At 41.4% G+C, this 131192-nt stretch overlaps 1 protein-coding gene across 4 annotated transcripts; it reads right to left on the bottom strand.

Annotated features, from left to right (window-relative positions):
* Positions 1–10200: 10200 nt before the first annotated feature.
* On the bottom strand, positions 10201–110877 carry LOC132392584 (integrin alpha-6-like). Of its 4 annotated transcripts, XM_059966654.1 has the most exons (26): positions 109488–110877; positions 73820–73947; positions 63982–64061; positions 60889–61135; positions 60205–60327; positions 56137–56347; positions 49120–49313; positions 46571–46659; positions 37102–37229; positions 36169–36264; positions 33278–33339; positions 33028–33194; positions 30369–30509; positions 29685–29803; positions 28123–28315; positions 27285–27365; positions 27056–27135; positions 26480–26554; positions 26247–26349; positions 25910–26083; positions 20965–21069; positions 20763–20879; positions 20576–20674; positions 17520–17645; positions 14988–15122; positions 13713–13850 (listed from the first exon to the last, which is right to left on the bottom strand). In XM_059966654.1, exons 1-25 carry the CDS (start codon positions 109661–109663, stop codon positions 15015–15017), a joined length of 3222 nt encoding a protein of 1073 aa, XP_059822637.1. In that variant the 5' UTR covers positions 109664–110877; the 3' UTR covers positions 13713–13850; positions 14988–15014. The 4 variants fall into 4 exon arrangements, with proteins under 4 accessions (XP_059822635.1, XP_059822638.1, XP_059822636.1 ...); XM_059966652.1 differs by lacking the exon at positions 14988–15122 and having other exon boundaries at positions 10201–13850; XM_059966655.1 differs by lacking the exons at positions 14988–15122; positions 109488–110877 and adding an exon at positions 108404–108484 and having other exon boundaries at positions 10201–13850.
* Positions 110878–131192: the final 20315 nt, after the last annotated feature.

The following is a 131192-nucleotide window of genomic DNA, read 5'->3' as shown; positions in this document are numbered from 1 at the left end:
AAGTGCATCCAGGACAGATTCCTGTCACAGTATGTTGACAGGCTGACTAGGGGGAATGCCATACTAGATCTAGTATTAGGTAATGAACCGGGTCAGGTCACAGATCTCTCAGTGGGTAAGCATCTGGGGGACAATGACCACCGTTCCCTGGCCTTTAACATTATCATGGAAAGGGATAGAATCAGAGGACAGGAACATTTTTAATTGGGGAAGAGGAAATTATGAGGCTATAAGGCTAGAACTTGCAGGTGTGAATTGGAATGATGTTTTTGCAGGGAAATGTACTATAGATATGTGGTCGATGTTTAGGGATAAATTTGTCCCGGTGAGGAAGATAAAGAATGGTAGGGTGAAGGAACAATGGGTGACAAGTGAGGTGGAGAATCTAGTCAGATGGAAGAAGGCAGCATGCGTAAGGTTTAGGAAGCAAGGATCAGATGAGTCTATTGAGGAATATAGGGTAGCAAGAAAGGAGCTTAAGAAGGGGCTGAGGAGAGCAAAAAGGGGGCATGAGAAGGCCTTGGCGAGTAGGGTAAAGGAAAACCCAAAGGCATTCTTCAATTATGTGAAGAACAAAAGGTTGACAGGAGTGAAGAGAGGACCGATTAGAGATAAAGGTGGTAAGATGTGCATGGAGGCTGTGGAGGTGAGCAAGGTCCTCAATGAATACTTCTCTTCGGTATTCACCAATGAGAGGGAACTTGATGACGGAGAGGACAATATGAGTGAGGTTGATGTTCTGGAGCATGTTGATATTAAGGGAGAAGAGATGTTGAAGTTGTTAAAATACATTAGGACGGACAAGTCCCCGGGGCCTGATGGAATATTCCCCAGGCTGCTCCATCAGGTGAGGCAAGAGATTGCTGAGCCTCTGACTAGGGTTGTCCATGGGAATGATACCGGAGGACTGGAGGGAGGTGAACGTTGTCCCCTTGTTCAAAAAAGTTAGTAGGGATAGTTTGGATAATTATAGATCAGTGAGCCTTATGTCTGTGGTGGGAAAACTGTTGGAAAAGATTTTTAGAGATAGGATCTGTGGGCATTTAGAGAATCATGGTCTAATCAGGGACAGTCAGCATGGCTTTGTGAAGGGCAGATCATGTCTAACAAGCCTGATAGAGTTCTTTGAGGAGGTGACCAGGCACATAGATGAGGGTAGTGCAGTGGATTTGATCTACATGGATTTTAGTAAGGCATTTGATAAGGTTCCACATGGTAGGCTTATTCAGAAAGTCAGAAGACATGGGATCCGGAAAGTTTGTCCAGGTGGATTTAGAATTTGCTTGCCTGCAGGAAGCAGAGGGTTATGGTGAAGGGAGTATATTTGGATTGGAGGGTTGTGACTAGTGGTGTCCCACAAGGATTGGTTCTGGAACCTCTACTTTTCGTGATTTTTATTAACGACCTTGATGTCAGGGTAGAAGGGTGAGTTGGCAAGTTTGCAGACGACACAAAGATTGGTGGTGTTATGGATAGTGTAGAGGATTGTTGAAGATTGCAGAGAGACATTGATAGGATGCAGAAGTGGGCTGAGAAGTAGCAGATGGAATTCAACTTGGAGAAATGTGGGTTGGTACACCTTGGAAGGACAAACTGCAAGGCAGAGTACAAAGTAAATGGCAGTATACTTGGTTGTATGGAGGAGCAGAGGGATCTGGGGGTACATATCCATAGATCCCTGAAAGTTGCCTCACAGGTAGATAGGGTAGTTAAGAAAACTTATGGAGAATTAGCTTTCGTAAGTCGAGAGATAGAGTTTAAGAGTCACGGGGTAATGATGCAGCTCTATAAAACTCTGATTAGGTCACACTTGGAGAACTGTGTCCAGTTCTGGTCGCCTTGCTATTGGAAGGATGTGGAAGCATTGGAAAGGGTACAGAGGAGATCTACCAGGATGCTGCCTGGTTTAGAGAGTATGGATTATGATCAGAGATTAAGGAAGCTAGGGCTTTACTCTTTGGAGAGAAGGAGGATGAGAGAAGACATGATAGATGTGTACCAGATATTAAGAGGAATAGACAGAGTGGACAGCCAGCGCCTCTTCCCCAGGGCACCACTGCTCAGTACAAGAGGACATGGCTTTAAGGTAAGGGGAGGGAAGTTCAAGGGGGATATTAGAGGAAGGTTTTTCACTCAGAGACTGGTTGGTGCATGGAATGCACTGCCTGAGTCAGTGGTGGAGGCAGATACACTAGTGAAGTTAAAGAGACTACTAGACAGGTGTATGGAAGAATTTAAGGTGAGGGGATATAAGGGAGGTAGGGTTTAAGGGTCAGCACAACATTGTGGGCTGAAGGGCCTGTACTGTGCTGTACTATTCTATGTTCTAATTGTTCAACCACTGTCTGGCAACAGAGAAACTACCTAATATTTGGCAGAAGTCACATGTAATAGCACTTTTAAAGCCCAGAAAAGATCCCTCAGATTCTAAGAGTTCCTAAGCAGTTTCTCACTGCTTTGCCACACCAACAAGCTGTTTGAACGCCTGATTCTCAATAGGATAGCACCAACTGCAGATGAGAAAATCATTCCAGCGCAAGCAGGTTTCCACCCCGGCAAAACAACAACAAGCCAACTGCTCAACCTCACACAATACATCGAAGATGGTTTTGAGCAAGGGATGGTAACAGTTGCTGTTTTTGTAGGCTTGTCAGCAGCTTACAATACAGTGAACCATACACGTCTCTTCTGCAAAATCCTAGAGACTGACGAAAGATACTCACTGAACAGAGCTGCTAGAAAGCGTGCTTCAGAATCGCCGGTACTGCGTTGAACGAGGTGGGAAGTGCAGAAGGTGGCGTATTCAGAAGAATGGTCTTCCTCAGGGAAGTGTGCTCGCACCGCGGCTGTACGACATCTACACGAATGACCAACCTATAGGTGATGTCACACGCCATTTTATACACGCTGATGACTTAGGCATCGCTGCCCAAAGCACTGATTTTAACACCGTGGAGAAAGCGCTTCCTGAGACCTTGGACGGACTAACATCCCACTATGAAGAAAACCACCTCCGCGCAAACCCGTCAAAGACGCAAGTTTGTGCATTCCACCTCAGGAACCGTGAAGCCAAACGACAGCTTAAAGTGACCTGGTGTGGAGCCACACTGACGCATCGCGGGCACCCTGTCTACTTAGGAGCCACCCTGGACAGATGCCTCACTTTCGAGAACCACATCAGTAGGACAAAGGCAAAAGTGAGCGCGCCAAACAACCTCCTGAGTAAGCTCACTAACACAAAATGGGGAGCAAGCTGGAAAACATTGCGAGCCAGTGCACTTGCTCTTTGCTATTCCACTGCCGAATACGCCTGCCCTGCATGGGAAAGATCTACTCAAGCTAGGAAGATGGATGTTGTTCTGAATGCAAGCTACCGATATATCACAGGTTGTTTAAAACCAACAAACACCAACAGCCTATATATCCTGGTGGGTATCGCTCCCCCGATATAAGAAGAATGGTAGCCAGCAAGAAAGAGTGACTCCTTCAAACATCAGATGAGAAGCACCCTCTACATGGTCATACACCCACACCCAGCCGCCTAATGTCAAGGAAAAGCTTCATGAACAGTGTTGATCCATTACAATCAACCCCATCTGAAGCCCGCATCGCCTTATGGGAAGACCAGCTCGCCAGTCTCAAACAACCCCCAATGATGGAAATTCCCCCGGATGAAAGCCTTCCCCCAGGAGCTAATGGCAACTGGGCTACCTGGAAGTGCCTGAACAGACTTAGGACTGGTGTAGGTCGTTCAAAGGTGTCACCAAGCAAATGGGGATATACAACCAGCCCGACAACTTGTGAATGTGCAACTGAGCCACAAACTAAACTATGCAACATCTCCAGCAATGCCCATCACTAGAGGAACCCTGTACTGTTGCAGATCTTACCAAATTCAACAACAAGGCGCAAAAATATGTCTAGTTCTGGCTGGGCCATGTATAGACTGTCCGTGGACATGATAAGAAGACTTTATGTTGTAGTAACATGTTGTTGCATGCGCTATTAGGCACGTATTGATCTGTATGTGTGTGCCAAGTTCAGACTCTACCAGTAAAGAACCGTGAAACTTAGTTCCCGTCTCCAGTGTTTTATTAATAACATAGTTAATGTTAATTAATGTGGATTTTCTGGTGTAGTCTATTTTATCATGTGCTTTGTTGACATCATTCTGGAGGAAAGTTGTCTCATTTTTTAACTGCATTGCATTTGTGGTTTTTAAATGACAATAAACTGAATCTAAATCTGAATCCGAGTTGTTTAAACAGGCCACATGCACAAGAAATTGGCGACAAGAATTATGAACCTACATCTCATCAGAATGCCGTGTTTTAGTTGATAATGGAGAAGAGAGGGAAGGGAGATGAAAAGGAGCAACATTCGCATCTAGACAGAGCGCGCTCTTGGCGCTAGCAAAAAGGACACGTGAGTCAAGTGGAACATGCAGTGACTGCAAGGAGCTAGCTAAAAGGAAAACAAGGAAACATGGGGATAAATTAACATAACAAAGATGGCGATGATTTGGAACCATTACAGCATTTGATAGCATTGAAAACTGGGTAACTTACATCGAAAGAGTGGAGTTGTATTGTGATGCTGAAGGATTTAATGATGAAAAGAAAGCCAGTGTCTTACTCAGTGTTATAGGAGCAAAAACATACGGGCTGTTACGGAGCTTGTTAACCCCTGAAAATCCAGATGCCAAAACATTCAAACAAATAGTAGACACTCTCCAGCAGCATTTAAACCCCAAACCACTGGTCATCGCTGAAAGATTTAAATTTCACAGACAGAATCAGAGCAAAAATGAAAGCATTTCTGAATATTGTGCTGAGTTGTGCAAATTATCAGAATATTGTCAATTTGGAGCTTCTCTATCAGACGCATGGAGGGACAAGTTAGTGTGTGGCATGCACTGTGAAACCACACAGGAGCTCCAGTGTAAAAAAGACCTTACATTAGAGAAGGCGCTGAACATTGCAGTGTCATTGGAAATAGTAACCCAGTGCTTCAGAGATGCAACAAAAATCTCTGGAATATGCTAACAAATAAAATGTCACTGAACAGAAATGAAGGAAAGAAATGTTACTGTTGTGGGAACATGTCACATGACCCTGATGACTGTTGGTTTAAAGACAAAGATTGCAGAAACTGGCAAACAGGGCCACATTGGCAGAGTATGCAAAGCTGGTAAACAGCAGAAAAAGGACAAAATACAGAGAAACAAGAAATCCCAGAAAGGAAAATACAACAATGTACACAGAATGAAAGAAAGCAGTTCTGATGAAAACAACTTAGACAAAAGTGAATTGTCCTGTCTGCAACTTCACAGCGTGAAAGGGACAGCTGATGGAAGAGTAATATGGATCACTCTAAAAGTGGCAGAGTTGAGACTAAAATGGAGTTGGGCACAGGCTCAGCTTTAACAGTGATCTCTGTACACGGCTACAGAAGACTGTTTTCTCACATCCCTCTGAAATGAACTAAACTACAGCTAAAGACTTACACAGGACAGAGAGTGTATCCCAAAGGTAAAATTAAAGTGACAGTGATCTACAGAGACAAAACACAGCAGCTGAACCTCTATGTACTGAAAAATGGAGGACCACTGCTGCTGGGACGTGAATGTCTCAGGAAAATCCAGTTGGATTGGCACACCATCAAGGCACTTGATGTCTCAGCAAAGGAGGGCAGCAAGGCCTCATCTGCGAGACTGTCACAAATACTTGCTGACTCTGAGGAAGTGTTCAGGAAAGGAATAGGAACACTTCAGGGCATGGAGGCAAAGATTGAGATTGAGGAAAATGCACATTCAAAATTTCACAAAGCCAGACCAGTTCCATATATAATCTGTCCTACAGTAGAGGCTGAGCTGAAAAATCAGGAGCTGACTGGGGCCTGTCAAAGGTAGATTGGAGTGAATGGGCCACGCCTATTGTTCCAGTGATGAAGAAAACCTCCAGCACAAAACCAGGAAAACCACACAAGGTGCGCATATGTGGAGAAATTAAAATGACCGTTAACCCAGTTCTCCGCACAGTACAGTACCCTCTACCTCGTATTGAGGACATCTTTGCTTCCCTGTCAGGAGGGGAATGTTTCACAGAAATCGATTTGTCCTAGGCTTATCTTCAAATGGAAATCGATGATGCATCCGAGAAATACCTGACAATAAATACTCACAAAGGACTTTACCAGTACAACAGGTTGGTGTTTGGGATAACATCAGCTCCTTCAATCTGGCAAAGGGCAATGGACCAGGTCCTGCAGGGGATTCCAGGGACTCAGTGTTACCTGGATGACATCACTATCACTGGCAAGGATGACGACGAACATCTTTCTAACCTTGAACAAATGCTCACCAGGTTACGAGAATATGGGCTCAGAGCTAATCAACAGAAATGTGAGTTTTTCATAAAGGAAAACTCATACTGTGGGCATGTAGTCAACAAGGATGGCTTACACATGTCTCAAGACAAGACAGAAGAGGTGCTTAAGGCACCACCACCTGAAAATGTGTCTCAGCTGAGGGCATAAATTGGACTAGTGAACTATTGCCATAAGTTCTTGCCTAACCTATCCACAGTCCGACACCCACTAAATGCACTATTACAGACAGGGACATAACGGAAGTGGACTGAAAGCTGTGAGAAAGTGTTTCAAGAAACTAAAAGACTCATAACTTCAGAGGGGGTGCTCACGCACTTTGACCCCTCCTTACCAATCCGACTGGCTTGTGATGCCTCGCCCCATGGGATAGGAGCTGTGTTATCGCACAAGTTTCCAGATGGCTCAGAAAGACCAATAGCCTCTGCCTCAACAACGCTAACTTCAGCTGAACACAACTACGAACAGACTGACAGAGAGGCCCTAAGCCTTGTGTGGGGAGTCAAGAAATGCAGTCACTACCTGTATGGTCAAAAGTTTACCCTGTTGACTGACCATCAGCCTCTTGTGTCAATCTTCAACGCAAGAAAAGGCATTCCAGTGATGACAGCACAAAGGCTGCAGTGATGGTCTCTGTTCTGAGGAGGTCACAGGTATGACATCGAACACAAGGGGACCAAGCAACATGGCAACACAGATGGTCTGTCACGTTTACCACTGCCAACTTACGAGATAACTACACAAATAGATTCAGCAGAGGTCTTCCACACAACAGTTGAACAATTACCAGTGACAAACAGCCTCATTGAAAGAGAAACACGCAATGACCCTATGTTGTCATAAGTGTATGACATCACGGTAAAGGGATGGCCAGTGCGTGGTAACACACTGTTTCCAGCCTTCTCAGTGAGGAAGGAGCGCAGTTACCAAGTGTGTCGGGGAACACTACTGTGTGACTCACGAGTTGTGATTCCTCCCAAGCTACGCACTGGAGTGCTGGAGGAACTGCACGAGGGGCACCTAGGTACCGTGAAGATGAAAGGTCTTGCTCATGCCTATGTGTGGTGGCCAGGAATGGATAAACAGATTGTGGACTTGACCAGGAACTGCTCTGGATATCAAAAGATCCAGAATACACCACCACAATCCCCTATCCATCCATGGGAGTGGCCCTCATCACCATGGCAACAAGTGCACATTGACTTTGCTGGATCATTCATGGACTCTATCTTTTTAATTGCCGTTGATGCACATTCCAAATGGCCAGAGGTCACCAAAATGAAGACAACCACATCGGAAAACACCATTACATTTCTGAGGGCCACGTTCCCCAGGAATGGCATACCAGAACAAATCTGCACAGACAATGGACCACAATTTGTCTCGGAAGGATTCCAAAGTTTTGTGAAGGACAATGGAATCAAGCACTTTACATCTGTCCCTTACCATCCATCCACAAGTGGCTTGGCAGAAAGATTTGTGCAGACATTCAAGAAAGCCATCAAGGCAATGGACGGTGAAAATTGACCAGTGCAACACAAGACAGACAACTTCCTCCTTGCCTATCATAATGCAGTACATGCAACCACTAATCAGACTCCAGAGATGACTTTTCTGAACAGGAACCTGAGGTCCCACATGGATCTTCTCAAACTGGATGTGCGGCGTGATGTGGAGAACAGACAGTTCAAACACTTGAATGCTAAATCAACACAGAGCTTCAGTGTGGGACAATCAGTTCTTGCACGTGATTACCAGACTGAAAAGTGGCAGCCGGGTACAATTTCCGCCATAGACGGGCCACTGATGTGTAGTAGGTGGGAGAAAACGTATGGAGACGTCATATGGACCAAATCCTGGATGCTCAGGTGAAAAACACACCACCACCTTGCCCGGACTCCCCTGACATAGAAGCAAACACTCCTGATGTGACCACATCAGCCTCATCTACAGATAAGCCTGTCATCAGTGCTGAGGACCCACCTGATGTACCTGTGGAGACTCATTCCCCAAAGCAAACGTTTCAGGACAGACGTTACCCGGAGAGGCAGAGAAGACCTCCCCAGAGACTTGAGCTCTAAATGGGTCTTAGACCAAAAGTAAAAAAAGAAAAAGGCTTGTTACTATTTGATATTATTAAGTTACTTCGTTATAATTTGTAAACAAATGGTAGGCGTTTGTATGTTTAAGGGTGAACATATTTGTTTAGCATAGTGCGCCAGTACAAAAAGTCAATACACTATTAAATAAAAGGGGAGGAGTGTACCGTATTGGCTACATTATAAGGGACTACTTTATGTTGTAGTAACACGTCATTGCATGTGCTATTAGGCATGTATGGATCTGTGTGTGTGTGCCAAGTTTGGACTCTACCAGTAAAGAACCATAAAACTTAGCTCCCGTCTCCAGCATTTTTATTAATAACATAGTTGTGTAAACAGGCCACATACATAACAGGCCAACTCCTCTCTTGTACCACGATAACTTCCTTTACTCCACTGAAATACTGCTGTGTCAGACTTTACTTTCTCCCTATGAAATTTCAGGTTGAACTCAATCATAGCGTGACCACTGCCTCCTAAGCATGGCTCCCTAATTGCCACCATTTCATTACGTAATGCCCAATCCAGTACAGCTGATCACCTAGTAGGCCCAACAACAAATTGCTATAAAAACCGTATCATAGGCACTTAGTAAATTCACTTGAGAGCCATTATCAATCTGATTTTCCCCCAATCTATGTTATGACTATCATAACATTGCCCTTTTGACACACCTTTTCTATTTCCCGGTTGTAATCTATAATCCCCATCCCAGTTACTGTTTGGAGGCCTGTATATAACTGCCTTCAGGGCTGTTATACCCTTGTAGTTTCTTAACTCAACCCAAAGGATTCAACATCTTGCACTCCTATGTCACATCTTTCTAATGATTTGTTGCTATGCTTTGCCAGCAGAGCCGGGCCACTCCCTCTGCCTACCTTCTTATCTCTCCAATACGGTGTGTAACCTTGGACATTCAGCTTCTAACTACAACGTTCTTCAGTCACGGTTCAGTGATGCCCACATCATACCCAACAATCTGTAAAAGCACAAGATCACCCACCTTATTTCTTATACTCTATGCATTGAGATGTAACATGCTGAGTGCTGTATTTGCTACCCTCTTAGATTCTGCATCACTAATGCACTGATACTCACCCTGCCTGCCCTTCCTGACAGTCTGACTGCGTGTTATCTTTACTTTTTTACCATCCATCCTGTCCTGAGTTCCTTCACTCCAAATTAATTTAAACCCTCCCCAACAGTTCTAACAAATCTGCTGGCGAGAATATTTGTCCCCCTTCGGTTTAGGTGCAACTTGTCCCTTTTGTACAGCTCATACTGCCCCCAGAAGAGAGCCCAATGATCCAAGAACCTGAAGCCCTGCCCCCTGCACCAGCTTCTCAGCCACGCATTTATCCGCCGAATCATCCTCAGTGGCGCGTGGCACAGGTAGCAATCCAGAAATTACCAACCTGCTTCCAAGCTTTCTGGTTGGCTCTCTAACTTCTCTCTTTAGGACCTCTTTGCTTTTCCTTCCTATATTAGTTGGTCATCCCTCAGCTGTTGTGCATCTTTGTGTATCATTTCATAGGCCAGTGCACTATCGGATGCAGCACTTTCTTAAAAGAGGATGTACTTTTAAGTACTCTTGTTGTCAAGTGCAGTGGAACATCCTGAGATTTTGAAAGGTGCTATCTGAAAGCCAAGCCACATTTCTCCCTTACTGAATGATCTAATTAGTGATTTTAAGAAATCAATGTACAGAAACTGCATTCAACAAACTTTATTTCAAATGGTTTTAAAAAAAAGAGACAAATTGTCTTTTTGGAAGTTTGCTCAAGTAGCCAAAGTTGAATTTTGTGCTCATATCCATGATCAAATAGATAACATTCTCAACAAGGACATTCACAGATGCAGTGCCATATTAATCTGCAGTCGTAAGCAGTAAGGCTTTAGTTATTTTAATAAGCTTAATTTGTTAAGTTTAATAATCAAACTGCCCTGAAACAATGCAACATACAGAATAAATTTTGAACTTGAAATTATAGGCTAGCACCCCTTGCAGCAGAACTGAAGCATTCAAAAATTCAACTTACTTTCATGTTGAAAAAATTATCAAATTATATTCATTAATGCATATTCATTACCCATATCAGTGTCTTTTGGAAATTACAAGAGTGGCTTTTTAATTTTAAAGTATTCTAAAAACTTATTTTAAAACCTTTTTTAAAAGACGGTTTTACACTGCATTGAATCCTACAGTTACTTGTCCAACACTGTTCCCTCTGAGCTGAGTGGGTGTGCGACAGCACATAGCTGAAATGCTCCTGCACACATAGCCTTTGTTGTGGCTCAGCTGGAATATTCTTTAATATTGATACGATTTCGAAATTATGCTGATGATTTTCAAGTCTGTTGATCAATTACAGGGTATTTCACAATTATACTATGCTAATTAATAATATCCACAAATGTTGTACCAAACCCTTTAGTTTGAAGTATTTGAAAGTTTCAATATATTTACATTTTCAGTGCTTCAGGTAAAAACACTGTTACAAATTGTAGCAATAAACACAGAATGGAAATCTCATTGTTAATAAACTGCCAGCCCACTGAGCACCAATACCATCTAAGTTTTTTTAAAAATTACAAAATGTGAAAGATTCTTGGTTGTACTGCATTTCATTATGCCTTCAATTAATATAAAATCAAAAGATGTGATTTTTCAACTTTCATTCTAAATACTCATAGTATGCATATTGCAAAAAAAATACAATTTAAAGTGCTCTGCTGTTTTCAGGCTGTGTAAGAATTTCCTGCTCCGAGCAATGGTAGGTCCACACATCTGATAAAAAAAATTGAGGGAATGTTGGCCAGTTTTGGTCAGTACACATCATGCTTAATTGACTTTGGTTTCCCAGGATAGGGAAAGGGAAAATTATTCTAGTTCACATTCATTTGCCCTGACCAGTGGTGGAAAAAGTTTGTGTCACCTCCTCATAGGAACAGGTTTAACTATTATGCCATCCTCCCTTCCTAGCAGTTGCTTCCCTCACTCCATTGCCGAGGTTGTGACGTTAGAGCAAATGAACAATGCCCAAAAACTTGAAGGAAGTTGACTGGCAATACTGAAACTACACTTCAGTGAAGAGAGAAGTGAAACAATGGAAATTGAAAAATAATTTGGCGTACAGTGTTAAATCCCAAGTGCAGAAACCTCAAATTATGATTTAGATTGCAAAAAGAGTCATGAAATTTTAAAGATAAAATGTGCATTTTCTTCTTGCTGTCATCAATATGTTTGCTTCAAGAGAAAACAGAAATTGATAATCAGCTTTTTTAAATCTTCAAAGTTTTGAAATACCTGCATGTGCTCTTATGTTTATTCGATAAATAACAAAATAGGGCCTCATTTATCCTGCCACAAATCAAGTAACCATTTTTTTTAAATAACCTCACAAAAGAAACAATATTTTTTAATTTAAAAAAAATTAATACTTCCCTTGATTCCATTGCTAATATAAAAAATTTGGTTTAAATGTTTGGTTGGAGAAATTGCTATGATTATGCAAAATAAGACAAAAGACAATAATAATGAATCCAGTATCGTGTGAATTTATAAACTAAAAGGAAATTACAGAGTAAGTATCATTATTACAAAAAAATGTTGATAAAGGGTACTGGAAAATCCAAAATGCATTATTGAAAATAACTGTGCAAAGTGGTTACCTGTCTGTTTAAAAAAAATGGTAAAACTTGTCAGTAAAAGGAAGTATAAAAGTAAATGCTGAACCTCTACACGAAATACTAAGGTTGAAGAAAAGTAATTCAAAGTTGGAACTCTGGCCAATCAGATTTATTCACGGAAACGCACTGCTGATTTAAGAAAGATTCAAACATGAATCCACAGGTCAGGACCAAGGGTAATTTACATTCTATCCTTCAGATAGTATGTAAATATCCATGCATTGATTAAAATGTGTATAATACTGAATTTATAGATATCACAATACTGAAATGGACAGCATAGATGATAACCTGGGATCACACATTCAGAAAATCAAACAAGCAGCCTACAAGCCACACCCAGAGAACAAGTAAAAAGGTAAGCCTTTGACTGAAGACGAATTCTTCCACATTCTGTGGGTATTGTAAAGTCTCTGTAACATGGCCATAGATACCTTCCTCCCAATAAGACTTAGTAATGGGGGGAAGAAAAATCTATTCTTATAATATCTTGGTTAGCTGGCTGGTACCCCATTTCCTCTTCCAATGTAATAGACACCACTTGTCACCATCTTCCTGTTCTCAGCCAGAAAATACTTCTATATTATTTGTAATTTGTTCTGCTATAGATGGCGAACTCCACATATGTAGTTTCCTTTGCAATGCAAATACGCACACAAATAAGTTATTACAGCAGTCTTAACTATTAAAGTCCAGGGGCATTTATCCTCTTGTATTAAAAAGTAACAAATTGGGATTTTTGGGACAAATGCTATACAGCATGCTCCATAAGTACATTAAATATTTGCCTCCCTTTTTCAGTAGTAAGTGACAAGTAAAGTTATTCTGAATAAAGCTAAATATAAGCAAATAGTCAGCTCTTCAAGATAATATGCCCATTTAATTCAAGTCTATACCTGGACTAAATATATTGAATAGCTATATTTAGTTCATTTCTACATTTAAAACACTTTCCCTCCTTGAAGAGAAATCTGTGGTACTAATAATGAAAAAGACACAATTTTATAACAAAATAAATACCAGGACATTCTAAAATATATAACTATTTATAAAACTATACAATTTTTTTTCCATGCACTGGGCTATATTTCTGCTTATTTAACCTGGGTCCTGGCCATATCAGTTAAAAATTTATAGTCTGCTACAGATTTTAATAAAGGCCAAAGCCAAAATATTATTGAAATTAATCGCAAGTCTGTTTTCACACCCATCTTCTGAAGCAGGCACTAATTCAATCCCATACTGCTGTGCGTTTGGTTTGTCAGGCACATCTTCAGCACCAAACTTGAAGCACAGTCTAAATGCGACATACACCAAAAGGTATTCTGGATGTAAAGGAGCAAGGTACACTGAGCTACATATGCAGAGCCGAAAGACTTCGGCATTACCGACAACCATCCTCGGTTGCAAAAATTGCAGTGCACAGTTATGAAGTACCAAAATGGATGAGTTGCTTTGGAATTCTAAATGCAATTTGTTTCAAGCACTCTCGGGGGGAAAACAGTCTTAGGAGTAACTCTCATTTTCCTGCCAGGTTGTCATCCATTGTTTCTTGTCTGGTTTCTTGCTTAATTTTTCATCCTCAAAGGGTTGTCGTTCTTCTTTCCGGATTCGAACTGCGTGGTACTTTGGAACATTGTCTTCATAACGGGAGCGTTTAAAAAATCCACACTGTAAATGTGCAAAATAGAATTAAAAGATTCAGTTGTTTATAATACTGTATCCCTAGGAAAAGCTCTGGTACATGCAATCCTGTCGAAGAATACCAAGATAGTTATTAACACCAGCAATTAATGTTGCAGCAATAATGCCAAACCGGCCATTAACCCACAGCCCTGCAAAACCCAAAGCGAAGAGAAACCTCAAGCTCTATTATTTTCTAAAGAACAATAAAAACATTATAAGCTTTAGAAAAGTGAAAAGAATTTTACTGCAGCTGAGTCAGCTAACTGGTCGGGAACAGCACAGCAGATTAGGTTTTACAATCAAAATTTTTCATATACACGAATGGCAATGTATTCAATTACAAAATTGTATAAAGTACCTCAAATTCTTCCCAAATTAAGTTTTATGTAGTAGGACAATATTTAAGGGATGAATGCCAATAAATATTAGTAACAGAAGTTTTACCAAAATGGAAAAAAAATTTTCCCCTCCAGTACTGACTCTGGTAAACTGGACTCTACTTTTGTAAGAAAAGATTAAAACTACAAATATCTTACTAATATCATTAAATAGATCTATGATAACTCAGAAGCTTGAACAGTTGTTCAGAGAAGACAAGTACAATTTAAAAGGCAACAGATTTGACTATTTCAGAAAAAAAATGTACTTCTACAATTAATTCTGGCAGCTGGAACCTGTGGAAGAACAGAAGTATAACTTAAAGGGCAAGCACCATATCCCAAACAAGATCCGTGCAAAGGAAGCTACAGTGAAGTTGCATAAGCATTAAACAGTTCCAAAAAATTATGCCAATATCTTCAAATAGTTATAAACCATTTGTATTTGATCATTCTTCTTTGTGAAGAATGGCATTTTAAATTCAAGTACTATTAGCAATTATTCATTAAAAACAAGTGTATAATTGTACAGTTTATTGTCAGATATTCAAAATTGTTTCCCCATGTTCTTTAAACATCAGAGCAATTTATTTTTATAGTATCCACGCTCCAATAGGTTTTGTTTAGGTGTTAATGCTATCAATCTGTGAGACTGTCCCTTTTGAGGAAGAGAAAGATCAAAGTGATGCCAAGCTCTATACACCATGCTGCTCCAAGCCAAGAATCAGACCAATGGACTATTTACCAAACCAGTGACTGAAGCAAGTCAACATTACGCATCAGTAGTCAGTCTTTCTTTGTCAGATGGCTGAACATTGATCTCAGCCTTGTGATATCTGGCGTCATTTTGGGAATCTTTGCTTTTGCCGAAGAAACCAAACTACAAGATATAATTGTTTAATAATCAAGTTCTTTTCTTAAAGCCACTTTTCAGTACACACTGTTGTTAAAAGTTGAACATTTACTGGAAATCTGTGCATTATCACAGAAAATTTCAATTCAAAACAGGAAACTCAGGTATTTTTAAAATACATTGTCTAAAACTAAAGAAGAGACGAAGCATGCACTGGCAATTCTATAATCACAAGTTCATAATAGTCAGACTCAAAATATTCATGATGTTCTTTAAACCCAAATGTTAGCTGAAATCTTATCATAATTAATTTACTTTGATGCAGAGTAGAATTCAGTCAAGATCCAATGGTAAAACTATTACTTTCACAGAGTGACTTTCAGCGCCAGGTTTGAAACAAGCACAACATTCACATCTGTCAAATCAAAGTAGTTAAGTGACCACTTGCACCATTCAAAAAAATAGTCTGAGTCCATGGAACGACTTTAAAGTGAGATGTTGAATCAATACACGTATTGAGAAAATAGAAATCATGCTCAGGCTGCTGCTGGCCTGTCAAAAAATTTCTTGAAAGAAATTGTAAGCCTTTTTCTCAAATTTTGGAAACCCATGCTGAAGACAGAGAACTTTGCAATTTTGACCCAACGATGACAAATTGACTGGATGCCATGGGATGAAAACAAAAAACTTGTTTATTGATGCAAAAAAATCTGTGCTACCCAAGGATCTCAGGACCCTGGTTTGTAAAGTGCTAGGGAAAAAAAAAATTGCTCGGCATATCATTAATATGCTTCTTAAAAATACCATGTCCAGCAGCTACATCGTGCTGGTGATGAAAGATTGATTGGTACAATCACCATCATAAACAAGTGGACTTTTTTTCTCTGGGATGTTGTTGAACTTTGAGTGTTCGAGTTCCAACTATCAAGGCAAATGCAAAGCATTCCATCATGCTCTTTATATGCCCGAGGGGCAAAAAGCATTTTAAAAAAAAAAGGATCAGCTCAATTATTGCCATGTTGGAAAATCTATTGTATTTATATACCGAATACAGTTAAATTCCTGGTCAATGATTACCTCTCCTCCTCCAACTCAGTACAGACCAGGTGTGCCAGCATTATGGCATTCAAGTACAACTGGCCTTCCTGTTGGAGACGGCCACTGTCAGATGTGTGAAAAATTTTGAGATACAGTAATTAGCCAAACAAGCCCACACTGCCCAATTACACCCATGTAATCAAGCAACCTAATAGCCTATACATCTTAGGAATCTGGAAGGAAACTGGATCACTGGCGGAAACCCATACGGTCATGGGAGGAGAGCGCAAACTCCTTACAGACAGCAGTGGAATTGAACGTGAGTTTATTTCATTTCTAGCACATCCACATCTTCTCTCAGAAAGGTGGATGAAGGACTTGCAATGCTGCGGAGTAGAACGCATTTGGATTTGGATTTGTTTGTAATGGAGTGGCAGTGCCTTTCCTAATCAGTGCTTTGTGTGGCTAGAGGAGAACCAAATGGCAGTTTGAGGAACCTCAAAGAGAATTACATGTTACGGAATCATCGTACATCAGTAATTCTGTTACTTTGATTTTAATAGTCAGGGGCACTCTTCGGTAAATATTAGATGGTATTACTATTCTGCACTGGAACAACTGATTGTGGGCATGGCAAGTTCCAGAGCACATTATCAGCACTGCAGCTGAATGTTAAAGCTCTGCCATACTTCCACTGAATCCATTACTCTCAGGGTGATATTAAGAAAATGAAGCTGGTTGGACACCATCTTCTGGGATGGTCTAAACGTCTGAAAGGTAGCGAATGCAGGACTGCAGACTATGAGCCAAACCCCATGGTTATGAAGAGTCAAGCCAAGAACCAGTTAGCTTCAGACCCTTTTTAAGTTGATCTGAATGTTGTTTTAATTCTTTTAATTTTAAAAATTAAAGGTCAAAAATCTCAATGACTGTTGATTTTAGAATATTTCTAAATATCAAAGACAATCTGTTTTTGACAGCCACTAGGTCAGGACCCACGGCTAAGCTTAATGCCACTGTTTCGTTCAGCCATTTCAGATCGCATCCTCCTAATCCTTTCGCTGCATGGCAGGGTTTAAGCTGAAGGTCCAGCATGGGTTCTCACCATTGAATTTGGAACAGCACTTCCAGCATATTCTCCTTGATGTAAATAAGAAAGGCAGGTGCCATTTTCTTCTTGGGTTAGAATTCTGGGCTAGCACGGGCATACTCTAGGCCAAAATCAATTCCCGCTTGCAAGTTAAATAACAGTCACTGGCTATTAAAAAAGCAAACCATGTCCAACTAAGATAAATGCCAAAAATACATCAAAGATTCTAGACGGATTGACCCAGTTGCAGTAACTGGGTTTTGGGTCCATGGGAATAAAAGGCTGGGTGCACTCACCTTCCATAATAAAAATATGAGAAGTGCCAACAACAAAATTCCAAACAGGATGGCAACAAAAATGATCCACCAAGGAACTCCGAAGTAATGGCTCACTGTTTCTTCAGGAAATACTGTAACCCGTACCTGAAAGGATATTTTTAAAAAAGTTAACCACCATTAAAAATTATCCTGTTTCATGAAGGGTCAACCATTTGAAAAGTGCTTGTTCAAGCACATTGACAAAATTGTGGTCTGTGAGGATCAGTCATTAAGAAACAGATAAATTCTTTCATGGATAGGTCTGGTCCTTGGGTTGAAACTCTTAAATTGGATAAAGGCCAATTATGATGGTATCAATAAGTATCCAGCAAGTGTGGACTGGGACAGGTTGTCTGCTGGCAAAGGTGTGCTTGGTAAGTGGGAGGCCTTCAAAAGTGAAATTTTGAGAGGTCAGAGTTTGTATGTTCCTGTCAGAATAAAAGCCAAGTAGAGCAGGTTTAGAGAACCTTAGAGATATTGAAGGCCATGGTTAAGAAGAAGGAGACACATAGCAGGTATAGGCAGCAAGAAAGAAAAAGAGAAACTCAAGTACAAGAAATGCAAGACAACGCTTCAAAATACAAGATTGTTTAATGTCATTTCCTGCACACAAATGTAGAGTCTATAGAAGTGAGGCAAAGTCGCAGTAAGGTCATGGACCCTAAACAGATTACAGAGGAAGTGGTGTTTGCTGTCTTGAGGCACATTAGGGTGGATAAATCTACTGGGCCTGACAACGTGTTCCCTTGGACCTTGTGGGAGGCTAGTGCAGAAATTGCAGGGGCCCTAGCAAAGAGATTTAAAACATCCTTATCCATGGGTGAGGTGTACGAAGATTGGAGGATTGACAGTATTGTTTCAGTGTTGAAGAAAGGATCCAAGAACAAGCCTGGAAATTGTAGGCCAGTGAGCCTAGCTACCAGCCCAACCGGTAAAAAGTGCTGTAAAGAGGCAGATGCAACTTAATGCAGACAAGTGTGAAGTGTTGCACTTTGGAAGGGCAAGCCAGAGTAAGACTGGCACGGTGAGTGGTAGAGCACTGAGGAGTGCAGATCTGGGCACACAGATCCATACTTCCTTGAAAGTGGCATCATAGGTAGACAGGATTATAAAGAGAACTTTTGGCAAACTAGCCTTCACAAATCAAAGTATTAAGTACAGGAGATGGGATGTTATGTTGAAGTTGTACTATATGTTGGTGAGGCATAACTTGGGAGTATTGTGTGAATTTCTGGTCACAGGACTACCGGAAATGTATCAACAAAAAAGTACAGAGAAAATCTACGAGGGTGTTGTGAAGACCCGAGTTATAAGGAAAGTTTGCAAGAGTTAGGACTTCATTCCCTGGAGTTCAGAGAATAAGGGGAGACTTGACAGAGGTATACAAAGTTAAGAGGGATATGGATAGATTAAATGCAAGTAGACCTTTCCCTCTGAGGTTGAGTGGGACTAAAACTAGAGGTCATGGATTAAGGGTGAAAGGTGAAATGTCTAAGAGAGACATGAGGGGCAACTTCTCCATTCAGAAGGTGGTGAGAGGTTGAAACAAGCTGCCAGTGGCAGTAGTGGATACGTGGTCGATTTCAACACTTAAGAGAAATTTGGATAGGCACATGGATGGGAGGGTTATGGAGGGCAATGGTCTGGGTACAGGCTGATGGGACCAGGAGGCATAATAGTGTGGCAGGGTAGTCTTAACAACTATGTGATACATCTATTGAAACAATCTTCCAACAAGAGTAGCTGCAAAGAAATGACAACAACTTGAACATTTAAGTCTTAAACTTGAAATTTTTTTTTTGTAAATTATATTCTTTCTGGTGTCTATGAATAAACACTTGTTAAAATCCTGCATCAGGTGAAGCCTCAGAGGTAATTAATTCTTAAAGCTTTCTTGCCATTATTTTCTGTTCTCTAGTATTTAATAGAGTCTATTTGTTTACCTGAAGTTTAAAGAATATTTATTAAGATCCATTCCATTCTTGTACTGTTCAATAAAACAGGACAGACTCAGGAGATTCTCTTCAACAACATCCATAAAAGTCTAATTATTAAGAAAGTCTGAAGATTTTTAAATAAATGTTTAATTTCCAAATAGATTTCAAAATAATAATTGTAATAAAGAACCATCACCAGATTTTAATGTTTAACGTTTAGTCATTGATAGTTTCTTTTAAAAAATTGTACTGTTTGGATCCTGACAAAAATGCTTAAATTTAAATCTTTATTTAAATTTCCACTGTCATATAAAATTCACAGAATAGTCCTCTCACCAGAATCAGGTTTAATATCACCAGCATAAGCCACGCAATTTGTTAACGTTGTGGCAGCAGTTCAATGCAATACATTATAAATATAGGAAAAATGAATTACAGCAAGCGTATATGTGTATTGAACAATTACTTTAAAATAAGTAGTGCAAAAACAGAAATAGAAATTTTTTAAAAAGTAATGAGATAGTGTTCATGGGTTCAATGTCCATTTAGAAATCGTATAGCAGAGGGGAAGAAGCTGTTCCTCAGTCACTGAGTGTGTGTCCTCAGGATTCTGTACCTCCTGCCTGATGGTAAGAAGGAGAACGAGGCATATCCTGGATGGTGGGGGTCACCAGAAAGACGCTGCCTTCCCGAGGCATTGCACCTTGAAGATGTGTAACCCAATATGTAAGATATCCTTGAAGATATCTAATATGCAAGTGGAAAGGTACTGAACCCCTATGCCTCTGGCTTTTTTTTAAGCTGCTCTCTAATCCTTAAAAATCTAGACAGTTCAACCGCCTGCATTAAATCATTGTTTATTAACTACTGCTCAGCCTTCAATGTACCTCAGTAAATTTGGCAATTTACCCTAAATCTTCACTCCTCAGCCTCAGCTCTTTTTAGGAATTATTCAGTTATTATATGTAAACAGTAATTTTATCTAATGACATAAAATACCATTCAAAGTTAACTGGAGAGAATATTTTTTTCAAAAGTTATTCATGAATGACTTATGTCATAGTTTCATTCTTGATTACTCTACAATGAGTGGATTACCTTAGTTTCTGAATTCTTAACCACAATGTTCTTGGCCTTCGATTCAACACTTATCATTGCTTTAACAATGATGTCAAGGTAGTTCAGTGTGGAAAATTCCTGCAAAACAGATTTAGATGCACTCATAAGAATTGTAAAATGGTATTCTTATAAAAGGTTAGTGCACACTGATCATAGATATACTTACCTCCAGGAAAGTAGTGTTCCATAATCGTGAATGCAAGACCAGAAATGCATTGCTATCGAGGCCTTTGAGGGGACACTTTATATTAACACATTTGGCACTCTGACTGTCACCACATTCCTGAGGAATATAAAGGCAAAAGGTCAGTTTAGATGCAGAAAGAAAATGTTTAAAAATAAGTTCTTAAAATTACACTTGTACTCACCAGGGTTATGTACTTTCTTTTATCAGAAAATAAGGAAGAAATCAATCCTGGATTATTTTTATTGTCCCCGAGTTCCCTTCTCTTTCTTGTTTGAATTGGAGTTTCCTACAACAAAATAACTGTGAGTATGCTGTGCAGATCACAAAAAGCTCCTTAAATTTAGTCTATAATTAGGTTAAAGAATGTCTTATAAAACTATCCTTTGAGCTCAGGAGATCTAAAAGGTAACGATTTGATCACTAACCCGCCAAATTAATTAACCTTAAACAATACAATGTTTGGGTTGCTGTAAGAGACCAGACTGAGAAGAGAGAAAAATCATACATCTTGGGGTTCTGACTCTTCTTAGTGATTTTTAGATTTCTTGACTTTCAGGGTTTGAAAGTATGAGACTGTTCAACATTGCCACCATCTTCTGGGACTGAAATACATTTCATGCCATAAGATAAAACTTAATTTTCAATATTCCCATCACTGTTAAAATATTTGTCCTTTTAAACAAAAATCATGTTGATAATAGCAAAATCATTATTAAATGAAGGAAAATTAAGTACAGATTCTTTTAATTTTACATTACATTCTTTAAAAATAACTAAAGATATTTTTGAGGCTGTGTGTGTTGATTAAATCTCAGTGAAAGGCTTATTGAGAAAACAAGGAGACATGGGATCCAAGGGGATATTGTTTTGTGGATCCAGAACTGGCTTGCCCACAGAAGGCAAAGAGTGGTTATAACCATATATAAACCATATAATAATCACAGCACGGAAACAGGCCATCTTGGCCCTCCTAGTCCGTGCCGAACCCTTAATCTCACCTAGTCCCACCTACCCGCACTCAGCCCATAACCCTCCATTCCTTTCCTGTCCATATACCTATCCAATTTTACCTTAAATGACACAAATGAACTGGCCTCTACTACTTCTACAGGAAGCTCATTCCACACAGCTATCACTCTTTGAACCTCGTGTTTCCCTTAAACTTCTGCCAACTCTCAAATCATGTCCTCTCATTTGAATCTCCCCTACTCTCAATGGAAAAAACCTATCCATGTCAATTCTATCTATCCCTCTCAAAATTTTAAATACCTCGATCAAATCCCCCCTCAACCTTCTACGCTCCAATGAATAGAGACCTAACTTGTTCAACCTTTCTCTGTAACTTAATTGCTGAAACCCAGGTAACATCCTAGTAAATCGTCTCTGCACTCTCTCTAATTTATTGATATCTTTCCTATAATTCGGTGACCAGAACTGCACACAATATTCCAAATTTGGCCTTACCAATGCCTTGTACAACTTTAGCATTACATCCCAACTTCTGTACTCAATGCTTTGATTTATAAAGGCCAGCGTTCCAAAAGCCCTCTTCACCACCCTATCTACATGAGACTCCACTTTCAGGGAACTATGCACAGTTATTCCTAGATCTCTCTGTTCCTCTGCATTCCTCAATGCCCTACCATTTACCCTGTATGTTCTATTTGGATTATTCCTGCCAAAATGTAGAACCTCACACTTCTCAGCATTAAACTCCATCTGCCAACGTTCAGCCCATTCTTCTAACCGGCATAAATCTCCCTGCAAGCTTTGAAAACCCACCTCATTATCCACAACACCTCCTACCTTAGAATCATCGGCATAATAAATAATCCAATTTACCACCCCATCATCCAGATCATTTATGTATATTACTAACAACATTGGGCCCAAAACAGATCCCTGAGGCACCCCGCTAGTCACCGGCCTCCATCCCGATAAACAATTATCCACCACTACTCTCTGGCATCTCCCATCTAGCCACTGTTGAATCCATTTTATTACTCCAGCATTAATACCTAATGACTGAACCTTCTTAACCAACCTTCCATGTGGAACTTTGTCAAAGGCTTTGCTGAAGTCCATATAGACTACATCCACTGCCTTACCCTCGTCAACATTCCTCGTAACTTCTTCAAAAAATTCAATAAGGTTTGTCAAACATGACCTTCCACGCACAAATCCATGCTGGCTACTTCTAATCAGATCCCGTCTATCCAGATAATTATAAATACTATCTCTAAGAATACTTTCCATTAATTTACCCACCACTGATGTCAAACTGACAGGTCTATAATTGCTAGGCTTCCTTCTAGAATCCTTTTTAAACAATGGAACCACATGAGCAATACGCCAATCCTCCGGCACAATCCCCGTTTCTAATGACATTAAAGATCTCCGTCAGAGCTCCTGCTATTTCTACACAAACTTCCCTCAAGGTCCTGGGGAATATCCTGTCAGGACCCGGAGATTTATCCACTTTTAAATTTCTTAAAAGCGCCAGTACCTCCACCTCTTTAATTGTCATAGGTTCCATAACTTCCTTACTTGTTTCCCACACCTTAGACAATTCAATATCCTTCTCCTTAGTGAATACCGAAGAGAAGAAATCATTCAAAATCTCTCCCATCTCCTTCGGTTCCACACATAGCTGACCACTCTGATTCTCTAAGGGGCCAATTTTATCCCTCACTATCCTCTTGCTTTTAATATAACTGTAGAAACCTTTCGGATTTACTTTCACCTTATTTGCCAAACCAACCTCGTATCTTCTTTTAGCTTTTCTAATCTCTTTCTTAAGATTCCTTTTACATTCTTTATATTCCTCGAGCAATTCCTTTACTCCATGCTGCCTATACCTATTGTAGACATCCCTCTTTTTCCGAACCAAATTTCTAATATCCCTTGAAAACCATGGTGCTCTCAAACCTTTAACCTTTCCTTTCACCCTAACAGGAACATAAAGATTCTGTACCCTCATAATTTCACCCTTAAATGACCTCCATTTCTCTATTACATCCTTCCCAGAAAACAACTTGACCCAATCCACTCTCTCTAAATCCCTTCGCATCTCCTCAAAGTTAGCCTTTCTCCAATCAAAAATCTCAACTCTAGGTCCAGTCCTGTCCTTCTCCATAATTATATTGAAGCTAATGCTATTGTGATCACTGAACCCGAAGTGCTCTCCAACACATACATCTGTCAGCTGACCTATCGCATTCCCTAACAGGAGATCCAACACTGCCCCATTTCTAGTCGGTACTTCTATGTATTGTTGCAAAAAACTATCCTGCACACATTTCACAAACTCTAAACCATCCAGCCCTTTTACAGAATGAGCTTCCCAGTCTACGTGTGGAAAATTAAAATCTCCCACAATCACCACCTTGTGTTTACTACAAATACCTGCTATCTCCTTTCACATTTGCTCTTCCAACTCACGCGTCCCATTAGGTGGCCTATAATACACTCCTATCAGTGCTACTGCACCTTTCCCATTCTTCAATTCCACCCAAATGGCCTCCCTAGAGGAGTTCTCTAATCTATCCTTCCAAAGCACCGCCATAAGATTTTCTCGGACAAGCAATGCAACACCTCCTCCTCTGGCCCCTCCTACTCTATCACACCTGAAGCAACTAAATCCAGGAATATTTAGTTGCCAAACACACCCTTCCTGCAACCATGTTTCACTAATAGCTACAACATCATAATTCCAGAGGGGTTATAGAGGGGTCATATTCTGCATGGAGGTTGGTGACCAGTGGTGTGCCTCAGGGATCTGTTCTGGGACTCTTACTCTTCGTGATTTTTATAAATGACCTGGATGAGGAAGTGGAGGGATGGGTTAGTAAGTTTGTTGATGACACAAAGGTTGGGGGTGTTGTGGATAGTGTGGAGGGCTGTCAGAGGTTACAGCTGGACATTGATAGGATGCAAAACTGGGCTGAGAAGTAGCAGATGGAGTTGAACCCAAATAAGTTTGAGGTGGTTCATTTTGGTAGGTCAAATAGGATGGCAGAGTATAGTATTAATGGTAATACTCTTGGCAGTGTGGAGGATCAGAGGGATCTTGGGGTCCGAGTCCATAGGACACTCAAAGCAGCTGTGCAGGTTGACTCTGTGGTTAAGAAGGCGTACAGTGTATTGTCCTTCATCAATCGTGGAGTTGAATTTCGGAGCTGAGAGGTAATGTTGCAGCTATATAGGACCCTGGTCAGACCCCACTTGGAGTACTGTGCTCAGTTCTGGTCAACTCACTATAAGAAGTATGTGGAAACCATAGAAAGGGTGCAGAGGAGATTTACAAGGACGTTGCCTGGATTGGGGAGCATGCTGGGGTTTGAGTCCATAAAACACTCAAAGATGCTGTGCAGGCTGACTCTGTGGTTAAAAAGGCTTATGGTGCATTGGCCTTCAGCATTGTGGGATTGAGTTTAAGAGCTGAGAGGTAATGTTGCAGCTAAAGAGGACCCAGGTCTGACCCCACTTGGAGTACTGTGCTCAGTTCTGGTCACTTCACTACAGGAAGGATGTGGAAACCATAGAAAGGGTGCAGAGGAGATTTACAAGGGTGTTGCCTGGATTGGGGAGCATGTTTTATGAGAATAGGTTGAGTGAACTCGGCCTTTTCTCCTTGGAGCGACACAGGATGAGAGATGACCTGAAAGAAGCGTATAAAATGATGAGAGGCATTGATCATGTGGATAGTCAGAGGCTTTTTCCCAGGGCTGAAATGGCTAGAACAAGAGGGCTAGTTTTAAGGTGCTTGAAAGCAGGTACAGAGGAGATGTCAGAGGTAAGTTGTTTTTTTTTAAAAAAGCAGAGAGTGGTGAGTGTGTGAAATGGGCTGCCGGCAACGGTGGTGGAGGCGGGTACGATAGGGTCTTTTAAAGAGACTATTGGATAGGTATATGGAGCTGAGAAAAACAGAGGGCTATCGGTAACCCTAGGTAATTTCTAAGGTAGGGACATGTTCGGCACAGCTCTGTATGTTGAAGGGCCTGTATTGTGCTGTAGGTTTTCTATGTTTCTATGAAAGCACAATTTGGCAAGAAAGTGAATCAGCATAAGGCCTAGAAATAGTTAAGTCAGCCTCAGCTTTGAGAAAATTATCAAAGATTAACTACCCTTAATTTTCGTCTGTTAATTTCTTCTTGGGGCTGACAGGCTGTATAATTGATGCCTTTTGAGTTCATTTTCATCAAATAGAGCAGCCACTTTCCATTGTAGATCTCCTTTGGCCACATGATTTGTAGCCAAGCATCATCCAGAGTTTTAAGTGATCTTCCCAAATTGATAATCTGTGAGGAGAAAATGTTTGCAGAGTAGATAAAATAATGGCTACCATTGTTCATTTTAGTAGCTGCTGCTAAACTAGACAAATTTTTAAAACAATACATTGCAAGGTTACTTGGATTGCTTTAAAACAGGAAACTAAATTTTTCTTTACAAAAGCACACTTACCCTGAACTCATACTGAATCAAGCTTCCAACATCCTCCTCAGTCTTCATAGCACTCTCACCTACTTTTGAACCTCCGAAGTACACCTGGGATGGTTTTGCAGCACTTTTCAAACACAGAGATGCAAGTTTGTTTTTATTGTTATAATAGCTTCCTCTATCCAGCATACACCCATGGAATACACAAAATACACCTACATCAAAAAAAAGGACAGAACGAAAGAACTTCTACTTACCCAACTACAGACAAAAGCAGTTCGATCACGACTCGAGCAGTAGCGACAGATGCCCGATTAACCTGTTCACTGGTCCTGTAAACAGAAACCAGAAGTTCCATCATAAGCTATCAAATTAATCAAAAATTATATACAGATATCCTGATCGCATAACTGATCAAGGAAAACAGGAGGTGTGGCCTAGCAAAGCAGAATGCTCAAAAGTTCCGTTTCAACTTAACTGATGTAAACTTAAATAAATTGGATACAGCTTTTGTTTTAAATTACTGTTGAGAAATGTTGCATTTCCCAGATTGGACAACTAGCCAGTTATCGACTGCACAATCACAGACATCAGTGATAAGCAGGGCAGGAAATTAAACGTTGGTTCATTTAAGTTAAATGTACTCGAAGTAACAAGAACTGCAATTGTGATACACTGGCACGCTACTTTACTATTTGTTAATAGAGATCATCTTACAGATAAAATGTAAACTTCTAGATATAAAACTGTGCGTTGACACATCAACAGATCTTTAGGATTACAAACTTGATCTACTGCACTATTGACAACTGCAATGTTTCAGTTTGATTTACGTTTCAAGCTGCAAGTTGATGCTCAGATTTCTGGTGTTCAGGGTAATTCCAGCAGTGCTCATGATTAAGTAGAAAGTCACCTGGAAATCAAAATTGCATTGCATTAGATTTACGTTAAGCACAAATCAACATCATGTGCAGATTATGAATGGTCAATTCTTGCATTTTATATTGAAAAGCAGAAACAACTTAAGTATGTGTAATAAAACAGAAAAGTTAAAAAGCATACCTCTGATTCTCTCTTCAAAGGATTTCCCAATTCACAGTGTGCTCGAGACCCATTCTGATTGGCTGAGCATGACACTTCGTCCTAATTTAAAAATCAAATGTAATAGAAACGGTTAAACACAAGTCTCTGTTAAAGTAACCCATCAATCAAAAGACAATAATAACAAAAACAGTGGATTTTGGCCAATAAATATACCACTCTGGTTTTCTGCTTGACTCGTTCCTACTATGCAATGTGCTGGTTGGTTTCATTTGAAGCAGATGTGCATAATGGATGTGGGGAAATTGAGGATAAGACATAGAAATAAATCAGGATTCTCACTCAAATTATTACCCTGCTCAGAAATGAATCATGTGTGTAAGACGGTGGCACAGTAGCATCATGACTAGCACAACGCTTTACAGTACAGGTGATCCCAGTTCAATACCCGCCTCCGCCTGTAAGGAGTTTGTACTTTCTCCCTGTGACTGCCTAGGTTTCCTCTGGGTGCTCTGGTTTCCTCCCACAGTCCAAAGAGGTACTGGTTGGTAGGTTAATAGGATTAGGCTGGGATTAAATTGGGGGACCGCTGTGCAGCATGGCTTGAAGGCCTGGAAGGGCCTACTCCACACTGTATCAATAAATAATAAATAGATAGATATTAGGAAAGGACAAAGTAGGCACATACAATGAAAGTTAAGTTCTTTAGGAAGTTTATGTACACTCTCATTCCGGCCAAAGATGATAACCTTAAGGTTTATGGGACTGCTAGCATCCATACATGCATATTTCAACCAAAGGCACAACTTGGGGCCAGGCATGTAAAAACCATAAAATGGGAGAAAGATGCCACACTCACTAGATTTGGAGTTGATATGACCCGATATGCAGAGTAAGTCAATGTATCTGGAAGTGTTGCAATCAAGTGAGATTCATGTGCATCATCCCCATCTTTGTCCGGGTCTTTTGGATCTGATGGCTTGTTAGAGACAGTTATTTCCAGCACTACATCCTTCTGGTCACTTAATTTAAATACTGGTAAATTATCCTCCCTACAGAAACACAGTAACAGGGGGAAATACAATTTAGTTCACAGTTCACATCAACACACACGCCAAAATTATTTCTCCATGCTCCGTTAAAGGAAATGTTTTGTGGGTTGCTCCTGATAAATATTTAGTCTTTTTAAATTTATTATAACTCTTTTCCAAACTAAAAACTTAATTGATACAACTGATGGACCACATCCAGATGCTTGGTTTGGCAATTGTTCTGCCTGTAACTGCAAGAAACTGCAGGGAGTCTTGGATGAAGCTCAGCACGTGATGGAAACCAGCCTCCCCTCCATGGACTCTGTCCACACTTCTCACTGCCTCAGTAATCAAAGACCCCACCCACCCTAGACATTCTTTCTTCTCCCCTCCTCAATCAGGCAGGAGGTACAAAAGCCCGACGTAAGGCTAATAAAATGGCTTCTCTGTAATGCTAACTGCTGAGGTAATGGCTTCTCTGCAGCAGCATGTTTGGGTAATAACCAGAGATAACAGGACTTTGGAATTCAGTTGCAAACCAATGGGCGAGATGTTATTCTTGTCTGTGTGAAAGCTGTAGGTTTTCGTGGGCTTTGGGGAGAAGGCGCGAGGGGAATGAGGACAGGAGGCGGGACTTGAGTCGTCGGTGGCCTGCCCGACCCTCTGGGCTCCGGTGGGAGCCGGCGGTCGATGACGATCGAAGGAGGAATCAGCGAAGTGGAACTGTGAGCTCCAATGAATTGTGTATGAACTGTTTAATAAGATTCTTGGCGCCTTTTATTTTATATTTTCTTTCTCTACTAACCCCACAGTCAAATATAAAATCTTAATCGTTTAGCTGCATATTGTGTACTGCTTGTTATTTCAGGGTACTGATTTGACATGGGACACTTCACGCAGCATGCACCCAAACGTTTGGCCGGGCAAGGGGGTCCTCACCCCCGAGATCATGCCACTAGGAAAAGCGAGTGTTACAATAAATATCACTAGGCTTGAAAACAGCTTCTAACCTGCTGTTTCAAGGCTATTGAAAGATTCCCCAGTATGATAAAGTGGGCTCTCAGCCTCCCAATCTACTTCATTATAATCTTGCAACACTGGCTACCTGCACCGCACTTCCTCTATAGATTACATTATCCTTCCATCTTGTAACTGCCTCAATCCACCGTGTAATGATTTAACTAGTACAAATAGTATGCAAGACAATTTTCAATGTACCTCAGTACACGTCACAATAATAAACAAATCCCTCTTCCGTATTTCAAACTATTCCCATAGGTGCACAAGGTAAAGGAACTCTTACTCAAGTTCTGCATGTCATCCACTGAATCCAACAAATACAACTGAAGTGCTTAAATGAAAACAAAAGTCAAATTTAAAATAAACTTACATGGGTAAAGGAACAAATTTGTTCTGCTGGCTTTGAATCCTGGAGCCAAACCGATACTTCAGTTGAAGATTACTCTGGCAAATGTTGTCAGCTCCACAACCTTGCTTCATAAACTGGACCTATATTAAAATTACCAAACAAGAAGAGCCTTGCTGAGTAATCCAGCAATATTTCAATGCAACAAAGCCTAATGAACCCAGCTGGTGAGCAACCAGAGTCTTCAACTTCAGGAGCAATTTATTAGAAAGCTTGAGTTCAAACACATACTTTGAAGTCAAAACAAAATATCATGTAAGAGTAGCTACAATATAGAAAAAAGTGTACAATACCTAACTTACAAATATGCACGGATTTTACTTCCATACACATAAGAAAATGAGAAGCAGAACCAAAGTTAGGCAACTTAGTCACCTCCTCCATCATTCAATAAAATCATGGCTGGTGTTCTACCTCACGTAGAAGAAAAAAGTTGAGTGTTGAGAAAATTCCAACAAACCTTAAGTTTTTGGTGAGTTTTACAAAGCATACAACTTGTTTTGCTTCCTCCTCCCATGTTGAAAGTTGAATATTTAAGAAAATTACAATCATATTGATGCTTGAGTTCACAAAACAGTAAAAATAGGAAATAGCAAACCTCCTGTTTTTTTAAAAAATACAATATTACCTACAAATCAGACCACTGACCTTTGTAACAAAAGGTTCACTCTGATCAAGGACAGGATTCAAGTCCTCTAAAGTAGAATGCTGCCTTTTCTTGCGCCGAGACTGATTGATCACCACCCCAACTGATATGGGAACAGGGCGCAGTTTATCTTTGATATTGCTCTGAAAATACAAAGCACAAACAGTCTCCACTTAAACAAGTACCATTTTTGCCATCTATCAATACAGATATCCCAAAATAAAACTATAATTTTGTTTGTAGTGATAAATTGTCAATGTGGAAACAACTTCCAATATATAATACTGAGCCAATTTACCCAAAAATGCTTAAAAATATTATAACATAGCTACTATCAACTACTGTATGACACCCAATTTAAATAATCTTTTACTGGAATGTACCTACTAATGCTTAAATGTAGATTCTAAAGATGAGCTTCAGCAGCACAAAATACTTGTGCCCTAGACAAGTGAGTGAAGCTGGCAGGAGACAAAGTATTTTTAATGCGAGTCACGGAATGAGCATGCCAAACAAAGAACAGCCTATAAAGATGCACTCTTTCAAGGCTACAGCATTACAATGCCTCCATGGAAAAATGACAGCTGCTGCTACTAAACACAAATTCTTATCAAACAAGGCTTCATTGGTGCATCATTACTTTATTCCCAAGTTAGAGCGTCGACACACACTGCACTACAATCTGTTTGTTCGTATATTCTTACCAGCACTAAAACTTGGCTATTTCTACCTCCACAATATTATACCTCTCAGGCTGCTTCAACTTTACAACAGTTCATACTTGTATTTATATCTTTGCAATCCAACCTATATGGGAACCTACATTAGCCAAATTTTTAGTCATGTACTCCAATATTTTGAAGCTTGCTTTCTGTTTTTGCACAGCAGATTTCCTCTAAAGTGCTTTGGGATGCTTTACTTATTTGATTTGTTGTGGTTGAGTAAATTCCCCTCTGATTTCTCAATAAAAGCACTAAAGTTAACAAGAGAGTCCTCTGTTGAACCAGTGTCAATATTTCCATTTGCTTTGCCAACCCATTCCTTAGTTTCGACTACAATCTCCACTAACCAGTTTAATTTGATGGAGATACGCTCATGAACGAGTCAACACCAAGAAAATTTGAAATCAATAAACATAAATAAAATGGTAGTTACTTTGATCAGTGCATAACATGGTGTCAAGTTTGCACGGTTTGTGTTTATCAGTTAAAAATCAGCTGAAAAACCTGCTCTGAATGTGCTATAGCCCAACTGGTTCAAGACAACCATGCACCCTCCCTATGTTCAGTAGGAGTCTGTTGAGATTTGGTATGTCATCAAATTTCTACCAATGTACAGCAGAGAGCATTCTGGATTGGTTGCACCGGTACCTGGTATGGAGGCTCTAACACACAGGATTGAAAGAGGCTGCAGAAGGTTGTAGAGGTACAAGCCTCCCACCATCAATGACATCTTCAAAAGGCAGTGCCTCAGGAAGGTGCCCATCCATAACTGAGGACTCTCACCATCCAGGACATGCCCTCTTCTCATTACTTTCATCAGGAGTATGAAGACCTACACTCAACGTTTTAGGAACAGCTTCTTCCCCTCTGCCACCAGATTTCTGAAAGGCCTATAAGCTCTTGCCTCATTGTTCCTCTTTGTTAAATATGTGAGGAGCAAGAAGAACAACTGCATTGTGTGATTAAATACTTTTACTGAGCTCTCTTAGTAATGGTACACGATGGACAACTTACAGGGAGCTGGGAACCGAGCCCGCCAAGACAAAAGCACGTGTATTTGAAAGCGTATAAGAACAGAGAGCCCTCCATATGTGGGAGGCCCAAACAATTCGCCATGCGATATATTGGCCACACGTGCACTTGCCGCATTCCCGCAATCGATGCAACACAGCTTACTGCTTTGCACGTCTTTAAAATTGAAACTTAATAGCAATGTTTTACATCTTGCTGCCACAAAATAACAAATTCCACGACATGTCAGTGATAATAAATATCAAGTTCAATTCTAATTGTCATTCAACCATACATGAATACCTATGAACACAGCCAAAGGAAACAGTGTTACTCTGGGGCCAAGGTGCAAAACAGTCACTCGCAGCACAAGCACATACAGTCACTCAAAAAAATCATCAAAGTCCCTGAGTCCGTGAATGTTGCAGCAGCCTACAGTTGAACAAAATACATCATCTTCTGACGAGTGAAAAATGGAGGAGCGCTGACTCCCATACGTTTGCTACGCCACACCGCCTCAGACTTGCCGCATTCCACATTAATCGTATCCAACAGGGTCTCGCGATCACAAGAAAAGCAACCAAGATAACCACTCGCCGTTAAAAGACTGCACACCGACTCCCTGGCAGCACAATCCACACTAAGTCCAGCTCCTTCAGTTTCTCCACCAAACAGCAACTCACCGATGGAGCAGACCTGCATTACTTTAAGTTCCTGATGTCCAGCAGGGTCTTGCTGGGCATTAAGATACATTTAAAAAAGCCAGTGATACCTGTGGTTGACCCTGTGAAAACTGCTGCATCTGAGCATGCCGCCATCTTCCCAGAAATTCTAATGATTCTGAAATCCTAACATTATTTTAATGAGTCTAGTTTCATTCATCAACACCAGGCTAACTTTTGAATGTTTATGTTTGAAAAACTCTCACCTGAAACTTAAGGGTATGTGAGACACACTCCTCGTGATCTTGCTTTCTTAATACAACGCTGCCCGAAAGCTGATTGCCCTGCTCATTCTCTTGACCTTCAAAGGAGACTCTTGGTTTCAGACCCAGCTTCTTTCTTTCACTATCAGCTTCAAGCTGGTAGCGCAAGGCTAAGCAGAGAATTAATCATTTTAAAAACTCATCTGATAAAATGAGCAAAATAGACATGGGATTTTTTTTTTCTTTCACTTACTTATTTTGGGATTGAAATCTTTGAAGAAAGCTTTATACTTAAAGCATGCCTGCACAGTCACACTGTAAAGCAAACACCAAGAAACAAAACAACTATCAATCATTTCCTGCTGGAAAGAAGTTAATGACTATCAGCTAGAAAATAATCAGTGGTCAGAGAATATATCTCGCTAAATTTTACATATATAAAATACATAGATGAAAGGGGTGCTTTACTAAGATGCTCAGTATAGTCTGAGTATAGCACCATTACAACAGATAATGAATTTCTACTAATTTATGAAACATGAATCTATCCATAAAAGTTGTGTGGTAATTTACCTCCAGTGTAAAAACAAGGTTAAACACAAGGAAATCTGCAGATGCTGGAAATTCAAACAACACGCACAAAATGCTGGTGGAACACAGCAGGCCAGGCAGCACTGTCGACGTTTCGGGCCGAGACCCTTCATCAGGTCTGGTTGTTGTCATGGATGATTTGGCTTGCCCAATATAGACTGGGACTTCCTTAGCACAAAGGTTTAGACGGGACAGAATTTGTCACATCGAAGGAGGTTTCTTAAATCAGTCTAGAGATCGTCCAAACAAAGAAAGGGCCATTCTAGATCTGTGCTGGGAAATGAGCTTGGCCAGGTTGCTGGCCTTTCAGTGGGACAACATTTATGACACAGTGATCACAACTCCTTGAGTTTTAAGTTAGCTAAGAATAAACAGGGACCTTGTGGGAGAGTATTAAACGGAGGCAGGGCCAATTATAAATGTATTAGGCTGGAATGTGGGAGAATTAATCAGGAACTGCTGTTGTAAGTTCACATCTGACATGCGGAGGGTGCTTAAAGATCAACTGATAGAATACATGATGAAGAGGAGATAGAGTGGCTGGTAGAATTGTGCGGGCACAGCAACTTGAGTCTAGACATGGATAACACTAAAGAGATGATTGCGGCTTTCAGGAAGGGGCAAGCTGATCACTCCTCATTGCATGTAGGTGGCTTCTCTGTGGAGAGGGTTAGGAGCATCAAGTTTCTGGAAGCCCACATAATGGACAAACTCACCTGGTCCCTCAACCCTACCCCTTTAGTCAAGCAAGCACAGAACAATCTCCATTTTTTTTAAGAGATTGAGGTGACCAAGGCTCCTCCCACCTCATTCTAGCCAATATTTACAAAAGCAACAATAGTAATGTCCTGACCTGCTGCATCACCATCTGGTACGGCAATTGTGAGGCATCCGACTGCAAGACCCATACAGGATCTTTGGGGTCTCTCTTCCACCTATCCAAGATACTTACCAGGAATGCTGCATATGCAGGACCCTTAGCATTGTCAATGATTCCCCCCAACTGTCCAACAAACTCTTTGACCTCTACCATCAGGCAGGAGGTACCACAGCATTAACACAAAGAATGTTAGGATGGGAAAAAGTGTATTTCCCCAGGCCATGAGACTACTGAACTTACTGCCATCACCCAGGTATCCCCACATGTGAACCGCCAGTGGTATTATGCAGTTTACTTTTTAAAAACTGTGGCATAAATGCATTTTTGCCTTCTGAGTTCTTTTAATTTATGAAATGGAAAGAAAGATATTAATTTCAAGAAAGGCAGGCTAAGCTTAACTACCTATTCCCCCCCCCCCCCACCAAGAAAGATTGGCTAAAAATTAATTCTGTACTCAAAAGATCATCGACCTTTGGATTATTTTATCTAGAACTTACGGATCACATTAACATACTGCGAGTTGAGGATAGAACAATTCTTTTTAAATAAACGCAGGGGTTCCTGAGACGTGAAAATTATTTCAAGTGTTGCTCCAGGGCAAAAAGGTTGAGAAAGGCTGGTGTAGAACATTGTCAAAGGATGCATCAGTTGCAGATACAGATCTAAAAATGGCATGTGGAATTTAATCTGGCCGTGTGAGAGGTTTGGGAGATCAAATGTACAGTATATTGCTAATGGCAGGGCCCTTAACCATGTGAATATACAGGGTCCAAATCGAAGCGGTTACATAAATTGGTAGGGTGAGAAAGAATGCAGATGGTTTGCTGGCCTTGATTAGTCACGGCATTGAGTTCAATAGTCAGGAAGTTGTGTTGTAGCTTTATAAAACTCTGCTTTAGGTCACATCTGGCATATTCTGGTCACCACTTAATGGGAAGGATGTGGAGGCTTTGGAGAGAGAGCAGAAGAGGTTTACCAGAATATATTGCCTGGCTTAGAGGGCAATGCTATGAGAAATTGGTCAAACGTTGATTCTTTTCTCTGAAGCAGCCAAAGCTCAGGAGACACATGACCAAGGTTTGTATGATTATTAGAGGCGTCGATAGAGTGGAAAGTTGGTATAATTGTCCTAGGGTCAAAATGTCTAATTGTAGAGGGCAATGGACTTAAGGTGAATAGGGATAAATTCAAGAAAGATGTGAGGGGCAAGATTACAGCAGAGAATGGCAGTAATACCTGGAACGTACAGCTGGGGTGGTGGTGGAGGTTAAGATGATCTTAGACAGGCACATGAATACACAACGAATGAAGGGATATGGATATTGATCAGGCTGAAGAGCCCAGTTATTCATTTAACTACTAGTATAAATAGTTTATTATAACACGGCAAGCCAAAGGGCCAGTTTCTGTGCTGTACTGTTCTATGTTCATAGATCTGTATCTCCCAGAGATCACCTTCATCATGGGTTGAAGAGTTTGCTCCTGTGATGTACCGTTCTACTCACTACGTGCTATGAACCCTCCCTTGTCCAACTTCCACAACCTCTCCCCGCCCAAAAAATCCTGGGGCTCAGTTAGATTTTACACTACAACAAAACATTTGACAACTGTGATTAACAGAGTTGGAAACCTTACATTAATATAGGTGCTTGCTATTGCTTTAAGTTACTTACCAAATGTTTTTGTTATTCTGGCAATTCTTCTTATTAATATCAATATCCTTAGGAGAAGTAACAATATTTTTCTCAATTGTTATAACAGGCCGAGCCCTGAGGAAGAACAAAATAAATAGCTCAGTAACAACAAGTTGGCTTAAAATTCATTAGTCCAGGGGTTCCCAACCTTTTTTATAGCATGGACCAATGCCATTAAGCAAGGGGTCCATGGTCCCCAGGTTGGGAGCCCCTGCACTAGTCCATGAAAACACGTCGAAGTGGCACAGAGAAGGGGGCTACATCAGTGTAGTTAGTGATTCTTATGCATGCACTTTGTGTAGGGGAGTTGCGGACTAACATGAGATACAAAGTACCTAGTCTTCCTCCTCAATAAATATTAAACTGGTATTTGGAGGAGTCTTGTGCAGAAAATGAAAGTGATGACCAAATTCACACAGACATTTCTTAATGACGAGGCGATGACTTCAAGTCCCTTACTTGGGAGCCACTTTGGGAGTGTTCACTGCAAAGATGGCAATGCTGGGAGAGGGAGACGTCCTGATTCATGGACACCACAGACCCCAATGGAAGAGGCCGTATAGTTCATTCCAGAAGCTTCCCTTCAGCATGGCCTGCCCTGAACGTCTGGGCATTTCCAGCAGCTCTGCATTTCTCAGCCTTTAAATTTTTGGTTTAGTTTCCTTTCTACTCTATTTGCCTTTCTTTCACTGTTTTTATGCTCCCTTGTTTCCTTAATAGCCTTTCAACCAGATCTCTTCACAGCTTATCCCCATGGCTGCTCCAGCCTCACCCTATCAACAACATTCTGGTTGTCTCATCCAACTCTCCACCACACTGTTTTCGTCTTAAAGCTAAGTTGCTTTCTCCTTCTCTGTTCTCAAAGTTGAACGTGTTGTAGAATCCTTAAAAAAATACTGCTTAAGGGCTCACCTGTACATGAAGACCGCATCACTAAGTGATCCAACAGCCACGTCAGGATAGCCATTCCCATCTAGATCCATGTTGCCCGCAAGAGAGTAGCCAAAGTGACTGACAGAAGGATCTCCCACCTCAAGGATCTAGTGAATTTGAAATAATTATATTTTACTATTAGCTTAAGAAGTTAAAGCATGCATCTAGACACGTGATAGCTGGCAGCTCCAAAAAAAGTACTGAGCTGGATTTCTGTTATGTAAAGTTCAAAATTAACTATATTTTAAAATAAACCTCATTGTAAAGCTCTTTGAAATGTCCTAGGGCCATGTTTGAGTACTTTTTAAAAAAATGCAAGACTTCCTTTAATGAATTACATGACACTAATTCCGAAGATGCTATAAACAGCGATGAGGTCAGTTGTAGACTGCAGGGTGACATTAGAAACATAGAAAACCTACAGCACAATACAGGCCCTTCAGCCCACAAAGTTGTGTTGAACATGTCCCTACCTTAGAAATTACTAGGCTTAACTACAGCCTTCTATTTTACTAAGCTCCATGTACCTATCTAAAAGTCTATTAAAAGACCCGATTGTACCCGCCTCCACCACCGTTGCTGGCAGCCCATTCCACGCACTCACCACTCTGGAGTAAAAAAAACTTACCCCTGACATCTCCTCTGTACCTGCTCCCCAGCACCTTAAACCTGTGTCCTCTTGTGGCAACCATTTCAGCCCTGGGAAAAAGCCTCTATCCACACGATCGATGCTTCTCATCATCTTATACACCTCTATCAGGTCACCTCTCATCCTCTGTCACTCCAAGCAGAAAAGGCCGAGTTCACTCAAACTATTCTCATAAGGCATGCTCCCAAATCCAGGCAACATCCTTGTAAATCTCCTCTGCACCCTTTCTATGGTTTCCACATCCTTCTTATAGTGAGGCGACCAGAACTGAGCACAGTACTCGAAGTGGGGTCTGACCAGGGTCCTATATAGCTGCAACATTACCTCTCAGCTCCTAAATTCAACTCCACAATTGATGAAGGACAATACACTGTACGCCTTCTTAACCACAGAGTCAACCTGCACAGCAGGTCCTATGGACTCGGACCCCAAGATCCCTCTGATCCTCCACACTGCCAAGAGTATTACCATTAATACTATACTCTGCCATCGTATTTGACCTACCAGAATGAACCACCTCACACTTATCGAGGTTGAACTCCATATTGGCCAGTTGCTAAAATGGACAAAGCAATGGCAGATGGAATTTAATCCTGATAAATGCGAGGTGATGCACAAAAGGAAGATTAAACAGATGGTGGGGCCCTTGGGAAAACGGAGGAAAAATGTAGTACTGTACAAATGTAAGGATCCATGAAGCTGGTAGATAAGTTGAAAAAGATGACATACATGGTGTGATAGAGTAGGAGGGGCCAGAGGAGGAGGTGTTGCATTGCTTGTCCGAGAAAATCTTATGGCGGTGCTTTGGAAGGATAGATTAGAGAGCTCCTCCAGGGAGACCATTTGGGTGGAATTGAAGAATGGGAAAGGTGCAGTAACACTGATAGGAGTGTATTATAAGCCACCTAATGAGGAGCGTGAGTTGGAAGAGCAAATGTGTAAGGAGATAGCAGATATTTGTAGTAAACACAAGGTGGTGATTGTGGGGGATTTTAATTTTCCACACGTAGACTGGGAAGCTCATTCTGTAAAAGGGCTGGATGGTTTAGAGTTTGTGAAATGTGTGCAGGATAGTTTTTTGCAACAATACATAGAAGTACAGACTAGAAATGGGGCAGTGTTGGATCTCCTGTTAGAGAATGCGATAGGTCAGCTGACAGATGTATGTGTTGGGGAGCACTTCGGGTCCAGTGATCACAATAGCATTAGCTTCAATATAATTATGGAGAAGGACAGGACTGGACCTAGAGTTGAGATTTTTGATTGGAGAAAGGCTAACTTTGAGGAGATGCGAAGGGATTTAGAGAGAGTGGATTGGGTCAAGTTGTTTTCTGGGAAGGATGTAATAGAGAAATGGAGGTCATTTAAGGGTGAAATTATGAGGGTACAGAATCTTTATGTTCCTGTTAGGTTGAAAGGAAAGGTTAAAGGTTTGAAAGCACCATGGTTTTCAAGGGATATTAGAAATTTGGTTCGGAAAAAGAGGGATGTCTACAATAGATATAGGCAGCATGGAGTAAAGGAATTGCTCGAGGAATATAAAGAATGTAAAAGGAATCTTAAGAAAGAGATTAGAAAAGCTAAAAGAAGATACGAGGTTGGTTTGGCAAATAAGGTGAAAGTAAATCCGAAAGGTTTCTACAGTTATATTAAAAGCAAGAGGATAGTGAGGGATAAAATTGGCCCCTTAGAGAATCAGAGTGGTCAGCTATGTGTGGAACTGAAGGAGATGGGAGAGATTTTGAACGATTTCTTCTCTTCGGTATTCACTAAGGAGAAGGATATTGAATTGTCTAAGGTGTGGGAAACAAGTAAGGAAGTTATGGAACCTATGACAATTAAAGAGGTGGAAGGACTGGCGCTTTTAAGAAATTTAAAAGTGGATAGATCTCCAGGTCCTGACAGGATATTCCCCAGGACCTTGAGGGAAGTTTGTGTAGAAATAGCAGGAGCTCTGACGGAGATCTTTAAGATGTCATTAGAAACGGGAATTGTGCCGGAGGATTGGTGTATTGCTCATGTGGTTCCATCATTTAAAAAGGGTTCTAGAAGTAAGCCTAGCAATTATAGACCTGTCAGTTTGACATCTGTGGTGGGTAAATTAATGGAAAGTATTCTTAGAGATAGTATTAATAATTATCTGGATAGACAGGATCTGATTAGGAGTAGCCAGCATGGATTTGTGTGTGGAAGGTCATGTTTGACAAACCTTATTGAATTTTTTGAAGAAGTTACGAGGAATGTTGATGAGGGTAAGGCAGTGGATGTAGTCTATATGGACTTCAGCAAGGCCTTTGACAAAGTTCCACATGGAAGGTTAGTTAAGAAGGTTCAGTCGTTAGGTATTAATGCTGGAGTAATAAAATGGATTCAACAGTGGCTAGTTGGGAGATGCCAGAGAGTAGTGGTGGATAATTGTTTATCGGGATGGAGGCCGGTGACTAGCGGGGTGCCTCAGGGATCTGTTTTGGGCCCAATGTTGTTTGTAATATACATAAATGATCTGGATGATGGGGTGGTAAATTGGATTAGTAAGTATGCCGATGATACTAAGGTAGGAGGTATTGTGGATAATGAGGTGGGTTTTCAAAGCTTGCAGGGAGATTTATGCCGGTTAGAAGAATGGGCTGAACGTTGGCAGATGGAGTTTAATGCTGAGAAGTGTGAGGTTCTACATTTTGGCAGGAATAATCCAAATAGAACATACAGGGTAAATGGTAGGGCATTGAGGAATGCAGTGGAACAGAGAGATCTAGGAATAACAGTGCATAGTTCCCTGAAGGTGGAGTCTCATTTAGATAGGGTGGTGAAGAAGGCTTTTGGAACGCTGGCCTTTATAAATCAAAGCATTCAGTACAGAAGTTGGGATGTAATGTTAAAATTGTACAAGGCATTGGTAAGGCCAAATTTGGAATCTTGTGTACAGTTCTGGTCACCAAATTATAGGAAAGATATCAATAAATTAGAGAGAGTGCAGAGACGATTTACTAGGATGTTACCTGGGTTTCAGCACTTAAGTTACAGAGAAAGGTTGAACAAGTTAGGTCTCTATTCATTGGAGCGTAGAAGGTTGAGGGGGGATTTGATCGAGGTATTTAAAATTTTGAGAGGGATAGATAGAGTTGACGTGAATAGGCTGTTTCCATTGAGAGTAGGGGAGATTCAAATGAGAGGACATGATTTGAGAGTTGGGGGCAGAAGTTTAAGGGAAACACGAGGGGGTATTTCTTTACTTAGAGAGAGATAGCTATGTGGAATGAGCTTCCTGTAGAAGTAGTAGAGGCCAGTTCAGTTGTGTCATTTAAGGTAAAATTGGATAGGTATATGGACAGGAAAGGAGTGGAGGGTTATGGGCTGAGTGCGGGTAGGTGGTACTAGGTGAGATTAAGAGTTCGGCACGGACTAGGAGGGCCGAGATGGCCTGTTTCCGTGCTGTGATTGTTATATGGTTATATGATTGTTACATGGTAATATGATAGTTTTCTTCATTAGACAGGGAATGGAAGATGGACGCAGAGATATTGCAATTAGGCCACTTCTGAAGAACCGTGTACAGTTCTAGTCATCGCACTGCAGAAACATATTGATTGCCTTGAAGGGGCTGCAGAGAAGATTCACTCAGGCATTACCTGGGCTGGAGAACTCCAGTTTGGAGAAATTGGATTGGTTGGCTTTGTTCTTCTTGGTCAGGAAGAGGATGAGAGAGGCCTGACAGAGGTGCACAAAACTAGAAGTGCTGGTAGCATGAATAGCAGGAAGTATTTATAGCAAGTGATAAGTTTAGAGGAGATCTGAGGAAGAATTTTCTCACCCAGACGAGTCATAGAAATCTGGAATGCACAATATGAGAGGGTGCTGTAGGCAGGGATCCTTACAACATTTGTATTTCAATGATCTTTCAATCACCAAGACAGAGAAGATTATGAACCAAGTGCTGCACATGGGATTAGTATAGATGGTTGCTATAGACATGATGAGCCAAAGGACCCATTTCTGTGCTTTGCAAACACTAAGTAAACTTGACACCAAGGAGGATTTCTAATACAAGTATTTTGCTTTTTTAGCTACAAAGCCAACACATAAATGAAGAAAAAAATCAGCTAATGTTTCGCATGTGGGCATCGTGGTAGTGTAGTGGTTAGAACAACACTTTACAGTACCAGAGACCTGGGTTCGATTCCTGCTACTGCGTGTGAGGAGTTTGTACATTCTCCCCGTGACTGTGTGCGTTTCTTTTGGGTGCTCCGGTTTTCTCCCACAGTCCAAAGCCATACCGGTCAATAGGTTAATGGGCTGTTGTAAATTGTCCTGTGATTAGGCTAGGATTAAACGTGGGTGGAGGGGGGAGGGGAGAACATTAGTTGCTGAGAGGCACAGCTTGAAGGCCTGGAAGGGCCTACTTCATGCTATATGTAAATAAAGTACTAAAATAAATTAAAATGTGGCTCTGTAATGTGGTTTTTAAACTTAACATTGCCAGCAAACTCGTCAAAATCTACTGAGAATGTAATTCATCAATAACATGAATCCTGTCATATTTCTAGGCCTTATTTTAATTCAATGTGACTAGTTATTGCTGGAAACAGATCTGGCATTCCCAATGGAGCCAAGCTCATAATGCGAGATCCATGGTTTATAACAAAATGCTATCTCTTCAAATTCTCCACTAAAATGCACAAAATATAACCATATTATTTGCTTAACTTTGAAAGCAAGCAAAATACGTTCTTACCAGATGGAGGTTTTATAATTAAACAAGGCAGATGAACAGCAAGAATAAAAATTTACATACAAGACCAAATAATATACCCACACTCGTTCTGGAATTAACTGACTAGGTCACTACTACCTAGAAATTATAACTATCCCTCCTTACCATGTGGAGTAAAGGTACTGTCTGAAATCTAGTACACCTATTTGTGTTGAGATAGCAAGATCTTTAAAGAAGAGGAGGCTTTAAGGCTGATAACAGCAAGACTAAAATTCTACACTAACAGACAATGCCCAATATCATTTGGAATGAGGTGATCTGTAACAGTGAAACAGCCTGTCAAAAAGACAAGCTAATTTACTTTAAAAATTATAAATTTTTCACCCCATCCACCCCATCCCCTTGTCCTCACCTACCACCCCACCAGCCTCCAGGTCCAACGTATAATTCTCTGTAACTTCTGCCACCTCCAAAGGGATCCCACTACCAAGCACATCTTTCCCTCCCCACCCCTTTCTGCTTTCCACAGGGATCTATGCGACTCCCTTGTCCACTCATTCCCCCCATCCCTTCCCACCGATCTCCCTCCTGGCACTTATCCTTGTAAGTGGAACAAGTGCTACACCTGCCCTTACACTTCCTCCCTCACAGCCATTCAGGGCCCCAGACAGTCCTTCCAGGTGAGGAGACACTTCACCTGTGAGTCGGCTGGTGTGGTATACTGCATCCGGTGCTCCCTGTGTGGTCTCCTATATATTGGTGAGACCCGACGCAGACCGGGAGATAGTTTCGCTGAACACCTACGCTCGGTCTGCCAGAGAAAGCACGATCTCCCAGTGGCCACACATTTTAATTCCACGTCCCATTCTGATATGTCCTCTACTGTCAAGATGAATCCAAACTCAGGTTGGAGGAATAACACCTTGTATACCGGCTGGGTAGCCTCCAACCTGATGGCATGAACATTGACTTCTCTAACTTCCGTTAATGCCCCTTCTTACCCCATCCTTGAGATATTTAGTTGTTAGTTTTTTTTCTCTCTCTCTGCCCATCACTCTGCCTGTTCACCATCTCCCTCTGGTGCTCCCCCCACCCTTTCTCCTGAGGCCTCCCGTCCCATGATCCTTTCCCTTCTCCAGCTCTGTATCACTTCCACCAATCACCTTTCCAGCTCTTAGCTTCACCCCACCCCCTCCGGTCTTCTCCTTTCATTTCGCATTTCCCCCTCCCCCACTACTTTCAAATCTCTTACTATCTCTCCTTTCAGTTAGTCCTGACGAAGGGTCTCGGCCCGAAACGTCGACAGTACTTCTCTTTATAGATGCTGCCTGGCCTGCTGTGTTCCACCAACATTTTGTGTGTGTTGTTTTTACTTTATACAGCAACCAACCAGAATCCATCAGTATAGTGTAGGAGCCATGTATCTGTTTTCTATCTGTACTGAATTCTGTGTTGCCAGTTTGCTTTGGTAACTAGTCACATGGGGTGGGGGGGTGGTAAAAGTGAGGGAACAATTTGCATACTTGTGCTTTGTTCTGGCCAGTTCTGGTGACTGCCAGATGTCATATCTATTGACCATTCAATTGCATCACTTCAAGATTGTTCACTTTGCTAGTTGCAAATAAAGATTTGAATACAGTTCTCCAACTTTGTGGAACATCACTACTGGAGTGATTGGAGGGTACGTCATTCAAGGATAACAACCCGTGCTAGGTAGCCAGCAGCGCCCATGCAGAATGGCACCAGAGTCTGAAGTAAATTTGAAGTAGGACCAGCAGTGCAGTTATAGTCAAATAAAAGCAGCCAACAATTACACCTTTCATCTGCAGTCAAAAGCAAAAATCGTTATAATTGCAATTCACAGTAAGTGTTAGGTAAAATGTTTGGTTACGCAAGTTAAACAACAGTTAATGCAGCCAAATTGCTTGGTTGCAGCTATATCACTTCACTGTGAATGGCACATAAAAAGATTAACAACTGGATTTAAAAAATCAACAGAATAAAATTACTAGCATCATAAATTTTGTTGTGCAATTGCAATTTTATTGTACGGTCTTAGACGAGTGTGTGTCCACAAAATCATTCTGTCTTCTCTAACCAGAAGCTCTGGATGAACTATGAGATCTGCAGTCTGCGGAGGGCCAGGTCAGTGGCAGTCAGCTCTAGTGACCAAGCTAAATACAAGAGGTCCTGATGTGATCTCTGGAAAGCCATCTCACATACGAAATGGCAACTCGGGATCAAACTTAACTCGCTGAAGGAAGATCAACAGCTGTGGCAGGCTTGAACGTTCTCACCTTCTACAAACTGAAACCAAGTGGCCCAGATGAGCTCAATGTTCACATTGACCATCAAAACACAGAGCACCTTCATGAACTCCCGCAGCCCCTGATGGCCCTGTGACTTCAGTTTGAGGCCAACATGACAGCATCCTTCTGGAGGGTGAACCCTCAGAAAGCACCTGGCCCAGAATGGGTACCTGCCCGGATATTAAAGACCTGTGTTCATCAACTGGCTGGAGTGTTCATCCATATCTTTAACCTCTCATTTCAGCAATCTGAGGTACCTACTTGCTTCAAGCATGCTTCAATTATACGAGTGCCCAAGAAGAATGTGATAACCTGCTTCAGTAACTATCGTCCAGTAGCACTTAAATCTACTGTGATGAAGTGCATTGAGAGGTTGGTGATGAAACATATCAAGTCCTGCCTAAAAAGTGACTTGGATCCAATCCAATTTGCCTACCATCACAGCAGATGTAATTTCATTGGCTCTTCACTCAGCCCTGGAACATTGGATAGCGATGCTCTTCAATGACTACAGCTCTGCAATCAATTCCATCATTCCCGCACAACTAAGCAATAAACTCCAAGACTTTGGCCTCAATACCTCCTTGTGCACCCTCACTTGCAGACCCCATTCAATTCCGATTAGCCACATTTCCTCCACTAGCTCCCTCAGCACAGGTGCACCACAAGGCTGAGTTTAGCCCCCTGCCCCACTCACTTCATACTAATGACTGTAAGGCTAAGTACAGCTCCAATGCCATATTTAAATTTGCCAATGACACCACTGCTGTTGGCTAAATCATAGGTGATGATGAATGAGCATATAGGAGGGAGACTGAAAATCTGGCTGAGTGGTGCACAACAACAGCCTCTCACACAATGGCAGCAAGACTGAGGAGCTGATTATTGACTTCAGGAGGAGGTCCATGAGCCAGTTCTCATCGGGGGATCAGAGGTGGAGAGTCAGCAACTTTAAATTCCTCTGTGTAATCATTTCAGAGGATCTGACCTGGGTTCAAAACTCAAGTGGCATTATGAAGAGAGGACGGCAGCAAATTGACTTCATTAGAAACTTGCGAAGATTTGGCATGTCAACTAAACTTCTACAGGTGTGTGGTGGAGAGTATATTTTCTAGTTGCATCATGACCTGGTATGGAAACACCAATGCCTTTGTAAGGAAAAGCCGACAAAAAGTAGTGGATTTGGCCAAGTCCATCATGTGTAATGCCCTCCCCACCATGGAGCACATCTACATGGAGCACTGTTGCAGGAAAGCAGCATCCATCATCAAGGGCCCCAACATTCCAGGCCAAGCTGTCTTCTCGTTACTGCCATCAGGAAGAACATTAAGGAGCCTCAGAACCCACACTAGCAGGTTCAGGAAGAGTTATTACTCTTCACCCACCAGGCTCCTGAACCAGAGGGGTTAACTTTATTTCCCCCATCACTACTGTTCCCTCAACCTTTGGACTCATTTTCAAGGATTTTTCATCTCATCTTCTTGATACTTATTTCAGTGTTAGTACTTTTTCCCCTTTCTTTTAGCATTTGCAGAGTTTTGTTTTTGCACATTGGTTGTTATCCGTCCTGCTGGGTGTGGGCTTTCCATTGTACTTCATGTAGTTACTGAGAATATTCACAGAAAATAAATCTCAGGGTCATAAATGGTGACATGTGTTCTTCAATAATAAATTTACTTTGAACTTTAGATTAAGATAATTATATTTCTAAGCAGCAACAGAATTTAATTTTCAGATCAGAAACTTTTACAATTATAAATATTTGGTAAAAACTCTTACCTGGGCCGGTTTTGTATTTATTCCAGAAATAGACCCATGGTATATGTAAACTTTGCCTTTATCATCATATGGCACTCCAACAGCAATATCTGAAGGTGGACCAATAGAACTGTTAGCATCTATTTTTTGAACAGATTTATAACAGCCAACATATCTTCACAAAGAATTAAAAAATATTCAACTTTACAAATATAAAACCTGTCTATGCCATCTAGTGGATAACATCATGACATGGTTTATATTGATTCAAAGCTGGGTTCTGGTTTGACTGAAATCCGTGACTTTTCAAAGTTATATGAAAAGTAAACAAAAAGTTTTGGGTGTATCTACTGTTAGGATGTATTTTTGAGATGCAATACAGCAAATATTAACCTTCAACAACCAATCTTCAGATCTGAATATTGATTGTAGATCAAATTTAAAATGACGTTCTGGTGGGAAATGCAGGTTCGAACAGGAAACATCCAGTTTGACTGAGATGTCTGCATATGCATGAATGCAATCAATACCCTATTGCATGAATACAACTCAGAGACCACAGTAAATTAAAACTCATTTTGGGTGTGTTGGTGGGAAAATTCAGGCATCTGGAAAAACTCAACTCCAAAGGTTGCCAACTTGTGTGTGTCCCAATAAAAACTTTTATATATACCAGCTGAGCCTCTCTGGTGACTTTGTTCACAGTTACAATACTAATTAAAAGTTACATTAGAACAAAAGATAAAACAGCACAATAATAAGAGATAAAATACCTGGACTAACTTTATCATGCACCAACTAAGTGTGTCTACTTTCCTGTCCAAAAAGTTTCACATATTTAGTCCATTTTCAGGTTTCTCTGGGTGGATGGAACTTGACTCTTCTCCAAACAGATTAAATTAGTTTTGCTTTGTTGCCCATGTATACATCAAAACACAGAGAGAAATGATCAAGAGTCCGAGGATGCGCTGGGGCAGCATGCAAGAGTTGCTACGCTTGCATCACCAAAATAACATTCACAACTTACTAACCCCAACTCCTACATCATTGGATTAAGGCAAATGCTTGGTATCTACGTATGCAATTTAATCTTTAAAGTTTTAACATATTTGCAAAGATTTTTATTCCCTTTTGAAACAGGTCAAATGCAAATTTCCTTGACTTCCTAAGAACCAAGTGGCCTAGCAGGTCTAGTAGAATGTAGACTGGAATCGCATTTTTATTGTGGATATACAGTATGTGGCAGGAATTTAACCCCAAGAACATTGACTCCTGCTTTTAGGCAGAATGGGATATGATTGTGAGATTCATTTGCAATTGAAACAGTATTGTTTTGAAAACATTATCTAAAAGAGATAAGGTATACAGTCATCTTCAACAAAAAGGCATTGTTTTGACAGTATGCTTCAACTGTACTTGAGAAGTACAAGACAATAAAAACTGCTCAGGTTCTTTGTACAACTTCAACACCACCTAGACAGTGAATCAAATATTGCTGTGATGATTGTACGCTCTTGTTTGGTGACAATAAAAAGTAAAGTAAGACCAAAATCCATTTGTGTCCCTTAATCAAATATATTTCCTAAATTCTTGGGAGAATAATTGCAGTCTGATCATAACTTGAAAATTCAATAAAAAACATCCAAACATGAAACAATAAAATATTTCATTTTCATTCTCTAAAATCCATCAATTGATAAAAGAGTTCTAAAACAACCTTAGGAACCGTGAATACTACAAGGTTAGATTGAGGATAAAACTAACAAAATCAAAGGCCATGTTTTCAAGAAAGGCAAGATAGTCACATAAATGGTTTTAATAAAAAAAAGTTTTATAACACCAACAATTTCCCATATTACAGCAAAATATTTTTAAACCCTTCAAATAATTTGGGTCAAAGGAAAACAAGGCAATTTTAATTCAGGAAATATCTTTCCAATAGCAAATTGTCTGGATACTTACTGTGCATTCAGTTTGAAATAATTAAATAAGTATTCTCATTTAGGCTGTATTATAAATGTTTATATACAAAATTTCTATTAAATTGTGAATATAAAGTTGTGTTAAAGAAACTAACACTGTTAGATGTAACAAGTACAAAGGAACAGCACACACAAAACGCTAGAAGAACTCAAAAAACCAGGCAGTCAACGTTTTGGGCCAAGACTCTTCATCATTACTGAAGGGTCCTGCAGAAGGCCCTCGGCCCAAAATGTCGACTGTACTCTTCATAGATGCTACCTGGCCTGATGAGTTCCTGCAGCAATTTGTGGGTTTTGCTTGGATCCTAGCATCTGCAGATTTTCTTTCGTTTCTGATTGACGTACAAGAAAGCTTAGGGGCTCTAACATTTTACTGTCATACATTCTTTGGGCTTCCCTTCTGTTTTTGTAGATGTCTAAAGAACAAGAAATTCAGCTTGTATACATTCTCTAAAATTAAATGGAACAATTGAACATATGACGCAAGTCATTTCTAGGGTAACTATATTTGTCTATATTCATGTTAAAATACAAAATCTCAGTTCAATTAAATACAAGCTATTACTTATGGATTAGTTGTGATCTTACCTGAATATCCATCCTGGTTAATATCACCTACATTCTCAACAGCCAAGCCGAACATGGAATCTTTAGTACCGTTCAATCGAATACGATTGGCGTTTTCCCAATTCCCTTTATCATTGATGTAAACATATACAGCACCACCAATTTCAGCTTCTCTATCAAAGAACTGCGGTGCTCCAACAACAAGATCCAACCACCTGGGGAGAAAATCATTCTCATTTTTGTGCTGAAACAAAGTGAAATTGTTTCTTGAAAATTTCTCCACCATAACAACAACGCACACACCTGTAGCTCTTTGGCTCTTTCAGCTGCATGGACCTACTGTTACACATTCTATACTATTGTTGTATTAGTTTACTTTCTATTGGTTGTGATTTAAATGAAATATGTTGGAAGGTCTCTCAAGGGAAACGAAAATTTATTCAGAAAATTAAATGTCATCAATGAGGTCAGGAAGACTTAATTTTAGGCATACATTCCTGAGATGAACTTAATTGCTAACACAGCTTATTATATCATAGAAATGCTTATATAATTACACTATGAAACTGACTACCTGGCCTACTAGTAGCTTCATCCATAATGAGCCACCCAATTTACTGTCGACCTTTTCATTCATTCTATCAAATCAGTATTCAATTTATCCTTAAAAATGTTTTCATGGCCTCACCGGGCTCTAGGAAGGACAGGTGACACTTTCAACTTTCCTATTAAACAAAATGTCCACCAGATATCTAAATAAGGCAATTTCCTAATCTGCTAGGTATCCGTAATCAGATAATATCACATTACAAATAACCACAGCCATTGTTATAGAAATGGGAATAGGCCCTTCAGCCCAACTCATCCATACTGACCGTGAGGTCCAGTGACGTGTTCCCATCTGCCTGCATTTAGATTGTTGAAGAAGTCCACTTCAAAATGTATCGAATGCAGTCTCACTCCCTCTTACAATAATGCCTACACTTTCATATTTTTCTTATGTCTCAAATAGTTTTATATAAATGCCATCTTTTTCCCCGTCTATAACAACAATTATTCTAAAAAAAATGAACATTTATCTGCTCTCATTGATGTGTCAGTAGATGGCGCCATGATTAAGTTTTTAAATGTTAAAATGCCTGTGACTGTGTTAGTTGGTAAATCTGTATTGTATCCTCATATGAATTTGTTAATTAATATCCATTTGCTTTTAAGGACAAATAGTGCCAGTACTACAATTTGTAAGCAAATAAAGTCTGTAAATTCCACAGGCTGCAATTGGTTTATTGTACCAGTTAAGTATTCCATCTTTAAAGTGTTTGAGAAGGTACCCCTGCAGAGCAGAGCACCCCTGCGGCCATTCCCATTGACAATAAGTATACCGTACTGGATACTGTTGATGGGGATGACCTACCAGGAATGAGTTGTAGTGGTCCTGCCTCTGGCACAGAGGTTGAACCCTCAACTAGAAAGGGGAGGAGGGAAGAGAAGAGAGCGATAGTTTTAGGGGACTCTATAGTTAGGGGGGCAGATAGGAGATTTTGTGGGGCAGATCGGGAGTCTCGGATGGTATGTTGCCTCCCTGGTGCCAGGGTCCGGGACATCTCAGATCGGGTGCAGGCTATTCTTGAGAACGAGGGCATGAACCCAGATGTAGTGGTCCATGTAGGGACCAATGATGTAGGTAAGGTGAGTGAGGGGGTCCTGCTTAGAGAGTTCAGGGAGTTAGGAGTGAAGCTGAAAGACAGGACCTCCAGGGTGACAATCTCGGGATTGCTACCTGTGCCACGTGCGAGTGAGGCGAAGAATAGAATGATTATGCACATTAATACGAGGCTGAGAGCATGGTGCAGGAAGGAAGGGTTCAGGTTTTTGGATAATTGGTCTTTGTTCCAGGGACATTGGGATCTGTTTCGAAGGGATGGTCTACATCTGAACCGGAGGCGTACTAACATTCTTGCAGAAGTATTTGCCAGTGCTGCTCGGGGGGGTTTAAACTAGATGTGCAGGGGGCAGGGATCCAGATCCAGAGGGTTGGTCAGAAGGTGCATGGGGTTAAATGTGTACAAGGTTTGGGTGATCTTGAGAAGGTCATCAAAATTCAGGGTGCAATTTGCCCAATGGAAGTTCAAGGAGCTGGGTTAGGTACAGTAGACAGTGTTTTAAGCAAAGAGAGGAGGAATGGGCTAAGAATTCTATACTTGAATGCGCGTAGTGTCAGAAATAAGACAGATGAGCTTGAAGCTCAGATGAAAATGGGGAACTACGATATTGTTGGGATAATGGAGACATGGCTGCAAGGGGATCAGGCCTGGGAATTGAGTGTACCAGGGTATACGTGCTATCGTAGAGACATTCCTCCCTGTTGGTGAGGAATGAGATTCAGTCCTTAACAAGAGGTGACTTGGGAACAGGGGAAGTAGAGTCTGTGTGGATTGAGCTGAGGAACAGTAAGGGTAAAAAGACCCTAATGGGTGTTGTGTACAGGCCCCCAAACAGTAGCGTGGATATTGGGTACAAGTTGATTAGGGAGTTAACATTGGCATGTGCTAAAGGTAATGCAGTCGTTATGGGAGATTTCAACATGCAGGTGGACTGGGAGAATCAGGTAGGTGCTGGACCCCAGGATAGGGAGTTTGTGGAGTGTCTAAGGGATGTATTTTTGGAACAGCTTGTGCTTGAGCCAACCAGGAACGAGGCTATTTTGGACTTGGTGATGTGTAATGAACAGGAATTGATAAGTGATCTTGAAGTAAAGGAGCCATTAGGAAGTAGTGATCATAACATGATAAGTTTTTATCTACAATTTGAGAGGGATAAGGGCAGATCAGAGGTGTCAGTGTTGCAATTAAATAAAGGAGACTACGGAGCCATGAGGGAAGAGCTGGCCAAAGTTAAATGGGCGGATGCCCTGGCAGGAAAGACAGTGGATCAGCAGTGGCAGATATTCTTGGGGATAATACAAAAGATGCAAAAGCAGTTCATTCCAATGAGAAGGAAGGATTCAAAGAGGGGGAAGGGGCCACAGTGGTTGACAAAGGAAGTCAGAGATTGTATAGCATTAAAGAAAAAGAAGTATGACAGGGCTAAGATGAGTGGGAATACAGATGATTGGGAAAGTTTTAAGGAACAGCAGATCTTAACTAAAAAAGCAATACGGAGAGAAAAAATCAGTTATGAGCTCAGTCTAGCCAGGAATATAAAAGGGGATAGCAAAAGCTTTTTTAGCTATGTGAAGAGAAAGAAGATAGTTAAGAACAATGTTGGCCCCTTGAAGAATGAATTGGGAGAAATTGTTATGGGAAACAGGGAAATGGCAACAGAATTTAATGCATACTTTAGATCTGTCTTCACCAGGGAGGACACAAGCAATCTCCCAGATGTATGGATGGGCCAGGGTCATAAGATATCAGAGGAATTGAGACAGATTGACATTAGGAAAGAAACTGTGATGAGTAGACTGGTAGGACTGAAGGCTAATAAATCCCCGGGTCCAGATGGTCTGCATCCAAGGGTTCTAAAAGAGGTGGCTCAGGAAATTGCGGATGCATTGGTAACCATTTTCCAATGTTCCTTAGATTCAGGATCAGTTCCTGAAGATTGGAGAGTGGCTAATGTTGTCCCACTTTTCAAGAAGGGAGGGAAGGAGAAAACGGAGAACTATCGCCCTTTTAGCCTAACGTCAGTCGTGGGGAAGATGCGTGAGTCCATTATTAAGGACGAAATAGTGGCACATCTAGATGGCAGAAATAGGATTAGGCCGAGCCAGCATGGATTTACCAAGGGCAAATCATGCTTGACTAATCTGTTGGAGTTTTTTGAGGGTGTAACAAGGATGTTAGATGAGGGTAAGCCAGTAGATGTTGTGTACCTAGATTTTCAGAAGGCATTCGATAAGGTGCTACATAGGAGATTGTGAGTAAAATCAGAGCTCATGGCATTGGGGGCAGGGTTTCAACATGGATAGAAAACTGGTTGGCAGATAGAAAGCAAAGGGTAGCAGTAAATGGGTGTTTCTCAGACTGGCTGGAGGTGACTAGTGGGGTACCACAGGGCTCTGTATTGGGACCACAGCTCTTTACGATTTATGTCAATGATTTAGATGAGGGCATTGAAAACTATATCAGCAAGTTTGCTGACGATACTAAACTGGGTGGCAGTGTGACATGCGAAGAGGACGTTAGGAGAATACAGGGAGACTTGGATAGGCTGGGTGAGTGGGCAGATACTTGGCAGATGTCATTCAATGTGAATAAATGTGAAGTTATCCACTTTGGAAGCAGGAACAAGAGGGCAGAGTATTGTCTGAACGGTGTCGAGTTAGGTAAGGGAGAAATGCAAAGAGACCTAGGAGTCCTAGTTCACCAGTCAATGAAGGTGAATGAGCAAGTGCAACAGGCAGTGAAGAGGGCAAATGGAATGTTGGCCTTTGTTACAAGGGGAATTGAATACAAGAGCAAGGATGTTCTTTTGCATTTGTACAGGGCCCTGGTGAGACCACACCTGGAATATTGTGTACAGTTTTGGTCTCCAGGTTTAAGGAAGGACATTCTGGCAATTGAGGAAGTGCAGCGTAGATTCACTAGGTTGATTCCTGGGATGGCAGGGCTGTCTTACGCAGAGAGATTGGAGAGATTGGGCTTGTACACGCTGGAATTGAGGAGATTGAGAGGGGATCTGATTGAAACGTTTAAGATAATTAAAGGATTTGATAGGATTGAGGCAGGAAATATGTTCCAGATGTTGGGAGAGTCCAGTACCAGAGGGCATGGATTGAGAATAAGAGGTCAGTTATTTAAAACAGAGTTGAGGAAGAGCTTCTTCTCCCAGAGAGTTGTGGAGGTGTGGAATGCACTGCCTCGGAAGACGGTGGAGGCCAATTCTCTGGATGCTTTCAAGAAGGAGCTGGATAGATATCTGATGGATAGGGGAATCAAGGGATATGGGGACAAGGCAGGGACTGGGTATTGATAGTGAATGATCAGCCATGATCTCAGAATGGCGGTGCAGACTCGAGGGGCCGAATGGTCTACTTCTGCACCTATTGTCTATTGTCTATTGTACATAGTTGAAGTTCAGAGTACAAGACCTGGGAGATTACATGAGAACTGCACAAGACCATTTACCCTCTAGTGTAATTTACCCTATATATGCCTTGTATGGCTCTGGTCATCAGATTACAGGAAGAATCAGTTGGCACCGAAGAGAGTTGTAGACATGGCGTCATGGTTGGAGAAAAGTCAGCCAGTTTTATTACTTTTAAAGCATGAGAGATTATCAGGATACATAATACTTTGTGACATTCTAACAAGCCTGGATCCTTATCCAATTATCATTCTGGCTCCAGCATTTGATGTCTTATTGACCACCACCAGTCTTCCAAAAATAAACCAATGTAAATTATTTTTCAGAAGACATCTACATTTCCTTCTACCAGCAACCTTGTTTTGGTCTCTGTTATGAAGAAAACCAGAAAAGGGAAAATGAAATCAATCAAGATCTGTTGTTTGGGTCACTATCCTGTTAAACAAATTTTTGTACAAGATCACCAGATGAGGACACAAATAAGCTTAGTTGTCATAACAACCACAGCTGAATAAATTACTGAGAACAACAAATTAGCTTCTTTAGAGCATTTGCAACACATAAAATATCCAGAAGATATCGTAAAGAAGGATTATCAAGCAAAATTTGACAATCATGCTTTCTTTACATAACACTTGGGTTTTAAATCTTTACTTTGAAATATAATTTCAGCTTTGGGACTAACAGGTTACAGTCACAGAATGGTAGAGTATTTCTCTGCGGTATTTGCTCGCAGTAGTGGTGGGGCGCGACACTGGCGATGCTACTGTTGTGACTGTGACTGATGTCACCAGAGAGACATTGAAGCTTTATTCATCACAACAAGCAGGATCATTCTGGAGACTCTCTTGGTAAAGTACTACAAACTCAAGGTGCATCACATATTTCTACTCTTAAGATCAATGGTAACAGTAGGTGATTCAATAACATTTCAATAGTTACAATGACATTGTTCACTTCAATACATTGGGTTGGCAAGTGGTTCCTTTGAATTGCATACTTACAGTGAGAGAGACTTCCGAATGTTAAAATACCTTGGCTGGGACACTTCCCTTAACTAATTTACAATGGTACAAATGACTAAATCCTGGATTGATGCAGGCCAATTAACACAACGCCATTGTCTTACCATTTGGCTGATGCACGTGCAAATGTCTCATGGTCACCATTTTGCAAACCACATCTCTTATTCTGTGGATCAGCCTTGCATTTTTAACTTCAATTTAGTGCTTGCAATTTACAATTAGAACTGGTTCTTGCTTGAATTAACATCTTCTATATTCATACAACTCCAGAATGCTTCCTAACAGTACTGTTGGATGAAGGAATTTCTACACTTTGAGAAAAAGAGGTTCAATATTACTTTGCTGTGTGGTGAATCCATGGCAAGAAATGCCAACACAAGCCTTATTATAGTCATCCTAACCAAATCCATTTTGTTTGCTCCAAATTCCAATCAACACCAATCATTCACCTACACACCAAGGGCATTTTGCGATGGTCAATGAACTTTCCAACTCACAGTATTTATTTTTGGAAAGTCAGAAGAAACAGGAGCATCCAGAAGAATCCCATGCAGTCACAAGGAGAACGTGCACACTCCACACCGACAATGTTGGAGGTCAGGATTGTACCCATGTTACTGGAGCTGTGGGCCAACAGCTCTACTGGCTGGGCAACTGAGCAGCATTTTCCAGGCTTTTAAGAGCTGTAAAGCTAACACCTGCTGAGCTAGTCGTGAAAACAAGGCAAGCCACATCAGCTTCAGCGCAGCAGTAAACTGAAATCTGAAGCTGTACCGTGAGCCTCCCCACCAACAATTCTGCTCTTTATACACAAATGATAATGTCCTTACAATCCACAAAATAAAAAGGTACTGCAAGATCTAACCCTGTCAGCACACATCCTGCAGAACAACGGAGTTATCACTTGTATCCTGCCCCACAAACTAACCTGTCTCCGTTAAGATCTACCACCGCAACATCGTATCCAAAAGACGAAGCCAGCCCTTCTCCATTCAGGATGTGTTCAGTCTTTAGATTTCCTGTTGATTTCTCCATCTTTAGGAAAAGAACAGCTCCGGTGTGGTTGGCTCTTGGTGCACCCGATACAATGGTTAATGTGTCCTCTGATGTGATTCCCTTGCCCGAGTCCAGGGAGAAGCCTAACATAAAACAGCAGAATCAAAGCGCATTTTCTAAATATTTTATTAACATTTATGGACAATCCAACAGGGAAAGACATCACAAAGATGATGTAAATGCATTACATGTCCAACCTATTAAATCAACACAATTCCTGTTATGTTTTGAGGACTGTTAACACATCAGTTGAAATTTGGAGTAATAAATCAAGGCTCCTGCTGAGTTGTTTGTGTTTAGTGACAAGGTGTTGCTGTCAGAAGCTCTGATGACACAAACATGCGAGTCAATGCCTCATGCACCTGTGTAATTCCTCACAGTGAGGAATTGTATTTTGTAACAGTAAGTTCCTTAAGGTTGTTACAGCTGAAGGGGTGGTAATGGGGATAAGCTTCCACTATCTGCTAAATGCTCTCAAGGGGATGCGCCTCAAATAGCCTCTGACAACCAAGCCCAACTCCTGGCTTTCATTAGCCACTAAGCCCAGCAGAGGTATTTCTACTGACAGGTGAAGGGTTAAAGGTGGGTCAATGACACCTTAAAATCAGTCACCAGGCAGACAGGGTTCATCAGCCATGGTTGGCAGCTCATCAAGGAGAAGGAAACTGTATCAGTCTCTGCCGTTCCTTCGGGTTCATCAGTTGCATGGAGAGGGGGAGCTTGCTACACAACAACAGCTTACTCTCCATACTGTACTGCCCAGACTTGTGTACTTAGACAGCTAGGATGCGGCACCCATGATTAAAGACCAATGGAGGCCTCATTCAAGAGTAGGTGAAGTTAATTATGCACATAATGACATACAGGGCTTCTAAAATTTCTCAAGGCTGATGGGCTGGTGAAGGTGAAAGAAAATCTGCCCCTGAATCAAAACTCTACTGAGTGTTGTTTACAAATGGAGTTTATTAAGGGGAGGGGGGGGAGAAAGAGAGGAGGAATGTCACTGTGGTGCACATTTTCCATTTGTTCCAGTGTTGAAGGACTATGACTGGGTCAGTTCCAAATCCTCCCTGGGAAAATACTGCTCATTATGTCTTCGGAAAGCCCCGGTGGAATTCATGCCAGCTGAAACCTGGCATGCATCCAAACTTGACCTTTACAAAGGCCCTAAATCTTTCATTGCCGAAGCAATAAAATCAGAAGCAGATTTGTCATCTTAGCCAGCAGGGACAAAGGATCTAGGGAACAAAGCCTATTTTTAGCATTTTTTTCTTTTAGTCCACACTCACTGGGGACTCCCCAGACCAAACAACACTGAACTTTTCTGGAATGTGTGATATGGAACACACCTTAAGTAGTTCCACAACTCTCTTCAGTTAGAGAAACAGGAACACCTCCATGAACAGGGATGAGAAGTTAACTTCACTCCGTGATCTGGGGGTCCCCTGCACTTCAGCAGGTCCCCGAGCAATCTCAAGAGCATGGCCACATAGGACAAAAGCCCCGTTTATGGAATACAGTTACTGTACTCTTTATTTAGAGAAATGCCCAAGTTAATTTTTTCTATGTTTATAATGCTGCATTGTTTAATTAGAATGGATGAAATTCCATCATAAAGAGCACAATCAGGCTTTCAGTTCTGGCAAACACTTTATCAGCAGATATTTCTTTCCTGTGGTTTCAGTGCTTAAAAAAAACAGACCACCAATAAAAATGCATGACAGTGGCTTAGAAAAATACAGTTATTACACATCTTTCCAAATGAAAGGAATATTCTGTGGGATTATTGCTGCTATAGTTGTATATGTTTTCTTTCAGAGAAAAATTGTTTTATTCTGATGTCCATCTTTAGTCAACAAGCAGAAATATCTAGCACCTTGAAGAATGGTGAGAGGAGAGATGGCTTTTTAGCGAGAGAACCAAACAGCTACTCAAGTCTATTTTTCACCCTGGATTTCACTCCTTGCCATATATGGCAGCTGGAGATGCACGCATACCAGACAGATATAGCCACTTCCACTGACTCTTCTTTCAGAAGAGCTTGTACAGATTTGTTAAGTCTAATAGATTTCTTCAAAGCTCATTCTTCACTGCTCCATGATTCTGTCATGGGTGCACAGTTACTAACTGCATGCAACCACTCGTTCAGGAAGCACCAAGATAAAATTAGTTTCGAAAATAAGCTATTTTGAGAAACAGAACTTGAGGTTACAGATGAATATTAGACTTTTGAAACACTTGAGCTGACCTAAAACCCTTAGCACTACCGTGGACTGTTCTTCTTTTTACTTCTCTCAATTGACACTAACTTTGTTATGTTTATTTTGTCATGCGATTTATGTATAATTTATGTTAATTTAAGTTCATGTTAACTTACTTGTCATGTTTGTGATGTACTGTGTAACTGTGACAAAAAGCTCATTTTCATGGCACTGAAACCATGTACAAACATGTGATACACAAAATGCTGATGGAGCTCTGCAGGCCAGACCAAGACCTATCGTCAAGACTGGAAAGGAAGGGGGAAGATACCAGAATAAAAAGATGAGGGGAGGGGAAAGAGAATGGCTAGAAGGTGATAGGTGAAGCCAAGTGGGTGGAAAAGGTAAACAACTGGAGAGATAGGAATCTGATAGGAGAGGAGAGCGGACCATAGGAGAAAGGGAAGGCGGGGGGAGTTAATAGGCAGGCGAGAAGAGACAAGAACAGAGTGGGGAATAGAAGAAGAGGGGAGGGGCAGAAATCAATATTCATGCCAAAAGGTTGGAGGCTACCAAGACAGAATACAAGGCGTTGCCCCTCCATCCTGAGGATCGGCTCATCGTGGCACAAGAGGAGGCCATGGACTGGCATGTCAGAACAGGAATCATAATTAGAATGTCTGGCCACCAGGAAGACCCACTTTTTGGATCTCATGTTTGGGTGTGGAGGCTCATGGGGTGGTATGCAAGAACAAGAGGAACTCTATCTCTGTTAAGGTGGCGGGAAGAGGGGGTGAAATTGGAGGTTCAGAAAATGGAGGAGATACGGGTGAGGACAGCATGATTCGCGGAGGAAGGGAAACCCTCAGGGATTCACATCATGCTCATCCCATCTTCCTGCCACCTGGGGTTTCTCTTCCTCCATTGATGTTACTCTCACCCACATCTCCTCCATTTCCCAAACATCTGCACTCACCCCATCTTCCCACCACCTGGGTTTCCCTTCCCATTGTAAATCAGGGGACCACTTCATTGAGCACCTCTGCGATATCCACCAAACATCTTAATTCCAATTCCCATTCCGACATGTTGATCCATGGCCTTTTTTATTGTGCCAGAATGAAGTCACCCTCAGGGTGGAGGAGCAACACCTGATATTCCATCTTGGTAGCCTCCACCTGATGACATGAATATTAGTTTCTCCTTCCCCTCTTCTTCTGTTTCCCCATTCTGGCCTCTTTTCACCTGCCCGTCCCCTCCCCGCTCCCCCCCCCCCTTTCCCATATGGTGCAATCAGCTCTCCCATCAGATTCCTTCTCCTCCAGCCTACCTGGCTTCACCTATCCCCTTCTTCCCCTCACCCACCCTTTTATTCTGGCATCTCTCTCTTCCTTTACAGTCCAGAAGAAAGGTCTCGAACCAAAACGTCAACTGTTTATTCATTTCCATAGATGCTGCCTGACCCGCTGAGTCCCTCCAGCATTTTGTGTGTTGCTTTCGGATTTCCAGCAACTGCAGAACTTCTATGTATGTCTAGGACAATAACCTTGAATATAATTAAATACAGATGCATAAAATCCCATGGCACAAAAATAAACCATTCATAGCCAAATTTACTTTATCAAATTTGAATAAAGTGTCCAATTACCACAAACTTTTGCCCTCCAAAATTCCTCTTAATTTTTTTTTTCAATTTTTAAAACATTTATTCCCTTACTTTTAAGTTCTATTGTGCATACCTAAATAGCTGTTTGCAGGAACAGGAACCAGTTTTTCATCCCTCCTATTTTCATCACCAACTTCATAGGGTCCATCATCAAAATTACCATCCACAATATCTCTGCATTCCACATGCACAATTCCTGAAAGAACAAAGTAGTTAATAATCTGCATAAGCAACCCCAAAAGTTCATGTTTAAGTTACATCATAGTAGGTATACCCAACCTGCTGGGAGCATAAAATCAGAACATGTTTACATATAAGATCACATTTCAAAAATATTTGTTTATGATTTGAACAATTTAAGCTGTTAACTTCCAATTGGGGATAAAAGTAAAAGAATGGTTAAGAAAATGTTTGTTATGTGGGATCTGAAAACAGCATTTCAATACCCATTGTGATTGGGTAGAATCAGCAAGTTCACACAGTAGGAAAATTTGGTCTGACGACTCTGACAATTAACCTGAGAAAGTATAATATGTAAACCTGTATATGACCACAAGCACAAGAGATTGAGTAAATTAATGCATCTAACTTTACATTTAATAATATACTGCTGTAGATGTTAACAGATTTTTCATGTACATTGCAAATTTTAAAAAGGTGAAAATCTATTCTGTCAACTTGATTATGCTTTATTTTGGACATCATAACATATTATAAGAGAACTATTATGAGAATGTCTTGTTCTAAGGCACATTACCTTTCCAGTTGTAGGCACCTGGAGCTCCATACACAGAATAATTAGCACCCTTGGTGAAAGCACTAGCTACACCTTGTTGACAGATACCAAACTTTTCGTGGCTTTGTGGTCGCCCAGCACAAATATTCACATTTGCATCAGCTTCACTTTCTAGATCCTGGCTCAAAATATAGCATTGTCCGGTCACAGCACGAGACTCCTCTGGCTTATTCAAGTGTTGCCTTTGCTCATATCGATGTGCGCAAACCTGAAACAATTAAACATTTTACATATTGAGATGAAGGGTAATAATGTTCCATAATGAAACAGGAACCTATTCTACAGTGATAAGCATTGCAACCACCTTCACCTGCTTCATCAATAAACACCTTTCCATCTTAGACTCAGTAATTAATTTCATGCAACACTCTTCAGGAAATGCAGTCTCTGTCTGCATGCAGGCAGATCTAGACAGCATACAGGCATCTGCTAATATATTAAAAATAATATTCATACCATACAATTTCTGGACAATTTCCATCTCCAGCTACAGTCTAACTGCCTGCTCTTATTCTTCAATGGCTTTACAAAGACCAAACTTCCCATCATCAATGCCTTGCTGGTTAATTAGTTAGAAACTTAACTGGACCAGCCCTATGAATACTGTGACAAGAGTAGATCAGTTGCTGGGTTGGCTGTGGCAAATGGCTTGCCTTATGACACTTCAGATCATTTCCACCATCTTCAGGGTACAACATAGGAGTGAAACGGTCTGCTTTCAATTTCCTTGATCGTGGAGCTCCTTCAACACACAACCTTGACACGACCCAGGATAGAATGACATTCCAACCACCACCCTAAACGCTCAGTCCCTTTTCTGCCGGTGCACTCCCGCTGACGTGTGCGCCCTCTACAAAATCCACTACAGAAACTTCAAGCTGAAGTTTATTGTCATTCAACTGTAGACACACGCTCCACCAAACAAAACAATGCACAACATAGAAACTAATATTACCATAAATAAATTAACAAATAATAAGATATATTCCAGAAGAATGACATTTAGTACAGGGCGCACTTACGACACAAGTTTAAAAAGTAAACAGTGTGAAGAGACCTGGGTGGTAGCAGGGAGTTCAGCAGTCCCACTCTAACAGTCCTTGGCTTAATGCTACAGTACCTCCTCCCTGATGGTAGGGGGTCAAAGAGATCATGGGACAGATGGGAGGGATCCTTGACAAATATCTTGGGTGGGTGGAAGACAGACTCCGATGATCATGCTCGTAGTGTTTTGTAGGGCTTTCCATTCAGATGTCTTGCCATTCCCATACTAGACAGCGATGCATCTGGTCAGGATACTCTCAATGGTGCTTCAGTAAAAATATGGGGTGGGGGGAAGGAGACGCGCTCATCTCAATCTCCTCAGGAAGTGAGGTTCTGCTGTGATTTGTTAAGTAAAGGTCTGGTTTTGAGAGACCGGGTGAGATCATCCATTATGTGCACTCCCAGGAGGAGCTGTGGTCAGTCTGCACCTTCCTGAAGTCCACCCATCATCTTTTCAATCTTGACCACGTTGAAGCTCAAGTTGTTCTGCTCACATCATTCTACAGGCTGGTTTACCTATTCTCTGTACACCATCTTGGCTTATTTGTTGACTAAGCCAACCACAGTTGTGTCAGCAGTGAACTTGATGATTTGGTTTGAACTGTATTTAGCAGGACAGTCGTGCATCAGCAGTGTCAACAGCAATAAGCTGAGCACTCAGCCCTGAGGGAAGCATGTTAAATGCTGAGCTGAAGTCATAAGCTGCATCCTGGCGTATGAGGCACCATTTTCTAGCTAGGACAGGACGGAGTGGAGGGCAAAGTCTATGGCATTGTCAGTGGACTGACGTCAGTGATAAGTGAACCAGAATGGCTCCAATATAGCAGGAAGATGGGATTCAATGCAGTCCATAACCAGGCACCCAAAGCACTTCACTATTGTTGAGGTCAGTATCACTGGACGGTAGTCACTCAGGCAGATTACCTGGATTGGATAATATACGTGGCTACCTGGAGTCTGTGAGTACAGTGGATAATTCCAGGGAGGTGTTGAAGAAGTTTGTTAGAACCCCTGTTAACTGGGCTACGCAGTCCCTCAGTCCTGTCTGGACTTCTGCAGCAGTACCTGCCAAGCCCAGAGCCTGCTGCATGAAGGCAGAAGGGTAGATGGCAAACATGGACATCACCAGATGCTGCACACAATTCATTATTATTTGCTCCAAGTATTGGAACTCTCAAACACCAAAACTGGGAGCTGATACACCAGATGGACAGCTCTGGTTCCAAACAACATTTCACTGAACTCTTCAAGAGGACAATTAGGGATGGACTTTGCCTGGAAAATCCATGTCTGGCAAGTCAGCAGTACTGAACATTTTTGGCTATGCTCTACTTCAGAGATTATTTTGTTATACTCAGCCATTCCCCCTCCCCCATACATTCTCCACTCCCAATTAATAACAATGAATAAAACCTACCTATCTGTTCCTATAATTACCTTTCTTTTGCCTCTCCTAGTCGGTTTCCCTGCTGGAGAACAGCATTGGGTACAAAACACTGGTCACAAAGGAGTACATGAATGATTCCTTTGTCACTTTACCATAGGTACAATAGCAGAAGGAAAACTTACATAGAAAAAAAAAGAATAACTGGGGTTTTAAAATGGGACAAGAAACAAAAAACAGGTTTAATGGAAGTGTAAGCAGCAGGGACAAAATTAGTATTGCCAGCTGCTGGCTGAAATAAAACAGAGCAATGGTTAGACTCTGGAATTGTTTCGCTCAGAAGGAAATAGTGTATCTGGTCATCAGCTGCTATTCTTCAAGCTCATTTGGATGCCATCAGAAAAGTTGGCCGGTCATGGACAGCAAAGTCAAAGTGAGGTTGAGAAGCTTGTGTCATGTTCCAAAAGGTAGTAAAAACTCATTATGCTTAGTCACCCCAGTGCAGATGAGCTGCCTTTCAGCAACAAATACAATATGCTACTGTGAAAGAAGATGGAATTGGTTGGGGTCCCCCAATTCAGGGGAAGCTGCAAAGTGAAGAACATTTGTGAAGTGTTCAAACTTACCATAACCTTTCCTCCTATACCCTGGCTTTCCACAGACACACCCATCCACTGATCTTCTTTGCTTTCCTGCGATATGTCAACTGTGAAGAGGGTGAAAATAATAACAAGTAAAATTAAATATTTTACCTTCATCCATTTGAATATGCCCTTTGGAAGTCAAGTTTAATTCTACAATTCAGTCACGGACTCCAAGATAGCTGGAAAAAGGAAGGAAAAAGTGCACGCTATATATTTTAAAGACCCACATAGAACCGTTATTGTACGGCCTCTAATTTCCAGATTTATTCTGTACTGTGTATCACCAGTACAGAACAGACAATTCCTGGTCTGGGAGCTACCCTCAAACTTCCATCTCAATGTTTTTGACTCCTTGCTAGTTCCATTCAAACTAATACCAATTATTAATTCCAAGCTAAAATCCTCTTTTGTACTGGTATCACCTTATCTTTTGTCATCAGGGCTTCCCCTCCTCAGTATAAATTTATATTTATATAAATGTTCAATATCCTGGAATATTAGAATACTGTTAATATTGTCACATCCACGAATGGAAACAATCTAATAGGCATTGTTCCTTCATGTGCTATAAATCCATCCATGAATACTGCACTCAAATAATGAAACTTCAAATTTTCTCTTTGTATCATTTTTCCTAATTTTGACTCTTAATTGGAGGTATGCTCACATACTTCTATGCTCTATTCCTTCCTGAAAGACCCATTACCCATTCTGTTATCCTACATTACTGCCTGAACCTTTCACCTTTATTTGACCAGTTTCCACTGTGATCTTTTTCCCACTTTGCCATCACCAGCACCCCTCAAATTGTTAGTCACTTCAAAGTTCAAAGTACTTACACATTATACAAACTTGAGATCCATCGCCTTAGAAGGCCACTTACAATTCTTGTTATTAAGTTTGCTCTATAACAAGGAAACTGGTCCCAATGGAACCAGCTTCTTTCTCCAGTAACTGTGCTGGCATCTAATGAACAGGAACCCACTTTATTCCACACCATGATTAAACAATGCTTTTAGCTCTCTGATCATATTGACTATTGATCTGTATGTGACTCAGGTAGTAATTCAGATATTATTGCCTTTGTAGTTTTTTTTTAAATCCTAGCTGCTACCTTTAAAAGATCTTCATCTTGTATCCTATTGACATATATGTATGTATGTTCCCATATGTATCTCATCTTTATGCTCCCAATCCGAGCTACTCCATAGGTCAGAGGAGATAACCTTAAGCATAATTTCAAAACCAATCATTTGATTGATTCAACCGTGCTGGAACAAGGCACTGGAAGATTCTGACTACATGGGTGCCAATGAAATTGGACTAAGCTGCAAAGCAAACATTGATCTTTGGTGACTATTTTGTTTACTGAGACTAAGGTTCAAAGGGAATCAGAAATCAGCAATGCAATTACAAGGTGGTTCCTTAAGGTTGTAGCCAGGGGAGGTTGTGGGAATAACCTTCCATTACCCAATAAATGCTCCCAACAGTGTGTGTCTCAAATAGCCTCTGACAACCAAGTCTGGCTCCTGGCCTTCACGTGTAGCTTAGTTACAAGCCTGGTGAACTATTTCTACTGACAGGAGAAGGGGCAAAGGGCAGTTACTGGTGCCTTAAGACAAGCCACTTTGGGAAGATGGAGATCATCAGCCATAGTTGGCAGCACATCTAAAAAGCAGAAAAACTCTGCTCTCAAACCTCCACTGCCTTGCAGCTGTCCACTCACTGGGAAGGCTTTGGGAGTAAACCCCGAGGAAAAATCTGGAACTGCAGTCCCTAGGCTGTCCTACGTTCCGTTCACCACTGGCCAGCAGCTCCTGAGATGCAGTGTGGCACCAATGGCATCAGGCTTCGACATCTCTTTGGATTCATCAGCTGCCAGCCATTCAGTCTGAAAACTAGCCCCAGACCAGGCTGGGCCAGGGACCGAGATGGCTATCCCCTTCAGCCTTGGGTACGCGTGCCACACACCCAGCCCTCATTCCTTCTTCTGGTCCCAAACAGCCACCTGCTGCATGCCATGATCCTGACTGACAGGAAAGTACAGAGGCAGTACAGTAAAAACAGTGGGATCACTGGAGCCGTCAGTAATGCTGCCAAGTTCTAATTCTTGGTGGGCAGGACTTGCAGTCATAAATTCATTTACATGTATTACGCGTGTCCTCATCTTCTATGTAGTTGTGATCATATTCAAGAAAGGGGCCAGGTCCAGTTGTGGTAACTACAGAGGGATCACCATCCAGTTGCTAACAATCATCCTGGTTTGCTCTCACTGGGCGGGGGAGTTGGGGGGAGCTAAATAAATGCTTCCCAAATTGTAGGGAGAATTATATCCTTTTAGATCATGGAACCCCAACCTAGGGTCTACAGACTTCTTGCTTAACGATATTGGTCCATGGCATAAGAAAAGGTTGGGATCCCTGGTTCTAGATGCACAATGGACATGATCTTCACTATGCAACAACTCCACCGACGATGCAGAAAGGAGCATCAACCAGAGTACCTGGCTTTTTCTTAAAGCCTCAGAAAAGCCTTTGACTTAGTTAAAGAGGGATTGTTGAGCACCCTTTTCAAATATGGCTACTGACAGAAATGCATCTCCATCTGGCGTAACGATATACATGTTGGGGAGTTAATCGACAGGCTAATCTCACTGCATACAGTTCTCATCGCCATCCTTCAATTTTCCTCACCACCATGCTGTATGTCTTCTCCAAACAGTGACCTATCGTAGTGGAATAGGATAAATCAGATCGAGTACAGCTTATGTCATTGCCATACCTGACCTCGGACAAAGCACCGATGAAACCTGCAAATCCACAAATGGTGAGACCAAACTTAATTTCTCAATTCATTCACTGGAACATGAGAGAATGGGTGTTACACTCAGTATCTGCCAAACAAAGGTCACCCTGCAACCTCCCTCCACCACTTATCTCATGAGAGCCTTTTAAATAAATATCCTCTTCCCTTCTGAGGATTTGTGGCCCAGAGAACTGTGGAATTTCTTTGCTCTGTCCTGACATATCACCTCATTGAACAGAACAATGCCCAGTACTTTGGATCTTCCTGAAGTGGAAAGCTCCACCTATGATGGCTATTTTTGGAATAGGTGTGCCAACCAAAAGTCCAGCCTAGGCAAGGACCCAATACATCTGACCACAAGCACAGTTGTCAAATTCTCTGGCACAGTCTTATCTAGGTTACTGCACTGAAGTATTACAACTGAAGAACATCAGGCTTCCTTGCGTCTCCTCTCCATTAAACACAATAGCTAATGACAGCAGTTAGGAGTAAAAATATTAATCGTGTTTAAAGTACATATATGTCACCATATACTACCCTGACATGGATTCTTACCTGCAAAAGTCAACAATCTGTACAAATACACAGAAAAAAAAACAAAGTAATAATAAGTAAGTAATAAATATATAGAACATGAGGTGTTGAGTCCTTGAAAGTTAATCTATAGGTGTAGAGTGAGTGAAGTGAGTGAAGTTATGCCCTCTGGTTCAAGAGCCTGATGGTTGAGGGAAAATAACTGCTCCTGAACATGGTGGTGGGGTCTTGAGGCGCCTGTACCTAATTGTTGATGACAGCAGTGAGAAGAGAGCATGCCTAGAGGGTGGTGGGGGGGGGTCCTTGAAAATAGATGCTGCTTCTCTGCAACAGCACTCCATGAAAATATGATAGACTGGGCTGTATCTACTACTTCTTGTAGGAATTTTTTGTTCAAGGGCATTGGTGTTTTCATACCAGGCCATGATGTACCCAGTCAGTATATGCTCCACCATGCATCTGTAGAAGTTTATCAAAGTTTTATATGATGTGCCAAAACTGCAAACTTTTAAGTAAAGGCACTGGTATGCCTTTTTTGTACTGCCACTTACATACTGGACCCAGGGCATCCTCTGAAACCCACTGCTGATGGACTGAAAACCAATTCGACTCATGGAAGCAAAACTTTATTTCGTTCTGCCCAGAATCCTGCTGTGAACCTTGTACTCCAACTTCAAGCTCACTCTTTTTGGGTTCGAACTTCCCTTGTTAGAAATGGAAATTAATTTTATATTCTGTATTTGCTTATTGTGCTAAATATATTAATCTCCACAGTCATACAGCATGAAAACAAGTCTTTTGGCCCAAATGGTCTGTGCCAAACAACATATCTAAGAGAGACCCATTTGCCCATGTTTAGCCCATATCCCTCTGAACCACTCCAAGTAAAAACTTTAAGGTAGTGGATATGGCCCAGTCCACCATGGGTAAAGCCCCCCTCTCAACCATTTAGCATATCTACATGGAGTGTTATCACAGGAAAGCAGCATCCATCATCAAGACCCTCACCACCCAGGTCATGCTCTCTTATCACTGCTGCCATCAGGAAGGTGGTACAGGAGCCTCAGGACCCCCACCACCAGGTTCAGGGACAGCTTCAACCATCAAGCTCTTGAACCAGAGGGGATAACATCACTGAACTGTCCCTATAACCAATGAACTCACTTTCAAGGACTCTTCACCTCATGTTCTTGATATTTTTGCTTTTTTTCCGCTTTTTGTATTTGCACAGTCTATTGTCCTTTGCACACAGGTTGTCTGCTCTTGAGTGGAGTCTTTCATTGATTCTATTACGGTTATTGGATTTATTGAGTATGCCATAAGAAAATGAATCTCAGGGTTGTATATGGTAACATGGATGTACTTTGATAATAAAATTTACTTTGAATTATCCATAAACCTTAAATGTTGTTCATGCACCTGCTTCAACCATTTGCTCTGGCAACCCATTCCATACTTTGGCTATGCTTTGTGTGAAAAAGCTACCGCACAAATTCCTGTTAAGTCTCTCCCTCTCACTCTAAACCAATGACCACTCAATCAAGTGTATCCATGCTTACAAAAACATATTTTTTAAAGTCCTATATCCATTCTTCTTCACTCCTATTTTATTCCGTGAGTAAAATTTTCAATGCATGTTGACTGCTTTTCTCTAGTTAAAAAAAAATCAGTAGTTTAGTTGCAGACTACGGCATAATTAATGACTGTCTCAGCAGTCCTTGGTTGCTATAGAAAATTATTTCAAAGGGATTACATGTACTGTATTCTTTAAGCATTATACTCTCAGTAAGAGGTTGCCAAGAATGGCGGAAAATGATTGCTTTTTGTTTCAGAACAATGCCAGATAATAATACAAAATAATGGAAAAATCAAAATACTAACCCAATCACTTCAGATTTAAAATAAATGCCACAAAGGCAGATTCATAAATACCCAATATAAGCAGGATCTTGTGATGCCAGATGAAGACATTTTAGCTTGATAGATGAAACTTTCATTGAGCCACAAAAAAAAATCATATTGCTGGAGGAACTCAGTAGGTTAGACAGGTCAACTCCACTGATGCTATCAGGTCAAGACCTGCTATCTCGACAAAGTGCAGAGGGCAGAAAGTTGACATCACAAGTCAAGGTAAAAAGGTGGGGCAAGAGCTTGTCAGCAGTGGATCCATGCAAGGATGGATGATTGGCAGATGGCATAGATAAGGGAGACAAGAGTGGGAAAGCAAAGAAGACCTCTCTTGTATCTGCAGTCTCTTGTGTCTCCATAAAGTGTGCTGAGTGAAGCTCTTGAGGGTCACCTTCCACATCAGAAATCCCTATTCAAAGGAATGCAAGCATTATGTAATCTTCATGGTGCCTGTTCATTCTAATATTGTGCTGTCCAGCAGTAACCAAGCAGCTCTGCTATTTTCAACAGATTATCTACAAATACCCGTGGATCTCTTATTGTGCCTCTTATTTTTCCTACTAATTACAGTATTTCACGTTATTTTAAACATTGAAAGTCATCTACTGCCAGTCCCTTCATTTCAACAGTTTATTACTATCCTTTCCGTCGGTCCTCTGGCTTTTGAGACAACAGAAAAATTGGAAACTATGCCCCAAACACCCATCCAAATCACTGATATATTCAGAAAAGCAGTGACCTTCGCACTAACTCCTGGTAAATCCCATGCCCTTACCCTTGTTCCCCTAGCCCACCACCACTTCATCCAGAGAAACGACTTCTACTAGTACCACATTTCCTGTTGCTTAATCTATTTTCTATCAAAGTAACTACAATTCTTTTTATTCCATGGTCTTCCATTCTACCAACAAAATTTCCGTTTTTGAAGTCAACCACCATTTTGCATGGCAGCCATCTGTTACTTCACAAACAAAAGCTTATATTTGTCACAAGTTGACTTTAACAGATCTACATTGGCTTTTGCAGATCAATGGAACAAGTTAAGGTCCCAAAAACACTGAAACACATTTCGACACATGGAGACTTGGCAGACTGGATTCAAAACTGGCAAGCATGGAAATAAATAAGCAGTCAATAATTCCCTAAAGATTAACTTGCCATACAAGAGCAAAGATGTGATGGTGGGGCTTTATTAGGCATTGGTCAGACCACAGTTGGAGTACTGTGAGCAGATGTAGATCATAACACCATAAGATATAGGGGTAGAAGTAGGCCATTTGGCCCATCGAATCAGCTCCACCATTCAATCATTCAATTCAGCTGCACCATTCATTCAATTCAATTCTTCCAGTCATCTCCACTCCTCTGCCTTCACTCCAGACCCTTTGATGTGCTGGCTAATCAAGAACCTATCTATCTCTGCCTTAAATACACCCAATGACTTGGCCTCCACAGCCACTCATGGCACCAAATTCCACAGATTTACCACCCTCTGACTAAAGTAATTTCTCTGCATCTCTGGTCTAAATAGACGTCCTTCATCCTGAAATCATGCCCTCTTGTCCTAAACACCCCTACCATGAGAAATAACTTTGCCATATCTAATCTTTTCAGGCCTTTCAACATTTGGAATCTTTCTATGAGATCCCCCCTCATTCTCCTGATCCCAAGAGCTGCCAGACATTCCTCATACGGTAACTCTTTCATTCCTGAAATCATTCTCCTGAGTCTCCTCTGAACCCTCTCCAATGTCAGTATATCCTTTCTAAAATAAGGAGCCCAAAATTGCACATAATACTCAAGTGTGGTCTCACAAGTGCCTTACAGAGCCTTGACATAACATTCCTGCTCTTATATTCTATACCTCTAAAAATGAATGCCAACATTGCATTCACCTTCTTCAGCACCGACTCAACCTGGAGGTTAACCTTCCGGGTACCCTGCACAAGGACTCCCAAATCCCTTTGCATCTCCGCATTTTGAAGTCTCTCCCCACCTAAATAATAGTCTGCCCACTTATTTCTTCCACCAAAGTGCATGACCATACACTTTCCAACATTGTATTTCATTTGCCATTTATTTGCCCATTCCCTAAACTATCCAAGTCTCTCTGTTTCCTCAACACTATCCACTCCTCCACCTATCTTAGTATCATCGGCAAATTTAGTAACTAATCCATTAATCCCATAGTCCAAATCACTGGCATTCATTGTAAAAAGCAGTGATCCCAACACCGACCCCTGTGGAACTCCACTGGTAACCAGCAGCCAGACTTTATTCCCTCTATCTGTTTACTGCTGATCAGCCAATGCTCCACCCATGCTATTTCCATGGGCTCTTATCTTGCTAAGTAGCCTCATATGCTTAGTCAAAGGCCTTCTGAAAATTCCAAATTCACCACATCTACTACATCTCCTTTGTCTACCCTGCTTGTAATTTCCTCAAAAAAATTGCAGTAGGTTAAGTCAGGCTGAATTTTCCTTTCAGGAAATCTTGCTGGCTTTGGCCTATCTTGCCATGTGCCTCTGGGTACTCCGTAATCTCATCCCTAACAATTGATTCCAATAACTGTTGAGCCCGTTGTCTAAGAAAAGATGTGCTGACATTTGAGGGTTCAGAGGAGGTTCACGAGAATGGTTCAGGGAACGAAAGGGTTAACACATGAAGAGTGTTTGATGGCTCTGGGCCTGTACTCACTGGAGTTTAGAAGAATGAGGTGGGGAATCTCATGGAAACCTAGAAAATATTAAGAGGCCTAGGTAGAGTGGACATGGACAGGATGTTTCTTGTAGTGGGTGAGTCCAGGACCACCGGGCACAGCCTCAGAATAGAAAGACATCCCTTAGAGATAATGAGGAATATCTTTTTAGCCAGTGGCTGGGGAACCTGTGGAATTCATTACCAAGGACAGCTGTGGAGGCCAAGTCACTGAGTACATTTAAAGCAGTGGTTGACAGGTTCTTAATTAGTCAGAGTGTGAAAGATTACAGGGAGAAAGCAGGAAAATGGGGTTGAGGATGAAAATAATTCAGCCATGATAATAATAAGTACTTTATTGATCTCAATTGGGAAATAATTTTGTTACAGCAGCAACATTTAAAAACACACTTAGTAATGATAACTAATAACAAGTACAGAACATATACAATAATTTACCAATGTGCATTAATAGCGTACAAAATACAAATATTTGTAATAAAAGAGATTATTGTACCAAGATGTGTGTTCTCCTGTCGCACAGAGATGAACTTTCGTATATGCCTACTGCATTTGGCATATTCTGTAACAACCCTTATGAAAGCAGAGAAGACTTGATGAGCCAACTGGTTTAATCTGCTCCTGTATCTTATGGTATTATGTCTCAGGCCAAAGACCTTCAGCAGGATTGGAGAGGAAAGGGGCAAAAGGCAGAATAAGATGGTGGGTGGGGGTGGGAGAAGAGTACAAGCTGGTAGGTGATAGGTGTGGTGGTGGGGGAAGATGGAATGATGTGAGAAGCTGGGAGATGAGGTGGAAGAGGTAAAGGACTGAGGAAGGAATGTGATAGGAGAGGACGATGGAATAAAGGGAAGGAAGTGATGCTCTTCTGGCAGCGACCCATTTCAATTCAACCCATATCAACATGTCTCATAACCTCCTGTACTGCCACAATGAGGCTACATGCAGGTTGGAGGAGCAACACTTCATAATCCACCTGCGTGGTCTCCAAGCTGATGGCATGAACACTGATTTCTCTAACTTCCAGTAACTCCTCCCTTATCCTCCCTGCCCCTTTGGGTGTCCCTCTTACCCCTTGTCTTCTTCACTCCCACACACCTCCTCCAAAATCTTGCACATCTGAATTAAACATCTGCCATCCCCAGTGCACTGACCCAGCTGAACAAGGACCCCTGTAACTTTTGATAACGTTGTACCACCTGTCAACTGCAAATTATGAGACACATAGACAGGGTAGATAATCAGGGTTTTTCTCTTCCCCTCCTCCAGATAATGGAATTTTCAAATATTAGAGGGCATAGGTTTAAACATGAGAGGGGGAAAATTAACTTAGCGATTTCCAGGCACCAATACTTCCCATGTTTTAAAAAAATAGTTGCCGTCAGGAGAGGTGGGTGTAAGAGCAACATCTTGGAGTAATCAATCCAGGCACAGCAGGCAGAGAATTTATGAATACACACCACTTGCAGGCAGGTGTGACGTCTAAGTTGGCATCATGATTATCACAGACATCATAAGCCAAAGCACTTGTTTCTCCACTGTACTATTTTATAAACCCTATAAGTGGTGCAAATGGCCAATGAATCTGACTGCAAAAAATTTGAACTGCTGGCAACTGTCATTTGGGCCTGAATGGTTTGCAAATTACTGTAAACTTTTCCAAAATTTGGGAGCTTTCAACATAAATTTACATATTATGTCTACTGCAGCTAGAGGATAAATTCCAAAATATAGTTCCAGCTCTAATAGCTTAAAGAATCATTAGCAGTAAGCTCTGCATTGTATTTTGTTAATCCTTTTCAGTAAAACTTGTATATTGTTTGTTATCCTGACCTTCAAGTAATAGGAATCTTACCATTATTGTCAAAAATGACTCGCACACAGTCACGATCTTGATATGTAATGGGGCATTTGTATAATCCTCCTGTTACATTAGCTTTCTGGTTTGGAAGTCCTTTCGCTTTTGGAGCACCAACCAGTAACCTGTTCAAAATGGTATCAAAACGTTAGATGTGAGATAATAGACAGCACAAAGTAAATTTTTACCATGTTAGGCAGACCAAGGTAGAGATCTTTGCTTCAGGGGTCGGGATCTAGAATATTCACTTGCACAATGGCACTGAGCTGGCCTAAACAAGTGCTCGAGCTATTTATACTATCACCACACGGGAAAATTCAATCCATACTAGCTCCATAACAATCCTATTTGTCCCATCTCCTTCTTCATAGCTGCAACTTATTCTCTCTCTTCCACAGGGCCATCAACTCCCCTTTTTAAAAAAAAAATCTGTTTGCCATTCAAGAGTGGTAAGGCAGAATTGACATTAGCCAATTCACCTACCAGTTCGCCATCAAAACGTGGGATAAACTGGAGAACCTGGAGGAAAAATCACGCCATCACATACAGAATGTGCCACCTCTGCACAGAAAATATCCGAGGTCAGGGTTGAACCTGGACCGCTGGAGCTGAGGCAGCAGCGCTAACTCCTGTACCACCAAGCAAATGAGATCAGCATTCATTACAGGACAAATCCTAGTACTTTCTTGTTCTTGGCTGGTTTCTACAAGTATCTTGTTCTTTCCTAAGAGCCCAATCATCATATACTGGATAAATATTTGAAAAAAAAAGTACTTATTCCAAAGCTTTAACCTGGATATTATGTAAGATTGGAATACTCTGCAAGAGGATTCAATGGCTTTCCAACAAAAATAAATTTTTGTGGTGAATGTCAGCATCTTAGCCAAACCCCTCGAAAAAAACATTCAATAGGAAACAAAACCACAAAAATGTTGCTAAGCACCAGCAAATGAATCCAGTATGGTATTTATTAATCACTGTAAACATTAAGGAATTATATTAATTAAGAATTAAACACTACAGTCAGAAGAATACAAAGTTGAAAGTGAAGACAAAGCTTTTCTGACCATGCTTTTTTTCTTAAACTGGTTTATTCAACTTTCGGAGGGTACATATTGAATACTGTTACAATCGATTTTCTACTTTAGTGGAGTTGGATGCATTCTCAAAGCAAAGAACTGCTTAGTCCACAGTTGTCTTTCTTTCCTCTTTTTGTTATAAAGAACAGATACCAGCTTTCATCTCATGAAGCATGGTGTCAAACAGCAGTAGCTACAGGCCATTATTAGATGTCTGTGCATGACATAAATGATATCAGCAGCCATGAACTTGAACAAAAGATTTATGAGAAGCTTGAAAACTTCTGAGAAATAAAGTACAAAGATCCTTTCAGCGGCTAAAATGCAAGGGCTTCAGAACTTCATGACAATAGGAGAACAAATAAAGGCTCACTGTCTCCATCTGAGGCTTCCGCTTCAGATGCAATTTCCCCCTCCCTCATACCGCAGTTTTAAAGAGTCCCAAATAGTTTTCAGAATTAAAGAAACAAGCACGTGCACACTTAAAAGAATCACCACACAGTTCCAGGATTCTCACCCGTACTTCTGAAACTTTTCAAGAATACTTATCACCTTCACAAATGATGCCACACAAGAAGGAATCAAGTGAACTCGAATGTAGGCTCTGAACATCCATACAATTATCAATTTATTCTGCAGAAAACCAAAAAGCAAATGGCATAAAGGCAGCCTTTGCTAATATCCAGTCCAAAATTCAACTCTCCCAAATAACTTTAGATCTTCTTTCATCCATAGTGCTTTCCCAGTGCATGTGATGAATAAACTCTTCTTGGGCTTCCAGCTGGGTACTGGTATCGATTATAACCATCCTTGAAGATGGCAAAGTTTGTCATCGAAATGCCAGTTATAATCAATACCTGTACCCTGCTGGAAGCCCAAGAAGAGTTTATTCAACTCTTATACATGCTCAAGGGGCATTCCGTTCTTCCCGAGATGTAGCCGTCAAATGCCCCGGCCTGGGTACGATAAATAACTTAGGACAGATTTCAATGAGCAAGTCTAAATTTACTGGATTTTACTTGCTTCAGTTGACAAAACTAAGATCAGCTGAGACAACTGCTAATGAAAACTTTTTTTGACTAGTTTTGAATCAATCCAACTTAGAGTGTTTTTTAAAAACAATCATTCTGATGACAGAACACCATAATCATTGCGAGCATGAGGAGCCAAAAGGAAATTGTGATCATTATGGTCAAGTACTATGAGAAAGGTTTCTTAGAAGTGTGGCAGCCTCAATGGGCATTCTTTCAAATGCAATTAAAAAACAAATGAGGCAGACAGCACTTGAAGAAAACGTGCCCATAAATTAACCATGTCTCCCTTTCCCTTAGCATCTCTAAGCATATACTGTTACATACCCTGTGACTGTCACATGACCATGATGTAATTGAGTCTCTGCTGGGCATGATGTAATGGTCTTGTGATGGTGGAGTGATGTAATTTTCCCACCAGTGAGAGGTCATGTGATGGCCTGTTTCAATAAGTATAAAGGGGGAAAGCCTTGCTGTGACACAGGTCAGTTCGTGGTTTAATTCGTCAGTTACTCCGTTATGCTGTGTATTCGTCTCATAACGCAGTCTTGTTTTAAAGTGGAGTTTTACATTCTATTGTAATTTGTGCTGGCAGTTTTTAAAACCACTGCCGGTTTTGATTCTTACCTTTGTAGTCCAGTCAGAGTGTGAAGAATTTACCTAAGTACAGAAAACCTGAAAGATCGAGTAAAGTTGTTGTCATCGGTTTACTACAGGAGCGACCTTATTGAATCCTCGCTCAAGGAGGTAGTAACCTGCATCCGAGATCGTTCCTGCTGTAAAAGCAGAAAGGGCTGGATGCAGTGGTATTCACCAAGGAAAGATCAGTGCCATTAAGCCATTTTATTTCCTTCGTCGTAATTCCTTTGGGCAAGGCGTATTTCGGCTGAGATCAACAGTAACATCAAGTCGTCGAGGAATTCGTTACTTCAGAAAAGTCTCTCCTAATTGACTCTGTAAATCAGTTGGACTTTTGCATTTACCGCTTTAAGAACTGTCTTCGCATTTATCGCTTTAAGAACTGTTCGGGTTGCCGTATAGCAGTTAACTTCCGGTTAAAGCAGTCATTTGTTTTTTTATTGAGCAGGGTTTAATAAATGTTTTATTCATTTATAAAAAACCTGTCTCAATTCTATATTCACTGATGCCGTATCATGACAAGGCAGTCAACACAATCTACTAGAGTAAAGATATTGAAATTTCACTTTCCACCAGTCACTGTCAACGGATAGGAAAGCAGCAACTATGCTCATGTCAGTCATTCCAGGTTGTCACAGGCTACCGGTAAAGCCGATTCCTCAGCACTAGTGACCTGTGTTCAGTCCTCACCATGACTACTGCCTGCGAGGACTTTGTACCTTCTGCCTATCAAAGGGTTTCCTTTGGTGCTCTGATTTTCACCCACGTTCCAAAGACATGCAGATTGGTGGGTTAATTGGCCACTATAAATTAACTTAGTGTGAATAAATGGTGCAATTTGGGCAAAGCTACTGGGAATGCAAGAAGAATAAAATGGGATCAATGTACAACAGACACAAAAATGCTGGAGGAATTCAGCAAGTCAGGCAGCAATCCGTGGAAAGGAAGAGTCGACATTTCCGGCCAAGACCCTTCTTCAGAACTGGAAAGTAATGGTGGGGGGGTGGGGGGGGGGAGACCCCAGAATAAAAAGGTGGGGAAGGGGAAGGAGGACAGCTAGAAAGCAATAGGTGAAGCCAGGTGGGTCAGCAATCAAAACATCAACTGTTTTGTTCACTTCCACGAGTGCTGCCTGACCTGCAGAGGTCCTCCAGTATAGTGTGCTCCACCTTGGATTTTTAGCATCTGCAGAATTGTACATTTACGAGAGTACAATAGATGCTTGTTATTCTGTGTGGATTTGTGGCTTGAAAGATCAGATTCCCTCCTGAATGACACTCTGTCACCTGTGACATGTCGGAATTGTAGTGAGAGACGGGAAAATTAGCATTCAGCAAAATAACTCACCTTCAATCTTTATGCATAACCCTCAATCCCCATGTTAAAGTCAAATCTGAATAGAACTCGGCAGACCAGCTTCTTATAGTTGCCACAGTTTATCGCACACCCTCCTGAAGGAGGTTGAGACCCAGTTGTCGGAGGGAAGGCACATAAGTACTGCCACCATCTGACAAGTGGGCCTACTCCCTCAGGTTACAGCAGTATATTTACACATAGTAAGCCCCATACGTTACTGTTGCAAGATGTTATTTGAACTGGTACGCCCACCAAGTCTGTTGGTGGAAAACTTAGTTGAGTCTGCTAGATCAAGGCTTAATTACAGATAGAGGTGCTGTCCAGTCCTCATCAGTTATTCCCTTTGCTAGGACTTAATTACAGTCCTGTCCTTATTGGTGCGCCCTCCTCCCCTACTCAACCAAGGGTACAATGTCATCAATCGCTCAATGTCTCTCTGCAAGCCAGGGAGCCTGTCTTAGCTGACTGCTGAAGGCAGAGTTTACTTCAGTTCAAAAATTCCTATTAAGTCCCAATTATTCTTTTAGTCAGAGTTCAAAATGATTTTTTTTTCATATCCTCAGTTCCTCACCTATCCTGTTTACAAATCTATCATAGCCTTAAATATACAAGGGAGACTCTCCGCCACAGCACTCAAGTTCAAAAGACAACTTTCTGAGAGGAAAAGTTCTTTGACATCTCAGTCTTGAACTGATGCCTTTAATTCACAGCGGCTGGTTGAAATGAGGCAATCGATGTGTTTGCAAGCTGGAATGCAGCTCTTGCTGCTCGGCTCATTCTGGGATTTTTCTTTCCCCGCAATGGTCATCTCATATTGTAATCATGTATTGATTGCTTTCATACAACACACAGCAATACATCACAGTTCAGGCCCTTTGGCCCATAATATTGTGCCAACCGTTTAACCTATTCCAAAAATCAGTCTAACCCTTCCCCCCTCTCATAGCTCTCCCTCTCTTTCATCCAGGTGCCTTTTAAGAGCCTCTTAAATGTCTATAAAGGTACCTGCCTCCAACACCAGCCCTGGAAGTATGCTCCATGCACTCACCAGTCTGTGTGTAATAAAAACCAAACCTCTGACAACCCCCCCACCGTACATTTCTTCAATCTCCTTAAGATTGTGCCCCCCCTCTCGTATTCGCCATTTCAGCCTCGAGAGAAAAAGACTCTCTGGCTGTCCAACTCTATCCGTGCTCATCTTGTACACCTCTATTAAGTCACCTCTCATCCTCCTTTGCTCCAAATGCTTCAACATCCTTTCTACAATGAGGTAACCAGAACTCAACATATTACTCAACGGTAGGGTTACCTCATAGCTCTTCAGCTCAATCTGCTGAATAATGAAGGCCAACAACCCATTACACCTTCTTAGCCTCCCTATTAACTTGTGTGGCAACTTTGAGGGTATGGACCCGAAGATCCCTCTGCTCCTTCACAGTGCTAAGAATCCTGCCAGTAATCCCGTATTCTGCCTTCAGGGTCAACGTTCCAAAGTGAATCGCTTCAACAATGGAGGACAAGTCATGGGTATGCACAAAGCAGAAGTTGATAAGTTCTTGATGAGTAAGGGTGTCAAAGGTCACAGGGAGAAGGGGAATGGGGTTGAGAGGGTTAATAAGTCAGCCATGATCGAATGGTGGAGTAGATTCAATGGCTCAAATGGCCTAATTCTGCTCCTTTATCTAATAGTCTTTTGGTCATTATTCTGGATTGAACACCATCTACCATCTCAGTCCAGCTCTACATCTTGTCAATGTCCCATTAGAACCTACGACAACCTTTTATACCGTCCACAACCCCACCAACCTTCATATCACCTGTAAACTAAATGGGAAGTCTTCCATCGTTCTCATTCAAGTTTTCTTCAATTTCCTGTGCACTGGGGAGATGCAAGGTACAAAGAATGAAGGCTTCTGCTGGATGATAGGACATGATGGGCAGTACAAAGATTCTGTATTGTCCCATCACAGGAATCATCCTTTCAGAACTTCAACTATTTAGCTCCCCAAGGAATTTTGTATGTACTTCAATACAATTTTCCATTGTTCTCAATGCCAAATGTGTTTAGTACTGATCTACTCAACCTTAACTAGAAGGGCAACTCCTCCATAACTGGAATCATTCTAGTGAACAGGTAGAGAAATGATAGCACCAGTTCCACAATTGTTGTGTCCAAAGAACTGACTCACAAATTCATTATGACTATTGCCTGAAATAGTAAGAGGTTACAGGATCTCATCCTTGTAGTGATCACACAATTGAACATTAAGGGAGGAAAGGCCTATATGTGGCTACCTGTACTTTAATAATGAGGCCCAATATAAACTTGAGGAACACTTCATCGGGCACATCGCAGCCTTCAGGACTCAATATTGGATTCTTCAACCTAAGTAACTTGCTCTTTCTTTCAGACTGTGGCAGAACTGACCATTTCTGCCAGTCATTCATCTGTTTAAAAAAAGAAACCCTCTGACACTAAAACATTTCCAAGATGCTGCCTGACCCATTGAGAGTTTCTAGAATTTTCTATTTTTACTTCTGATTTCTAGCATTTGCACTTTCTTTTTTCATGCTTTCCCCTTCGGAACGTGATGGTTGCCGAGTCGGGAGCAATAGCTCGGTCTAATATAGTCATTGAGAAAAGTGCACAGGCCAGAGACCTTTTCAACTGGTTCCAGATGCCTGAAGGAAGAGTATGAATGAACTAGCTTTAGCAAACATGACATCAGAAACTAATCGTATTAATCTTTCTGGAGGTCAAAAACATGTTACTTTCTGGAGTTCTTGTTACTTTCATTCCCACTGGCAATGCAGAGGCAGCAAACAGCTAATTTTTTTTGCTTGATTATACTATAGATCACCGTGTTAACTTCCCACTTCCAACCAACAACAGTAAAATCTTTGTATTAATTCAGACCTCTACGTCCATAACAGACAACAAGTGGGTTGTTCTCAATAATGCCTGTGAAATTCTGCAGGTCGACGAATACCATCAATTGTGCCTATGTGCAAAAATCTATTGTATTGTACTATTTCTGAGGACAAAGTATGAATTTGTGCTCCTTTATTAAAACCAAGCCTCAATTAGGTTCAAAAGTGATTCGGCTAATTTTAAGGCAGTAATGCTTATCACAATAAGATCTGCTGCTGTATTTTATTTAGCTGTTGTGTTTCCAGGCTTCAAACCTATGAAGGTTTTGTGTTTCCTTCATAGACTTCCCTTTTACAGTATCTACTTCATCATCAGTATTGTGGTTTTTTATATAAAAAACCTCCAGCTTCTGGATACAGTATTTATCTGTAACTGTTCTAAGCTCTTGCAGAACCCATAGCACATCAATATTACTATTGAAGGCATCATCTCTTTGTAGCTACATGTTTAGCAGCTGTACAAAAGTCAATGATAAATATAAATGGTAGAATTAAAGAAACTGCTGCAGTAAGCAGTTTGCAATTTTTTTTCAAAAAACAAAAAAAAAATTCCTTGGTTTAATTGTTTTTGAACTAATATGCAGAAGCCTCTGTGTCTAGATTAGGAAATGAAGGAAAAAAATGCCTGCAGTGTCCAGTGTTGAGCAATAGCCGGCACTTTCTGTGAAAGAATACATGCAAAATACATAGAAATTGCAGCAGGTACACAAGACCCTGTTGGTCCAATTAATTCATTTGTCCTCTCCTCTGCACTCAAGCAAGCAGTTCTAAATCACATTAACCAATAATCCAGGCTGTGTTGCTCCAGATCTAGAAATTTAACTGCCTGGTACAACATTTTACTTCCCTACTGGATGGAATTCAACACAACTTCTCATTTCAGGTCCTGACACTTGCTTTGGGCCACTGGACACATCTGGTGATGTGAACAGGTGTGTGATGCATGTATGATGGTGCTTACACGATGTATGTGATCTAAAAACAGCATTTGCTTCAGAAAGTGAACTGAGCTTTAATCAAAGGCTTGAAGCCTGCGAGAGGATCAGCTAAAGGGTTAAACAGTGAGCATCTTCGGTTCAGAATGTGCTCTAGTACAGTGATTGTTCTAGAGATTGCTCACACAATGCTCCAGTTAGCCAATGGCTTTAGTCCTCCAATTGTCATTCCCAGCAACCTTATTCCAGCCCAGTCCCTCTCTGGATGTCTTTGCTGACCACATGAAAACCTCACTCCACAGCCTAATCATTCACTCCCCCTGGTCAATCTTGCTTACATTTTTTAAATCTTTCCTTATAGCTGAATTTTCAGACAGCTTCCATGTGAATCTGGGTTATACACTCTGTAGATCCCAATACAAAGAACAGCTGACACTAATAAAGGTTCATTGGATAGCTCATCCCAAACCACTCATGAAACTTTTATGTTAAAAGGTAGCCAATTAAATAAGGTCCTCAAGGTGACCCAGCATTCAAATTGTACTTCAGTTTGAATCATTTGTTCCAAGATACATGGTAATATAGAATCAGATCATTAACATTGCAAAATATTTTTCCATTTACCCACATTAAAAGTAGAAAGCCCACAGTCCCTGAACTGTTGTTAGATAAAAACTGGTTAAGGTCCTTTGCAATGGCTTCCCTTCCCACAGGACAACTGAAATTCCTTTCTATGGTTACTGTGGAGAGGCACAAACGGTATGTTTGCACACACCCGTGAAAATGTCACCTTTGGAAGTGTCACTACCTCATGAGAGAAAGTTGATCATCAGCAAGGAAGACTCAAGCCTCTTTTAAAACTACTTTTTTATTCATTCCAAAGTCCATTTTGAAGATACGCACAGCCTCTTCTTGTGCAGGATATTGCGGGGAACATTTAGCTTGTAGCGGTGTGCTACATGCAGCACTAAAATTACGACACGGAGTCGGTAACTGCAGTCGAAGAAAAAAACTTTATTCGAAATCCCCAGCCTCACTTTTAAGCCTCCCTCAACCTGCCCCCCGTGGCGCAGAGGCTCCAAAGCTCTGTGCTCGCAAATCCCCGTAGGCTATCTCCCTTAGCTGGAAAGCTGGCTAATTGTGAGCTGGTTCGGATGTGCCAGGAAATGGGTCGCCACATAACCCCCACTCCAGAACCGGCGATACACCCCCCAATGTCCACAGTCTGGGCCGGAACCTGCTTGGGAGGTCGGCCTCTGCGCCGAGGTGCCAGAAACTCGACTGGTTGCGCCAGGTCCACGTGGGCAGGTTTGAGTCGGTCCACCGTGAAAACCTCCTCTTTCCCCTCAACGTCCAGCACGAACGTGGACCCGTTGTTCCGGAGCACCGTAAACGGCCCCTCGTAGGGCCGCTGCAGCGGTGGCCGATGCCCGCCCCTTCGTACAAACACAAACTTACAGTTCTGCAGGTCTTTGGGTACGCAGGTCAGGTTCCGCCTGTGCTGTGAAGTGGGTATGGGGGCCAGGTTACCGAGCTTCTCGCGTAGTCTGCCCAGGACTGCTGCGGGATCTTCCTCTTGCCCCCGTGGGGCTGGTAGGAACTCCCCGGGGACGACCAGGGGCGCGCCATATACCAACTCTGCCGACGAGGCGTGCAGGTCGTCTTTGGGTGCTGTGCGGATGCCGAGTAGGACCCAGGGAAGCTCGTCCGCCCAGTTGGCTCCTCGTAGGTGGGCCATGAGGGCCGACTTCAGGTGACGGTGGAAACGCTCCACTAGCCCGTTCTACTGTGGGTGGTAGGCAGTTGTGTGGTGCAGCTGAGTCCCCAAAAGGCTGGCCATAGCTGACCACAGGCTGGAGGTGAACTGGGCGCCTCTGTCGGAGGTAATGTGGGCCGGCACACCAAAGCGAGATATCCAGGTGGCGATCAGGGCTCGGGCACAAGATTCGGAGGTGGTGTCAGTGAGCGGGACTGTCTCTGGCCATCTTGTGAACCGGTCCACGACAGTCAGGAGGTGCCGCGCTCCGCGCGACACTGGCAGGGGGCCCACGATATCCACATGAATGTGGTCTAAACGCCGGTGGGCGGGATGGAACTGCTGCGGTGGGGCTTTGGTGTGCCGCTGCACCTTGGCTGTCTGGCAGTGCATGCACGTTCTGGCCCATTCACTGACCTATTTGCGGAGTCCGTGCCAAACGAACCTGCTGGAAACCATCGGACAGTTGTCCGGATGGAGGGATGCGCCAAGTTATGAATGGATCGAAAACATGGCGCCGCCAGGCTGTCGGGACGACGGGACGGGGCTGGCCGGTGGCAATGTCACAGAGTAGGGTCCTCTCACCTGGGCCTATGGGGAGGTCCTGGAGCTGCAAACCGGAGACTGCGGTTCTGTAACTCGGAATCTCCTCATCTGCCTGCTGTGCCTCTGCCAGTGCCTCAAAGTCTACCCCTTCGGAAAGGGCATGAACGGTAGGGCAAGAGAGCGCATCCGCCACGACATTGTCCTTACCCGAGGCGTGCCGGACATCCGTCGTGTATTCAGAGATGTAGGACAGGTGGCGTTGCTGGCGGGACAACCAGGGGTCGGACACTTTCGTAAACGCAAAGGTAAGCGGTTTGTGGTCTGTGAACGCGGTGAAGGGCCGACCTTCTAGGAAGTACCTGAAATGCCGGATTGCCAGGTAGAGCGCCAACAGTTCCCGGTGGAAAGCACTGTACTTGAGCTCGGGTAGTCGCAGGTGTTTGCTGAAAAACGCCAGGGGTTGCCAGTGACCTGCGATGAGTTGCTCCAGCACCCCACCGACTGCTGTGTTAGATGCGTCCACTGTGAGGGCGGTAGGGGCGTCCATTCTGGGATGTACTAGCATTGCGGCGTTCGCCAAAGCTTCCTTTGTTTGAAGCGGCGGACTCCTCGTCCCGACATCAGGGCGAACAGGGGGCGCATGATCCGGGCAGCTGAAGGGAGGAAGCGGTGGTAGAAATTGACCATACCTACGAATTCCTGAAGGCCTTTGATCGTGGTGGGTCGGGGGAAGTGGCGGACCGCATCTACCTTAGCGGGCAGAGGGGTTGCCCCGTCTTTAGTAATCCTATGGCCCAGGAAGTCAATGGTATCGAGTCCGAACTGGCATTTGGCGGGGTTGATTGTAAGACCGTACTCACTCAGTCGGGCGCAGAGTTGACGGTGGTGGGACAAATGCTCCTGACGACTGCTGCTGGCTATGAGGATGTCGTCCAAATAGATGAATGCGAAATCCAGGTCCCGTCCCACTGCGTCCATTAACCGCTGGAACGTCTGTGCGGCACTCTTCAGGCCGAACGGCATGCGGAGGAACTCGAAAAGGCCAAACGGGGTGATGAGAGCCTTTTTGGGGACGTCGTCAGGATGCATCGGGATTTGATGGTACCCTCGGACGAGGTCTACCTTGGAGAAGATCCGTGCGCCGTGCAGGTTTGCTGCAAAGTCCTGAATGTGCGGCACAGGGTAGCAGTCCGGTGTTGCAGCCTCGTTCAGCCTGCGGTTGTCACCGCACAGTCTCCAGCCTCCCGTCGCTTTGGGCACCATGTGCAGGGGGGTGGCCCATGGGCTGTCGGACCGCCGGATGATCCCCAATTCCTCCATCCTCTTGAACTCCTCCTTCGCCAGTCGGAGCTTGTCCGGGGGAAGCTGCCGAGCGCGGGCGTGGAGGGGTGGTCCCTGGGTCAGGATGTGGTGCTGTATGCCGTGTCGGGGCATGGCCACTGTGAACTGCGGTGCCAGAACCAATGGGAAATCCGCCAGGACCCTGGTGAAGTCGTTGTCGGACAGCGTGATGGAGCCGAGGTGAGGGGCTGGCAACTGGGCTGCACCCAGGGAGAATGTCTGAAAGGTCTCGGCGTGTACCAGTCTCTTCCTGGGCATGTCGACCAGTAGGCTGTGAGCCCGCAAAAAATCCGCACCCGAAGCGGTTGGGCTACGGCGGCCAGTGTAAAGTCCCACGTGAACTGGCTGGAGCCGAACTGTAGCTGCACCTGACGGGTGCCATAGGTCCTTACTGTGCTGCCGTTCATGGCCCTCAGGGGGGGACCCGGTGCCCTGCTGCGGGTGTCGTAACTCGTCGAAGTTACTCGTTGATCTCGGCACCAGTGTCGACCAAAAACCGGCGTCCCGACCTTCTGTCCCACACATACAGGAGGCTATCCCGATGGCCAGCCGCCGTAGCCATCAGCGGCGGCTGGCCCTAGCGTTTTCCGGGAACTTGCAGGGCAGGCGACAACAGCGGGCTTCTGCGCCCCACCGCTGGTGGTAGAAGCACCAGTGTTCGTTGGGCCCCCCACCCCTGCCCCTGGGGTTGGCGGGCTCTGCGGCCGGGCCTGGACTGGTTTGCTGCTGGGAGCGGGGCTGGGTGATCTGTGCAATGGACCTTTTTGGTGTTCCACAGCAAGTCCGCCCGGGCTGCCACCTTCCGGGGGCCACTGAAATCCGCGTCGGACAGCAGCAGGCGTATGTCCTCGGGCAGCTGCTCCAGGAATGCCTGCTCAAACATGAGGCAGGGTGTGTGTCCGTCGGCCAGAGACAACATCTCATTCATTAAAGGCGATGGAGGTCTGTCGCCCAAGCCATCCTGGTGCAGTAAACGGGCAGCCCGCTCGCGCCGTGAGAGTCCGAAAGTCCTGAGGAGCAGGGCTTTGAATTCCGTGTACTTGCCGTCTGCCGGGGGCGACTGTACGAACTCTGCGACCTGGGCCGCTGTGTCCTGGTCGAGGGAGCTCACCACGTAGTAGTAGCGAGTGTCTTCTGAGGTGATCTGGCGAACGTGGAATTGGGCTTTGGCTTGCTGGAACCATAGGTTCGGTCACTGTGTCCAGAAACCCGGCAGTTTCAACGAAACCGCATGGTCCAAAAATCGTTTGGACCGTCAGGGTCACCAATTGTAGCGGTGTGCTACACGCAGCGCTAAAATTATGACATGGAGTCGGTAACTGCAGTTGAAGGAAAAACTATTCGAAATCCCCAGCCTCATTCTTAAGCCTCACTCAACCTGCCCCCTGTGGCGCAGAAGCTCCAAAGCTCTGTGCTCGCAAACCCCCGTAGGCTATCTCCCTTAGCCGGAGTGCTGGCTAATTGTGAGCCGGTTCGGATGTGCCAGGAAATGGGTCGCCACAAGCTTCTTAGAGTGAGTTAGTGGATTTTGTAGCAGATGTGGGGTTAAATTCACATAAACCAATCCATAAGCAAACATCAAAAATGCTGCAGACCTGAAACATATCGAAAATGTTGGAAATGTCCAAAAAGCAACATTTGTATAAAAAGGCATCAGAAGATTCAGATTCAGTTTATTGTTATTTAGAAACCACAAATGCAATGCAGTTAAAAAATAAGACAACGTTCCTCCAGAATGTTATCACAAAAGCACATGACAAAACAGACTACACTAGAAAATCCACATAATGTTTGGCAATCCCCAGTCCAGAGTCCAGAGAGGCTGCTGCGTATTAATATCGCGCTACCGTCTTAGCGCGTTCCCTGGAAAGGAGCTCCAAATCCACCAGACAAACAAGACCAAAATCTAAAGCTACAAGACCTGCACAAAACCACATAGTTACAACAGTGCAAACAATAGCATAATTGATAAAAAAAACAGACCATGAGCATAATAAAAATAGTCCAAAGATGTTAAAGGACTACAAGTTCAAAAGAAATCATCACACAGTTTCCACAAGTCCCCAGGGTCCCGACAGACTCGCACCGCCATCTTGGAAAAGAGGACCAAACAGATTAACTCTGTTTTCTCCTTTCAAGCACCCTGCAGGATCTGCCGAGTGTTCTTAAATTTTTTGTTTCTGTTGAAGGCGAATCCAAACCTGCGAATTTCCATATTTAAAATGGGTATGCTGGACTTTGATCATGAAATCCCCTCTGGCAGGCAGGCTGTTAAGTACGTTCAAACTACTAATCAAGAACAGACCAAGAACTGTTTGTGAATTCATGCATGTTTTTTTTGAGCATCCTACAGACATCAGTGAAACCAAAGCAACCAATTTATTATGACCCAGAGTGGGTTGTGCAGTAACTTTAAGAGGAGCTTTTATAATGTTCTTTCCTTCAGAAAATCTGTAAAAAGTTTGAGAGAACTGATTATAATTTTGTGAACTCTGTTGTTCAGTTTGGAAGTTCCCGAACCTCACAATTGCTTACTGCAGTTACCAGATCTTCACAATGGTCATTTTCTGCAGGAGCAGTGGAACCCGAAGAAGTGTGGTGGAGGTTCTGTATCAAAAGCAGGCTGCTTTCAGAGGGGCTCAGAACTGGTGTGTAATTTCAGGAACTCCTTTGGTGTATATTGGGCACATCAGTTTCTCGTACACAGTCAGTCGTTGTTCCTCTCTACAGTCAGTTGTGGTGATTCGGGCAGCAATCTTGCTGTTTCTTTAGCATCCATTTGTTTTTCTTTAGGAGGCCACGTTGCTAGCTCAATGCTCAGCCCAGCACGGATGGAAAGCGTGCAAAGAACTGGCTGGATTCGAACCCAGGACCACTCGCCTGAAATCCAGTGTGGATGCCACTACAGCTCCGGCCAGCTATGTGGTTACTATACTGTTTGAAAAGATTCTGTCATAGCACATGGTGGCAGATGTTCACTACCTCCTGAATCTAACAAACACACTTTAACATTGTCTCCAATTTTTACACTTCAAAGCTTGGCTGGGAACGGTTGTAGGTTCTTACAGATGGCCACTTAAGTGGATCAGACAGATGACAGCAGTCTGGTCTGCTAATGGTGAGGCCAGGTCAAAAGAATTGGTGCTCAGGTTCCAGACTCAAGCTACAGGTTCAGAGTGTAGCATGTCACACACCACTCAACCTGCTATATGCAAACCAGCCAAATGATAGGTGAAAATGAACTTTGCCCACTCTGAGACATTAGCAAATACACATTGTCAAGGCCCTTCACGATGGTGGCATTCTGGTGAAAAGCAGTGAGATTGAACTCAAGGGCAAAGATGGTGCTGAGAGTTCTGAAGGAGCAATCTATTTTGTCGCAAGAAATGTCCTCAAATCTACATGACTCATTTAGCTATCAAAAAAATGCCACCACCATCCAAGTGGGGAAAACTCATTTGTCATGACTAGTTCCACCCACATAGACCAGTCAGTCATTATACATAGTCCAGGTACCCTCCTGTCTGTTGTCAGTACATGATCGCTTTATTCTAAGCAAATTAAAAATCTACGTGACATTCCAATGTCGCTGTAAGGAGTCTGTACGTCCACCCAAGGGATGTGTGGATTTCCTCTGGGTGCTCCAGTTTCCTCCCACGGTCCAAAGACGTACTGGTTGGTAGGTTAACAGGTCATTGTAAATTGTCCCGTGATTGGTCTAGGGTTGCTGGTGCAGCACAATTCAAGGGCCAAAACAACCAACTTTGAGAAAACCAATTCCATAGACCAAAACCTGGCATCAATCCCCTTCTAATTTAAACTGGAAAATAGAAGCTTAAGACTCTAACTTTGAATGAAACACCTATTTGCAAAGATTTGTGTGACTAGTAAAATAAAATCCTCTTTAACAGTGTAGTCCCCATGGCTTCAGCAGAGTCACAGCTACCCAGTTATTTCCTGCTATCTGAGATTACAAAGCCCACGAAAGGCACCTCAATATCCTGTTCCAATACTTAACTGTGTTCCCCCCTCTCCTGTTGATACCCAACATGCTGTCTGGTTCCAACATTTCGTTTTCATTTCTTGATTGTCACTTCTCATGGTCTTCCTGCACATCTTTTTCTGAAATGTTATGATTCCATACAAGAACTATGTGACAACACTGGTGCCAAGCTATATCGGCGCTTGCCCTTCCCTTGGACTACATCAGTGATGTGGAGAACAGGAACCCACTGCACAGGCAACAGGCGCTTCTTCAAACCCTCCTACCCAGGCTTGCGCCCTGGAGAGGACACAGGCCACTAGAGGCACAAATCCCTGATTCCCTGGGATCAACAGCTGCCTCCTACAACTATGCAAGAATCTCCATCAACAGAATTGCCGGCCGCTGAGATGGGAAAAGGATGAAGCAGTGTTCAAAGTAATTTTTTAAAAATTAAAGCACATATATACAACCATGAGGTTCATTTTCCTGCAGGCATACTTGGCAAATCTATCAAATACAGGTGTGTCCCTCCCTTACAAAGGTAGAGCATTCCTATGAAACCTTTCTTAAGCCGAAATGGCATAAAGCAAAGAACTATTAATTTATATGGGAAAAATCTTCGTAAAAGCCAAAATCCTCTTTGTAATGTGAAAACAGGTTACTAATGTAGGTCTTTTGTAAAAGCGAAGTGGTGTAAAGCAAACATTCGTAAAGCGGGTGTATCCAGAGATACCGGCCACGTGATAGACGCACTGCCACCTGGCTGGTTGGAGGACACACCACACGCCAATGAACATTTGGTCCCTCCCAACTAATCAATGCACACCTAAATTATTGGTCACCTTATTTGGATTATCTCACCCAGCCACATGCTATAAAAGGTGAGAGTTGTGCCTGGCTCGCTCTCTCTTACAGACCACTTTATTAAAGGTAAGTGTATTGATTTATGTTTGGGAAGGTCTATTGTTTGTCCTGGTAAGGGAGCCGCAGCTATCCAAGGTCAGGGGGGATAGCTGTTGTAGTGCTTTTCCCTTGTTCTTTGTTTGTGTAACTGCACCCTGTCCCCACACCGCTTCCTGTGTATTGTAGTTGCTTGTGTTGACCCGACTTCCCCTTGTAAATAAATTCCTTATTATTAAAACTGTGTGTGTCCAGGCCTCTACTGTTGAGACTCAAAGAATCAGTTATTTTCCATCACAACAGCAGGGGACACCTGTAGTAACTACAACAGGATCAATGAAAACTCATCCGGAGTGTACAAGACAACAAACTGTGTAAATGTAAATATAAATCAATAGCAATGAATAACGAGAACATGAGAAGATAGAGAGCCTTTACATTGAAAGCATTGGTTGTGGGAACATCTCAATGGATGGGTAAGTGAGTTGAGTGTTCAGACTTAGAAAAAGTTGATGTTTACAAATATTATGGAACAAACAAGCTTAGATTAGTGTACTTACAATAAATAACAAGGGACCACCCACTTACTGGAGGCACAATTCAATAATTCCACGGAATGGATGGCATTGTGAAAAAGGCAATTGGTGCTGCTACACACAACTCTAGAAACATGGGATTGATCTGAATCTTGGATGCTGTTTGTGTGCAGAATTTGCAACTCTCTTCTGTGATTGGAACTTCCATCAAACAGCTCAAACACATATTTAAGGTTAATTGTCTAATAGATCTGAAAGAATGCTGCACGGAGAAGCTTTCGTGACGGACACTGGTGTGGGTTAAGGTCTTTTTGCGGAAGCTGGGAGAAGATGGGAGGGGAGACTGTCAACCCGAAATTATTAACCTGCTCAGTTAAGGAAAAACACTAGAGACACGAAATTACCTCTGAAATGGTTTTTATTCAGAGAGGAGTTCGCAGCCCCATGCACTTCGGGCGTGAGGTAGCCAACTCCCAATTTGTCGGTTTACAAAGGTCATACTTATACCCAAAAGCAGGGTACTACATTCACAAATATGGTTACCGATTCAAATTCATCAATTGATTGGCTATTGCATAGCTAAGCACGCAAAATACTCTGAATAAGCATAGATGCAAGCGTAATACTCGGAATGGGTATGGACGCAAGCAAAACACTCAAAATAGGAAAATGGCTCAAAATACTTTGCCAAACACATTGTCTTGTGGTCGCAGATTCCCTTTTCTTTGTGGTTGCCACTTGCTATCTGGAATCTTATCTTATCTACTTCCCCAATAACGTATCCTCCCCCCTGGTCCTGTCTACATATTTTGCTACTCTTGCCCCTTGCCCACCCCTTCTACACGTACCCCTTACCCTGTTCACATTCTCAAGACGGCCGAGGAGGCCATCAAGGAGGAAGGATTAATACACCCATTTGTCCAAGATGAATTTCAAGCGACATTCAGAAGGTGGTGTGTGCTTTCACACAGACCGTGGGCTTAGTGTGCGAGTTAAAGACAACTTCAAGATGAGCTCCAACTTTATGTGCCAATTTGGACTGGGTTAACTATAATTGGCCTCCTATTTTTTTTTCTTTTTCCTACTAACTGTTCGATAAAGCTGAAATTTGTAAATATACTTTCTTTATAACTGCAAGCAGTGTACGATCTGTTATTTCTTGCTGACAGCTAACAGCGTGGGGGCAGAATTTACACATTATTCGCACAGACCAGGGTTCTGATGGCCGAGGCAATCCAACTACCCGGTTTCGGTGGGACCCGAGGCGTTCGGAGTTTGAGAAAGGCGGTTTTCTCACCGCTGAGAAACCACCGCTGTAGCGAGGGGCAAAACAGCCACATCTCTAGAGACACCTGGTAGGAAGGGGTTTCACTAGTAAATGACTAAGAGAATCAGAAAGGGAGTTGGCAAACATGTGAGAGAGAATCAGCTGCATGTTCCCAGGAAATAGGACTAATAGGAATTACCCCCCCACCCCCCAGGAGCTTGAATGGATCCAGTGGTTTTCTGCGTTTTTACAAGTTCAAGTATACAAGTATAGACTAGGCTGCAAGAAATTCCTAAACTTTTGCTCTGCTGCACCTTTTGGCAACAAAACAGAGCAAATTCTCAGCCTACTGCATAAGCCACCACACATGACCAGTGCTCAGTAATGTAATATCCCAGTAGGTGTTTCTTGCAAGATTCAACTAATAAATCTGGATATTTAAAGAACTTAATTCATACAACTGATGAAAATTTAAGTTACAGTAGAAATGAAAAATATTAAAAACCATGCAAACTAATAATGACTGTAACTTATAAAGCAAGTATTTGGCTATTTTCACAATAATGCTGTGTTTGAAAAGAAAATGGAAAGGAAACAGTAATATTTTTATCAGCTTTTAATAAATGAGGGGCAAGAATCTTGTCCTCAATCATAAAGATCAGAAGAAACACAACTTACTGCCTTAAATATTAAGTAATTTATTTACTGAATTCAAACATTTGCTTTCCTTGCCCAGCCGGCAATTGGCTCTATTGCACACAACTTGTCTGCTACGGTGCTTGCCCTGTTCTCTTATAACAAGTATAATTTGCTGTTTATTTAATCATCACTCCTTCCCTTGACTGAGGCAACTTCAAGTGCAGTGGATTCAAGTTAATTGAGCCATCGGTTATTGGGACAGCCGCTTTTTTGGGACAACTCTTAAAGAACTAAACCTAATCAAGAAAATAGCTGCAATTCCCTTTATTTGGGACATGATGCCTCTTAACTGGGGCAGGAGACTGTTGCCAAATAGTTTCTAACTAGCGTCAGACGTGTGCACTTGCCGTGGCTGTTGAATGCTATACCGTTCTTAGAGCAAACAGTTTTTAAAATGGTGTCAGTTGCATGCGATTGTGTTCAAAAAGCAGTGATTTTTATCACCGATAGTTGGCTAGAAGCAAGCAGTAAGGCAATTCAAAACAGTTTTGCTCACTACAGTTCAAGCACTTAGGCTTGAAGATGCCAGAAATGGCCAGGAGTGAAAATGAAATGATTTCACTACTTCAGCACAATTAGGAACAATGAAGAATCTGAAGATATCCAGAAGCTATCTGGAGAATACAATTGTCGACAGCATTGTATAAAGGCAGTCCATTATCTACACCAAGTGTTTGCACTGACATTGTTCACTTACAGTGATCAGAAGAACACACCAGTCTACACAGTTAAATTCTTCCACCGATAACAATTACGAACTAATCCAGTTTTATAGCACTGTGGTAGTATTGATAGTGTTCTAGTTTATTTTGTATTTCATTTAAATATACAATTTGTTACTCAATTAAATGTTAGTTATCATTTTTAAATATACCTTTTTAACTAATGTATTACCATGAAACTTCCACTTATTTGGGCCAAAGTGTACTCTTCCCAATATGTCCCAATTAACCAGAATTCACTCTACTTTAAAATCTGCCACAGTTACAGCGTGGGACAAGGGTTGAAACAGAATTCCATAATCTTTGTGGACTGCATTCCTAGTTGATCTATTGTTGAACAATAAAGCCTCAGGATCTTGACTGTCATTAAATGGAGACCCAGAAAAGTTTACAAGATTCACATGGAAAAAAGTGTCTACTGTTTTTAGAAACACTTAAATCCAATAGCAGAACCCTCAGACGTACAAAGAGTAGGCACAGAATAACATCCAGCCAAGTTATTCTCCAGATCATCAAAACAAGGATGACCAGTATCAGTAATTCATTAAAGCTTTGCTGTGATCACTAAAAAGTTTGGGAGCTCCTGATCTTTAAAAAAAAGCCATTAACAGCAATCCCATCTAATCTCCCACCTTCCATCAGTCCACCTCTGATCAGATTCTACCACTCACCTGCACAAAAGGGGCAATTCACAGTGGCCCATTAAACTAACCACCCATAGATTTGGGATGCAGAAGGAAACCAGAACCGGTAGAGGAAAGACTTCCACTGAGGTCCGGATTGAACCTGGATCAGTGATGGAGCAGTACTGCAGTATCACCGTGCCAACCCAAAGTTCCTTAATATCCAAAGGTTTAGCAAACTCACGTCTTGAAATATTCAGCAACTGAGCCTCCATAACCCTTTAGGTTAGAAAGTTTCAAGATTCACTACCCTTAAGGTGAAGAAATTTCTTCTGATTTGAGTGACCAACAATTTTTTTTTAAACTGAGACTGTAACTATTGGTTCAATACACTCCAGCCAGGAGAAGCTTCATCTACCTTGTCAAAACTGAACAAAATGTTGTAAATTTTGACCCAGACTGCTTAATCTCTCCTTCCATGACAAGTTTATTCATGAGAACCAGTCTGTGAACCTTACTTGCACTATTATCGCAAGTCCATCTTTCCTTAGGATGAAGAGTTAAGATCTGGAATAATATTCCAGATGTGTTATTACTAGGACTCTACATACTTCATTTCATTTTTCAATCTTTTTATTGATTTTTCCAGTAAAGAATAAACAAATCAGAGGAGAAGCTTAGCAAACAAATAATACAAAAGACATAAACAGCAGTAAAAAAAAAGTATATATTGTCAAAATCAGATAGGTAAAATGTTACGCTGTTATCTATACAATATAATTTTAAAAACCACAACTTCTCTTGGCAATCGTAAAAAATAAACTGGAAATTTTATTTAATAAAAGAAAAAAAAACACTAACTGAACAGAACAAACAAAAAAAAGATCAGGCAGTCTATTTGAGGATAAAATTAGAAACAAGAGTAAAGAAAAAACACATCCTTTCAGTCATCTCCAAACATTCACAGATAAGGATTTTCCCTAAAGAGAATAAATTAAATCATGTGAAAATATTGAATAAAGGGTCACCAGTCTTGTTCAAAATTAATATATCAAATGTCCGGCTTCTAATTTTCTCCAAGCTTAGACATGACATGATGGAGGAGAGCCAATAAAAACAGTAGGCGGATTAGAGTCTTTCCAGTGTAGCAAGATAGCTCTCCTAGCCAGTAAAGTTGAAAAGGCTATCTATCACATGTTGAACAGATACAGATATTCTACCTGCTTCCTCTGGAATGATCCCAAAAATTGCTGATGGGTTGAACATCCATATCTACAACTTTAGATAGTATTCCAAACACATCCTTCCAAAAATTATTTAAGCTTACACATGACCAAAACTTACGAGCTAGAGTAGCCACTTCTGTGTTACATCTGTCACAAATAGGGCTTGTATTAGGAAAAATATGCGCCAATTTATCTTTGGACATATGGGCCCAGTGTACTATCTTAAACTGAATTAAAGTATGGCATGCACAGATAGATGAATTATTGACTAGATAATAAATTTTACTCCATTGATTGTCTGAAAGTGAATGTTGAAGTTCTATTTCCCAAGTGCGTTGAATCCTATCATTAGGCGACATGCGAGCATTCATTAACTGTTTATAAATGATAGCTATTAATCGTTTTTGAAATGGTTTACGCTGAAAAATAGCATAAGCCAAATTTAAAGAGCAGGCCAAGGGGTAATTCGTAAAAAATCACGTAAAAAATTCCTAACCTGTAAGTATCTGAAAAATGTATTGCCCAATAATAAAATCTGAAGTTTGGTAAGACCAGTCCTCCATCTTTACTTGGTTTTTGCAATAAAAGTTTATTCACTCTAGAGCTTTTATTATTCCAAATGTAAGACAAAATCATAGAATCTATTTTATCAAAAAATGTTTTTGGAACAAAAGAGGGAACTGCTTGAGATATATTTATATATATGTATATATAAAAGTTTTGGTAAAAGTAAGGTCACCATCTTGCAACAAAGGCCTAAATGTCTTCCTAAGTACTTTTCTGTAACTGCACTTCAACTTTTAGTGACTCATGTACAAAGATACCCAAGACCATTCTAAAACTATAATGTTTTAATCTCTCACCATGTTAAAACACATTCCTGCCTTCATTCTACCAGGCTGGAACATCCTCACCTTTTTCTCCATTATGTTCCATTTGCTATATACCTGCCTACTCACTGTCCATCTGCAGCCCTTTAAGGTGTCTCTGCGAATTCCTCACTGGAGCACACTTCTGTATCATCAGCAAGTTTGAATAAGCCACAGGTTGTCTCCTCATCTGAATCTCTGATATGGTGAACATCTGGAGCAACCTCCCTAACTTCCACAGCAAAACACTAAACAGTCTCCAAATCCAAAAACAACTCTTCTCTGTTCACCGCCTATTAACTAGTCTTCAACTCCATGTGTTCTAATTTTTATAAATCACTTGTTTGACACCTTATTTGAATATGCAAATAATCCATATCCACTGGTCCTATTCTAATAGGCATGACTAAGATTTGTAAATATGATTTCCCTTTGATAAATTATAGACTGTTTTTCTAAGTACCCCGCACCATTTCCTTAATAAAATATTCCGGAATTTCCTCTACTAGTGCTGTCGGGCTAACTGGTTTGCAATAACCACTTTGCCTATCCATCCTTCCTTAAACAGCAGAGTCTGTTAGCTTCCAATCTTTGGGAACTGTTCTAGAGTCTATGGAATTTTAGAAAATGACAAGGGCATCCAAAATTCTATGATGTCGGTCATGAAGCCCTACTAACTTCTCCAATACCATTCTGATAGAAATAATTCAGAAGATGTGCTCGCAGGTGGTTGATGGCTGGATTGAGTTGTTCTCTGAACTTGGCAATCCACTCGCAAATGTTTTGTCACCATGTGAGAAGCCAGTGTCAGCACACCGTTGATTATGGTGTGTCCTCTGAATGCTTGGCCTTCATATACCTTTCAATTAGCTGATTTGATGTCATTTCAGAAAATCAATTGTGATGTGGGGAAGAAGTCTAGTCACTGCTGGGCGTGTGATGAACTTCATGCATTGTGATATGGAATTTTGCCTGTATCAACTCATGCAGAATCGAGGTCTACATGTTTACAGAATTGCTTGTGGAAAACTACACTTCTACCCTACACCACAACTGAGTTTCCAAAATGACACTGAATCAGCCCATTAAAAAGTATATGAAGGCTTGGGATGACACACCACAATCAACAGCACACTGACAATGTCTCCTTGCACGGTGACAAAATTGCCAAGATCAGATAACAACTCAACCCAACTATTTTGTTACTAATGCTAATTTCTTTTGCGCCTTCTTTCACTCTACTGAACTGTACTATATCGTTTAATATTTATCTGCGAGGACAAACAAAACATCTGCTCAGTTTCTCACCTTATTTACTAATATAATTGTTAACGGAAAAGGTTCACATTAACCTTTGCTAATCTATTCCTCCTTACATAAGAGAAAGGTTCTATATTTCCCAATCTAGCTTTATACTTTCATTGCATTCTTTTTCAAAACATAGCTCTGAACATCAGCAGACATGCAGGACAAGAGAAGCTCAGAATGATTTCTGTGGGGAAATTCCAATTAGAATTCAAGCTTTGTAGGCGTAGTGATTAAGGAGAGGGTGTATGTGCAAGAAAGTAAATCTAAATATGTCAATTGTAAAATGACAATACTGTGGCGACCCATTTCCTGGCGCATCCGAACCGACTCACAATTAGATAGCCTACGGGGGTTTGTGAGCACAGAGCTTTGGAGCCTCTGCGCCATGGGGGGCCGGTTGAGGGAGGCTTAAAAGTGAGGCTGAAGTTTTCGAATAAAGTTTTTTTCCTTCGACTGCAGTTACCGACTCCGTGTCGTAATTTTAGCGCTGCGTGTGTGTAGCGGTGTGCTACAATACCATAATTCTTGAAAAGCTTATTTGCACTGCTAACAGTTTAAATAAAGAATCTTTTTATTGCACAAACTGTTTTAAACAATTCACTAGAAAATTACATCTAAGCAATGAGTTAACTTAGTAGTTAATGTAACTCTTATCTTGCAGGATATTTGTCAAAGTGGCCACAGCTTGAAAAGATCACTGTACAAGACTGAGCTTCAAAATTTCAAAAGTAACAATTCATTCAATTAGGCTTTTGTAAACAGCAATTGTACAATTGGCTAGTTATAAAACTAATTGCTTAGTGAGCTAATCTCTTTGCATAATTAAAGGAACAGTTAAATCTTGGGAAATTAGAAAAGAGGAAAACTACCACAAAATATGTGTAAGTACATTTAGGGTTACTGACAAACAGACAAAAGTGAAAAACAGCACAACTTCACCTGCACTACAATATAAATGAGACACATACTTGAGTAGCTTTAGATCAAAACAAAGAATGTGACTGGATAATTATCCCTCGTGCACTCCCTTACCTTTAGAGTTATCATCCATAAACACTCCTTGGTGTCTCACGTTCTGTCTTCAGAGAACTAGAGGTTTAAAATCCTGATGCCCAAGTTCCAGCACAGACAAAATTCCATTCACTCATCACCTATGCATTGTCTGCGGCAAACACTGCTTGTTAAACAGCAACTCCATTTTATAATCCTCATCATCACTGTTTTCAAATGCATTCAAGGCATCACCCTTCTCCATCACTTAAATCTCTCCCAGCCACTAAGATTTTTACATTCCCCAAGTTCTGGTTGCTTGATCATTCCAATCATCCCCGATTTTAAACTGCTTGGTAATCAGCAGGTGTACCTTCAAATGCCATGGACTTAGCTCTGGAATTTGCTCCTTGAATTACTTCCTTTCTTTCCACCTTTAAAATAGTTAAAAATGCACTTTCCTTGACTGTAAGCCATGAGAAGTGCGCTAGCACTTTTGTGAACCACTTACAAATAGTTCCACTAGAGGGGAGGGAGGGTTGGATTTTGTTCGTGCAATAGCAGAATCCAGTTTATTCATAGTTCACAAGCTTCTATGATTACTTGCCTACATGAGCATTCATGGAAGTGAGGTCCATGAAAGGACTCAAAAATGGACCTATACATTGATATTACAATAAATGTCATACTGTAGCGGTGTGCTACAAGCAGCGCTAAAATTACGACACGGAGTCGGTAACTGCAGTCGAAGGAAAAACTTTATTCGAAAACTTCAGCCTCACTTTTAAGCCTCTGTCAACCGGCCCCCCATGGCGAAGAGGCTCCAAAGCTCTGTGCTCGCAAACCCCCGTAGGCTATCTAATTGTGAGTCGGTTCGCATACGCTAGGAAATGAGCCGCCACAATACTACATTTGCTATCATTTGTTTCTTATCGAATAGAATTGATAGGAAACACATTAGACCAAAAATGGCAGCTGTACAACTACTAAAGACAGTATATACCTTTCACTACAAGTTACTTTCCAGCCCAGTCGAATGCCTATTCTGACCTTTTAACTCTCCTCCCTTTCTGCGATGGTCCACTCTCCTCTCCAGTCAGATTCTGTCTTCTCCAGCCCTTGACCTTTCCCACACACCTGGCTTCACCCATCATCTTCCAGCTAGACTCTTTCTCCTCCCCCACCTTTTCATTCTGGCATCTTCCCCCTTGCCTCTCACTCCTAAAGAGTTTCAGCCCAAAATATCTGCTGTTTATTCATTTCCATAGATGCTGCCTGGCCTGCTGAGTTCCTCCGGCATTTTGTGTGTGTTGCTATACAATATCTTGTTTTCATAATCTAAGAAATAGTCATTCCATTGTCCTGTCTCAGTGTTTATTTGATTTTGTAGTTGTTCTAATTACTTAATAGTGCCATCAAGGAACAAAAAGTACTCTTTTGCTTATGCCTAGCCTAACAACACTTTCCCTTCACCATATTATCTGAGTAAATAGTTAAACAATGAACTATTAACAAAACACTGAAGATCTTTATTATATCAAATTCTAAATTCAACTCACAACTACACCATATTACTTGGAGTGATGTTTTTCAATTTATGTAACCAGTGCCACTGTTGAAAATACAATTCTTCAATTTTTCATTCACTCTTCAGTTAACCAATGGATTAGTAAACTACGTAATATTTCCCTTTTAGACACAACACTGAATCCAAGCAGTACATTCCACCTCAAAACAGACTTTGGAATTCTAACAATGTGATACATCTGTTAGCATATCAAAGATTTTTACCATTTGTCCTTTTTTAACTGAAAGTGTGCAGGTACCAGGAACTGGTTTGGGAATATGTAACATACCACATAGGACAGAAATTTAATCCAGCAACCAAAGATCTATATCTAGGAGCTGGAAATGAAATTACAGGAACTTTCACTCCTCCATTCCCAAAAGCACCAGCAACATCAACAACCCAAGTGTGAGGTATTGTACTTTGTAAGGACAAACCAAAGTAGAACATATAAGCTAAATGGTAGGACACTGAGGAGTGTAGTAGAACAGAGGGATCTGGGAATACAGATACAGAATTCCCTAAAAGTGGCGTCACAAGTAGATAGGGTCATAAAGAGAGCATTTGGCACATTGGCCTTTATAAATCAAACTACTGAGTATAGAGTTGGAATGTTATGGTGAGGTTGTATAAGGCATTGGTGAGACTGAATTTGGAGTATTGTGTGCAGTTTTGGTCACCGAATTACAGGAAGTATATTAATAAGGTTGAAAGAGTGCAGAGAAGGTTTACAAGGATGTTGCCAGAACTTAAGAAACTGAGTTACAGAGAAAGGTTGAATAGGTTAGGACTTTATTCCCTGGAGCGTAGGAGAATGAGGGAAGACTTGATAGAGGTGTATAAAATTATGATGGGTATAGAGTGAATGCAAGCAGGCTTTTTCCGCTGAGGCTGGGGAGAGAAAAAAAAAACCAGAGGACATGGGTTAAGGGTGAAAAGGGAAAAGTTTAAAGGGAACATTAGGGGGGGCTTCTTCACACAGAGTGGTGGGAGTGTGGAATGAGCTGCCAGTTGAAGTGGTGAATGCAGGCTCACTTTTAACATTCAAGAAAAAATTGGACAGGTACATGGATGAGAGGGGTATGGAGGGTTATGGTCCAGAAAACAGCATTATGAAGGACCCCATGCACCCCTCATACAATCTCTTCTCCCTCCTGCCATCTGGGAAAAGGCTCCGAAGCATTCGGGCTCTCACGACCAGTCTATGTAACAGTTTCTTCCCCCAAGCTATCAGACTCCTCAATACCCGAAGCCTGGACTGACACTTTGCCCTATTGTCCTGTTTATTATTTATTGTAATGCTGGCACTGCTTTTGTGCACTTTATGCAGTCCTGTGTAGGTCTGTAGTCTACTGAAGCTTCCTCTGTGTTGTGTTTTTTTTTTATGTAGTTCAGTCTAGTTTTTGTACTGTGTCATGTAACACCATGGTCCTGAAAAACGTTGTCTCATTTTTACTATGTACTGTACCAGCAGTTATGGTCGAAATGACAATAAAAGTGAATTGACTTGACTTGAGGTGCAGGTCAGTGGGACTAGGCAGAAAAGTTGTTTGGCACAGCCAAGAAGGGCCAAAAGGCCTGTTTCTGTGCTGTACTGTTCTATGGTTCTAACCCTCTTCTAGAATCCAACTCAAATGGCCGTTTTTCCATGGAGTCCATACACTGAGCGTCAAAAGGTTAACTAACGCAGCAGGGATGGCACATCGCTGAATAAATTTCATTGACGCTGTAAACAACTCAACAGGACAAAAGGCCTCCTTTCTGACTGTCCAGCATCTACTAACACTCACCTTTCCAGTTTTCATTGAATATATGTCACATTTTTGAATTCAAGTTGATTTATCTTCGGAGGAGACATACTGTCTCTGGAGAAACCAAAAGATCAATTATAACTCTGCCTGCCAGATGGAGACCTAGATGTGCAACAATTATCAGAGCAGCAGTGACCGACTTCCATCTCCTGCCATAAACACACGCACAAACATGCACTAGCATGCACCTTAAATATTACAGGTGACAAAAATTAGTCGATTTCGGTTATCTGGAACACATCGGGACAAGTACATTTTGGACCAATTAACTGGCCCAAAAGTTTGCCAAAGTTTCATGGAAATACGTTAAAAAAGACAAACTACATTTAACTGAGTAACAGATTATGTTTTTAAGTGAAATACAGAACAAATTAGAACACTACCAATATTACCACAGTACTATAAAGCATTGGTCGGTCCAAATGAACAACTTAAGACAAGCGTATGCAACTCACACTGTTTAAAAACCGTTCACTCCAAGCACAGAGTCGTGTCTACTCAGCCACTCAAGTGCACATGACTGACGAGAGTTAGAAACTGTTCAGCAAGTCTCCTGTCCCAATTAAATGGAAGTGTCCCAAATAAATGAAAGAAATCCCAGCTATTTTCTCAATGAGTTATTTTCTTTAGGAGTTGACCCGAATAAGCAGCTGCCCCAAATAACCGATAGTCCAATTAACTGAAATCCACTATGCATAAACCGAATGTTTTTTAATAAATTTGCATTTGTACAAAAATATACTCACTGTCTTTATAACATGCAGCCTCCTACTCCCTTAACTGGGCTGACAAATGAATGATGGCATATGGTCAGATAACAGAGGTCTATGGAAGCACTTTGAAGTAATGATATTGACAAGGGCTTCATCAGAAGATTTTAAATCAGCAATTCAAAATGTCCAGTTATCCTTGCAAACAAAATAATACTTTATAATCTTTCTCAGGGCACATTTAGTATTGAGTCTTGTTAAGACTCTTCCACTGTGGGCTAAGCAGAAGCATTCTTGCACCTGAATCAGGTGCTCTAGTCAACGCTAATCCCTCAGTCACCATCACAAAAGTCATTTTCAAATTGCCCTTACACGAAGCCTGCCACGTGAAATTAAGCTTGTCACAGTTGTTGACTGTTAATCATTCTGAAATGGCATAGATCTGTGACTGGTGTTTCATAATGTTACAGATATGTTAACACATAGCATCCTTCACTCAGAGGTGGTGAGAGCACAGAACGAGCTGCCAGCACAAGTGGTGGATGCCACTTCATTTTCAACATTTGAGAGAAGTTTGGATAGGTACATGGATAGGAGGGGTATGGTCCAGGTGTAGGTTGATGTAGGCTTAAATGGTTTGGCATGAACTAGATGGGCTGAAGGGCCTGTTTGCGAGCTGTAGTTGTATATGACTCTATAGGTTTCTCATTCCACAACTAGATATCAACCTCATCACTGCTGCCTTTACCTTGAAGGAGAAGCCAAACTTCAACACTGTGATTTTGCAAGTCCAAAATTAGCTGTGTTTTTGGGCTGGTGTACTTCATATAAATGTCAATATTTAGTTCAGAGAATCTCCACAGATGAATGTAAAAGGAGCACGATGACTGAAAAAGGCAAGAGAATGACACAATCGCATTGACTTCCTATCTTCAGGGAGAAGACACTGCAGCACAGGAAACAAGGATTGTTGTCAGCTTCTTCCCCCAGGCTGTGAGACATCTGAACAGCCTGCTCCCACCCAGTACACATTATTTATGATAGTGCCGGTAGCATTATATTGTCAAATACTTAACTATAGGTCAGTCAACTCTTTCATCTACAGAATATTTTTATTATTTGTTAATACTATTGTGTTAATATTATCTTATGTGCTGTTTGCGACGCAAGTACGGTGTACACTTGAATGACAATAAACTTGAACATGAAACTTGCATTATAATTCAGTCATCAATATAAAAGAACAAGCAATATTGACCTTTCAATTTGCTTTAATTGTGCCCAGAAGACTGGCTCAATCAGAGTTGCCCAAGGCCTCTCAGGAGACCCTGGGTTTTGCAAGTCTGGAATTACAAGTCATCCAGAATCAACTACCAATTAAGAACCCTAAATCAATCATGATTTCTATTACTCATGAGGGACACACAAACGTCAATTTTCACTCGACTATTTCTGGTTCCAATCATCAAAATCCTTAACTGGACCAGAGAGGGGGAAAAAAAAGTGTCTATGGTTTAAATAAAAATGAATTTAAATTTCCTCCCTTATAAAGATACACCATTTCATTTTTCATGAATAGCAATGTATTTCTTCCTTTGAAAGCCAACTTGTTTAAAAAAGAAATCCCTGTATCAAAAAATTTGTCAAGAGTTCCGAGAAACATACCTGCACATCCTGAATATTAAATGTGTTCTTCCTCACAAATATCTTGGAACTTGAACACCCATTGTGTTAGTTAACTCAACTACAATCTGACAGTCACATTCACATAATAGTACCTCTCAGTCTCCTCCTTCACTATCTGTAGTCATGTTTGATCCTACAAGCAAGTTTAAATTGCTATCACTCACTTTGACAAAAACCGGAGAATGTTAATGGCTGCTAAACCGAAATTTTCCAAGATAGCTTTATCCCACTGTTGAAAGGGCAGGCTCCTGTGCTTCTCTTCAACTGCCTCTTTACCCTCCTCAACACTCTCCTTGCAGCTGCCTAAACTCTACCCAATATTGACAGTAACCATTCATTTAGCTGTGCCACCCTCATGCAAAGTCCATTAGACCTGTACTCATCATCCGTCCAACAAGCTCCAAGAGCTTCCAAGATGGTGCAGGCAAGGCCCAGACACAGCATTGTTTTGCAGGCATCTAACAAAACTACTAAATATACTTTTTCTGCACTACGATCACTGCTGTCGACAACCTGCAATTTCCCTTTGAGAGGACTGCTTTTGAACCATCTGTACCTGGCATCTCTGCAGTACGGAATCCCGAGAATGCAGATATGACCACAGCAACCACTGGTAGAGTGGACTCCGGGCCAAACGATGTTTGGGTCAGATTGACGTGGCAGGGCCTGGGCTCAAGAGCAGAAAACAAACCGGTGGTAGGCCAATTTAAACAGAGTTAGATTGAAAAGATTAAGGCATGGAGGCCAAAGGCTAAGGGCAAACTAGTGCTGAGCCCACAATTCAGTGTGGCGCTCAGCACTGAACACGGCTCTGTGGCTTGTGGCCAGCGAGCTCCTGGACTAGCCTCAGCGCTGAACTGGCCACAAACTTACGTTCGGAGACTGTGGTTCATCTTTGATTACCTTTTCATATTGTTTGCATGATTTGTTCTTCCTTTTTTCGCACACCGGATGTTGACTGTCATTGTGGTGGGGGATTTTTTTTGTGAGTTGTTTGTTTGGTTGTTTACCGAGATACGATGCGGAACAGGCCCTTCGATCCATACTACCCAGCAATCCCCCGATTTAATCCTCCTCTAATCGCAGGACAATCTACAATGACCAATTAACCGAGCAATCGGTTCGTCTTTGGACTGTGGGAGGAAACCCGACCACCTGGAAGAATCCCATGAGGTCACAGTGAGAATGTACAAACTCCTCACAGGCAGCAGCAGGAGGTGGCGGCCTACAAGAAGATAAATCTTAAGGTTGTATATGGCACACATAATAAATGTATTTTAAACCTTAAAACTCCAGTTCTCATAACACACTGAATGGAAGTAGCAAACCTTTGAACTTCATCTTCCAGGCTTCACACTTTGTATTCGATCTGCACTAGTTTGCAGAGATTTACTTGTGAGATCCCTAAGCAAACCTCTTCCAACAGTTTCGACTCATTTCCGTGCCCTTCACCAAGACCTTTCTGCAGCAAACCTGGTCTAACTCTTTATCTACTTCCTGCCATCTAACTTTATTTAACTATCACCTTCGGTTACGTTCTCAATTTAAAGTCACCTACTACATCGTTGCAACTTGTGGACCTTGTGAAAATAAATCAAGCAATATGCAAGTCAAGCATTTCACTGTAATTTAGTATATGTGATAATAATAGGTTCATTTAATGTCAGAGAAATGTATACAATATACATCCTGAAATTCTTCTTTGCAAAATCCACGAAAATGGAGGAGTGCCCCAAAGAATGAATGACAGTTAAACGTTAGAACCCCAAAGTCCTCCCACTCCCACACACAAGCAGCAGCAAAGCAATGACCCCCCCTTCTCCTTCAGCAAAAAAAAGCATCAACACCCCCCACCAAGCACTCAAGCATGCAGCATACCATCAGTAAAGACACAGACTTGCAGTACCACAAAGACTACTCGTTCACCTGGTATTTAACATTCCACAGGCTCTCTCTCTCTCCCCAATAAGGGAAAAAGGGGTGTCCCTGCTTCACAGCGAGAGGGGACCAGTTCCAGCTTGTTCCATCACAAACACGTCAGAACCAGCTATGCTCCGCTACACAAAATGCTGGTCAGGCAGCGTCCACAGTGAGGAACATTCAGCACTTTGGGCCAAAGGTCTCAGCCTGAAATATTGACTGTTTGTTCTTTTCCAAACTGATGGTTTCCCACCAATATGTCTTGGCCCAAAACATCGACTGTACTCTTTTCCATGGATGCTGCCTGGCCTGCTGAGTTCCTCCAGCATTGTGTGTCTAGATTTCCACAGCATCTGCATAACCTCATGTGTGTTCCACTTCACCTTTTATTAGCTATACAGTTGGCCCTCCTTATCCATGGATTCCACAAGCGCGAATTCAACCAACCGCGAATCGCGAAAACCCGGAAGTGCTCCTCCAGCACTTGTTGTTCAAGCACGTACAGTCTTTTTTTCTTGTCATTATTCCCTAAACAATTCAGTATAACAACCACTTTAAATAGTATGTACATTGTATTAGGTATTATAAGTAATCTAGAGAGGATTTAAAGTATACGGGAGGATGTGCGTGGGTTATCATGGATCGCAATTGGAAAAAAAAAATCAGAAGTTCTCTTACTAAGTAAGTCGGAACAGGTACATCTGATATTATTTAGCGTCAGTCAAACGTTTGTCTTAGTATATAGTATATATTTTACCTTTCTATGCATATAAAACACTTAAGAACGTATGTTTCAGCACTGGGCTCAGGAACGGAAGTTCTTGGGACTCCGGACAGATCACTCCCTAGTGCACTCTCCACCATGCCGGGTTGATGTGGAGGATCAAAAACACAAAACCCAATAATTAAACCACTGCGTTGCTTAGTAATAATTGTAGCTTTCATCGGGGCAGGACCTTTCACATGCTCCATTAAAATTGTTCCGATTGTTGACCAACTGTAGCCTAACGCTTTTCCAATGACCGATGGCATTTCACCTCTTTCCAGTCGCTTTATTATTTCAACTTTATTTTCAATTGTGATCGTGATTATTTTTGTGAACAGAAACACTGCGCATTCAGAGCTCTGGCGCCGGGTCCTAATGTTCACCGCACTAAGACAGGTTAAATAAGGTCTGGGGTTCCGCTGGGTCCTAAGGTCCGCCTGATTGAGACAGGTTGAATAAGGGACTTAAGCATCCGCAAATTCCAGGATTTTAACCCAGCAAAGGTGAATGAAGGGCAATACATTTCTGAGTTCGGATGGTGCGTGGTTTGGAAGGCAACTCCCAGGGAGTGGTGACCATGCCCCTGACCTTCTAATTGACAGGTCAGGGTTTGGAAGGTCTTGTCCAAGGTGTCTTGATGTGGACCTGTAGATGGAGTTCAGTGATGGACATGCCATTGGATATCAGGGGTTAATGGCTTACTTTATCCTGCTGGATGTTGTCATTGCCTGGTGTTTGTCTAGTCTGAAAGTTACTTTGTCAATCATCAGCCCAGACCTGGATACAGTCCAAGTCTTGCTGCATTTTGATCTGGACTACCTCCTTATCCAAGGAATCACAAATGATGCTGAACATTCTGCAATTATAAAAAAATAGCCCAGAACCACCAGACAGCATGACTGGAGGGAAATCAGTCATGCAATAAAAGAAGATTCTGGGCGTGGGGCGCTACCGGGAGGAACTCCTGCAGCTGAAGTGACTGACCTCCAACCACCACAACCATCTTCCTGTGTGCTAAATGTCACCCCAACCAACTGAGGTTTCTTGGGCTCTTTGAAGCCACTCGGTCAAAGGCCGCTTTGACGTCACGGGCAGTTACACTCCCATCACCTCAGGAGCTCGGCTCTCTCTCTGCATGTTTGTACTTTGGCTGGAAATGAGATCAGGGGCTGAGCGACTCTGGCAGAACCTAATCTTCCAAAACAATCCGGCTGCGACAAATGTGAAACAAGTTTCCAAATAATCCAGAAATTTGAAAAAAAAAATTATTGAGGAAACAAGGGATTAAAGAACAAATCGAGTTAAAGTGCCGATGGGATTCTCAGATCTCTGCGATTTGTCACAGGGTCACTCATTCGAAGGAAAATGAATGCATTCTGCACCTTTTGGTTTCAGAGGACGCCGCCGTCCGCCTCGGCACCGACCGAGGACACCAGAAGACTTGCGGTAGGTGGAGGCTGACTCGCCACTCGATCCCGCCGCCCGGCACCGTGCAGGGCGAGGGCGAGGGCGAGGCCAGGCGGGTCGGACCTCACAGCTCCTCCCTGCCGCCGCCCCTCATCCTCACCTCGGCCAACTCCTCCCCAACCACCCCGCCATTCAGATGGTCACATTTAGTCGGCGTGCCGTGCTCGCGAAAGCAGCTATCATCAAACTGTCGCCGCCGCGCAGCGGACCGGTAGTCCCAAGAGAGAGAGAAAAAAAGTTTACAACAAAAAAAAACCCGGCCAGTGACAACGTTAAAGGCTTCAGTGGAACATTTTGCTCGGAGAGAAACTTTTAACGCTTCTACAATTAAAACACAGCAGTTAGGATAAAGTTTCCGACCCTTTCACTGAAGACAATTGTTTGGGGTCACACCTCACCTCCAGTGCAACTTTAGAAGATTTTGTAACTAGCCCCGAGGGACTTAGTGTTGCGTGTGTGTGGGGGGGGGGGGGGGAGGTAGTTGGCGCTGCCCTGCATACCAATGATCGCTTCACCTTCAACCAGTGCGCTTTCTTTAAACGATGCAGGGCCATCCTGTTGCATTCTTCGATAAAATAAATCCCCAAGGTTCCAATTACTATTTTTTTTTAAATATCAAGAAGCCCCGCAGTCAATACCACAAGCCCGACATAAATCAAAGTGAATCAAAGAGCGCTTTCGGGCACCCGGGCCCTGAGCAGAGTCACTGCGGGTTTAACGAGCGACGCTCTGGAGTAGCGAGGACAACCTCCGCAGCGAGCGCCGGCCGTGAACAGGTACCGTGACTGCCGGCGGAAACTTCTCACTGCACTTGCTTCAATCTCGAGCACAAGCTTAAGATCCGATAAACCTGTTCGAACGGAGTAACTTCAGCTAAAGTGTGCGAGGGTGTCCCGGCTTAGACCACAAAGCGCAGACTTTCCACTTGCATTCCTGTCTAGATTCTGAAAGTACCAACCATCTTCTCCAATCAAGCGAAATCAATGTACGGATACTTACATTATTTCATTTGATGGTTCTAGCTGCCGGTGCATAGCAAGGGAAAAACCAAACAGGCTGGGGTGATCTCCGTTTTTCCTGATGACATTTTCCGCATCCAAATTGAAAGCTGAAGCCCACTCCTTGAGTGAAAACAAAGACAGGTAGATAAGAAGCCACTGCTCTGCGGCCGCCATATCAGAAATGTCTTCTAACCCCTGTGAAAGTGCTCCTAACGTTAAGTTCCCTGTCTGATTCTTTTTCCGAGTAGCCGCCTTGTGTTGCAAATCACATTATAAAGCGACGGTGACGCCTCGCTTTGCCCCGCCTCTCTGCCACTGTCGATGCCGAGCTTCAATAAAGAAGTTAAACTGACCCTAGTCCCTCCGCCCCATCCCAATCCAACTTGACTTTCTTGTTTCCAGTACTAGGCGTCGCTCAAACTTGTCCCATTTCTACCAAACATGGGCGATTAATGACTGCACGAAAAACGTGCCCATGGATATTTTAAGTGGTTTACCTTGTCATTGTGTCATATAAAACATTCTGTGAGAATTCTTCCATTATTGTTGGGAACTTATACCGTTCTATAATCACCCCCTATTCCGTACCATGTCGATAACTGTATCATATCAGAGACACAATATTTGCAAATATGTCATCAATAATTGAACTTTTTTTAGTTGAAACTTAAAAAGGGGTTGATGGGGAAAGACATGGCCAAACTTTCTTACAAATTGCTTTATTTTCTGGATGAACAAAACAAACCTTTCTTTAGACTTTCCATAGTTTTTGAGAATTTCATTAAGATCCCGATCAACACATGGCCTTTTAGTTTAAAATCTGAGATCATTATGTTCTGCACATCTTTTAAGGTAAGAATAGGGAGAGAACGATGGGTAGAGATTATTAAAGGGAAATGAACAAAAAAAAACAATAACTTCAGGTAAAAATTCTATACACGTGTAATAGTTCCACTTACTATCAGAAAAATGTGTATAATATACAACCTGAAACTTTTGTTCGTCACAGACATCTACAAAAGCAGAAGAGTGTCCCAAAGGATGAGTGACAGTAAAAACATCGGAACCCCAAAGCCCCCCCTACTACCCCTCCCATGCACCAACAGCAACAAAGCAGCGACCCTCTTCCTCCCTATTTACTTCTGCAAGAAAAAGCATCAGCACCTTCCACCCACCAAGCAAGCAACAGCAAAGCCCCCCAAAAAGACCATGATCTGCAGCACAACAAAAACTCATCGTTTACCCAATAATCCAACATACCACACAGGCTCTCTTTCTCCCCAATAAAGGGACAGAGAGGTATCACCCTTTCACAGCAACAGGGGAGACATAACAAAACAACTCTCTGATTTGCAATGATAAAGTCTGCCACATCGCCTTTTTTTATCCCCCAGAGTTCTCCGACTTGAGAATCGGCAACGAACTCTACCCCACTAACAAGAAAGAGAGAGAAATTCTCCGAGTACAGAGCTCCTGACAGCCAATCCACTGATCCCCATGGTCTGTTTTCTCCTGCGACACCAGGATAGAGTCAGCTCATCCAGAGGGCCGCAAAGCCCCGGAACCCCAGTGACGCACTTGTCTTATAGGCTGCATCCAAAGAGCAGCTGGTCATGAACCACCCACCCCCAGGAAGCGGGTCCCACCATCACAAAGAACCGAGGTCAGAGTGTAACTCTAGGGAGGAGTCTCCAACAGAGCCCTATCCACCTTGAAAAGGGAAGAGAGAGACAGTAAAGGTAGAAATTAAGCTGTTTCCGCAGATGAGCTCGAAGGGGTCGCAGTTAAGCACCATTGTAGCTCCACCCAATCTAGTAAGTAAAAGGTCCGGGGACTGGGAGATTTTGGCTGTTCAGGAGGACAGAATTAAGTTGCTTGACAAAGTGATTCCACAGTCTGTGTTGGGTCTCACTGGAGGCCGCATCAGGAGCACCAGATGAAATGATTGAGAACAATGCATTCATAAGTGACGCACAGCATCACCCGGTTGATTGTTTAGGGCTCCAAGTGCTGATGAGGGAGGAGATATAGACATAAGTTCCTCAGGCGTGGTAGATGGTTTCTCAATTCCAATTCATGCCTCGTTGACTGTTGAAACAAACTGTGATGGAAATCAGTGTCAGCAACTTTAGTCTAAAAACATGAATGCATCACAAGAAAAAATATCAATTGGGGTCTCAATTCATCACCAGAAATAAAAAAATAACTTCAAATTCTGGAAATCTGAAATGTAAACAGAGGGTGTTTAAAACACTTAGTACATATGGAAAGAGAAGCTTTCAGGTTAATGACTCTTTAAAAGAACTATTCTGACATTAACTATGTTTCACTTTACATAGATATTCCCCACTCTGACCTTTCACGTCCTCTCACCTAACTATCACCTCCCACTGGGTCCCCTCCTCCTTCCCTTTCTTCTGTGGTCCCCCGCTGTCCTCTCCTATCAGTTTCCTTCTTCTCTAGCCCTTGACCATTTTATCCTCCTGGGTTCACATATCACCTTCCAGCCAGCCCAGAGGTGGGCAAACTTTTTGACTTGTGGGCCACAAATGGTTCTAAAATTTGACAGGGGGGCAAGACCAGGAGCAGATGGACAGAGTGTTTTAGTAATACACCTCATAAGAGAAAATAAAATATCATGGGATTTGTAGAAAACATGTGCTTTAATTTCAATTGAAAATGAACAAATGCATTCCAACAAAATATCTGTCTTTGAAGTCCCATGGTATTTAGCTATTTATTGAAATGACTTTTAAAACACTGAAAATTAAATGAATAAAATACAGCTTTTTTTAATAGTAACAGTTATTATTTTAAAGCACTGAAAATTCTGTTATCCTTCAAGATATTATCATCATCACTCTCCTCCTGACTGTCTTTATTTCAAAAACGGTAGGAGATACAGGTCTACTTGTCCTGCTCCTTCTTATTCAATTGTCCCCGTGCCAAAACTCAACAATGACCAGCACAAAGACAGAACAGTGACAGCGCGCCAGTATGCGGAGCGCGTTATTTGATCTGGAGCGCATTTTTTATTTTGAGAACGTACATGCACCTGCGCACTACTCATGTCCATCACTTAACAGAAATGACATGTAACATGTAAGGCTTATTGAAAAAAATATTTTCAAATGCATTTTTTACATAAAACAACGAAGAAACTTATTTTTAATTTCAGTGGGAACAGTGTTGTTGGTCTCCCATCAAAGTCTGGATTTAGTTTTGTTGTGGCGATTCTCAGGATGGATCTGAGGTGTTGGTCAGTTAACTTGGATCTGTGGCTGGCTTTGTTGATGTTCATGACGCTGAACGCCTGTTCACACAAATAGGTCGAGCCGAACAAAGAGTAAAGCCCAAATGGGGAGTAATACGCTGCACCTCAACAAAGGTCAATGTGTAGCGGTGTGCTACATGCAGCGCTAAAATTATGACATGGAATCGGTAACTGCAGTCGAAGAAAAAAACTTTATTCGAAATCCCTAGTCTCACTTTTAAGCCTCCCTCAACCTGCCCCCTGTGGCGCAGAGGCTCCAAAGCTCTGTGCTCGCAAATCCCCGCAGGCTATCTCCCTTAGCCGGAACGTTGGCTAATTGTGAGCCGGTTCAGATGTGCCAGGAAATGAGTCGCCACAAATGTATATAGAGTACATCATCTATTGGGAAAACACCAGAATTGCGGGGAAAAAACGCTAACAAGGTTTATTAATATAATTTCATCAAGTTCTGTGGGCCGGATTAAAAAGCTTAATGGGCCGCATATGGCCCGCGGGCCGTAGTTTGCCCATGCCTGAGCTAGCCTCTTTCCCCTTGCCCCCTCCCCACCTTGTTATTCTTGCTTCTTCCCCCTTCCTTCGCAGTCCTGAAGAAAAGTTAGCCTGAAATGTTGACTGTTTTCCATGGATACTGCCTGACCTGCTGAGTTTCTCCAGCATTTTATGCATTGCTTTGGATTTCCAGAATCTGCAGACTTTCTCCTGTTCTGACATTAACTATGTTTCTCTTTACATAACTGACCTACTGAGTGTTTGAAGCATATTTGGTTTTCAAATTACATAACAGTGCAGCATTAGTACAATTTCTGAGACAAATGTTAATAGATTTCAAACCATGCAGATCACTGGCTCATTGTTTTGTACACTATTTGCAAGGTGACTGCAAAATCATCTGATATCAACACTTTAAGTACTATGTACTTCTCACCAACTTAAAATGTTGGAATGCCTTGTGATTGTGACACATAAACCTGTCTTTTCTCATTCCATAAAGTCTTTTCCTTTTACCTTCTTCAGCTTTGCAAACCTTCAAGAATCCTGAATTCTCCCAGCTCTGAACCTCTCACATAAATTCCACTCCCTTTGACCAACCATTAATGTTATGTTTTCAGCTGTTTTGGTCATGCTCCAGAACTTCTTCCCTAAATTTATTCTCTACTTCACTTTCTTTCCTCCATTAAGGTCATCTTCAAAGTTCCCCTTGTCAGCAAAGCTTTCAGTAATCAATTTAATATATCTTTCTTTATCTCATTATTGATTTATGCTTCTGAAAAGCATCTTGACATACTTTCCTACATTAAGAAAGCTATTGGAATGCAAGCTTCTTCAGGTCAGTTTCATTTATCTGTCTCTGCGAAATATTCCCAGCTGGGGTTGATATTATATTTAGGATCCCAGCTGATGGAGTAGAAATAGAAAATTAAATAGGTAGTTTAATCATAAATATATCAGAATCAGAGTTAGGTTCAATATCACCGGTGAAGGGTCTTGGCCTGAAACATCGACTGTACTTCTTCCTATAGATGCTGCCTGGCCTGCTGTGTTCCACCAGCATTTTATGTGTGTGGGAAGAAACTTTCTGAATCGTTAAGTGTGTGTCTTCAGGTTTCTGTACCTCCTTCCTGATGGTAACAATGAGAATAAAGCATGACTTGGGTGATGGGAGTCCGTAATGATGGATGCCACCTTCTTCGGGCATCGCTCCTTGAAGATGTCCTGGATGCTAAGGAGGCTAGTGTCCATGATGGAGCTGACCGAGCTTACAACGCCCTTCAGCTTATTTTGAGCCTGTGCAGTTGCCCCTCCCCTCCCCACCACCCCAATTACCAGATGGTGATGCAGCAAGATAGAATTCTCTCTACAGTACATCTAGAAATTTTAGATTAAGATTATGTTAAATCATTAATCTGAAGTATATGGCAAATTGGACTTCTTTTATTATCTCCCACCCTGTAGTTGCATTACTTACTAAATTTGAGTTGAAGCTCGCATGAGTGAATGTGAGGCATCAGAGAATGCTGATCGTGGAAATATGGTTATATGCAATTCGTCCATTCACTTCAAAGTGAAAGGGAGAAGATGAAAAGCAATTAATAAAAATAGTGCATGTTAATGCAAGCATGAGGAGCATTGACAACATTACTGAACTTGACAAAAAGAGCATAGTTATACAATTCCAGTTCTACTTCTGGATGTCTCCCATTCCACTCACAATATCTAAAGGAACAGAAAAGTACTTGGAGAAATAGGTTAACTATCCGTCATTTCCGATTATGACGTTTGTCTGTGGAGCTCACCAATTGTGCGGATATGGTAAAGAGTTGCAGGGAGAAAAACCTGCGCAGGAGAGGTTTTACGGTGAGCACCAGGGCAGTTCCACTCTCTCGGCTTAAACATCCTGGACCAATGTCAAAAAATTGGCATGACTGGAGCTTTCGTCATTTGCAGTGGATAGCCATGATGCCTTCTGTGTCTTGTCATGCCCTTCGCTCTCCATGAAGAGTTGCAACAGCAGCTTCTTGGCCATTAGATCTTGTAATTACTCTCATCCACCCAGTCAGTCAGAACAGGCTTCACATGCTAGGGTAGGCATGTCACTATCTCACCGTGGTTGGAGGTTTCCAGCAACCCCCAACTGGTTTAGCTCGCCTCTCGAAGTGGTGTAGCGGGGTGTGGCCACTGTCACATCCAGACAGTTACTTGGAGCCACAGGTGAGAGCTGGGTGGCAGGTGAGAGCCAAAGAAATAACCAAGCAACTAAAATGTTTATGTAAGGCTACACACATAGAGCTAGGTGTGGGTACTTCTTGTGGTAGTGTAGTTCATCTGCCAGAAGCAAGTGTAGGGCTATTGCTGAGGAGAAGGTGCCTTGGAGCTGAAGTCAGTAGGACTACACCCCAAGGTTCTGAAAGAGGTAGCTGAAGAGATTGTGGAGGCACCAGTAATGATCTTTCAAGAATAATTAGATTCTGGAATGGTTCTGGATGACTGGAAAACTGAAAATGTCACTTCACTCTTTAAGAAGTGAGGAGGCAGAAGAAAGGAAACTTTAAGCCAGTTAACCTGATTTCAGTAGTTGGGAAGTTTTTGGAGTCAATTATTAGGGATGAGGTTACAGATTATTTGGAGGCACATGATATAATAGGCCAAAGTCAGTATGGTTTCCTTAAGAGGAATTTTTAATTCTAATTTTCCTTTAAGAGGATATAACAGGCAGGATAGACAAAGGAGGATCAGTACATGTTGTTTATTTGGATTTTCAGAAAGTTTCTGACAAAGTGCTGCACATGAGGCTGCTTAATGAGATAAGCCCATGTTTCCTATAGTGGGTGAGTCTAGGACCAGAGAGCATGGCCTCAGAGTAGAGGGACATCCATTAAGAACAGAGATGAGAAGGAATTCCTTTAGCCAGAGTGTAGTGGATTTGTGGAATTAATTGCTACAGACGGCTGTGGAGACTAAATCATTGGGTATATTTAAAGCAAAAGTTGATAGGTTCCTGATTAGTCGGGGACTCAAGCAGGAGAATGAGATAATAAATCAGCCATGGTGGAACAGCAGAGTAGACTCAATAGGCCGAGTGGCATAATTCTGCTTCTTTGTCTTAAGGTCTTTTTTATGCAGGGCTTCAGTTTGCTAATAGAGTCAGCATGAAAGTCGGCCCTTCAGCCCAACTGGTGCATGCCAAGATTCCCATCTAATCTGGTCTCATTGTGTGGCCCATATCCCAAACCTTTCCTATTCATGTATCTATCCAGGTATCTTTTAAATGTACCTACCTGAATCACTTTCTTTGGCAACTCATTCCATATACATACCACTCTCTGGGCAGAAAAATTTGCCTTTCCAGTTCCTCTTAAATCTCTCCCCTCTTACCTTAAACTTCTGTACTCTAGTTCTCGATTCTTGGAAAAAGGCTGTGTGATTGGGTATGCCCATGTCCCTCTATAAAGTCACCCCTCATTCTCCTGCACTTCATTTGAAAAAGTCCTAAGATGCTCAAATTCTTTCCAAAACTCAGATTCTCAAGTCCTGGCAATATCCACATAAATCTCCTCCGCACTCTTTTTAACGTAATGGTCTATTTCCTTATCAGGACTGATGAAGGGTCATGGCCCAAAATATTGACTGTTTAGTCTTTTCCACACATGCTGCCTGACCTGGTGGGTTCCCCAGAATTTTGTATGCGTTACCCTGGATTTCCAGAATCTGCTGAATCTTTTATGTTTAGGCTTTGAACATATCCGTCATTCCATCTCCACCTCATTAATTAATCTCTTCCAGTGACAATGCTTTCAGGAGAGCATCTGTTGTGGTAGACTGGATCATGTCAAAACAATGGCTTGCCCTTTGAGGCTGACTGAGTATAATTAGGATGCCAGAGCTGGAATGTTGTCCTGGGAGAAGACATTGATGCTGCTTCATGTATCCTTTGAGTAAATTTAGAGGAATTTATGGAGAGAAACTCACGTAAACCTTGGTATATGTTAACACAAGACTGTATTATGGCAGCATATCTTTGGCATTAGTAATCAACTGAATGAGAGTTTAAAATAAAGTAATTCAGACATACAAAATGTTAAGTTGGTAGCAAGCAGTATGATGGATGTTTTCTAGTTCTAACACAAGAACTGAACAATTTTGCAATACAGTCTGAATTTCTTCAGTTGCAGCCTTAAGTTACTCACATACACTCAGTGGCCACTTAATTAGGTACACCTATACACCTGCTTGTTAAGACCATAAAATATAGGAGCAGAATTAGGCTATTTGGCTAATCGAGTCTGCTTCACCATTTCATCATTGCTGATCCAATTTTCCTCTCAGCCCCAACCTCCTGCTTTCTCCCCATATCCCTTCATGCCCTGACCAATCAAGAATCTATCAACTGCCTTAAATATACATAAAAACTTGGTCCTCCTCATCTCCATCCTAAAAGGACATCCCTTTATCTGAGACTGTATTCTCTGTTCTTAGGCTCTCCCACCACAGGAAGCATGCTATCTCCATCCACCCTATTGAGGCTCCATCAATGTGGCAGCCAATCACGTGACATCAACTCAGTGCAGAAAAGCATGCAGACATGGTCAGGAGGTTCCGTTTTTGTTCAGATCAAACATCACCATGATCTAAGTAACCTTGACTGCACAAGTATCATATGAAATTAAACTATTTTGTTTTACAACTATAATCTTAGGATAGCTGACGCCTGTAATCTTACGATCTTTTAAAATAATTTGATTGAACACATATCAAAGTAAAACCAGATGTTAAGATATTTGGTAACACTGAAGATGAAAAGTATTGGTTACTATTAATACTTATTTACAAATTTCAATATTTTGAAAGGCTAATTTATTTAAACACAGTATATATTTATTTCAGAATTCAGTTTAATATCACTGGCAAATGTCATGAAATTGTTATGTGGCAGCAGTACATTGCAATACATAATAATAAAAACTATGAAATATATAGGCTAAATTATATAAGGTAAATTATTTATATAAAACATTACTTTTATTTATTTATACATTAAATTAAATTCAAATAAGCAGTGCAAAAAAAAACAGTGAGGTGGTGTTCATGGGTTCAATGTCATTCAGAGATCCGATGATGGCAGAGGAGAAGAAGCAGTTCCTGAGACCTTGAGTCTTATTTTTTAATAAATAATAAATTTGTATTTCTCATCCTTGCAGCAGTTCATTTTTATTATTTTTGTTTTATCACTGGGTCAGTTTGTTGACTAAGAATACAATGGTAATTTGCAAACAAGATGAACAGGGTGAACAGGGACCAAACTGATTTTCATTCTAGCTGTACCAGATCATCATTGCAAAGTCATCCCAAATTAAGATGCAAGTGGCACTCAGCAATTCCAGGATGAATAAAGCAACTTAATTTTCCACCCTTTCCATTGGAGAACTGAGAGTTAAATACTGCGATAAAACATTTTGTTAAGAGCCTTTGCATAATCAACAAATCAGGGGTTTAAATGTTTCTGATGATTCTGAAATGATTACCAGTTCCATTTAACTGAATGTGTGCAAATCCCATTACGTTCTGATTTGGCAGTTTTGAATACAGGTCATAGAGGCAATTTGTACTTCAAAGAGGCAAGCCATCCTCTTGCTGTTCTACCACAGCACCTTTTACATCTATCTCACTTTAATATTGTAACCAAAAGTTGATTTGATTATGGGTGGTATAAAAATGCAAGCAAAAGATGCACAATTTCCACAAATTTTAGCTGTATCGCCAGAGGAAGGGCTGTAGAAACTCTAGAAATATATTGTAAATTATTTGTCCTGTATTTCTGCATATTCCTTATATCATAGTCTTAACTTGTTATTACAGTACTTGATGAAATACAAATATAAAATTCCAAAATTAATACAAACTACTAGAAAGTAACTGAGCTGTAAAGAGTGTCCATTGCTGACATGCAGTCTTTGGAATCTGATGGATGGTTGATCCCAATGTAATGAGTGATAGAAGCATAAAGTATCAAAGATAGAAGCTCAGTATCAAAATAATCTGGGTTAAGAAAAAAGGCAAGGTTTCTGCTCCTACTCATTATTTACTGATTCCTCCTGGAAGGCGTTGTGCAGAAGTTGAAGAAAGCATGATCAAGGAAAGCAGTGACTATTCCTGGATAAATAAACCTGCTGAAATATACTCTAAAACTGTAGCTTAGATGGAATGGTTGCTGGTCCCCAGCAAATTATATTCAGGAGAATGAACACAATCGGGAGGTGAGGGGAAACAATCTCAGGAAGTACTACCACAACAAGTATCAAATAAACATATCTCAGGACAGGACAAAAAAATTAGTAATTAGATCATGCTCATTTAATATTGGATCAGTAAAATTTAATAACCTAAGGCAAGGGAATTGTATCCTATACATTAGTGCAGGAAATTGCATCATTGTGGGTGAAAATACGCCACCACCCAAACCTGTCTTCAACTAAACTGTCTGTGCATGTAGAACGAAAACTGGCTTTATAATACCTCTCACAAACACATGATGCGGAAGATCTTGAGCAACACACGCACACAAAATGCTGGAGGAACTCGGCAAGTCAGACGGCATCTTGGGAGGGGAATAAATGGTCAACATTTTGAGTTGAACAGTGCTGATGAGGCATCAAGGCTTGAAACATCGACTATTCATTTTTTTCCATTGATGCTGCCTGACCCGTTGAGCTCCCCAGAACCTGTGTTGCTCTCTACGTGTCAAGTTGCTTACAGTACTTCCCAGCGTATTTTAAAGTCACCAAAATAGCTTTCCTATGCTATATTAAGGTGGTTGTTAAATTGTCAAATAGAAAAACAAGTCATACTTTCTTCATATTGTGCATACCATGTTTAACTTTCAATTTAGAAAAAAATCATTGGACGGTACAGTGTGATGAAGCAAGGCATTACAACATCATAATAATCTTCTTCTTAGGTAGCCTCAATGAGCTGTGGATTAATAATCTTCCAATCCATTTATGGAATAATGAAACGGCTAATCCACAAACTATCATTTGTGTGGTGTGAGAAGCTGAACAGGGCTCCCTGTAGAGATTGGCAGGAGGTGCACTTCACAGTTTTGGTTGGATTTCTATGCATAGAGGCATGAGATTCTCAGCTCTGACCCAGATGCCCCAACTCCATTTTGAATAATGATCAATGATCCCTATGAGCCAGAAAGGATGTTACATATTTTCAAAGAGGCTTTGAGAACTTCTTCAAAATACTTCCTCTATGGTCCTTGTGATCTCATGGCATAATAGGGTGACAGTTCTTCTCTCTGAAATAGTACATCAATGACTTTTTTAATGTATCTGTGACTGCAGACTGGTTGGTGGAAGTTACGTCCCTTTTAGCTCAAAGAGCACAGTTACAGCTATTAAAGTTTCACTACAGTATTTAAGTACAGGACAGCGGTGAAGGCTTAAGATTCTAGTCCTCAGGTATTCTTCGGTCAAATGGCAGTGCTCATGATATCAGTCTGCTGAAACAAACCCACTACATCTGTGGCTGCCGCAGGTAGACCACGAATATCTATTTTTGTCAGCAACTTCATTCACTGCTGTTATGTTTTGTAACTTCAAAACATTAAATTAATTCAAAGAAGACACAGCCTTCCGAAAGGGCAGAGTCTCAAAATTGAGAGGCGACCTTTTAGAAGAGGAATTTTTTAGCTATAGTGTAGTGAATCTGTGGAATGCTCTGCCACAGGTTGGAGTGGAGGCCAAGTCAGTACATATATTTAAGGTGGAAGTTGATATTTCCTGATCAGTCGGGGCGTCAAGGACATGGTGAGAAGGCAGGTGTATGGGGTTGAGTGGGATCCAGGATCAGCCATGATGGAATGGTGGCGCAGACTCAATGGGCTGAATGGCCTAATTCTGCTCCTATATCTTATGGTCTTATGGACATGGGAGTCTGAAATGTGGGTCTAACTTTGTGTTTACTTTTAAGCAAGGTGTGCATGTGTCATGTGGTAGTGTGATGACATATGCAATTCGTATATTTTTACATAAAACCAGTTTAAACTATATGTTTCCACCTAGCACTGCATCCTGTTTATCCTCCTACACAACATAAGTAAAGGGGTCATTACCTGTCCTTCTCTGTGCATTGCATACTTTCAGCAACCACGAAATAACAGATCAAAATATCTACTTGAAACGCCTTTTTTTAGAGCAGCTGAAAGGCTTATGGAACCCTTAACAACGGCAATACTGTAGGACAATGAACAAATCAAGAAATAATAAGTGTTTGTAAGAAAAATACGAGAATAATCATTGGCTTATCATTATACACACTGGACTCATCGAACCAGCAAGTATAGCTTGGGATGAATTCATACAGTGTATTTCTAATTGATAATTTGAGGAACTTATGCATGCAGGCTATTTTAGATATGATGCAAAATGGGATAAAGTTAGTTAATGATCTCATAGCAACAGAAAAACATTATCAGAATTTTAAATTCAGTTTGAGGTTCAAAAACTTGGGTTTTAAGGTCTGCACAGCTTCAAGAAGGTAGATCACCATTATCCTTCTCAAGGACAATTAAATGTTGGTTCAGCCTGTGAAGTCTACATTCCTCGAATAGATAAAATATCTAGAGTGTAAACAATGACGTTAAAATGGTATGAGAACTGTAATGACTAAAATGTACTGGAAAATAGATTTAAGGGTAAGGCACTAGATCAGCGGCAAAAGACTCTTGAGGAGATATTTCAAAGTTCAAAGATAGAATTTGAGAATAAATTTACAAAGTTATATAAAGCCATAGAGTCATAGGGTATGGTAAAGACTATTAGGCTTACCAAATGCATGCCAATCATCCATTTTGTCTCCCCACTAAGCTGGTCATTTGACTTCAGGAGGGGGGACAATGCCAAAGCTCCTGTCAACATTGACAGTGTTGAAGTTGAGAGGGTTGAGAGCTTCAAATTCTAAGGAGTGAACATCACCTGGTCCAACCCTGTAGACGCCACAGCCAAAGAAGATCACCAACACCTCTACTTTCTCAGGAGACTAGAGAAATTTTTGTACTCCCCTGTCGCCCCTTACCAATTTTTTATCAAAGCACCATAGAAAACATGCATTCTGGATGAATAATGGCTTGATATGCAACTGCTCCACATGAGATTGCAAGAAACTGCAGAAAGTTACGGGCACAGCTCAGCACATCACGATAGGCATAGCGTTGTGGGACGACTATTTTTTCATGCCCTGACCAGTCAAGAATCCATCAACCTTTGCCTTAAATATTCATAAAGACTTGGCCTCCACAGCTGCCTGTGGCAAAGAATTCCACAGATTCACCACTCTCTGGCTCCTCTTTTCTGATGTGGGTCCTCTAGACTCTCCCACCATAGGAAACATCCTCTCCACATCCACTCTATCAAGACCTTTCAGCATTCAATAGGTTTCAATGAGGTCGCCACTCATTCTTATGAATACAGGCCCAAAGCCATCAAGCACCCTTCATATGACAAGCTACTTAATCCTGGAATCACTCTTGGGAACCTCCTTTGAACACTCTCCAATCTCAGCACATCATTTCTATGATAAGGGGCCCAATCCTGCTGACAGTTCTCCACATAAGGCTTCAGCAATAAGGAAAGGCTCCATTTATTCCCACTCCTTTGCCTCCTGCCAATCAGCCACTGCGTTTTCCTTTTTTGAATCTTTCCTGTAGTACCATGGGCTCCTAGCTTGTTAAGCAGCATCAAGTGTGGCACCTTGTCAAAGGCTTTCTGAAAATCCAAGTACGCAAAATGAATGGATTCTCCTTTGTCTATCCTGCTTATTATTTCTTCAAAGAGTTCCAACAAATTTGTCAGGAAAATTTTTCCCTTGAGGAAACCATGCTGACTATGGCCTATTTTATCTTGTGCATCCAAGTACCCTGCGACTTCATCTTTAATAATCGATTCCGATGTCTTCTCAACCACTGAGGTCAGACTAACTAACCTATAGTTTCCTTTCTTCTACCTCTCTCCCTTCTAGAAAAGTAGAGTGACATTTGCAATTTTTCAGACTTTTAGAACTATTCCAGAATCTAGTGATTCTTCAAAAGAACATTACTAGTGCCTCCACAATCTCTTCAGCCACCTCTTTACAAACCCTGGGGTGTACACCATTTAGTCCAGGAGACTCATTTACCTTCAGACCTTACAGATTCCCAAGAATCTACTCTCTAGTAATGGAAACTTCACACACTTCATGACTCCTGATACCTGGAACTTCCACCACACTGCTAGTGTCTTTCACAGTTAAGACTGATGCAAAATACTTATTCATTTCATCTGCCATTTCCGTGTCCCCCATTACTACCTCTCCAGGATTGTTCTCCAATGGTCCAATATCCACTCTCACCTCTCCTTTACACTTTATGTAAAGAAAAAGAAACTTTTGGTATCCTCTTTAATATTATTGGCTAGCTGACTTACGTATTCCATCTTTACCTTATTAATGACTTTTTTAGTTTTCTTCTGTTGGTTTATAAAAGATTGTTAATCCTCTAACTTCCTACTAATTTTTGCTCTCTTTAGCTTTTATGTTGCCTTTGACTCTCTTGTTAGCCACGGTTGTGTCATTTTGCCTTTAGAATACTTCTCCTTCTTTGGGATGCATATATCCTGTGCCTTCCGAATTGCTTCCAGAAATTCCAGTCATTTCTGCTGGTGTTCTTTTCCAATCAATTCTGGCCAACTCCTCTCGAATGCCTCTGTAATTCCCTTTAATTCACCGTAATACTGATACATCTAACTTCAGCTTCTCCTTCTGCAGTTTCAGTGTGAATCCGATCATATTATGATCACTTGTCCCTAAAGGTTCTTTTACCTTAAGCTCTCTGGTCAATTGTGGTTCATTTCACAATGCCCAATCCAGAATAGCTGATCCTGCTAGTGGCTAAATCATGAGCCATCTCATAGGCATTCTAGAAATTCCCCCTCTTGGAATCCAGTGCCAACCTGATTTTCCCAATCTACCTGCATATTGAAGTCTCCCATAACTATTGTAACATTGCCCTTTTGACTTGCATTTTGCTATTTTCCATTGTATTTTGTAGATCACATCTTTACTATGGTTTGGGGGTCTATATACAACTCCCATCAGGTCCTTTTTACCCTTGCAGTTCCTTAGCTCTATCCATTTTGATTCAATACCTTCTGACCCTATGTCACCTCTTTCTAATGAGCTGGGATGGCATTTACCTTACTATTTCATTGGATAACAGAAAATAATTACCAATGTAAACTTCTAGAATTTAACTTGGCATAATAAGTAAGATTACTTATCAGAGCACAACACTTTACAGTACGAGTTCAATTTCCACCACTGCCTGTATGGAGTTTCTACATTCTCCCCATGACTGTGTGGGGACTCCAGGTGCTCCAGTTCCCTCCCACAATCCACAGACATATCGGTTGGTAGATTAATTGGGCATTGTAAATTGTCCCATGTTTAGGCTTGGATTAAATCAAGGGATTTGCTGTGGAAGGGCCTATTCTGCGCTGTATCTCAACAAATAGATATTATTGTTTCATTGCTGAGATGTGGAATGAAGGGATGCAGAGGAATAACTTCAGCTGAAAAGGAATCTGACATTATCTGATTTGACATATTTTAACAATCTGGCAGCAAAAGTAAAAGCACGGCACAGCATAGCGATGACATGAACTCATTATTGGGTTAGTGGGGAGCACATGACGTGATCACTTCATTAAGTTGTACAAATCAAAATACTCCAGTTATATTTCCTGGGCTGAGTTAGTTAGGCTACGATTGATTTCTTTGGACGAAAGGCAGTCATCCGTTATTAGACATTTATCACTGATCCATGCAGGAAATTGTGAATGAGATTGTAGATTCAGAATTGATTTGGAATTGTGAGTCTGCCTACACTTGAGTGACTTGCTAATTCTCCCAGGTACCAGGCTTCAGACAAGGAGGAAATGAAATCAGTAAAGAAATAGTAATGTAGGGATTTCTATAACTACTAATTGCTATGTATTGAAAGAAGTGTAATTTAAAGGAATATTTTCATGAGACCAATCTATTCATCAAACTAAAAGTTGACAGTGAAGATGGATACCTGAATTTTCCTTGAACTCTTTTAGTAAATTGATACTAACTAGAGTCATTTTTTCGTCTTGTACAAAACAGTTTTACTACCTTACATATTCTATTCAGCTCCCACCACCTTAGTAGGATTGATAGCATTCTTTAATCCCTACAGAGCTCTTGTCAGCCTTTTAACCAGATACTAGGTGATATCGAGATTCTTCTTTGTCTGTGGGAAAATGTCTGATCAATTTAATGTTTCCCCTTTGGCTCTTCTGTAGACAATAGCACTCCAATATCAGGTGTCACAGGGAAATCTATGTGGCTCTGATTTTTAGTATGTGTATATGTGTGTATCTATCTATGTATATATATGTGTGTGTGTGTGTTAACATTTTAGAATAAGAATAGCTGAAGAAAATAATTTTGAATTGCACTGTCATACTGCTACACAATGTGTACCTTAAGAAGAAAAAAAGGATTTTCTTCTGTCTTTCTCTATGTATTCCATATACAGAGTTAATAGAAATCATTTTTGTAAACGTCATGCATGGAACAATTCAGAACAAACAACTGATAGCATCAATTATTTTGTTAAAAAAAAGCTTGCAATTCCCTAGAAATACTACTTGGTGTATATTTCCTTAAATTATAGAATTTTCAACATAGAAGACAATTATTTAATTCCTCTTTATAGGTCTTTCCATTTAAATTTTAATTTTCTGATTTGCTGCAACCTTTAAGTACTTCTCTGCAAATTCTTTGCCTATTTTCTCTTAAAGGTTCCAATTGATTTGAGTTCAATAGCCACCTTTGGTACTGCGCTCATGTTGGAATCACCTCTTATATGAAAGTATTTCTGTTAAACCTTGTGATTTTGTTATTATTGTCATCATCATCATCATCAAATCTCATTACTCCTTGTGGAGTTTGAATCTATTGTTGTTATTCACTAAGAAGCTCAGTTTTGGGTGACCTCTTCAACTTAATCATACGTTAGCTCGTTATTTTTAATTCAGCCTACACACTTCAATGCCAACTGTTATTAAGCTGCCTGATCGTCGTCCTAGATGTTTCTATCCCATCAATTATTACATGTTACAGTATTATTTTATGGTTTCTTGTTATTGATTCACTTATCAAGGAATAAATCAACATTTATACAGCAGCTACTAATGATTCACAGCCAATGAGATAGTCATTGCTGTTACCTGGCAAACATGACAGCCAATTTGCACACAAAAGTCCCACAACCTGATTTTTTTTTGAAAAAAGAGACATGGGTGCTATTTCTCCCAGATAATGAAGTTGGATTGTGTAGAATAAATACTAGGAATAACTCAAACCGTGGTCCTCCATCATCCAAATTAATCTGGGTCCAATTGTGGCACAGTGCCATAGTGGTTAGTATTACATTATTGTGGTGTCAGCAACCCAGCCTCAATTCCGCCACGGTCTGTACTTTCTCCCCATGACTGCATGAGTTTTGTCTGGGAACACGAGGAAATCTGCAGATGCTGGAAATTCAGACAACACACACAAAATGCTGGTGGAACACAGCAGGCCAGGCAGCATCTATAGGGAGAAGCGCTGTTGACATTGACAGTACTTCTCTTTATAGATGCTGCCTGGCTGCTGTGTTCCACCAGCATTTTGTGTGTGTTGTTCCTCTGGGAACTCCCATTTTCTCCCACATTCCAAAGACCTACTGTACAGGTTAGGTACCGTACAAGTGTGAACACGGTATGTTGGCTCTGAAAGCATGGCAACACTTGCGGGCTGCCCTCAGCACATCCTCAGACTGTGTTGGTCATTGACACAATTCACTGTATTTTTCAACAAGTATGTGACAAAGCTAACTACTGAATATTTAAATCTTAAATCTTTAGCAATCTGATGAATGTTATGGCGTAGACAATTAAGATTTGGTGTTTTACATACAATACTAGTAAATTAAGAACAAAAGAAGCAATGTTTTGGATAATACATTGATTTTGTGTTCCATTCCTTGTGTCCAGCAATCCATACATAACCTGCAAAATTTTCAGATAACTTCTTTAAAATATGGCAGTAAAAAATATTAATACTTTATTAAATGCTTGAGGTTGGTTAATAAATTACATATACAGTTGATTCTTGAGAATTGGGCCAGCTGCATATTTGAGACAAGTCTTAAAACCAAAAACTAGTTGAGAAAATAGCCAGGAATCCCTTTGTTTATTTGGGACACTGTGCTACTTAATTGAGACAGAAGACTGTCACTGAAGTTTCTAACTAGCGTCCGTCACATGCACTTGCGTGGACATTAAATGTTACGCTGCGCTTAGAGCAAACTGTTTTAAATAGAGTCAGTTGTGTGTGTTTGCATTCAAAAGCAGTGATTTTTGTCACAGATAGTTGCCAAGAAATAAGTAGTAAGACAATTCAGAACTGGTTTGCTCAAGCATTCCATTTCAAGCATTCAGGCTGTGAGATGTCAGAAATGGGCAGATGTGAAAATGAAACGATTTCACCATTTCAACAAGTTAGGAACTGGAATTAAAGTGAATTGACTTTATTTCTTACATCCTTCTCATACGTGAGGAGTAAAAATCTTTATGTTACATCTCCAGCTAAATGTGCAATGTGCAATCATAGTAATTTATAATAATTAGAACAGTCAATATAACGTAGACATACACTCATATCAGCATGAGTTAATTAGTCTGATGGTCTGGTGGAAAAAGCTGTCCTGGAGCCAGTTGGTCCTGGCTTTTATGCTGCGGTACCGTTTCCCGGATGGTAGCAGCTGGAATAGATTATGGTTGGGGTGGCTCAATGATCCTTCAAATCCATTTTTCACACCTGTCTTTGCAAATGTCCTGAATCGTGGGAAGTTCACAACTACAGATTCGCTGGGCTGTCCGCATCACTCTCTGCAGAATCCTCCGATTAAGGGAGGTACAGTTCCCATACCAGTCAAGATGCATTGTGCCCCTATAGAAAGTACTTAGAATTTAGGGGACCATACCAAACTTCCTCAGCCATCTGAGGTGAAAGAAGCACTGTTGTGCAGCTGGGTGTGTTCAGACCACGTGAGGTCCTCGGTGATGTTTATGCTGAGGAACTTAAAGCTGTTCACCCTCTCAACCCCAGATCCATTGATGTCAATAGGGTTTAGCCCATCTCCTTTCATCCTGTAATCCACAACCAGCTCCTTTGTTTTTGTGACATTAAGGGAGAGGTTGTTTTCTTGACACCAGAGAGATGACTTCTTCCCTGTAGGCCACCTCATTATTGTTTGAGATTAGGCCAATCAATGTAGTGTCGTCGGCAAATTTAATTAGCAGATTAGAGTTGTGGGTGACGACACAGGGAGTAAAGGAGGGGACTTAGTACACAGACCTGAGGGACTCCTGTGTTGAGAGTTAGAGGGGTGGAGGTGAGGGAGCCCACTCTTACCACCTGCTGGTGATCTGACAGGAAGTCCAGGATCTAGCTGCATAAGGCAGGGTGTAGGCCGAGGTCTCTGGGCTTCTTGTCGAGCCTGGAGGGAATTATGGTGTTGAATGCTGAGCTGTAGTCCAAGAACAACATTCTCACATAAGCATCCTTCTCCAGATATGTAAGGATGGGATGTAGAGCAGTGGTTATTGCATCGTCTGTCGATTGTTTGTGTCAGTAGGCAAGTTGTAGGGTGGTAGCATGCTGCAGATGTAGTCCTTGACCAGGCTGTCAAAGCATTTGCTTATTATTGAGGTGAGTGTGACAGGATGCCAGTCATTCAGGCATGGAACTACGAAGAATCTGACGTTATCAACAATCATCTTGAATGTCACCAACTGCATAGTGACTCAGGAGTCTTCATACTATTTTAACTTCTAGGTTGAGTTTTCTTATTTTGCACAAGTAGGATGTAGCTGTTAGCACAGGTAATAAAGTTTAGTTCTTTCTCTTAATTTCTTAGCAAATTTCTCCCTTCATCTTCTAAGTCAGGTGCTACTTCAAGCATTGTCTGAAGAGCCAAACCTAGCTTCAATCATAGTAACGTCCAGCAGATGTCTGGGTCATAACCATAAACAAGAACCCATGCAATTTTCATCTCTCAACTGTGACCACTCCAGATGAGATTAGTTATTCAACTCAGACACAATTAAATCTGGTAGCTTTCTGATTTCTGTGATCATCTACCAATAACTTAAAGAGCTGTTGATTTTGGAAAGAATTCATAACTCAAGCAAAGGCAGGGCATAGGATTAGTCTCATGTTTTGAATTCTGTTTGGTCACTAATTGGATAAAACAAAGTTAATTTTCTGCGTGGAGTAGTTCTATGAAGAAGCTTCTGCTTAAATTGCAAAAGATTGAGAGCTAGGAGTGCCAATTCAAGTTTATAAAACATTTTCACTACATTGCATAATTTCTAGGTGTTTCTATTCTGATCACTCACTCACCCACCACACAGGTACAACATGCATTGATCTTATCCAGCATGAGTTTATGCTTGCTCCATAAATGGCCCCTGTGCAAGTATTGAACTTGTCTATGGATTTACTTGTGATGAATAAACATGAGCATTCATCTCTGAGAACAAGGTTTTATTGCAGTTCGTGCTGAAGAAGTAAATGGCCTGTACAATGGTGAGCCATTTGTAGCCTTAGGGATGTTCTTCTGTGTGAAGCCACATGATTTATCACAGAGAATCCTTTGATGTGAAGAATGGGTAGAAAGCAATGGCAGTGAATTCCATTGCAAGTGAGTTGGTGTACAGAATAAAATAAGAAGTTCTTTCGTCAAACAATTGAGCTAATTATGAAACTTCCCCATTACCTCATGCGGTTTGACAATGAAGCAATTTTAAATGGCACTATTAAAAATAAGCTCAATTTATTGTACAGATATGTGAAATTGGTCAAAGCACTGTACTTATAATGGCAAGATTTTTGGAAAATAGGATTATTTATAAAACTGTATAGAGATAACAAACAAAACTACCCCAAAAGCCGATTAAAATTTCAAATACTTAGTCCCACGTGAAAATGATGTGTTAAAATATTATTCAAAAAATTAAGTGGATTTCTCTTTTTATGGAAGGAAATATTGCAACTTACTTAGATTTATGGAAATTGTTGATAGAAGGCAAATGCAAAACCTTTCTTCTACACAGCATGTTTTTACAGTCTATTATCCTGCTGACATTTAATGTCAACCAGGACTTCACCTCTTTCTACAGCTTAACAATTTTCTCTTGAATGACATCTTTAATACTTCCATGAGAATAACCTCTTTCCTCAGTCAACTCCTTCAAGAACAGATTATTAGATTATTTGTTAATCTGCTGATTGTGGGACCTTTCAGGATATAAACTGGGATTTATCTGGAAACAAGTACCGCCATGGTTGGCGGTAAGTAAATGTTACTACGCAGCATAAAGGCAAATTCTTTCTGATACTAATATTTCACCAGGGCAGCTTTGAAATTCCACAACTGATACTTGGCTGCTGGTTGCCTGACAGGGTGGACATATTCTTTTTTTTTGTTTACCCACATCTTCAACTCTGTCCAAGTCCTTTTTACATGTCTACTTGTATAAGTGCAGCAAGTGCAGATAGGTTTTAGAAGGAAACAGAAAATATATTTATTTTTTAACATACCGTTTGATTCCCTGTGCATTTATTTCTCTTTTTGTAGCATTAGAACTAGCTATACATTATATGTTATTTGACTTACAGTAGCTCTCAGATTCCAATGACAGTGTACAATAAATGTATTGTAAGAAAGCAGCTACAGGCACCAGCTATGCAGGAGAATTAAACTGTGAACCATGCAGTGAATTCTCATCCTATACCATGCAATTATTAACAACAATATAT

Source organism: Hypanus sabinus, chromosome 4, assembly GCF_030144855.1.
Source record: "Hypanus sabinus isolate sHypSab1 chromosome 4, sHypSab1.hap1, whole genome shotgun sequence".
NCBI lineage: Eukaryota > Metazoa > Chordata > Chondrichthyes > Myliobatiformes > Dasyatidae > Hypanus > Hypanus sabinus.
This window is presented reverse-complemented; position numbering and strand designations above follow the sequence as displayed.

Excerpts from the sequence above, each read along its gene's own strand:
- LOC132392584 (XM_059966652.1), bottom strand. The coding sequence starts at position 109,663 with ATGGCGGCCGCAGAGCAGTGGCTTCTTATCTACCTGTCTTTGTTTTCA. Across the intron at positions 46,660-49,119 it reads TAACCAGGATGGATATTCAG|ATATTGCTGTTGGAGTGCCA; the intron begins GTAAGATCACAA and ends GTCCACCTTCAG. Across the intron at positions 13,851-17,519 it reads TCATATTTTTATTATGGAAG|TGTGGATTTTTTAAACGCTC; the intron begins GTGAGTGCACCC and ends GCACATTTACAG.